Source organism: Gorilla gorilla, chromosome 6, assembly GCF_029281585.2.
Source record: "Gorilla gorilla gorilla isolate KB3781 chromosome 6, NHGRI_mGorGor1-v2.1_pri, whole genome shotgun sequence".
Classification (NCBI taxonomy): Eukaryota; Metazoa; Chordata; class Mammalia; order Primates; family Hominidae; genus Gorilla; species Gorilla gorilla.
The window spans coordinates 34,433,123-34,576,921 of record NC_073230.2 but is presented as its reverse complement, the minus strand read 5'-3'; the positions used below and the strand labels follow the sequence as shown (position 1 = coordinate 34,576,921).

The window sequence follows — 143,799 nt, the reverse complement described above, 5'->3', positions numbered from 1 at the left end:
CATCTTCTCTTTTCTTTCACTTTTTGCAAGATTCTCCCATTCTGCTCCAAATTTTCCTTGTAAAATAGAATCACGAGTGATTTCAAGTTAATCTAGTTCCTAGGTGCTAACAAAGAGGTCATAGGCTGATTTAACAAAAAGTACAGTCACAAACACACAAAAATATCCATTTCACCCTCTAATTTCAAATGGCAGTGGCAGAAGCAGGGCATCCTGAGATGCTGGGGGGCCCCTTCCCCCTGAAAGAAGAGGCTCGGCTTTGTGTATCTTTGTGGTTAGTGCGTTACAACTGCAGGTCAAAAAGTTGAGGGTCAAAAGTTTACATTGTGCAGTGCTCTTAGTCATCTGCCCAGACAGAGTTTGATGTCAATGTTAGAGCTGTGATCTTGACTATCAGCACAAAAGATAAAATGGCTCAGAGTGACGCGTGTATCATGGTATGGACTCCAGGTGAACCCTAGTGGTTGAATGACCTCAATTACGGAGGAAAGGATAGAAAATTCCTCTTTTCAAGAGTAATACATGCTGTATTTCATCTTGAATTATCGCTCCCATTCTGAGGGAATAGCAGCAGGTAAATAGGCATAGATTACTGAAACATCAACACCTTAGGTGTTGGAGAACCAGGAGTCTGTGGGTTTGTCACAAAATAAAAATGCTAAAAACTCATCTGTGGAGCTTTAAAAACTAATGTCACAAGTTTCCAATATTTCATTATGCCTTCAAAGGCAACAGAATGGTGCAGGAAACCTCCTTTATTTGAAAAGAGGGATTTTGATTGGCCGGTTTTTTGTCTTTTTAGTACACACGATGACCCCTAAAGTGTGTAAGAATAAATGCAAACACAGGCACTTCTTGCAAAATATAATCTTTGCAGTTTTCAAACATAGAATATGCTTTTTCTGAAACTACAGTCCGCTGAATGCAAAGCGTTCTGAGATCTGAGAAGGGGAAGGAAGGAAGTGGAAACCCTCCTGAAAGACACAGAATTCTCCCTTCACCCCTTCCACCACCACCGCCAGTGACAAAATGCTTACTGGTGCCATGAAAATGTTCCTGTTTGGAAATTTTTTTAATGTTTATTATTAAATCACAATTGAATGTGAGAGAAATGCTACAAGCTATAAGTGAATAACTAGACTGTAGGGAATGCAGAAGGGTGAAATCCACAAATACCAGGCTACTCTGTAAGACCACCAGGACAGAATAGAATATTTTCTATTCTTCAGAATGTACTTTTTAATAATACACATGGAATTAAAAAAAATCCAAGGAGAAGATAAAGCAACCTAAGGAGAAGGGTGGGAGAGCAGAAAAGAAAGAGAATAGTGTATTAAGGAAGCCGACTAGAACCATGCCTCATGTGTGAGTTGCAACTGAAGAGCTAAACAATATTTTATTTTTCATGCATCTAGAATGGCTTTAAGTGTTGGTGCTGTAAGAATCTATTTTCCAGAGGACATATTTCCCTTTTCTATGAATTGACCTTCAAGGGATCAGTATAGGAAAACAGAGAAGAGAAAAGTGAAATATTTTCCCTAGGTTTTTCTTTTTTAACTTTGGAGATAATTCATCTACTCAGAATGTGGACTCTTGCAGGAATGTTTAAGATCATCCCAATATATTTTGGTTGATTGGATTTAATGGTGCCAGGTATGTTCAGTGGTAAAGTAAATATTTTCCAAACACTGCCTTCATGGAAGTAATCAGGGTGCTTCTGTGCAATGTGTAAAGTTTTCACTCTGGCCAAGAGCTTGAAGCCAAATGGGGGTTTGCCAGATGAAACAGAAGAAAGGAAACAACTGTGGTGATTGCTGTTGCAGCAGTGAACATTTCACCACATTTGGGCTAGTGAAATGAAGAAAACTGAAACCCCTCGATGAGTCGAGAAGACAATTATGTGTCTCTTTGGGAAAAACCTTTTTATTGTGCTTTTTGGTTAAAAACATGTGACACACCTTATAGACATGTCAGCTTCAAAAACCATAGATACCTCTTAGCTAGTCTTCAAAGTAAAAGAAAAGGGTACTTGCAGAATTTATTGCTTTTAGTGTGCTTGCTTTATCTGGAGGATTTTGAACCTCAGGCTTCTCAAACAATCCCAGTTAAAATTCATGTGTAATCCCAATATGAATATCAGTCCTCATCCCTGTGTTGTGTGCATTATTTTAAACTACTACAAGAAAATTACCCCCAAAGAATTAATTGGTCAAATGGCTGGTGAAGTGTTGTTCCTCTCAAATCTTGTGTCTAGTGTAGGTGGTGGGGGAAGCCTTCAAATGCCACCATCAGGCGTTTTGAAATTCTGCCATTCCACTGTTCAGCTCCAGAGACATGCATCAGATAGAGAACAGTCTGGGGGACTCTCGCTCTAAAGAACAAAGGACAAATACAGTCAATACATTCCATAACGTTTACATTTCCTTTGGCTTTTCCCCTTGGTTTTTCCTGAGAAGGAGTGACCTGGGCAAAGCACCCTGCTCTCTAAAAGACACTGTATAGACCTTTTAGAAGCGCAAAGTCCAAGGCCGAGGTGAACTTCAGGTCAGTGCGTCTAACAAATATGAAAATGTCGGCTAGTGAAGGGCGCGCCTTGTGATTTAACAAAGACTGTCAATGTGTAAGATTAATAAGAAACAAAATGCACACGGTGTCACTGTTCGGTCACTTTGAAACTTGGGACAGGGTTGCATTCAAGAGGGAATGCTGTTACAAATATATTCAAAATGATTCAAATCAGATTCAAACCAAGCTGCAAAACATTGCCTCCCTCGCACCCTCCCTCTCCCTCCGACTCCCTTCACTCTTCTCCATCTGGGATTCGAGGACATGATGAAAAGTTATTTCACCTAATGGGATTTTAAGAAAGCTTTTGTTGGGAATATATGTTATCCCTGCACGTGGAAATGAGCAAATGTGCTCACCAGTTTCCTAAGGAAAGGATAACGCTTTCACCCCGCTTGGGACTGGAGCCAGTTGGTGTGCAAGGATTAGCATGCTCCCTCTCTGCTACATTTCAGGGCATCCCATCTTTTCTCAGGCGAGATGCTGCTGGTAAACTTCAGTTTGTTTATTAATTGAGTTAGTTTCTTCCTGGCTTTACTTTGGTGTCTTGGATATTGTGTAAAGGCAAGAGGTATTTTTTTTAAATGTTTTTCAAAAGATTATTTGATTCAATGGAATGATGCTACGGTTTGCAAAGGGAGATTGAGGAAGGTTCAGAAAAGGAACTGAGATTGTTTATTACAGCCATAAATCTTGCAGTAAAATGTCAAAATGTCGGTGTTGAGATAACACTTGGTGGTCCTGGCTCCGTTTGTGTTTATGATACGAACCACAAAGACAAGTTACAGGCCTTGGGGGATTCTGTGTAAGGCCATCTTCCTAAAGTAATAGAATCACACAAAACACAGGCACAGCTAACTCGTTTGGGTTAACCGTATACAAAACAGTGTTTATGTCTCGTTAATACTTAAAAATAGAAACTTGGTACAAGGTTCTGAGGCTAAACAACAGAATTTTGTGTTTTAGCGTCTGTAAATATTAAACAGATATGGTTAAGACCCTAGTACTCAAGGCTGATGACATGAGAAGGAGGGAAGATTTCCTTGTCATGCTTTCTGTCCCCCTGAAACTTATAGGGTTCAGATTTGTAATACGTATGTCTATATATTATTTATATTACATTTTATATAACCTATATTATTTTTTCTTGCTAGGGAGAGATATTGGTTCAGGTAGATGTATCACATTCTAAATTTTTCCTCCAGTCTAGAGAGGATGGCTAAAGATTACACTCAGTGTTGATTTCTGTCTGTGGCTCAAATTTCTTTAAAAACAAATTTTCAGGGTGCCTCATGTGAATGGACAGCACTCTTCACACTCATATACACCTAATGTGGAAAATCTCTTTGTACCTCTTCAGGGTGATTCCAGTTAGAAAGGTAATATGATCCCCTTTTTAACCTCTTTTCCTAAATTAGTTTAAAGATTAGTCCCATATAATAGGCTTTATGTGGCTAAGCATTAAATGACTATCCATCAAATGGATATATTCCAGCATTTAGTAACTCATATGAATAACCAGTATGAATGAAGATAGAATTGACATTCCTTTTGAAGTGTCTCCAGGCTTAGGAAATAATTTTCCTTGTCTGCGTTCCAGACTCAGTTGTGAGAAGGCTGTTTATACTGCTCTTTGAAAAATCAACTAAGGTGCACCAGCTGAAAAATCCTTGCTTTTGCATGCCAATATAAAAATATTTTTAGAATGGTGACTATGCTAGTTTGCACTGCTTTAATTTAGGCTGAAAAGTAGAGGATCTAGATATGTCTACTACTCAGAAAAGAAAGGGAGAAAGCACACAGCACAAATAAGGCATCAGTATTTACTTCAAAGATCAACATTAGGTGGAATTAATAAGTAATTTATTTGTTAATAATGGCGTAATTAGTGTACCCATCAAATTTCAATTACCAAATGGCAGGCAACAGTCTCCTCTCCTCCTTTCCGGAGCTTCTGATATCGTTAATACGCTAATTTTCAGCAATTCAGAAATTATAGACTGTCCTGCAAATATAACTCTAGCCTCAGATACTGTCTGAGAAAGCAGGATCTAAAAGAGAAAACATGAAATTCTTAGCTGGAAAAGACCCATCAGCGATCAGACCCGGCAAGGTGTTTATTCTACCCTTAGCTTGTTTTTGTTTGGGGATAGTTCTGAAATAGGAAGTTATTGTTTTCAAAGCTCGGTTCTGTGGAGGTGTTGCTTCTATCCATTCCCATCCTTGGGCCACCTTCTCTCTCACAATCGCACCTAGTAAACGCGGGCATATTTAGCTCTCACATCGACAACCCCCGTCAAATTAGATGCTATTACGAAGGTTCCAATTTTTCTCAGGAAAACACGAAACAGATTGTCTCTGAAAGAAGGAAAAAATGAAAAGTGTCCATCCAGTTATAATGGAACGGCCTCGCTTTACATCCTTGGGTCGATTTCTCTTAGCTGCCCGCCCACCCTTTGCAGCTTCTGCCAAGCTTCTCAAAGCAAGGGCTCTCAGGCTGACACGCAAGGAGCAGGGTGTGGGGAAGGGGGATCTGCGGTTGAGAAAATGTGTCTGGTGGCCTCTCAGTGGCGTACATAAAAACCAGGATGCCCCTCGGTCCCAACGCCCTTCCTTTCGCCTGTTAGCCTAGAACCCCTGAAGGACGCGAAGCCTGACTGGGTTGCGCCCGAGGTCAGCGCTGAGTCGCGGCCGCCAGACAGCCCGAGGCCTAGGCCAGCAGTAGGGCAGGCAGAGGGCTCCCGAGAGGACCTACAGCCTGACAGGGCCTGAATTCCCAGCGGGAACCAAAGTTGGGGGGCTGGGGTCCAAAGCTCCTTCTCCCTCCCCCAGCCCAGGGGCCGGACAGCAGCATCCATCACGCACCCGCGCGTTTCCTGATCCGGGTCCGCGCGCGCGGTGCGCCCATTGGTGGGGGCGCTGCACGTGGGGCACGGGGCGGGGCGCGCGCTGGGCTGAGGAGGAGCGGCTCGAACTTTGGTGGCGGCGTCTGCGGGAGGGGGAGGAGTGGGCACTTGACAGCGGGGGGAGGGGAAGGGCGCAGAGGAAAGGGGGATGGGAAGCGAGCAGGAGGGGGAGGGGCCTCGGCAAGCCCAGAAAAAACGACAACGCGAGAAAAATTAGTATTTTTGCACTTCACAAATTAATGACCATGAGCTCGTTTTTGATAAACTCCAACTACATCGAGCCCAAGTTCCCTCCCTTCGAGGAGTACGCGCAGCACAACGGCTCGGGCGGCGCAGACGGCGGCCCGGGCGGGGGCCCCGGCTACCAGCAGCCCCCAGCGCCCCCGACCCAGCACCTGCCGCTGCAGCAGCCCCAGCTCCCTCACGCGGGCGGCGGCCGAGAGCCCCCTGCCTCCTACTACGCGCCGCGGACCGCCCGCGAGCCCGCCTACCCTGCTGCCGCGCTGTACCCCGCGCATGGGGCCGCGGACACCGCCTACCCCTATGGCTACCGCGGCGGCGCCAGCCCCGGGCGGCCGCCCCAGCCGGAGCAGCCCCCGGCGCAAGCCAAGGGCCCAGCGCACGGCCTGCATGCGAGCCAGGTCCTGCAGCCCCAGCCGCCGCCGCCCCTGCAGCCTCGCGCCGTGCCCCCAGCGGCCCCGCGGCGCTGCGAGGCGGCCCCCGCCACCCCAGGCGTCCCGGCAGGGGGCAGCGCCCCCGCGTGCCCGCTGCTCTTGGCCGACAAGAGCCCGCTGGGCCTGAAGGGCAAGGAGCCCGTCGTGTACCCCTGGATGAAGAAGATCCATGTCAGCGCCGGTACGTGGCGCCGCTGGGGAGGCGCGGGAGGTGGGCCGGGGCTGGGCCTGGGTTCGAGGGTCGGGGTCAGGAGGGAGAGGCTCAGGGGAAGGGGGCCTCGGGAGGGGAGCCCCCATCTGGCCCGGGCTGCGGTGAGATGTGGGTATGTGCGCGCCAGCCAGCCGCCTGATCCCAACATGAGAACCCTTTTGTACCCAGGGTCCCTTTATCAGGAGATTTACGAGACGCCAAACTGTTAGGGCAGTAATTATAGCCCCCATAAATTTAATTGCCCTGGCAGAGGCTTCAGGCCATGTGTCTTTGAAGCTTTTCTTCAGCCCCAATGCCCAGCACCATTCTTTATGGCTCTCGGGTGTTTCCCGTTGTCAATAGCCTGTGAAACATTTTCTTTGCCGTTTTATGTATCTTGCGTGAACTTGGTGTCAGGTTATTATATAATGATGATGTCCAATTGCTCTTCCCCACCCCACCTTCTCTCTCCTCCTCCTTTCCCTCTCTTCCGCTCCCTCCTCCTTGGCCTTCTATTTCGGGGTTCTGGGTTTTCAGTTAACCCCAGTTATAACGGAGGGGAGCCTAAGCGCTCTCGAACCGCCTACACCCGGCAGCAGGTCTTGGAGCTGGAGAAGGAGTTCCACTTCAATCGCTACCTGACCCGGCGGCGCCGCATCGAGATCGCCCACACGCTCTGTTTGTCTGAGCGCCAGGTCAAGATCTGGTTTCAGAACCGGAGGATGAAGTGGAAGAAAGACCACAAACTGCCCAACACCAAGATGCGATCCTCCAATTCGGCCTCGGCCTCTGCCGGCCCACCAGGGAAAGCACAAACTCAGAGCCCGCACCTCCATCCCCACCCCCACCCGAGCACCTCCACACCCGTTCCCTCCTCCATATAATCTTCTAGAGATCTTGACCAGTTTCTATCCCTTACCTGCTTTTCTCTTCTCTTCTCCTGCTCCGTTCCTCATCCACCCCTCCCCATCTGGACCATAATAGACACCAAAACAAACCCAAATTGGTGAAAAGGATAATCAAAAAGAAGACATTATCCGGTTAAGAGTCTGTGCTGGTTGCCACCCAAGAGAGAACAGTTGTCCAGGATGCTAGCTGGTGGAACAACCTGCTGGCCCGAAACAAGGCTGCCAGGTGTGGATACCTGAGAAGGACTACTTGGTATCAAATACTTTTGAGATGGCTACAGTCAGCTAGTTGGACAGCCCATGCTGACTGGGGACATATACTTGCATCTTTGTTGAAAGCAGAAGAAAACAGACCCTTTCCCCACCTTCCTTACCTCCTCTTCCCCCATTAAGGCAGCTCATCCAAGCTTGTATTGAACTGAATAAATGAGTAGACATTGTGGACCTCACAAGATTATTTAATTCTTAAGATGTGTAGACCTTGATGGTAGGTGTGACATGTTAGTTTTTCTTACTTGCATTTATTTAAGACACTGTTACAGAGATACTGTTGTCCCCTTCTGGGGCACGGTCTTTGGGGAGAGGGGAGTGCATTTAGACTTATGTGGAACTGTACAAATTGTGATGTGGCTACATAGAAAGCCATGTGCTAAGAATAAACTCCATTTAAAAAACATTAAAAATCTAAGATTCATGTGTTTTCTAAGCTTTTCATTAAGAAAACAAAAGTCCTCTGGATTGAGATACTTGACCTTGCATGTAAAAACCTTGTAGATAGCTTGAGCTGGATTCACTTGGATTCTGACGGCTCACATAATTTGTGTGTGAGAGTGTGTGTATGTATGTTCAACTTGAGCTGAACTCTTGTCAAGCTTGGCCTACTGTGGAAAAGTTCCAAAGAGCAGGAAGGCTCTTGAGCTCTGAGAGGGCTCCTCTTCTTCCCAAACTTGGCCAGGCTTTCAGGCTTCAAGTCTCTGTAAGGCATAGAAACGTGTCCTTCCCTGCAATGAAAGTTGAAACCATGCAGTGCTGTGGGCCCAGGAGTTTCTGCAGCTGTTCTACACACTGAACTCTGAGCACACTTGGAAAGAAGTGGTCTCTTTGGTATTTGTTGCACCTTCACACTTAATCTGCCTGTTTCCCAGGAGATAAAAAATAGTTTGTGCAAAGGGTTGAGATTAGTTTTTGTTTCCTGGCTGTTCTTAAGGTTCTCTTCACTAACTACAGACTGGGAATTTTTGTTTGTTTGCTTGTTTGTTTCTCTTTTTTGAAGAAAGAGCTTTCAAATAAACTGAATTTTACAAGTACACTCTCCAATGTCTCTTCTGAGGAAAGAAAAAGCATAATATACCCCTAAAGTTCACCCCATGCAAAGTAGACCTGGGAGAGTTTACTGCTGGAAAATAGCCAAACTGGGTCACTTTCCTCAAATGCTTTGTGATTTTTCTGCTCGATTCCAGAGATCTAGATCCAAAAGGCTGAAAATCAAAACCCACTTCTCGATCTCTATAACCCTAGTATTTGTTTACTGATTTAGATTTGATGCTTACTGCAGGGAGTTCCCTACAATAAGACCACAAAAACCTGTGCACACTAGCCCCAGAATATTAGAACTGTCACCTGGCCTTGAAAAAGTGCAACTTTTAAGTAATGTAGTAATTTTAGCATAGATGGGAGTAAGTGCTCACCTGCCTCTGCAATATCAGAGAATTTTTAAACACATTTCTCTCATTAGTGGCAAAACCCTTTAGCCAGTGTCAGAGCTGGTACCCCTTTCACCCCTGCTGCCCTGTGTGTGATACAAACAAGGGCGATCCGTTCTATACCTACAAATCAGATTTGAGAGGAAAGTGATAGATACCAGTCTCTGAAGAGCCAAGAAAATTCGGGAGCAATCAAATACACACTTACCTTCCCAAATCAGGATAAACCTGGCATAAAGTGCATTTTATAAGGTGTGAACGGGTGCCAGGGATTTCTGGAGGCAATGCAACTGCTGCTGAAACTTATTAACCCTCCCCCTACTACACACACTTGTAAAACAAAATTAAATCACGCTGAAAATAGCAATTTTCCCAGGAATCATTAATCACCTCAAACAATAAATACTTCTTTGTAATTCAACAGCAATTCTGAAAGGCATTCTCTGGGAAAAGTCTGTGGAGGAGAGAGGGATCTTCTTGCAAATAATGTGGTCTCAGGCAAGGACACAGCATCTTGGCTGTCTGCTAAAAAAATAAATGCCTAGACTCTCAGTGGAAATTGAGTGTCAAGCTGCAAAATCTCAAATGGCAGACTATCATCATTTAAGGTAAATTCTTATATTTCTCCTTTGTGGGAAAAGAGGGGTATGGGAATATTCATTAGCTTCATGCTGCAGGCAGTTGTATGAGGATCAAAGGGGTGACTTTCTTTCACTTGCACTTATAAGTCTATCCAGAAAGGGAAGAGAGAGGATTGAGATCATTTTTCTGATATTCCAGGACAAGATGGCATTTTTGTCTCAACTGTATTGATTATTAAGGTATTGGTGAGTTTTACAAAACCCAGATTATAGAAAATGATCCAAATGATTGCCATTTCTTAAGTGTTGTTTTGCCTGCTTCAAATTGGCCTTTAAGGGCGCTTGTTATAAGAGATTAGAAAATCCCACTTTGTGCTTCAAAATCATGCATTGTCTGCCCTTTGCTAGGGCAACCATAAGAGTTCACCGAGAGGACAAATTTTCTATCTCATTAATTGTTTTTTTTTTTTTTAAGCAAACCCTACTGGCCCCTCAAATCCTTGACCTTTAAAGACAGTATTTTGTGTAAGCGCTATAATTTTACCAAAATGAGCCTTACACATACTCTCCTTTTCTCTCTTTCCTCCTCCCTCCAATACACACTCATCTGCTTTAGTCACAGAGCCAAGTTGTGCATGACTCCGGAGACAAAAGTTTTGTTAACATCTGAAATCGACCTAAATTGGATAGGAGACACTTTAATGGTCACAGTTTGAATTAAGTACTTAACACTCTCTCCCTTGAAGAAAAATGGCACTTTGCAGGCTTCCTTCCCTAGTTTTGCTGAAATCTATGATATACCCGGTGTTTTATTACAGCAGGAATTCAACTGTGACAGGCATAGTAGAGTACTTAATACCCAGGATGGAGCCATGGGAAGATTACCTAGATAGATGGGGGAGGAGGGAAGTCCCTTCGCATAGCATCTCTGACTTCATACCCAGTTGTCCCAGCGGGCCCCATTCCCCTATATCTCAGCCTCCTCCCCATGGGGTGGGGTGGGGTGGATATCACCATCTTTCCTCTGTCCCCCTGTTCCCCTAAGCTTCCAAACTCTGCTCTCCTCACTGTTGCCTTCCCTCTAGCAGTTCCTACATAGAAACAGATCAATGACTCTTTAGAATGAAAGAGAAGAAAAACCCAAAGAATCAATGTAGCAAAAAAGCCTGGGGCTTCCCCTCTGAATGAGTGGGTTCTGTGCAGGCAGTAGGCTGTCCTTGGCACTCCCTTGGTCTCTGCATCCCTAAACACAGTCTTGTATAGCAGAACACAGGCTCACCTTTCTCAACTGCTGCTGTGTTGCCCCTTCGCTATGTTATACACAGTCCCAAGAATAATTCTGCTTCGTGTTTCAAAGAAACACAAGGGCTGGAAACAATAGGAGGAAGAGATGTGTGTTCTGTTCCCTTGATGGTATGAGGGAGGCTGCTGTGGCTGTCTTGAAACCCTCTAGGCTGCAACTTACAGAACTCTGGCACCTCTTCTGAAGACTCCAAAATCATGGGGCAACCCCTTCCCTTTCAAGCCAGCCCTACTTTCTCTGGGATTGTTTCCTGGGGCTGAAAGAGATCCCAGATTGAAAGACTGTCCAAAGTGAAGGAGACCTGGAGGCTATTTTGGTTCAATCTTCTTAATTTACAGATGAGAAAACTGAGGCAGCCGAATGATCCTCCCTCCACCGTTCCTTATGTTAATGAGTACGAGGGTGGAATGCAACCTTTAGTCTCACTCTAGAGAGCAATAAGAGCACAGACATCTTTCCTCTTAGGAAGATATTCTGCCAGGAATGGAGGTATGCATCTAAGCTTACACTTGACCTGGACGGTCACAGGTGTGTACAGCCAGAGAAGAAGGATGGGTTCTTGCCTCATGGGCCATCAAAGCTGCTTGGGGAGATTTTGTAACCAAGCCACCCTAGTCATAGAGCTCAGACAGGTGGACTGGCCACTGGGCTCAGGAGGGGACAGATGTCAGGGCATCTCGGAGAGCAGTGGACTCCCCACTATCCACAACAGTCATAATCCCAGGATGACTAATTCTGTCATGCTTGCCCTGCTATTTCCATGGTGGTCGCTTGCCTCAGACCAGGGCAAGGATGAATGTGCCCCGGAGGCCTGCAGAGCCAAAAAAAGGACCCTGGTTGCAGCTGATAAAGGTGTAGCGCCTGTTCAAGGGAGATATTGAAATTGTAATCTTTGAGGTCACGTGACTCATTAAATAATTAATGCAGATCGTCAGGAATGGATCGGAGTCGTCAGGGCCTCACTAGGAATGAATCTCTCAGAAGTGAGATTCCAACTTACCATTTGATTTTTAAAAACACACACCCTCAGATTTATCTCCAAAAGCTTTTAACTCCTTCAGGAAGGCAGGAGAGAGCCCTCGGCAGGGAGGACGGAGCTGGCAGGCCCTCGCCAGATCTTGGGGCCTTTTCCGCAGGGTTTCTGCGAGTCCAGGGAGCGCGCCGCGTCCGGGGAAACGTGAGTTCGGGCTTGGGTTTTCTGCGGTCACATCCTGGCTTAGGTGATGAAGTGGGACGGATGCGCAGACAGTTGGTAATGTTCTGATTCACGCTCGGGAAGGCTGCAGAGATACCACAGGACGGGCGCGCGGCTTTGTTCAATTTTCCCGGCGTTCATAAATCACCCGCGCCGGACGAGCGAGGGAGCAAGCGAGCGCCAAAAACGCGGAGAGAGAGGCCACGGCGGCGGCGGCAGCCATTGTAAAGTGAGAGACCTGGGCAGCATCTCTCTGTGACTCATTAGTCTGAACGATTTATGGGGTACAGCAGCCATGAATATTAGAGATAAGGAAACAGCAAAAATAATAACAACCATAATAATTACATACTCCTAAGTGTCACGCAGGGGAGTGGTGGGTGGCGGCATAGCGGATCTTTCTGGAATGAAATTGAGAGGCAAAGTGCAGGATGGCTGAGTCCACCTTGCTCATGGTCATGCCAGGAGCCCCAAGACCAGGGGGCACTCCCTTTGGGGACACAGAAAGCAAGTTTGAACAAGAGAAAGGGGGCGCAGCGTGGATCCTGGGTCCTTTTCCTTTGGTTTGTGGGGGCTACGGGTCGAATTGTGGCAGAGCGTAGCTACCGGTGTGCGGCCACTTGTTCAACGTCCTAGGGGGCTCCGAAGCCAGGGGTCAGGGGACTCCTCAGCTATTTGATATTCCCTCTTAGCGCTATCTACAGAATTGCGTGAAGGCAGACAGACAGCGGAGGGCTGGTTTGGGGCAGGCTGGGGTAAGAGGTTACCTGGGTCTGAGTGAAGGGGTAGTCGGGGCAGGGATAGGTCTGTAGACGCAAAGGGCCCTCAGAGTCCCAGCGGAGCGCAGAACTTCTCCAAGCCAGGGTCCGGCGAGCGGACGATTCTTTGCCCGTTCCCCATCGTCTCCCACTCCCAGAAAGCTGACTGCCGGCTCGGTGACCATTTGCTGGTTAGAGGGCAAGAGAGGGTTGCAAATACTGTGAGGGACGAGATTTGAGCAGAATCAAGGCATCAGATCGGCTTGTGGCTGCTGCGCAAGGCCAGGCAGGAGCAGGGCCCCTGAGCAGGTATTGTACCAGCCGGCGTCCCTCTCAGTTTCCAGCAGCCTTAGCTGGCCTGCTCTGAGGGACTAGGTGCTGCGGTAGCCCCGCCAGCCCGCTAGGACCTAAAAGGAACGCACCCAGAGTTGAATAAACCAGAACACAAATCCTCCCAAGACTGCCTCTGGCCAGTGGACTGAACCCGGGTCTGATTTCGCGCCTACAGAAATGAACACATATTAGTGAGGTTTCAGGAGAGTCCGTGATTGAATGCTCCCAGACAAGGCTTCCTTTTGTTAGGAAAGGAAAATAAAGCAAGCATTCACATTCTCCAAGTTGTGGTGCCTGAGGAGAGAGCTCTCTGAAAGCAGCCCACACCACCAGCAAAGCCACTTCCACCTTCTCAGCTTCCTCTGTTTGCTTCATTTTCTTTCCTTCCCCACTCCCCCCCCAAAAAAAAGAAAGAAAAAGGAGAAAGTATGGGTGTGGAGATGGAGTATGTATTTATTTTACAAAAATAAATCACCATCTTCGGGCCATTTGTAGACTGGAACATTTCGAGCAATGAGTGCGCCACACGGACGAGTGCCCTGGCGACTCCTTGGTGTTCGCGTCACCCGCAGGGCCACCCTGGCGCCCGCATGAGCCTCGCTTCCCACTCCGGGCCTCCAACTCCCTTCCCTCGCAGCCGCCATTCACCTTCTGCTGTTTATTTGTCTGCAGAGCGCCTGGACACCGGAAAAGGCGATTCCCTGAGCGCCTGGAGTTGGAAACAATTCCTGGTTCAGAATTTAAACATCTTTCTAGGTAAGCGCTGCTCCAAAACTCTTCGCCGCGTGGGACTTTGCACCAGGGCGGTTGGGAGGAGTTGGCCCTCCACGTTTCCTGGCAACCGCGGCCTGTTGAAAGAGGTTCTGGTCAATATTTAACTTCGGAGGAGTTTGGAGTTGGATTCCTTTAAGCTTCTTGCCCTGCGAGTGCGGGGCCTCAGGCAGACAAAGAGCCTACCCCAAAACCAGCGATGGGCAGGAGAAGCGGTTGCAGAAGGCAAAGATGGGTTGTGGAGAGTCAGAGGGAGTGTGTTTGTTTCTTCCTGCAAGCCCCAAACAAACCACTACACTGAACTTCAGGGCAAAAGCAAGTAAAGGCCACGGGCACGGGCGCTGCGGCCGCTGCGTGGGCTGCTCTCTTTGTCGACTAAGGCGACTGCGGAGGCTGTGAGTTAAGAAATTGTCGCCAGTCCCAGCTCGCTGTTGAGGAAAACTTGTATCACTGCCTTGCAGTTTCTTAGACCATTTTGCCTTTCCTTCGGCATGAGAAAAATTGCTGTATTTCTAACCTTTAGGCCTTCGCAGACAGCGGGTCTTCTTCCTTCTTTCATCAGGGCTCATCATCGGTTCTTCCTACGGGAAAAGCGTGGTTTTCTATGTCTTGGCGTTTCCTTTTCCTATTTGAAACAAGGGAAAACTCTTTTAAATTATTTTCAAGTTCTGACTTAATTTGTCCTCTTAGTTTGGGATGCAGGGAGGTAATTACTGTGGTTTATTACCTTGTAAAAGATCCATAAATTACATGCCTGTTTGGGGGAGGGGCTGCTGGAATAGCTTTCAGAAGCATGGTATGAAGGAATGAGTTTGCTTTGTTCTTTCAGGAATTACTTCTTTTTAAAAAGTTTTGAGATTTTGTATTCTATTTCCTAGGCCTCCAGTCTTCCCTTAAATTTGCTCCCAAATAGATATCAGGTTGTTAATTAATTGCAACATGATATTCAGTCGTGCTATAAGGCTGATATGGTGTTCTGGATACAATTATTTTTTCCAGTAGTAGGTAAACAGAGCAATAGTCAAGCTGCATTACTTTCTCAGCTACTGTATGTCTGTTTATATCAAATATAGATGGAACATTTCAGGAATTTGTAACTCTGTGTATATGATTTCCATCTCAGCAAACAACAGAACAATTGCATGTATAAATAGTTGCAGGAATTTGGGGCCTTGTGTATAACACAATATACACATCCACACGTGTCCAGAGAACTTGGCCCATTTCTACTGCACTTGCACCCACAGGAAATATCTCATGTTAAATAAGAATCTATCATCCACACATACATACACAAACACACACACACATACACACACACACACACACACACACACACACACACACACACACACAGTGGGCTAAGAGAGCCTTACCTGATGCTGAGTAGAAAATCCACTAGATTTAAGTAATGGGACAAAAATGTTAAGTGTACTTTTGACAGAGAAATCAGATTGCAGTGTTTGAGTACAGATATATCTAATCTGCCAACAGCCTTGCAAATATTGGCTAACGGTGTGTACCCTTGGTTGCCTGCTTTTTCCAAGCCAGCTTTCCCCCTGTTTTGGCTCTGGTGACCAGGACCACAGTATCAGTCCCAGCGCAGGCCAAGTTGGAGGCCGGTGAAGTGAGTGAAGAGGGACTGGCAGCTGGGTTTTTAAAAGGCCCGTAGCTTTGCTCCAGGAAAGTGGATTGCAGAGTGGCAAAGGAGGACTGTCAGCTGCTGGTTCCCCAGATAGGCTGCCCAGGCCAAGATCTCTCATAGAGAAGCTGTTTTTTAACCTCAAAAGTTAAATGTCTTTTGACTTTTCAGATTTTTCCCTTCTCATCCCACCAAATCACCCATCCCACCCCAAGTCATTAATGTTAATTGTTAAACAGCAGTTGGAGCATTAACTGGGATGTTAGCAGCGGTTCGGAGGCCCCAGGCTGGAGCTGAGATGCCTCTGAGCTTTGCTGGCGTTAACGCATTTCTCTGAAGCAGTACCAATGACTTATTTCATTGATTTATTGCTTTTCTTTTCTTTTTTTCTTTTTTTTTTTTTTTTGACGGAGTCGCGCTCTGTCCCTGGCTGGAGTGCAGTGGTACGATCTCAGCTCACTGCAACCTCTGCCTTCTGGTTTCAAGTGATTTTCCTGCCTCAGCCTCCCGACTAGCTGGGATTACAGGCATGCACCACCATGCCTGGCTAATTTTTGTATTTTTAGTACAGACGGGGTTGCACCATGTTGTTCAGGCTGGTCTCGAACTGCTGACCTCATGATCCACCCACGTCAGCCTCCCAAAGTGCTGGGATTACAGGCATGAGCCACTGCACCTGGACAATTTATGGCTTTAAGAGTTTTCATTTGCTCGACTGTTCCAAGAGTTTTGAAGGGGGCCCCTTCTCATCTTTGAGTTGATGTCTCTTCAGAAACTTGGGGGTAGGGAGGAATTTGCCAGCAATACCTCCAGGTCCCTTTCTAGGGTATCTGGAGAGCTCAATGTGAATGATTGGTGAGGGGTATGAGGGAGGCAGCAGTAAGAATGAGAGGAGTGAGTTCTTGGGGGTCAGGAGAATGCTTTTTGGAAACCAGCTTCTACTCCTGTCCTCTATCCCCCAAATCTGAGAGAGGCAGGTTTTCACTTGGAGTTCTTACTTTCCAACTTGTAACTTAGATAGGAGCTGGAAAAGTTCACATGGAGGTTCTCTTCCAGCTACACCACAGATTGAACCTTACTGAAATATTGTCACCAGCTTAGGCCAGGACTTGCTTCCAGGGTATTAGGTCTCTTCTTTTATTGCCTTTCTGATTTGGACAACCCATGACCAAGTTCTCTTATGAAAGGCCTTACATTTTCATCAGACCCCTTCTGTTCCTCTGCAGGGGAGGAGTGAAGGGGAGGAATCATGCACAGCCTCCTGCAGCTGCTATAAGTGAGTCCTCACACTCAGGCATAGCCAGCTGAAGACCCATTCTCCAGGAACGAAAGAATATGGCCTGCGGATCTCACTAGCCTCAGAGCACTCTCAGAAGTTCAGAAACTAAGACCAGAAAAGAGAAGATTTTTAGACAGCTCATGAGAGGGTACAATGTTGAAATTAGTGGGCAATGTCACCAGGCAGAAGGCAAGAGTAGGGGTGGAACCAGGGGTGGGAGCAGCTTATTTGTTTCAGTTAGGTTCTTCCTGAGCACAGTTGGTTCTCTACTGGTTTTCTGCTCAAGATTATTTTGAGAGTTCTGAAGGGGGCTCTTTCTCATCTTTGAGTTGATATCTCTACAGGAACTTGTGTGGGGGTGGGGAGAGAATTTGCTGGGGACACAGAATTGTCTTGGAAAAGTGGGTGGACAGACCTGCCTGTGGAGAGGGTCCCAGATTGCCTTGTTAACTTAAGGCACTCCAGTGAAGGTTGATTCTTTTTCTTTTTTTTCTTATTTTTTTTTTGGGGGGGTCTCTTGTAGAGCAATTAGATCATTTCCTCTGATATTTTTCATGTTTAGAAACCTATAATTCCATGTATCACTCAGTTGTGCACTGAGGAAATGCTTAAGTGCAAGTTTAGTCAGGGCACTAGGTTTCTCTAGATTTTGCAAAACCTGGACCCACCACTCTATAGCCAAGCACATCTTTCCTAGTGGGCTCCCATTGAACAAAACCAACTGGACTTGGAGGAGATGCTTTAACCTTTTGTCAGGTAATTATGTGCCTTTTTGGTTTTTCTAGCATCTGTGGTGTATGGTGTGGGTGTTAGCAAACTCCATACAATGGCAGGCTGTGAGGAAGTCTGCTGTCCAGGCCAGTTATTTCTGGGCCTGCCCCTTGCCTTTTGATATACTGGCCTGTGGGCCAGAGGAGACTGGGGTGCATGGGTGTGCAGGATCCAGCTTGTCCGTGGGTGGGAGGCTGTAAGGAAAGTTAAATGGATTCTAAAAATGTGAATAGCATTGCTGTAACCCTTGTGTTTGGAGGGTGTGTAAAGAAATATAAGTGGAGATAAGCTTGTATGTCTTATATGGCATTCATGGGAGGATGGCTCCAAGCATCCTATTGCTTAGACAGAACTCTTAAACTCAAAACTACTGGTCAAGGTTCCCCACCTACCCTCCCCCAAAGCTAAATATTCTGTTTGGAAACCTAGTTCCTTCAGTGGTTCCCTATTTCAAATAAAAGGATTTAAGTTGACGTATGACCACGTGAGCACATAATACAGCGCATTATTGTGGCATTTGGAGCGGAGACCCAGACAGGCTTCGCCTGTGATTACGTTTTCTAGATTCTCTACAGAGCCAGAGCTTTCCCCCAACCCCCACGCACCCACCTCCTCCTTCTCCTTCCCCTTCTCCGGAGAGCGCTCTCTGAGCCGATTGCAGTTTTCAGCACTCATGGAGCGGTTCTGGGCGAGCTAGCCGATGGAAGTCGAGGCTATACCAGGAGGATGGAATTTATTTTAAGGTATTTCCGCCGATTGTTCATATCTAGAGTGAGTTATGGCTGTGAGAGACAAAGGTCAGGCGAGGAGACCCTGGCTCATGGACAGGACCCTCAGCCTCTCTCTTCCTTTGTTTCTCTTTTAGAACCGAAACCATTTGAAAGATTCCCAGTAGCGCCTCAGATTCTGAATTTAATTCCCTGGAAAGTGTTGGGGGTGTAAAGCAGGGGGCACTAGGGGTCTCCTAGGTGGGCCCAGTGGCCCCCAGTGCAAGGGTGGCTTTGTCCACTGCAGCAGGGCAGGGCTGGAGTCTCAGGAGCTGATCCCCAGGCGGAAAGAGGGTCCAGAAGCCAGGTGCAGGAGGAGGTGGACCGGCTTGCAGGGCTAGACTGCCTGGGAGGGGTGGGGGATGGGTGGGTGAGAAGGGGAATCTCTCCCAGGATGGCGGTGTTTTCAGGCAGGGGATGGAGGATTAGGGGCTGACCTGAGCAGCCGGAGCAGCTGGAAGAGGGAAATCGATGAGGGAAATGTGCAGATGCGCTGCCATTTTATTGATGATGCTTCCAGGCACTTTGTTTAGTGCCAGATTGCAGAGCATGCTTCCCCACAAGCCGGACCCAAGAAGCCAGACCCAAGGATCTGAACCGGAGGGCCCGCCATTGTTTCCCTGAGCACCCTCTGCCCCAGAGGGTTGAAGAAAGACAGCTCAGACCTAGGAGAGCCTTGGGGTGGGGTGAGCATGCTGGATGCCCAGGGGCTCCTTATTCTAACATTCGGGAGACAGAGGAAGGAGGGAGCCAGGATTAGGTTTGGACTTCATCAGTGCGCCTGGTCTGGGCATTCCTTGTATACCCCCAGCTGGCTTGGAGAGTACCAGAACTGGCCAGTGGGCCCTGGGTTGGAGGGAAGTCCAGAGACAAGAGTCCTCAGGAAGCAGAGGCAGACATCTCTCCAGCTTCAGAGCCTCCAAAACAGAGCTGTAGCCAGGGTGGAGGCAGATGAAAGTTAAACTGCATGTTTCCAGATTATTGGGAAAGCCCCAGCTAATTGGGCTTTGGGGACCCCACACTCCTGGGAAGGGTGGAAACTCCCTGGAAAGGTGCAGGAAACTCTATTATGCTCCTTGCAGTAGGGAAAGGGATGCTTATAAGGAGTCAGAGGTCGGATGTGCCCCTTTCACTTCTTAAAATATAGATTATTTCTTTCTGTACGTTAAAAAAAATCAAATCAGGCATCCCCTACTTGAGTGGGATTTACTACCCCAGAACGAAAGGGCCCTTCTGCCCTCCCCAGTGCCGGCCTCGGCAGTAACCGAGTGTTTAACTGAGGCCCTTTCAAGTGCTCTAAAACACCCCTTGGAAATAAAATGTAAGCTTTAATTGCTGTTCAATTACTTGTCAGCATTTCATATGATTTATGACCTAGTTCTGGCGTATTTTTGACCCAGTTAAAAACTCATAAATAATATAGTTTTGCTAGAAAGAATGAGAGAGGGAATAGAGGTTTGTTAGAGGCATCTTTTTATTGTTGCTTCAGTGCCAGCAAGCTGAATAAATATCTAAGGATGGACTCTGGTTCTACATAAAAGCATGTACAGTGAGAAGCCAAGAGCCACATTTATAGAGCTCAGATTGGTTTTTCCTCCCATGAAAGTGCTAAAGTGAGTCCATTATGTATAATGCTAAACTATTAGATATCAAAAAAGGCTAGTTCCCTTCTACCTCGAAATGCCAGCTTCACCCTCACAGGCAAGTACATTTCCTCAATAATTTTCCTCTCTATTCTGTGATTTTGGTGCCTCTTCTTACCCACGATATTCCTCACCTTCCTCCCCGGCTGCACAGCCTTGGAACCGCCAGAGGCCCTCTCAGACGCCTTCAGGAGGACACCCCTTGAATGGTAGAAAGGCACCACGGGCACCTTTGCTGCTCCAAGTATTCTTCTAGTGCTGAGAAAATCTTTTCTTCTAGTCCCCCTGGATGAGAGATCGGGAGCCACGGGGATTTGGGGGAATTGGTGGAACCAAGGGGTCCTCTCAGTAAAGAAAAGCTCTGCGGTTTTGGGGGAGCCGGGTGAACTGCTGTGGGATTTGTCTATAAAGGGCGCAGCGGCGGCGGCTGGTAATTTCTGGAGGTGGAAATCAACAATCGGCATTTTCGCTTAAAAAACAAAACACCAATAGCAAACCAACAAATAAAAACCTTCCGCCAGCATAAATTATTATTTTAAAATAATCTCGCCTACGCTTGCTCCAAAGCCAGTCCTTTGGATTTCAGCAGAGCGGCTTGAGGCTGGGGCACCGACCATCTGCGTGCCAGGACGCCGGACCTTCATCTTGAGGTCGGAGCCCCACTTCTGCCCGCTGAGGCCCGCGGCCCAGGAGCCACGTATCGGGGCGGATAGAGGCCCTGGCCGGAACGAAGCTCCCGCCCCAGATCTCCCTGGGCTCCCACGGCTCCTCAGGTCCGGTCCCCGCGTTTTGCCCGGCAGGGTCTTGGCGCCAGTGGAAAGGTATGCTCGGTCCCCTTGGCCCAGAGAATCCCTTCCCCTGGCAGGTTCTTACGGAGAGCTGGCCTTCCCGGCAGCTGGCTTAGCTGAGAAGGCGGTGAGAGTCGCGTCAGCAGTTTGGAGGAGAAAGTGCGGGTTGATTATTGACCCACGCCTTCTTTCTTCAAATGCCACATCCGACCGGGCGGGTTTGAAGAGAAAATGCCGCCGAACGGATTTTTGCGGCTGGCTCTCACCTCCTACGCGGCCAGCTCCCCCTTTCAAGTTGCTCTGCAATATGCCATAAGGAGCAAGTGTTTGCTGTTTTGTGCTCTGTTTACAGCTTTGGAGCGCCGAGTCATAAATCTTGCCCAGCCATAAATGACAAAAACCATTGGTATGCATGAGGCCACCCTGGCCCGGAGTGCTTTTTGATTTCTCCCTTTTCCCCTGGCTTTGTTTTTGCTCTAAGGTGACACTTTGGCTCCTTGACAGTTTAAACATGCTACTTATATTTTTAACACCTTCCTTTGAGAAGGACCCGCCGTTGACGCCTTGGGATTGCAGCAAAAGAGAGAAATCTCCATTTCTCTCTTTTTGCCACACTCATAACCCTTGCAGAGTTTGCTTCTGAAGCTGGGAGCAAAGGAGGCTTTAGGAGGAAAATCATCCACTTTCAAGTTGTGGCAATATTACCAGGCAAATTCGGACCTTTCTTTTGCCCAGCTCAGCGTTACTCCATCCCACTAATGAGGAAAATATGTATATATATATATATATATATATATATATATATATATATATATATGTTTTAGGAATCCGTTTGAGAAACCACATGCTCCTCTGCCCTGCGTGTGTGTGTGTGTGTGTGTGTGTGTGTATGATGTCGGTTTCTGTTGGGGTCAGAGCTTTCTCTGTCTTCCCTGTGGGTGAGCTGCGTGTCTGCACTCTGAAATGGGCACATGAGCCCTGGAGATCCGCGTTTCTAAACACCCTTGTTTGTACCTGAGCCCAGAGCGTCCCATTTCACTGCTGGAACAAGTACCTGTCTCTCCCAGGACATTTTTCTCCTGGCTGCTAGGATGTCAGCAGTTTCTGCCTAAAAATTTAACCAAAGAGAGCCCAGTTGGCTCTTGAGGGTCTCTAGAGAAAAGCCTTATCCCAGCTCCCCACACCCCCACCCAAAGATCTGTTTGGGAGTTGCAGGTGAAGTAAACTGGGCAAAGTCTGGGAAACTCACTTTTCTTGGTTCTCTTTCCCCTCACCCCACAGTTGGAAGTGTCCAGGGCAGAGGAATACGAAGTTTCTCAAACGAATTCCTAAGAAATAGAGCCCAGCAAGAGAGCCCCTTTGTGAGAGCCGTTTGTCCTCATTAGCATAATTTTCCTGGACTTTCGTGACGCCTGGGAGCAGGAGAGGGAGGGCGTTGGGGGGTGGGGGGAGGCTGCCCTCCTCCCGCCACCGCCGAGCTCCCCTTCTCCCTCCAGTCCCTCCCCTCGCCTCAGCCCCATCCCCCACACCAGCTCGCGCTTCCCCAGCCGCCTTGGTCTCCCCTCCCGCCCGCCCCAACACCCCCCACCGCACCCCCGGACCAGACGCTGCTCCGCGTGTAATATTCATAAGAAACATACCCAAGTCGGTGCCACTAGCCCAGGCAGAGCCCGGCGCCGCACTAGCGCTTATCTCCGGGCCGCGGCTGCTGCCCTCGGGAAGGGCAGGGGGCGGGGGTGTGGGGGAGGGGTGGGTGGGTGGGGTGGGTTGGAGGGGGGTCCAAGCCGCCCCAGTCGGCCCTGGGCGAGCCGTGCTGGAGCAGCGAGGCGGCCACGCTCTGCGCGGCGGTGACCGGGCCTCGGGGTCTCCAGCCCGCCTGCCATCTCGGCTGATGCTGAGGGTCCGTGCCCATCCCGCGCCGAGGGGACCCGGCCGGGCCGCCAAGCCAGGCCGGGGGCCAGAGCCCGTGTCCGAGCCTGAGCCCGAGCCTGCGCTCGCGGCGCTCGTCAGAAGTTAAGGTAAGCAGGGCCGCAACGGGCCGCTCCCGGCGCTGAATGGCGGAGTTTACGTCTCGGTGATTTATGGCTGCAGACTTAAATCTCGGTTCAAGAAGAGTTCACAAGCCGGAGCTTCCTTCCCGGCAGTGACTGATACCCTTACACTTCGAGTTCAGGCCGCTTTCCCATCCCCGCCCCCACCTCTTGCCTCTCCCCTAGCCCAGCCTTAACTTTTCTGGGTTGCAGAGGGAAGCAGAGGTGGGCAGGGGACTCGGGGCTCCTATCCGACGAACCCGCTCAGATTTCGGGTGAGGGAAGGCTAAGAAAGAGTAGGGAATGGGAAGAGGGAGCGATGTCTGAAGGACGGAGGTTGAATTTGGGCACATCTTTCAGAGAGACAATAGGGCTTGCTTCTTGCACTCAATTTAGCCTCTTCAACTCTCTTTCGGCTCTTGCACCTGGGGATTATTGTCCAGAAACAGATCTTTGTGGAGGAATCTCCCCTCATCCCCAGCCCTTGCTTGGCGGTACAGAGCAAAGTTTCCTGGCTGGCAAATCTCCAACTTCTTTACTAGGTTGCAAACTTTGGGGGCTGGGTTGGGGTGGGGGAATGTATGAGCTCCAAGGTGGTGGTCTGCTGACCTCAAACAATAGGAAGGATTTTGGTGGGATCCCAGAATCGAATTTATATTTTAAGTTTACGGGGGCTGTTGTATGCTCTTTGATTTTCAAAGATATTTTTGTTATTTTGTAAGACAATGAACAACTTGATAAAAAGGCTTAACTAAGTAGCAGGCTGGTATAACATGTGATAATGGATTAGCAAGTCACTAGAAATATTGCATGTGCAAAATCAGCTTAATTTTATCTAATATCTTGCTGTTCGAGTGCCTAATTTTCTTAACCTGACATTTTATTTTACACAAGCCTGGTATCTAAAAAATTTATAATGGCAGACATTGACACTGCCAAATGTAATAGGAACTGTTTTCAGTAAAAGAAAAGGAAACAGATACATTAAATTGCTATTCAGTTTTAAGTTTTACTTTATCCTTTATTTACTTTCAACCATGGTATGTGTAGCTTCCTATTTCCAAAAGAGAAACAATGCTTCAGGGCTCATGATCACTGACAATAACTCTGGATAAGGGATGCTGTAATTTTTAATCGAGGTTCTGGAAAATTAATTGTGCCTGTTTTGCAGATGTTGGTAAGATTGTTGGCTTAATAATGAAATCTAGAGGAGTCCATCATCAACAATGGAATTATAATCATCTACTGGTAGATGCAATACATTATCTTTTTTTTTCTAGTTAACAAAGCATCTAATATTCCTGGAAAACTTGAATAACTCTGGGACTCAATATACGTAGTTGGATTGAATGTTAACCATTTTCTTTTGAATTTGTTATAATTTTCTTGAGTGGTCAGAGGGACTAAGAGTCTGAGTGTGTGTGTGGGTGAATATTTGAAACTCACATGGGACTTTTCTGTGCTGAGAACTAGAGGTTGACCATGCAGTGGTTGAAAACAAAAAGAAAACAGATTTAACTTTTGCAAACTGCTTTCTAAATGAAAGAGGGTTGAGGAGGTTTTCAACTGCTTTTTAGATTTTCAGGGTTATCCTTTACTTGGTATTTCTGAAGCAGGTAAATAGGCCAAGTAACAAAATATCAACAACAACAACAGCACACAAAGATCAGGAAACTCTGGCAGGATTTTATGGCTTGTGCTTCCATCCCTCGTCCAGAGCCAAATGACCCCCATACATCAAATTACATAGCAGTTTCTAAGACAGAACCTATTATCGTTAAGTTGGAAGGAGAGTTCAAGCTGTGGTCATGGAGATGAACGCTGGTTTTTCAGGTTCCTGGAGGGTTTTTTTTCCCCCCCTCTAATCCATCATGTTTTAACAGGTAGAATTTGATAGTTGCCCCGAATAACAGCACCTTAGAAAGTCCAAGACAGGAGGTTCTGGGAACCTTCTGTAACTGGGGGAAAGAAGTAAAGAAGTGGGGGTGGCTTGCTGGGAAGTGCCTGAGAAACAGGGAGAGGAAAGGAGTAAAGAACTCTCCAGGATTTTAGTTGTGACTTGCTGGGTGGGGTGTTACTGTTGGTCCCTCCCCCTAAACACACACACACACACACACACACACACACACACACACACACACACACGCAATGTGTTCCACACAAAGTTTTCCCTCCCCCCTTGGCTTGGCCACAAGGGGTTCATTTGGAGGAGGTGAGTCATATCCCCAACAAGGTGGATTAACTTTCTAACAAGCTCAGCTTCTGAAATCCAGCATGGTTGGATGGGGCAAATTGCCTGAAATTTTTTGTGCAAACCTCTCTTGGGAGCAGGAAGGTCCAAGAAGGAGCTGGGTGGGAAGTTACCCCATCTCAGGGCTCTTTTGGCAAACATCAGTCCTAAAGCGGAGAAAACATTGGCGACCCAAGCTCCCCTTTGCCTCCTCGTTCCCTTCCCAACATTCCCAGAGTGGAGGAGTCTTGGGCCCTCTGGAGGAGGCCAAGGAGCAGAAACTAAGCGACACCCCAAGTTTCTTCTTCCCTGGAAAAGAAAGATCCCAGCCTTTTTCCTTTCTAGCCTATCAAGCCTTTCTCCTTTTGGACCCCGGCTCCTGAGAGTCAGCTTGCAGCCCTCACTCATTCTCCTTCTCCCCGGAAAATCCCCCAACTCCAGACGCAAGTTAAGCAAATATTTGTAGCTTCCAGTAAATTCCAGCGGTTTTTTATAGCGCGGCTCCCTGCGCCCGGGGCCAAGTCGTGCTGCTAAATATTGCTGACCACTTTTTCTTTTATGGCTTTCATGTCACTTAGCTATTGAGAGTAAGATGGATTTGCGCGGAGCCCTCACCGCGCTGCGCTTCTCGCCCCACCAGGTCTGCGCGGGGCGGCCATTGGCGGCGGAGTGTCACGTGACCGCGGGGGCGTGCCAATGTGCGCCCTCACGGGTGTCAAACCCCTGTCAAAGTGTGCGATCAAGATCGTGAAACAACGCGATGCAAAAAGCGACCTACTACGACAGCTCGGCGATCTACGGTGGCTACCCCTACCAGGCAGCCAACGGGTTCGCTTATAATGCCAATCAGCAGCCGTACCCGGCGTCCGCCGCTTTGGGCGCCGACGGCGAGTACCACCGACCCGCCTGCTCCCTCCAGTCTCCCTCCAGCGCCGGGGGCCACCCCAAGGCACATGAACTGAGTGACGCGTGCCTGCGCACCCTGAGCGCCCCACCTAGCCAGCCTCCAAGCCTGGGCGAGCCGCCCCTGCACCCGCCGCCGCCCCAGGCCGCGCCCCCTGCCCCACAGCCGCCTCAGCCCCCACCTCAGCCCCCTGCACCTACCCCTGCCGCGCCCCCGCCTCCCTCTTCTGTCTCCCCTCCTCAGAATGCCAGCAACAACCCTACCCCTGCCAACGCGGCCAAGAGCCCCCTGCTCAACTCACCCACAGTGGCCAAACAAATCTTCCCCTGGATGAAAGAGTCTCGACAAAACACAAAGCAGAAAACCAGCAGCTCCAGCTCAGGTAAAGGAGTGCCTTCTGGAAGAGGGTCCTCTGGCCTGGCTCCTGGTCCCCAAGCTACTGCCCACGACATCCAGCACAGCCTAGGAGCGATGGAGCATGTCTGGAATTCACTGCTCCCACACCACTGCCCACCAAAAAGGTTTTCATAGTCTTTGCAACTTAGGGAGGTGATAGGCCTCTGTAGGCTGGAAAACACCAGAGACCTGCTGGGAGTCCCTCTGGACTTCTCCAAGGGCAAGTAGGGTCTAGTGCAGTTGGAATCTCTTCTTGCTCCACTCTTGGAGTTAGGACCTCTGTGCAGAAACAACCTGAGCTCCACTGTCTATCTTTTTAGCACAGCTCTTCTAATGAAACAGTGACATCCTCCCCTTACTGAAATGTGGCAGAATAAAAACAGGCCTAATCACCCTCCAAGACAGAATCAATGCTTTGCCTATAATCAGAGCCAATTTTTGCTCCAGCAGATGGAGTGGCTGCCTTACCTCTGGGAAGACCCTACTCAGACTTAGTACAATGAAAGTAGCCAAAGATCTCCTGGGGGAGGGGGATGCAGACTTATCATCCTAATGGGAACCACATGGGCCTCCTGGAAGCAGGCTCCAGTAGAGGAAAGGCCCCAGGCTTTAGGCTTCCTAGCATTTTGGTTACCTTTGCCCCTGCCTTCTCCAGTTGCCAGTGCCCTGCTCTGAGCCTGAGCATCTGGGACTTCCAGAGCTAGGATCTGGGGGGCCAGGGAAGACGGAAGGGTACAAGATTAGTGTACAAAAACTGGGGCTGGCTGCTTGATGACATAGGGAACCCTAAAGAATAGGACCTAGCATGAAGGGCCTAGGCCTCCCCACCAGAAATACCTTCAATGGGATCTCTTCTTTGGGCAGAGAAGGCCTTCCAGTTTGGGGTTTCCAGTCTGCCCATCTCCTCTGGGTAGAGAGAAAAAAGTGGCCAGTTGAAGCTACTGCCTAATTATTGTCAGACAGTGTGGGAGGGAAATGAGTGTGTACATTAGGTTTCCCACATTTCAGTTACTGTGAAGAGAATGGAGATGCTGAGACCGGCCCACAGGGAGGCTGTTGTCCGATAGGCCAAAGGGACCAGTAAATGAGTCAGAAGGCTAATAGCTCTAAACAGAAAATCCAGACCAGGAAGGCAAACCGGGGGTTCTACTTCTCTGTCCTTTCCCCCCTGAGAAGGCTGTGATTTGCTCCTTGGCTGAATGAGGGAGTATCACTGTTTTACCCACCAGGAGAGAGGATAGCACCTAGTTCCTACTTCTCTCTGGGACCTGACGGATGCAGGAACCTTTGGGGCCTGGTGGAAGGAGGGGCCGGGCTGGGTCAGGGGCTGGGCGGGGCCGCGGCAGCCCCTGACGCCGCTCTTCCTCTCTCTGTCCTCGCAGGCGAAAGCTGCGCTGGCGACAAGAGCCCGCCGGGGCAGGCTTCGTCCAAGCGCGCGCGCACGGCCTACACGAGCGCGCAGCTGGTGGAGCTGGAGAAAGAGTTCCACTTCAACCGCTACCTGTGCCGGCCGCGCCGGGTGGAGATGGCCAATCTGCTGAACCTCACTGAGCGCCAGATCAAGATCTGGTTCCAGAATCGTCGCATGAAGTACAAAAAGGATCAGAAGGGCAAGGGCATGCTAACGTCATCGGGGGGCCAGTCTCCAAGTCGCAGCCCCGTGCCCCCCGGAGCCGGTGGCTATCTGAACTCTATGCATTCGCTGGTCAACAGCGTCCCGTATGAGCCCCAGTCGCCCCCGCCCTTCTCCAAGCCCCCCCAGGGTACCTACGGGCTGCCCCCCGCCTCCTACCCTGCGTCCCTGACCAGCTGCGCACCCCCGCCACCCCCACAGAAGCGCTACACGGCGGCAGGGGCGGGCACAGGGGGCACCCCCGACTATGACCCGCACGCTCATGGCCTGCAGGGCAACGGCAGCTATGGGACCCCACACATACAGGGAAGCCCCGTCTTCGTGGGGGGCAGCTATGTGGAGCCCATGAGCAACTCCGGGCCAGCCCTCTTTGGTCTAACTCACCTCCCCCACGCTGCCTCGGGCGCCATGGACTATGGGGGCGCCGGGCCGCTGGGCAGCGGCCACCACCACGGGCCGGGGCCTGGGGAGCCGCACCCCACCTACACGGACCTTACCGCCCACCATCCTTCTCAGGGAAGAATTCAGGAAGCACCCAAGCTCACCCACCTGTGATGGTGGGCTTGGGGCTACGCGCCAGGAGAGTCTCCCCCCACCCACCTTTTTTCTTTGGTTGCTTTTTTTTTTTTTTTTTTTTTAGGTTCTTCCTGCCCTTTCCTTCCTTCCTTTTCTCTCTTCTCCGCCCCGCACTCCGTTTCCCGGTTTCACCCCTCGTTGGTAAGGCGTTTTTATAGTTTATGTGACGTAGCAATCTTGGTTGCTGGAATGGCTGTATCATAGCGATATTTATCTCTTCCTGCTCCTCGATAGGCCACTGGCCCTGCACCCTTTACCTTCTCCACTCTTTGATCAGAAACAGGGTATATGAACAAATTTTCTAGTCGAGTTTTCAATGTGAATTTGTTCTTACATTATGGCTCCCGAGGGGAAGCGATTACTTTTTTTAATTTTAAATTTTTTTTTAATTGCACTTCTTGTAAAGAGTGAGAAAAAAATCAAAGGCGCTTTGAAACAGGGGCTCTCTGTGCAAGGATGACTAAGTGTACGTCTTTCCGTGTGTGTATGCTGGTGAACAGTCAGATTTATTTATATTTTTTTGCAAGCATTGAATAATCTAAGTTTTAAATATTATTTATCCCCATCCGTTCGTATTTATATTAAAGAATTCTGTACCCTGATGGTTCAGAAGGGTTCTTGGGCCTTTTGTTCAATTGTGTATTGGCGTACTTAGAATTTTTTTTATTTGAAAGAGAAATATAATTCCTTTAAACGGTAATGATGCAATAAAACCAGAGAAGATCCAGCTTTTGAAAACAGTGATTTAGGTTTGTAACATCCGGCAAAACTGAAAAAAAAAATCTGTAAACGCGAAAAATACTAGATTTGTTTTGAGAGTTCTACATTCCTTGCTGCTCACATTCTGAGAAAAAGAAATAAAGTTTTTATTCTGAATAATATCCGTGTTAAGAAGGGGTTCTTTGGCCGAAGACGTGGGTCTGCGTGGAATTCAGGCCGAGGCGAGCCGGCAGAGCAGGCCGGACGCAGCAGCCCTCGGGCTCCAGCATGGGGCCTGGCCAGGCTATTCGCCTGGAAGCTCGGCGAATTCTCAGGATGGCGGCTGGGGCTCCAGGCGGCTGCGGCAGCTCTGGTAACGCCGTGCGGCGGGCCAGCTGGGCTGCCCGGTTCCCAGCTGCTGCGGAGGCAGGCTGAGGGCGCAGGGGCTGCCGAGTGCTGTGCACGCAAGAAACAAAGACAGCCCGGCCCAAGGCGCAGCGGGAGCGCACAGGTGCCCCGCGGCCCAGCCGGGGGATAACGCAGGGCGGTCTTCTGCTCCACGCTCTTCCTCGGGTCAAAGCGGACCAACTAACGCCTAAACCTCGGTATTAGCCAGCCGCGCAGAGGATGCCGAGCACTTTCCGGGAGCAATCAGACTCCTGGTCTCCTCTGGGGATGCTTCGCGGTCTATCATCGCATCAGGAGGAAAGAATTGCTCCAAAAATCTGCACGCGGAGCGAAACAGTTTGAAAGGGACTGAGGCTCACCCAGGTCTCCAGCAAACGGAGGACTGAACTGGGGAGAGTCCCTGCCTGAATCCCAGCATTAGCTTCCTGCTGAATGTAGTATTTGGCATTCTCTGAATTTATTTCCTCTCCTTCCCCCACCCAGCTTTCTTTTTATGGCCCCAGGGGGAGGGGGAGAGAGCAAGGAGATCGGTATCTTTGTAATAAAACTGCAATTTTATAAATACTTTTTTCATTTGATGTTGTAGGAGCTAAATATTACATTTCCACTCCTGGATTTAAGATAGGGCTGCTTACTGACTGGCTAGTAGAGGCAAAAGAAGGCACAGTAAAGGGAAATATTTTCATCTTCAGATTTAAGGATTCCTCGAGAAAGGAATCGAATTCAGAAAATGCAAACCTCAGACCTGCATCCCCATCATCACCCCCTTCAGAGCTAGAAGCGAGGAACTGCTTTCGTCTGGGGATCAGGAGCATCGGATGTGAGAAACAAATCCCTATTCTCCCTGGATTGTATCTTTCAGAGGCAGAAGTGGAAAATGTCGCCATTTTGTTTGCAATCCAAAATATCCATCATCATGGCCTTTATCTTCCCCCTGTGAAGCTCCCTCAGATTATCCTTAGAAGCAGGCACTGGAGCCATTTCTGGGTACCTGCTGGGTCCCAACGAGCTGCTTTTAGAGAAACTCCTCACGGTTTAAGGAAAAGGCTCGGAGGATGCCAAGCCAGGCTGCTGTGGAGAGCTCAGTGTTTCTCTCACACCCAGAGGCGCTTTCCCCATATCTGTCCTAAGGCTGTTGAGATATATATATATATCCTTTTTAAAGAGTTTGGGCTATGGGAGAAATAGATTTCCTCTCCGCACCTCAACCTCTGTGCCAAAATATGGCGCACCTCAGAAATGCAGAGGCTGCAAAACCAGGCTTTTTGAAGACTAGAGCTTCCACCTTTTGGTCACGCTAAGCAGATACAGGAGTCTTCTTTTAAGTAATCAGTTTAGAGACACGTGTAAAATTACCTGGAAAAATAAGGAACAGCTGGGGGAGAGATTCACCTAAGGATGAAGATCCTTCAGGGATATCACTATTTGAACACGTTTCTGAAATCTACTCTTTAGCTGAGGGAGGGATGGTTTGGAGGCTTCCTCCTTCCCCCAGGGCTAAGATTTTAAAATGAGATTCTAATGTGATTTCCCGTATCTTACCAGTCAAGACATTCATTTTGGCTTTCAAAGAAAAAAGTATTGACTTCACCCCCCAGTTTCCTAGATATTAAAAAGAAATCCTTATTAAAATATCTCATAAGTTAAAGTAATAGATTTGGGGAAGATTTCAGTGTTGAGTGGTCAAAGAAAAGGGTTTTCTTCCAGATGGTATTTGAATTAAGGCGGCTGAGGCAGCAGAAAGCTCTCACCCACGCAGCCCCTGACAAAGCCTCAGAGATATGGGGGCAGCGCTGCTCCCTCTCTGCACCCCCCGCCCCCGTTCCCTTAAGCCTGTAATATTTTCTGGTAAAAGCAGATGCCAAAAGCTGCCATCCCAGGGTTCGCAAAGCACCCTTCCTAAAAGGAGCCCTATAACCCTTTTCACTGCCAAAATATATTTTTTAAAAGACTAGTTTTCCTTATTTACTTGCATTTCCTGCTCTCCTCTTTGCTCGGCCACATTTTATCTTGGAAGGAGCTGGAAGCTGAAATGTGTTCTTAAGGGCTAGAAGCTGTCAAGGCTTTTGGTGAGCAAGATTGATCGCGCCCAGACTTCCTTTGGAGCTTTGTTTGGAATAAAAGCAAGAAAACTAAAAAACCTCACATTTTCCAAAATAGCATCTCTATCTGCAAGGCAATGCTCTGGGCTGGTCAATGATATAGGCCACTTATGTCTAATTTCCACCCCAAACCCTCTTTGACGCTGGCCTCAGAGATGGGGTCCTGCCTTTGCTCCTTGGTTGGCCTTTCTTGTTTTCTACGTAGATTTTTCTCCCCCTCCAACCTCTCTCTCCCTGACCATCAGAATGATTTATTTTCCTGCCATTGATGCCTGCCGGCCTGGGGGAGTCTGATCAGTTAGTCTATTTCAAAGGAAGCAAAAGCGAATCACCATCATCAGGGTTTGGGGGGGGAAAGAGGTACCTCCAGATCTACCTCTCAGCCTCCTCACCTCTTTCTGGCTTGGTGGATTTTTTAAAAATTATTTTTTGGTACCTAAAGGTGTTATCTTTTGAACCCTCTAGCACTGTCCAAGATGCGCTCAGTCTCAAGTCTCCGAATTGGAAAAAAGAGAATGAAGGAGAACGAGAACCTTTATAATTCCTCCTTGGGTCGCCTCCTCTCCCCCGCAGTGCTGTTTCCCACAACAGAACCCGGAAGCAAACATCCCCGGTGCCCAAGGATCAGGAAGGTGTGGGAGGCAGTTCAGGCTGCCAGGGAGCACTCGCTGTATCTAAACCAACCAGCCCCCAACCAGAGCGACAAGGACAAGAAGAAGGGTAGAAAAAAAAGAGAGAGGGAGGGAGAGAGAGGAACAAGCATCTTCTCTTTCCCTGCTGGTAACTTCCAACAGACTTCCTGGAAATCGGAAATACTCACCGCACCCGAGCCCTACGGGTATGAAACCCAGAATGCCAGGAGCCGCACGCGCCTGCTCGGGGCGGCATTTCTTTGGCTGGCCGCCGCCCTGGCTACGGGGATTTGGACACATGGACCTGGGGTTGTTGTCTCGCTTGGCACATGCATCTTTCTCCAGCCACTCCTGAGAAGTTGATGGCGCAGGAAGGTCGGGAAGCTTCGAGAGCCGCCTCCCGTTTTCCGCTTCCCGCCGGAGCCAAATGCAAAGCTGCCGTGGAATAGCCTGCTAACAATGGGCCCGGGGCGCAGACTCTGGGCTGGACACTGGGAGGGGGGCGAGAGGCTGAGGGGAGAAGGGGAGGCGGACAGAAGAGAGAGGGAGGGAGAAAGGGGGAGAAGAGGAAAAAGAGGGAAAGGGACAGACAGGAAGGAAAACAGACCGAGAGAGATCAGTTTTGAGATCCAGGAACTGCTTTTAGGAAAAGTGAAGGAGGAAAAGGGAAAGAAAAGGAAGACCCCCTCCCAACCAAAATCTTTCTTGTCTTCTCTCTTTTCTGTCTTCTCTTTCTCCATCTCTCCAACTCTCTCTTCTTTCCTCTCCCTTTATTCTCCCTCTCTCATCTCCTCTCTTCCTCTGCTCCTTTCTCCTGCTTTAACAGAACTTATGTGGCTGGGACGCAGGGCCCTCGGGTGTCAAAACTTTGAAGATTAATGGATTACTTTGTTAATGACTGCAGGCGTCAGACTGAGGTGCTTAAATGATTTGTGAGGTGCGAGGCGTCTTCCCGACAGTCCCAAACAATGCGCGGAGTGTGCGGGGGAGGCAGAGGGCAGCCACCGGCGGGACCGACAGCAGGGCTTACACTCGCGCACATTCACACACACACACACACACACTCCCAGGCACACACACTAGATCCTTGCAGATCAGGAGGCACGCAGGCACCCTCGCCCCCACGTACTCCGGGACATCCCCACCCACACCAACATATATGTATTTTTGCTCTGAAAAAAGTGTAAATAAAGCCTCGCTGGCCCCCAATGAGGCGTTCCTTCCCGACTTTTTTGGATCAATCAAACAGACAGTGGCTTCTTTTGATTAAAGCCCAAATTGTCATTGGGCAGAAGCAATCATGTGACAGCCAATTCGGTCCAATTTCAACCTTGTCTCCATGAATTCAATAGTTTAATAGTAGCGCGGTCCCCATACGGCTGTAATCAGTGAATTAGAAAAAAAACACCCTAGCAGCGATATTCTATGATAGATTTTTTTTCCTCTGCGCTCGCCTTTTTCCTAGGCCTTGCCCCCCCAAAGCCCCTCCAAAAGAGGGAACTTTTTCTCTGAGGGGGCTCCAAGGAGAAGGCCATGAATTACGAATTTGAGCGAGAGATTGGTTTTATCAATAGCCAGCCGTCGCTCGCTGAGTGCCTGACATCTTTTCCCCCTGTCGCTGATACATTTCAAAGTTCATCAATCAAGACCTCGACGCTTTCACACTCGACACTGATTCCTCCTCCTTTTGAGCAGACCATTCCCAGCCTGAACCCCGGCAGTCACCCTCGCCACAGCGCTGGCGGCCGCCCCAAGCCGAGCCCCGCGGGCAGCCGCGGCAGCCCGGTGCCCGCCGGCGCCCTGCAGCCGCCCGAGTACCCCTGGATGAAGGAGAAGAAGGCGGCCAAGAAAACCGCACTTCTGCCGGCCGCCGCCGCCGCCGCCGCCGCAGCCACCGGCCCTGCTTGCCTCAGCCACAAAGGTCAGTCCAAAGACTTGGCCCCAGGTCTCCGGGACCCTCTTCCTTCTCCGGGCTGCCCCGAGAGTGGCTGTGGGGGGAGGGGAGAGTGGGCTGGGAGAGAAGGAGAGGGAGAGATGCTTGGTTGCCTTGTCCCTGCCCCTGTGGGTTCAGGAGTGGGTTTGATGGAGAGGAAAGGGGATCCTGCGCTCTACAATGAGACATATATATTTTTAGGAAGTGGGGGGAAACTTTCCCGAACTTGTGTAATGTGGGATGATTTATTTGAGTTGGAACTGACCTCCTCCTGTCTAGTTGTCCTAGAGTTTGGCTTTTTGACAGTAATGAAGAGTGATAGATCGCTCTTGCTCAGCTAAGCAGCTGACGCACTAATTATAAATTGTGTTGTGGCTAATATAAAGTTTGCTCCCGGATGAAGAGGTTGGGGGGAGCCACAGGCATGAATTCGATAGAGGTGGAGGAGACGGGGTCTGCCCAGGCTGGCTCCCAGGAAAGGCAGCACAATAGCTCTACTGCATCCAGGGGCGGCCATTTTGTTGCAGTTGATCTTTTCTGCTATATTTATTCTCCAGTGGAATAACCCCGTTCGGACCCCTCCACCTCCAAGTGTGCGTGTGTCTCTTGTTGGTTTCCCTTTCCGCAGAATCCCTGGAAATCGCCGATGGCAGCGGCGGGGGATCGCGGCGCCTGAGAACTGCTTACACCAACACACAGCTTCTAGAGCTGGAAAAAGAATTTCATTTCAACAAGTACCTTTGCAGACCCCGAAGGGTGGAGATCGCAGCGCTGCTGGATTTGACTGAGAGACAAGTGAAAGTGTGGTTTCAGAACCGGAGGATGAAGCACAAGAGGCAGACCCAGTGCAAGGAAAACCAAAACAGCGAAGGGAAATGTAAAAGCCTTGAGGACTCCGAGAAAGTAGAGGAGGACGAGGAAGAGAAGACGCTCTTTGAGCAAGCCCTTAGCGTCTCTGGGGCCCTTCTGGAGAGGGAAGGCTACACTTTTCAGCAAAATGCCCTCTCTCAGCAGCAGGCTCCCAGTGGACACAATGGCGACTCCCAAAGTTTTCCAGTCTCGCCTTTAACCAGCAATGAGAAAAATCTGAAACATTTTCAGCACCAGTCACCCACTGTTCCCAACTGCTTGTCAACAATGGGCCAGAACTGTGGAGCTGGCCTAAACAATGACAGTCCTGAGGCCCTTGAGGTCCCCTCTTTGCAGGACTTTAGCGTTTTCTCCACAGATTCCTGCCTGCAGCTTTCAGATGCAGTTTCACCCAGTTTGCCAGGTTCCCTCGACAGTCCTGTAGATATTTCAGCTGACAGCTTAGACTTTTTTACAGACACACTCACCACAATCGACTTGCAGCATCTGAATTACTAAAAACATTAAAGCAAAACAAAGCATCACAAAACAAAAACTCCTTTGACCAGGTGGTTTTGCCTTCTTTTATTTGGGAGTTTATTTTTTATTTTCTTCTTGACCTACCCCTTCCCTCCTTTAAGTGTTGAGGATTTTCTGTTTAGTGATTCCCTGACCCAGTTTCAAACAGAGCCATCTTTTACAGATTATTTTGGAGTTTTAGTTGTTTTAAACCTAACTCAACAACCCTTTATGTGATTCCTGAGAGCAATATGAGGCCTGCAAGAAAGTGATCATATAATTGTATCTTCACTTTCTTTTTATTTTTGTATTACATTGGGATGCATTGTCATGCATATTTTTTGTAGAATAAATTCTCCTTTGCTATAAGTAGCTTTCTTATTTTTCTCCCCCTCTTTTTTCAAGGCTCATAACGGTTTCTTTTTCTTCTTTTAGTCTAACTTCGTAAATAAAATTCGTCACAATTTATCTTCTTTTTTCAATTTTAATACATTTATTAAGGCGGCATGTTCAAAGTCTTCAATGGACAGCAACAAAACAGAAAGCCAAAAAATGACTAGGGCTTCTATTAAGTATTTTTTTTTCTTTTTTGCTTCTTCTTCTCCTCTTTCTTTTTAAAGGATTTGATTTTCAGTGCACAGGTTCAAGCCATAGATTTAAATTGGTAATAGAGACAGAATTGGACAGTCTAAGATTTGGGCCAAGCCCAAGCTCTTGAAAGTGGAGAAATAAAGTGCCTACAGAAACCCCCAACTCCAGGAATGAGTAACACAGAGTTTCTTTAATAAGCTACCAGTCTCCAGGTCAATAACTAAGTTATCAACAATTCATTTGTTTATACACTTTTGTTTCAAACATCCACATTTCAACCCCCTCCCCCATAAATCCCTCCACATTTTCAGTGTGGTTGATTAATCTCCCAGCTGTTGATGGGTTCAGGCAAAACAGACCTAAAAGATAGAGAAAAACAAAAATAAAACAAAACAGTGATTACTATCTGGAAAATGCACCCCAGAAAATGTTCTTTCCAATCCTCTGGTTCAGTCACTCTAGGATTCTTTTTTTTTTTTTTCAGGGTCAGAAAAATCAATATTTCATTCTTAAACCTGTTTACATTGCTAATAATAGATCGTTAATGCTTCGAAGTCAGGTTAGCAAGTTGAGATTTAAAATGGTGTGTTTCTACACCCTAGGTTATAAATTAACGCAGGTTCTAGAGAGAGAGAAAAGCACTTTAAATGAAATATCAATAAAATGTGATCTAGGGTGTGTCACTGGGTTGTTGCTTTTCCCCCCTCCCTTGTTAGGTCTCCCCATGTTTATTTTTCCCTTTCTGAGCTCTCTTCTGATGCCTACTTACTTACCGTGAGAAAACGCAGCATGTAAGCAACATGTGTGTGGGGCGGGTTGATTTAAGAACCTGGCTCTTAACAGCAAAGGCTTGGAAGTTCCAATGACAACGCGATGTTTCTTCATAGGTTTGCTCCCTACCTTCCCTCGCCCCTTCCTCCGCTAAATCCCAGCTGCGGCGGCGGAGTGTGGGGACTATGGCTGGTTTCTGGCCCCAAGCTCAGCGCGGAGCAGGGCGTCCCGGCCGCGGCCAGGGCTGCGCAGCTCCTAGATGCGATTCGTCCTACGCTCATAAATCAAACGCTTTCTATGAATGAGAATGTCATCAAAGAGATCAATTGCAGGAACACATGCACAAATAAAAATCCTCTTACGTTATTTGCCGGGGATCCCCGTCCGAAAGCATTAAGTTAGAAGGCGTTTAGTCATAATTCATTTTTATTGCTCTTTTAAAACAACAGCTTGGCTGAGCCGCGGATGCCATGAACAGTTCAGGCCCTCGGCGTCGTTTTGTCTCCTCCTTATTCCTTTCCCTTCTAGCATAAGAGCCCTGAAAGAGGCGTTTTGAGCCAAGAGAACCGCTTGTAGGCGATCATTTTAAGCGTAACCAAGCTCGCCTTTCACCCAGTCTCCCAAGGCGTTGAAAGAGACCAGCTCCAGTCTTGGGGCGCTGACCTACTTGCCTAGAGGGCCAAGGATCTCCTACTCGGTGGAACGGCCCCCAGAATTTCTTGGGGGAGGGGTGTGGGGAAAGAACTGAGCTACAGAAGCCTAAGGGCTAGAGGCCAGGGGAGGCTGCCTTTGTGTGCCGTTCCCGGGGAGCGGCGCTCTGGGCTGCCAGGCGAGGCATAGCCAGCCCGGCTGCGAGCACCCGGCCTGCGGGGAGCCGGGAACAGTAAGCGGAGAAGGGCGGCCGCCGGGCCTGTGTGTCTGCGGGCCTGTGTGCGAGTGCAAGCTCGTGATCCCAAGAAAAACACTCCACCCAGGATGCCCCAGAAAAGAGGCCAGGAGAGAAGAAGAGAGGCTGAGGGAGAGCAGCGCCGAGGCAGCGAACTAGCAGAGAGAGTGGCTCCTGCCGGGGTCGGCTTTGTGGCAGGCGCCCTGCAGCCGAGGGAGTCCTGCAAACCCAGGCTGAGGAGGGCAACCAAGGTACAGGAATGAGGCAGCGGGGGAAAATGTACCGACTTGCTCAGGCTTGGAGGGAGGATTGCTCGCATAGCCAGCACCGACCTACTCACATCCTGCCCCCTCTCCAACAGGAGCTCCTTCTCTCCCCGCCGCTGGAAGCTGGCGCTCCCAAGGAAGCCGCCTCCAGGAGGACTGCCTTGCCTTTCCCCTTCTCCAGTCGGAGGATTCCCAGGAGCCGAAACTGGGGCAGGGGTGGCTGCCCAACCCCAGAAAGTGGGCCTTTCCTGCCTGTGCTCCCTCTTAACCATGCTTGGGATGGATCAAAGTCACAAATACTATTCTGAAAGGAGATGTTTGGGGAGAATGTTTCATTGTTACTGAGGGAGTCCAGAGTCAGCATGGGTTTTCTCTCTTGAGCGGACAGGTTTGGGGGAACTTCGGTACGTGGAGAACAGAATACAGAAGACTGAAAGGGTGACTAACATATTTGAAATGTACCTTCCTTGGGAAAAAAAAAAAAAAACCTTCCTTGTTCTAACAGGGGAGGAAAGGCTGAAGGGGAGTGGAAACCCCAAACCCACATACATTCATTCACTATAAATTTCATCTGATTCCAACATTGTACACATGGTTGGAGTAAAATTTATACAGCATTGCTTATAATTTATACAGCAAAGCTTCCTGGACAAGCTCTCGATTTCTCCTACCCAAGACTGCATCAATTCTTGGTCTCCGTTTGGCTTTTTCTCTCTACAAGCCCAGGGTTGACGTGAAACCTAATAGTAAACAACAATTTAACGACCTCAGCAGCCTCAGGGAAGTAGGGTGATGAGGAACAGGACCCCTGGCCTGGGATGACGCTCAGATTTGCATGTGTCTCTCTAGGGAAGGACTTGAAGGTTCTCATAAGCAACTACACAGCCAGTTGGAAAGGGGAGGAGGTGTCGTTGGGGTAAAGTGTCCCGTCCACCATCAGCCATTTGTCCACCGCCCCTCCCACCTGCCAACCCCCACAACCACTCTAGACGTGCAGCAGAATGAGGAAGGTTATAAAAGGAAGCTCTCTCTCTCTTCTAACATTCCCCTCCAGAAAAAGAGGAACGCAACGAAGGGAGTTCAGCTACTATGTTGGAACTGTGGACCGGCCCTGTGAGGCCCACGCGGGAGCGCGGAGGCTCCTGGGTCTCGGGGCGCCGGCAGATGGCCTGCAGCGCACGGCCCGGCCCCCACGCTGGCCACGTCCGCCAGCGTCATCTCTCTCCCCCGCCTCCTACCCCTAAAAATCCGGCGGTCGAGTAGCTCCGCATCCCGGAGGGCTCCCGGTGCAAAACTGAGTGGGAAAGAGAAAGGGGCGGAGAGCGACGAGAGAGGGAAGGTGGGGAAGAAGAGCCCGGCCGCCCCCGACCTTTTCCGGCGAGCTCTGAGTTTCCAGGGCTCATCCGCCCCTCCAAGTCGAATTACAGAAACTCCTCATTGCCATGCTAATGACGAGAGGGGCTGTGGGGAGAGGGTTTCGAAGACCCTCCTGGAAGAAAGGAAGTTTCTTTTCTTGCCCTCGTCTCCTTCACGCCCACCCGAGTTCCTCCCAGCCAGCCCTCTGCGCTCTTCCCCCTCCATTCCGAGCTTGAAGAGCCGGTGGCCCAGCCTCGCCCTCCACCACGGTTCTATGCGCTCCTCACAGCCCCACGGTCTCCCAGCCCAGCCTCAGAACAGAGGAGGTGGCCTGGGAACCCGGGGCGCGGTGTCAGCCGGATTCCCCGCCTTCCGGCTGGGCGCGCTGCGGGCTGGGCCGGCGTACTTGCGGCCACCCGGCGAGCTCTGGCCCACCGATTCCCGCCCCGAGAGAGCCGGGAGCCCTCTTCCCTTCTCACCTCTCGCCAGTTCATCTTTCATTGCACGGTGGGGAGGGGGCGGGAGCGGGGGACGCCTCCCAGCCCCCACCTCCCGGAGGCCTGGCGGGGCGGGCAGCGGAGTCGGGCGCGCGCAGAAGGCAGCTTTTGCTCTTCTTCGCTCCAGCACTCCAAATCGGCCTTTGCAGTCGCCGCAGCAGCTGCCGCCGCCTAGGCTGCCTGGGGGGGCGACTGCGCGTCACCTAGACGGCGGAGCGCCGGGGATTTAAATGCCACTGAAACGGTGATCCATCACTGCGGAAGCCGGCAAACTTTTGCAGGAGGCTCAGCCATTGGCTGACACCGTCACGTGCCCCTCTTCCAGCGTCCTCCGCCCTCCCGCCCCCACCTTGCGCACTGTACATTCATATCATTTTTCTTCTCCTGCCCCATGGAGGAAGTGAGAAAGTTGGCACAGTCACGCCGGGCTTCGCAGGACCAGGTCACTCAGTGACAGATGGACAATGCAAGAATGAACTCCTTCCTGGAATACCCTATACTTAGCAGTGGCGACTCGGGGACCTGCTCAGCCCGAGCCTACCCCTCGGACCATGGGATTACAACTTTCCAGTCGTGCGCGGTCAGTGCCAACAGTTGCGGCGGCGACGACCGCTTCCTAGTGGGCAGGGGGGTGCAGATTGGTTCGCCCCACCAGCACCACCACCACCACCATCACCACCCCCAGCCGGCTACCTACCAGACTTCCGGGAACCTGGGGGTGTCCTACTCCCACTCGAGTTGTGGTCCAAGCTATGGCTCACAGAACTTCAGTGCGCCTTACAGCCCCTACGCGTTAAATCAGGAAGCAGACGTAAGTGGTGGGTACCCCCAGTGCGCTCCCGCTGTTTACTCTGGAAATCTCTCATCTCCCATGGTCCAGCATCACCACCACCACCAGGGTTATGCTGGGGGCGCGGTGGGCTCGCCTCAATACATTCACCACTCATATGGACAGGAGCACCAGAGCCTGGCCCTGGCTACGTATAATAACTCCTTGTCCCCTCTCCACGCCAGCCACCAAGAAGCCTGTCGCTCCCCTGCATCGGAGACATCTTCTCCAGCGCAGACTTTTGACTGGATGAAAGTCAAAAGAAACCCTCCCAAAACAGGTCAGTCCTGCTGGTTGGTGGATGCTCCTTGATTAATCTGGAAGGAGCTGGTATGCTTAATTTCCAAGGAAATTAATAATGATCTTTTTTTAAAAAGGCGTTTGTATCAGACTAGTGTTGTAGTGCATGGAGAGGGTGCCCAGAGGTGTTGGGGCAAAGAAGTCTCAGGGATTGGTGTGTTTTCAAGGATTTTATACATTTGGGAAATAGGAAGTATGTGGGGGTGGTTATTGTGACGGTAGTGTTCTGTTAATATCTTAAGGCTCCATTAATCACTGGTCTGACCATGCTAATGGTTTACATCAGGTTAACACTTTACACCTCATCACTCACCCTCCACAGCCCGATTTGTGCTGAGTTCTTGATCTTTTCTTTACCTGAGTGTTGCCATGAAGCGTGTGGGGAATCTCAAGTCGATTTAAAAATTTTTACCTTTCCGTCTCATGGCTTCCCACTTTGCCCCAGGGAAAGTTGGAGAGTACGGCTACCTGGGTCAACCCAACGCGGTGCGTACCAACTTCACTACCAAGCAGCTCACGGAACTGGAGAAGGAGTTCCACTTCAACAAGTACCTGACGCGCGCCCGCAGAGTGGAGATCGCTGCATCCCTGCAGCTCAACGAGACCCAAGTGAAGATCTGGTTCCAGAACCGCCGAATGAAGCAAAAGAAACGTGAGAAGGAGGGTCTCTTGCCCATCTCTCCGGCCACCCCGCCAGGAAACGACGAGAAGGCCGAGGAATCCTCAGAGAAGTCCAGCTCTTCGCCCTGCGTTCCTTCCCCGGGGTCTTCTACCTCAGACACTCTGACTACCTCCCACTGAGGCGGCTCCAGCCCCAGACAACAGCCCAGGCATCTCCTTGGGCTGGGACTTCTTACCCAAAGCACATGCTTAGCTTATCTTTCTTTCCATTTACAGTCTCTTTCTTCCTTTCTAATCCTATCTGGGGAGCTCCTGGCCAGGATAATATGTTTGCAGATAATTCTGGACCAGAGACTTGGTGCGGGGTTAACACCTTCATCCAGATTGGGTGCCAGCATACATTTTCTGGTGGGCCTTAACATCCCTCCTGCTTTTAGGAGAATTCACGGAACCTACTGTTCCTTTCAGATGACCTTTTGGAAAATAGTTCCCTTTGCCAACAGAAACATGCCAGAAGGAATCTTCTCATCTTTTATCTAACTATATGTACAGCTCTCCCCTCCCTTGTCCTTGAAAGTAGGATATAGTGAAAGGCGAGTCCAGGAGCTCAGGAAGAAGAGATGCACTATATGTTTACACAATTAATTCATCCCTTAATTTAAGTCATTTTCATGTGTGTGAGTTTGCTGGTTGTAAATACTTTGTCCTAAGAGATTTATCTTTATACAGATTTTCTAGAAATGTTTAGGTTACTAAAACAGGGTGGGCAAACTGTCAAAACTGGTACAATTTTATAGGTGAAACAACAAATTCCCTCATTTAAACCCAATCAGATGCCTCAGAGGGTAGCCTTGATTTGTTCTTACAGTTAAGAAGCCCTGCAGAGCACAAACTTCAGAAACCCGGCTTCCTGTGCTAAGTCTTTCCCAATCTCTACCCCTTTCTTCTCGGGCCACCCTCTGTTTAAAATTTGTGCTGGGTTATTCAGAACCTAAAAGTATTATTCAAACCAATTTCTTCCTTCCACAGTTATCTTAGCTGGATATAATGTATTTTCAGCTCAATTGTTAATGTGATGGATGGCACAATGAATGTATATTTTGTGTGATTCGTGAATAGTCTTTTGCATGTCGCACAATGTTTGATGTCCCCAAAGTACCACACTGAGTTCTATCAGTTATCCTTTGTGAGCCTATGATATTCCCCATTTCCTGTACAATCATGAACAGCTCTGAGATCCTGGAGTGATATGATCCAGAGCAGAGTTTACGGGTCTTAGGATGTCTGTAATAAATAAATATACTCAAGTTTCAGGTATGCTTAAGCATCCGTGTATTTGGCTGGGCTACAATTTGTTAATTCCTATGAAGTTGGCACATTTCATGAGGGGAAAGGGAGAAGGGTGGTAAATATTTTCAAAGAGATGGGCCTTTTCTTGAATAAAAGTTAATAACAGCTCCTTTATTACAATCAAAGCTCATAATGGAAAAAAAGACTGATGAAGAAATTTATGAAGCAGATTTATTTTTGAAACAAACATGGATACTTCCTGGGTCAAGTGCTAACCTTTTCACCTCCAACTGGATGTTGACGTATATATAAACAGAACTCCCTTCAAAAGCCAAAACTGTCTTCAGTCAGTCTTTCCTCACATCAGTGAACCAAGAGCTAAGAGATTCACATTTAATTAGCTCCAGTATAAAGTTGTTGTGAGGATGGGGCCCTTATTCCACTCCTCTTCCTTCTTTTTGGATTGTCAGGCAGAGTTCCGATATATTCCACCCTTGAAATGGAGTGTTTTCAGTAAACCCTTGCATCCCTTCCCCCATTCTTCCTGTCAACATCCATCCCTTCCTGCGGCTCTTCCCCCCTTCTTCCCCATCTCTGGGTTGCACATCTTATTCCCTTCAGACTCAGCTTTGATTTCATAGCCGTCATGGCTGTAAAGGATCCACAGTTCTAATTCCATGCCACATAACCCAGGAAAAAAAAGTCATTTTCTTCTCTGGGCTCAACAGGTACTTCCAGGTGAACTTGTGGAAGCTACCCTGAAGTCCTTCAATATCCAAGTTGTTTCTGACCAAGGTATGTATCTGCTCTCAAAAGAGGAAGCCAGCAAATGATAGAGTTCAAAGTGGCTCTCCTCCCAGGCCTCTTTATTGCTTTCCTTTACTTTCACACATTTTTGGAGGCATTTTATTTAGCCCAACAGTACAGCAGAAAATTTACAGCATTGAAAACAAACACAGACAGATGACTTCCTTCCTCCCCAAAGGGTGTTTTACAAAGGACGGGCTGGAGGAGAAAAACTCTACAAAAATTTGGAATTTGCAGGCCGTCTAGGGCACTTGTGAGAATTCCTGCACTTCCCTGTCAAAGAAGAGAAGGCTGAACTTTGCGGTGCAGTTGCTGCGGCCATATCAAGGGCACCGGGTGCCCTCCCCTCAGCTGCTGGGTTCTGAGGTTGCCTGTAAAAGACTCAAGTGGATGGAGAAGAACTTCAAAGACGGTCAACCCTTTCTTTCATTTCCTGCCTGGCCTTATACTGTATCTTTTGTTTATTAGTGTAGGGCCACACAGCAAAACAGATGGCTGGCTTCCAAATACTTTAATGTGTTAAAGTGTCATTTGCATGCCATTGACTCCATTTCAATATCTAAAAGCAGGGCGAGATCCGCTGGAATCCCAGAGATTCCAGTCTTTAAGATGCTGGTTTTAATGTAGCAGCGAGAGAGAACAATAAATTATGGCTAACCATCTCTAGTTTTCTCTAGGTCATGGAATAAATCAGTTAACAAGCAATGCATTTAGGAAACATTAATACACCTTTCAACAAGGAAAACATTTGTATCTTTTTAGCTGTCTCAATCGATTAAATCAAAGGCGCTTAACACATCCTATTTCAAGGTCTCTCTCTTTCTGCTTTGGTCTCTAAGGAGCACAGTTAGCTACTTGAAAAATGACAGCAATGATAACTGAAACAACACAGAGTGGGAAAACTGAAAATAACATTTTATTGATACATTTACAAAGGAAACAAGGGTCTCAATTAGACACCTGGGATAACTGCGATACAAAATTCTAGTTTTCTAATGTTTTTTTCCTCACTTCCTCTACATTTATCCACAGTACTCCCCAAATACACAGTGTTCCCAAACTAGGCTGAGTTGAGGTCTTGCTTTGGCTCTGAAGTCTGCTCTGGGTTTCACCTTTTAAAGTTTACTTTTGGAGGCTATTCAAATGCGGTGGTGTTTTCCTCTGGGGCAATCAGATTCAAACCGATCAATATTTACTCAGTCTGAAAGGGTTGTTGAAAAGGCTGCTAACAACAAACTGCTTAGCTGCTCACCCCTGTTTAATCTCAGGTTCACCGAAAGTTCAAGAAGAGATGAATGCAGTGATGGGTCACTTTAGAATGAGTCCCAGCAGTTTATCTGAGCTCTCAGCTAAAGGCAACAATTATAGTTCCATCCCTCTTTGGAAAAGGGGCAACTTTCCTATTATTCTTTTGCTAAACAATGTTTACTAGAAACTTAAAACACTTTCCTCTCCCCTCCTGGTTCTTTTCTTTTCTTCCTTTTTTTCTTTTTCTTTTTTTTTTTTTTGGAAGCTTCCAGCTGCCTTTCTCCTGCCCCCTCCTCTAGTTTTCTGCCAATCCATTCGGTTTCATGTGACTTTAAATAAATTACATCAAATATTGTTAAAATGTTAAATTAGTCTGACGGAAGATATCTGATTTATTTCAGATGCCACGAGCTATGAAATGAAGCTCTTTGGGCCATTAGAGTTTATCTTTGTGAAAGTACAGGGCAAGATTGAATTGAAATCTATTTGTGTTTGAGTAATATTGACAATCAGAGCCCCAATATCCATCTGAGATGGCTGTTGAGTGGGAAAGGGGGGAGGGAGAATTGGCTTGCGCAGAAGCAAATACCTCAGGTGGAAAGTCAACTTTTAAATTTTATGCCTTCTTTATGCATGAAGTATTGAGAGATGAAAAAGGAAGACACAAGGAAGCCAGTGGGGAATGGTGAGTAGAAGATGCTAGACACTGAAGCTAATTGCTACAGCTCTTCAGAGGTCAAAGTTCATGTAATCACTGCATAAATGCATACTAAATAGGGATTTATTAAGCTTTCCTGATGGCTGAGCACGTCTGTGAAAAATGGTCACTGCTGTTTGTGTTTCCTCCTTAAGAATAATCATTCTTAAAGTAGAAGCTCTAGGCATTTCAGGCTTTCATTTATTTTGAGAGACAGGCAACTCCTGTGCTTAAAAATATTGAAATTAGTGCATGAACAACATCTTTCTTTATATTGGATGGGGCTGTAAAAGAAACGCTAGGGCTTTTTCAGTACATACAAGAACACACTTTAGTTAGCATGCCACTATTGGGATAAGCTAGTCACTGGTCAACTTTGGTGACCCTCTGCCTTAGATAAGTCCCCTTTGTGCCTGCATTTGTGAGAACACACAAAAATTCTGCCTTAGGACTCCTTGTGCCTAAATGACCAGAATTGAATGGGACCCACATCCCTAATCTCTCACTCTATGGATCAGAAAAAGGCACCCAGAGGTGGATTGGTTTGACTGAGAGCACAGTCAGTATCCATACTCTTACTTCCTAAATAAAAAAACAGGGCAGCTTAGAACCTGAGTCCAGTGCACTTTTAAATTCTAAAGTCCTGATTCAATTTTGTCCCTCCCTGATTTATTCCATGTAATTTGTTTCAGACTAGATATGATTTATTTTTCCATTTTTGCTTTACTGGCCACCCACTCAGTCAGGTCCTTGACTTTGAGGCCATTAGGAATACCGAATCTTTGAAACAACCTCTGAGTTGAATGCTTCTGCCATCTTGTTTGAATAATAAAATGTGCTACTTACCTTTAAATACATATGTTCTTAAAATATAAAAATAAAAATCTGGAGGGCAAGTAAAATTCAACACACACACACATATTTCTGTTTTGTTTTTAAACTTGGATGGGAAAGAATAAATGAAAGAGGAGTTGCCTTCACACAAATTCGACCTCCATTAAATTGTCAAGAAGTATCATCTAGAAGGGGCTTCAAGATGCAAGGGACATTCCAGGAGGGGTTCTAACTCTGAACCTTTTAAAAATGTGTTTGCTTTTTCTGGCTAGTTTGTGGCGCAGCATACCTTCTAAATTGTTCTGACTCACATATCTTAATTTTTTCCAAGACTCACTCATGTACCTAACACACACACACACACACACACACACACACACACACACACACACACACCCAAGCCCAAACTATTAACATAAAGTCTCCTTGCAATACAACTTTCCACATTCTCCTCCATCTCATCCCCATGGGGTCCTACTGATCTCAGCAGAACCTGATGCCCAAAGGGACATCAATGGTTGTCAGTGTTTGAAGAGGTGAGCTGGAATCCTCAGCGCTTTAGTGCCTTATTTTTAATAGCACCAGCCATCAAATACAGCTAGCTGACCTTTGATAGCAGAACTACAAACAAAATATCAATTAAACAAGTATGTTCAGTAGGCGCTAGCCTCTAAACACCTTTTTTTTTTCCTTAGGCAACTCTAAACCCTCATCATATCCTGCAAAACATCCTTAAATGACTGCATTTTGAGTTTACTGGAAAAAATGAAAAGACCAATGTCTCTTTTTGCAACATGTTCAAACACAACTAAAACACGTGTCTCTATTTTTAATCAGCCCATTACATTTTACTCGTATTAAAAACGTGTTGGTAAAACGTCTAATCACAAGGTTAATCTATAGAAATCAGATTTTTTTGTATTTTCATTTAGGCTTGTGTGGTTAATCGGTTGGGAAAAAATACACAAATGCTTGCAACAGAAAATAAAACAAAAATTATTGAGCGACTTTTCTTTTCAAACTGGGACACGTTTTAGCCGCGTTGGACATTTTTACGATTTACGACCCACTTCGTTCTAAGTCGCCACAGAACCTTAACAAGAATGCAGAAAGCCACGATTTAAAATGGTACCCCCAACTCCCAACCCCCGAAATATCAGCAACACGGTTCTGGCAAAGTATGCACGGGAATTTTCCCATCCTGAGGAACAGATGGGGTCTTTCCTTTAGGATGCGCAGGGGTCAGCTGTCCAAGGCTTGGGAAGAGGTCGGCTCGGGCGATCGAGTCGCTCGGGCAGCGGCGGCCGCGGGAACTCCGGCTCTGCTGGGGCCGCGGGGAGCGGGCGGGGGGCACCAGCGCCTGCCCCCGGCCGGCTAGGCCGCGGCAACTGCGAGAGGAGATGCCGCAGGACCTTCGCGACCCTGCGGGGTTGTAGAGGAGCCCCGACGCCGAGGTCAGGACGGCTTTCCTTCCTTGGCTTCCCAGCCTTCACCCTCTGAGTTCTTGACCCAACGCCGCCGTTCCGTTTCTCCTGCTTCCTGGGCCCCAGGCAGAGCACGAAGGGAGGAGCATCCGGGCTCTTCCCTGGCCTGCAGGCTTCGCGCCTCTGGATGGACCTGCGCCGGTCCGGGGCGGGAAAGGAGCAGCATCCGGGCTCTTCCCTGGTTCGCGCTCAGAGCCCAGCACCTTGGGCCTGAGCGTTTCCCGGCCCGCGTCGGTGGGTGGTTTCGGAGGGAAGGGAAAGTGAGTCCGGACAGGTCCCCGAGGCTGCGAAGAGCTCCGCTTTGTCTCGGGGGACAATGAGGCCTCACGTTTCTTTCTGCCAGCGTCGCCCAGCTTCAAGCGCTCCTGAGGCGCGGTCTGAGCTGCCCCGGGCCGCCACCTGACTCTCCCGAAGAGGGCTTCGGGACCCAACACTTCCTCAGAGAAGGAAACCCAGGTCAGAGGCCTCGCCCCTCGTCTCTCTCTAAGATTTGAAAGGGGAAAGGAGATTTGATTCCCTGTCCGCCCCATGCCCCAGATATCTTCAGAATGTACTTAATTAAGTAACATATTCATTCTCCTCCTAGTTCAATTGAGTTGTTTTAAACAGTAGCGGTGCGGGTTTCTGAATATTGGATGTTCAGGGACGCATCCTTGCCTTTCCTCTCAGATCAGATGCCTTCTGCTACTCCAGTTGCTGAGTCGAATGCCTTAACGCCTTGCCTCGTCTCACTTCTTTCTAGAAAGTTTCCAAGTACTGCTTCCTACTCTTTCGGCTTCCCCCTCCTAACAACAGCACTTTTTTTTTTCTTTTGAGACATAGTCTAGGTCTGTCGCCCAGGCTGGAGTGCAGTGGCGCGTTCTTGGCTCACTGCAACCTCTGCCTCCGGGGTTCTAGCGATTCTCCTGCCTCAGCCTCCCGAGTAGCTGGGATTACATGCAACCTGCCACCACGCCCGGCTAATTTTTGTATTTTTAGTAGAGACGGGGTTCCACCATATTGGCCAGGCTGGTCTCAAACTCCTGACCTCAAGTGATCCGCCCGCCTTGGCCTCCCAAAGTGCTGGGATTACAGGCATGAGCCACTCACTGCACCCAGCCTCCCGCCCCCCGCCAGCCTTTTTTTTAAACTTGCATAAGTGAACAAGGACTTGGGATAATTATCGACATTAGAAATTACTGACATTGGCCGGGCGCGGTGGTTCACACTTCTAATCCCAGCACTTTGGGAGGCCGAGGCGGGCAGATTTCCTGAGGTCAGAAGTTCAAGACCAGCTTGGCCAACATGGTGAATCCTTGTCTCTACTAAAAATACAAAAATTAGCTGTACGTGGTGGCAGGTGCCTGTAATTCCAGCTCCTCGGGAGGGTGAGGCAGGAGAATCGCTTGAACCTGGGAGGCAGAGGTTGCAGTGAGCTGAGACCGTGCCATTGCACTCCCACCTGGGAAACAAGAGCAAAACTCCCACTCAAAAAAAAAAAAATTACTGACATTAATTAATTATATCTACAATCACAGAATCAAATAAGAGACTTTTAAAATAATCTAATCTGGCTTCTCCATGGTACAGGTGAAGAAACTGAGGCCCAGAAGGGTGTTAGCAGCAATAATGGTGAGAAAAAAAATTTAGTTATATCTTTAATATGTACTTTAAGTGTGTATTTAATAAAACAGGCAAAAATTAATTCCAGGCTAGATATATTAATAACATTAATAATTAATTACTATATTAAGCATGCTAATTATAGTTATCATTAAATATTGAAGAACTTAAAGTTATTAAAAATAAGCAAGTTTGAATAAGCAGATATTTGGCCAGAGGGTTTTTTCCTTCCTGTGTACTTTCATGAACCCTATAGGAAGGGTAACAGCTTAGATCTCTCCTGCCCAATGGGTAAAGAGAAACTGGTTGATCTATTTTATGTCTTCCATTTCACAAATTCCTTACATGATTTACCAGACGAGACAGACAAAAAAATCAAGAGAGCAAGCTTTATAATTGCCCTGCCCAAGCTGCTCAGATGGCATGTTAGCTCCCTAGTCAACTGTTTGATTCAAGAATCTTGGAAATTGAGGGCATTCTGGCTACGTGGATGAACCATAAAGACTTTACTTGCAGTTCATTATCTTACATAAAATATACTCTTTCCTGTTGGGGGCACGGTGGCTCATGCCTATAATCACAGCACTTTGGGAGGCCAAGGCAGGAGGATCACTTGACCTCAGGAGTTCAAGACCAGTTTGGGCAACATGGAGAAACCCTGTCTCTACAAAAAATACAGAAAATTTGCTGGATGTGGTGGCACATGCCTGTAGTCCCAGCTACCCAGGAGGCTTAGGTGGGAGAATCACCTGAGCCTGGTGATCAAGGCTGCAGTGAGCTGTGATTGTGCCACTGCACTCCAGCCTGGGCAACAGAGTGAGACCCTGTCTCAAAAAAAAAAAAAGTACTCTTTCTATGAGAAAAATCTAGACTTCAGAAAATTATGACAACTTATATTTTTATGTTAACATTTACTGAAGACTTTTTTGGCACTAGATGCTGAGCTAAGGGTTTTATATGAATTATCTTGCTTTTCCTCACAGCAACCTTATTATATGGGTTTTGTTATTCCCATTTACACACAGAGAAACTGAGACTTAGGGAAGTTCTGTAAGTTTCTCACCATTACACAGTGAGTGATTAGCAAAGTTGGAATTTGCAGCCCATGCATTTCATTCAGTTATCACATGTTGAAATTTCATATTTTAGGACTGCAAAAGTAGAAATGTAATTAAAACTAATCCTAAATTTAGCTTCATATTTAAAATACATTTATATTTTAGAAGCCTGGTGTTAGGTTGTTAAAATCTATACAGATGGAGCATCCCTAATCCAAAAATCCAAAATCTGAAATACTCCCAAATCTTGAACTTTTTGTGTCAACATGGCACCACAAGTGGAAAATTCCACATGTAAATACTTAACAAAAACTTTGTTTCACGCAAAAGTTATTTAAAATATTGCACAAAATTACCTTTAGGCTTATGTGTATAATATGTATATGAAACATAAATGAATTTCGTGTTTAGACATGGGTTCCATCCCCAAGATATCTCGTTAGACATATGCAAATGTTCCAAAATCCAAAAAAATCTGAAATCTGAAACACTTTTGTCCCAAGCATCTCAGATATGTAATACTCAACCTGTGTATATAATATGATCTTAGTTTTGTACAATAAAACATATATGACTATATACACACATAGAATAAAGTTCATTTTTATTTTTTTGAGATGGAGTTTCTCGTCACCCAGGCTGGAGTGCAATGGCCTGATCTTGGCTCACTGCAACCTCGCTGCCTGGGTTCAAGTGATTCTCCTGTCTCAGCCTCCTGAGTAGCTGGGATTACAGAAGTCCACCACCACGCCTGGCTAATTTTTGTATTTTTGGTAGAGATGGGGTTTCACCATGTTGGCCAGGATGGTCTTGAACTCCTGATCTCAGGCAACCCACCCACCTCGGCCTCCCAAAGTGCTGGGATTACAGGCATGAGCCACTGCCCTTGGCTTCTTTTTCCTTTTTTGATGGAGTTTGCTACTGTCTGAACCTTTTATGTTTAGAGAATTTTTCATTATAAGTCTGAGAAGTCCATATCCTCTCTTTCTCAGCAGAGTCACCTATTTCTAGCACAGCCATGATAAAGGAGCTAAACATGGCATCCAGTAGTGACCAGGTCTAGTGGCTTGACAGTGCAGGTGACAGCATGAGGTTTGGGGCAGAAGCAGTTGTCTACTCACCAACCTGGCTTTGTGGTAACTGTTAGCCCTAGATCTGACTGCCACGCTTTTCATTTTTCAAGCTTGATTCCCAGTCTTTGTAGCAATGTTCTGAGCTACCCATCTGTTCCTGTTCCAATTAAAACACCCATAGTCAGTTGCTGTTGCTTACAACTAAGAAACCTGATATGTGTACCATATAATATACCAAATAATTGAGCTTTGAAATGTTTTGGGGCCTGTGGACTGTGGTCTGGAATTATGGGAGGAAAATTGGACTATTTGATTTAGTAAGTATCTATAGAAGGTGGACCAGAAGCCAGCTTCTTCATATTCCATTTTTTCTCTTTGCCTAGCTTTGGTTTATTTTGATGCATACTCTCTTGCCTTGTTAAACCTATACAAATATATAAAAAGAGTGAATGATGGCCCTTTTCTTTACCCACCAAGAAAACACAAATTTATCCAACTGAGTTGGAGAGCATAATTTATTTTCTGTTTTATTTTAAAGCCTTCCTATCGTATCAGCTTGAGTATTTATTCTTCTGAAGCTCCTATATGTATAGCAGTAGTTGACACTTGTTGATCACTTACATTGTGCTGGGCACTGTGCTAAGTACTTCACATGGATTGACTCATTTAAATCCTCTTCACAACCTTATGAGGTGTAGGTGCCATTATAACCCACATTTTACAGAAGAGGAAACCAAAGATGAGAGGTCACCCAGCTGTGAAATGTCAAAGTCCACTTTTAAACTCAGCTGCCTGACTCCCAAGCGCTCATTCTTAATAACACTCTCTACTCTTTTCCCTAACTGGTTTGATTGACTAGAAATTTCTTTCTTTTTTCTTACCTTTCCTCTTTCTTCTCTTCTCTCTCTCTACTTTCTTTCTTTATTTGAGAATGTCATGAAGGCATCTGTGGAGACCCTGATTGAGCATCTATAATTGTGTTAGGTGAGTGGTTGAGCTTGATTCAAAGAGCCAAGCTCTTTCTTGTCTTGGGTCTTTCTTTGCATGCTAGAATGGACTCCCTCTCTCCATTTCTTTCTATGACCTTGAGGCCTTAGCTAAATGATGCTTCCTCAGGGAGGCCTTAGTGGACTATTCCACTCAGAATGTATCCTTCTCTGTTATATTCTACTTCAGCATTCTCTTTGTTTCCTTTTCATACTTAGCGCAGTTTAAAAATTTAGTTTTACATTTTTTGTTAATATCACTTTCTAGAGCAAGCTTGTCCAACCCATGGCCTATGGGCTGCATGTGGCACAGGATGGCTTTGAATGTGGCCCAATACAAATTTGTAAACTTTCTTAAAACATTATGAGTTTTTTTTGCAATATATATTTTTAGCTCATCAGGTATCATTAGTGTTAGTGTATTTTATGTGTGGCCCAAGACAATTCTTCTTCTTCCAATGTGACCCCAGGAAGCCAAAAGATTGGACACCCCTGTTCTAGACTATAAGCAACCTGTGTCCTGGGAGCTTTTCCGCTTATTCGCCACTTTATGTTTACCCAGAAGACAGTTCTTGTCACATAGTAAACCCTCAAAAGACATTGAATAAGTGTTTATATTCACTAGGGTCCAGCTAAGCTACTGTGACAAAGAAACCAAAAAATTAAGTGGCTTAAATATGGCTGAAGTTTAATTCTCTTGCATGTAACATGTTAGAGGAATGTAAGCATCTACACTAGTGGGGTACCTCTGCATGTGAAGTCATTCAGAATCTGTTTCTTTCACTGTGCTGCTCTGACATTCCCTAGTCTTTTCTACATGGTTGAAGCTGTGTCAGCTCCACATCCCTATTTCAGTTTTTAGGAAGAGGAGTAGAGCAAAAATGGAGAGCAAGCAATTTCCTGTGAAGTAAATGATTTGTAGGTTGTACACATTACTTCCATTTACATTCTATTCTTTTTCATGTTTCTAGAATCATAAAATTTATTTCTGATGCAAAATATATAGTACAGATGAAACATTAGTCAAGATAAAAAGCTAGATCAACAAACATTTATTAACATAATACTGGATGGGTACTGTTGGAAATAAAATATATGTTAGGGTTTCTGATCATCAGGAATTTACAATATAGTTGGAGATTTCACTGACATTCCATTCTGATAAATGTAGTCATGTGGCCACACCTAGGATACTAGGAAATACCATCTGTGGGTGGGTGGCCACAAGCCCAGCTAAAGTGGAAGAAGGAGACAATGGGCATTGAGGGGATAACTAACCTGTTGCCTCACTGTTGGATAAATGCTGTTGAAAGAATGAATATATTTTTAAAAAGAATAAAGAATGGATATTCATTGTTACATTATCAGAGTTTGGAATAATGTAGGGGTTTGAGGGCTATTTTGTTTTTGTTTCTGTTTTTGTTTTTTGTGACAGAGTTTCACTCTTGTTGCCTAGGCTGGAATGCAGTGGTGTGATCTTGGCTCACTGCAACCTCTGCCTCCCAGGTTCAAGTGATTTTCCTGCCTCAGCCTCCCAAGTAGCTGGGATTACAGGCGTGTGCCACCACGCCTGGCTAATTTTTGTATTTTTAGTAGAGAGAGGGTTTTGCCATGTTGGCCAGGCTGGTCTTGAACTCCTGACCTCAGGTGATCCATCCACCTTGGTGTCCCAAAGTGCTAGGATTACAGGTGTGAGCCACAGTGCCCAGCCTTGAGGGCTATATTTTAGAACTCTAAGAAATACGGGTGTGATACAAAAATATTAGACACTGACTAAAATAACATCAAATATGCTTTATGACAACCTATTCATCTGCACATTTTGGGGCAAGGGAGGGTTAAAGACCTAAGAAAGTTGCTTAGGCCAAGAAATTGTGCAAAAGAGGTCAGCACTGGATATTGTAGAGACACACCTGGCTTTGCTAGAATTTGGGGAGGAGGGAATAGGAGCTTCTCTGCCTTCAGCAAGCTTCCAGGAATAAGCCTTTATCTGCTATAGCTAGGCAAGACCCCCTCTAATACTTCCCTGGCTAGAAGGAAGCTATTTTGAGGCAAGGACGTTGTTTGATTACAAACCTTTGTGATCCTAAATTCAGCACCAACAAAGGCTTTGAAATTCTTAGGCCAAAAACAGGGCAAAACCAAATTGTAACTATTTTAAAGGATGTGGATAAAATTTATGTTCCAATGATATATCCTGATACAAACATAACTTTTTAAAGAGTGTAGGCTGAGTATGGAGTTATATGAAAATGTTTGCACCTGTCCTCCCCTAAAGTGGCTAAGGGCATGTTGGCAAGGCTTGTCATCAACTGTGTTCTCTGTGTGACTACAGATAAGAGGAAGGGGCCCAGCTGCTGCCACAGCCCTTTTTCTTTGTGGCTGCGGTGGACACTGGGCTTGTCATTAGCTTCTCTGGCCTTAAATTCCCTCTGTGCAAAGAAAGGTAACCCATTCCCCTCCTCCTGTCTCCTTTCATATTTGGCTGAAAGTTTGGGAAACCCATTTCAACCCTTTCTTTGCCTTTCAACATGTCACATTCCTTCAAGCTGAGCTCACAGGTCTGTCCTTATGAAACCTGCTCTGACTCTCCACAGGGCGAGTGAATCCCATCTCTCCTGTTCTTTTTCAGTGTTTTCTACTTGTCAGAGCGCTTCTCACTTTTGGGCTTTAAATATTTTTAATCTGTTTGCGACTCCTCCTTGCAAACTACTTCAGGATAGAGACCATATCTTATAATTCTGTCTGCCTTGTACAATACCTGGTACGTGGTAGACCCTTGGTAAATGTTTACTGAATGCACGAATGAGTGAGTAAATGAGCAAATGATCCTTTGGGTTCTTTCTTTATAGCCTCTCAGCTATTCTTTTTGTTGTTGTTGTTTTTTGAGACAGAGTCTTGCTCTGTCGCCCAGGCTGGAATCCAGTGGCGAGATCTTGGCTCATCGCAACCTCCGCCTCCCGGGTTCAAGAGATTCTCCTGCCTCAGCCTCCTGAGTAGCTGGGACTACTGGCACATGCCACCATGCCCAGCTAATTTTTTGTGTTTTTAGTAGAGACGGGGTTTCACCATGTTAGCCAGGATGGTCTCGATCTCCTGACCTCATGATCCGCCTGCCTCGGCCTCCCAAAGTGCTGGGATTACAGGCGTGAGCTACCGTGCCCAGCTCCTCTCAGCTATTCTAATGTGGTTCATGACTCCCCAAGGCTAGGAATACAAAGTGTAGTTGCAAGTTCTTCCTTGTTTCCAAAATATTTTCTCACTTGCTTACTGAAGTTAAATTGAAGGTCAGAATTCTTTAATGGAGAAGCAATTGGCCTTTCATTATGCAATAAGGGATAAAATGGCTTAAAATGTAAATATTGCTTGAATTAACATACTGCTAAAACTTACTAGAACTAAAGTGGGCCAGGTGCGGTGGCTCATGCCTGTAATCCTAGCACTTTGGGAGGTTGAGGGGGATGGATTACTTGAGCACAGAAGTTGGAGACCAGCCTGGGCAACAGAATGTTACCTCATCTCTACTAAAAATTAAAAAAAAAAAAAATTAGCAGAGTGTAGTGGTACACACCCATTGTCCCAGCTACTTGGGAGGCTGAGGCAAGAGGATTGCTTGAGGCTGGGAAGTCAAGGCTGCAGTGAGCAGTGACTGAACCACTGCACTCCAGGCTAGGTGACAGAGTGAAACTCTGTCTCAACAACAACAACAACAACAACAACAGGAACTTAAGTGTAACTAGTCAGTCAATCAAGAAGTGTAAATAACGTACTAGTTTCTTTTCTGTTTTGCAGGGGGTGGAGGTCAGAGAGAAGTTAGTGTTTGGGTTTTAGTGAGGGATGGGAGGGGAAGGGGGTCAAAAGGTCATTTAGATAGCTACAGAGCATAGAAAGAGAAACTAGAGATCACTGATTTAGCACTTCCTTAATGTTTCAATTTTCAAGAGAAGTATGGCATAACTGCTCTTGTTTGCAATTTTATGAGAATATTGTTAGGAACTATGTAGCACAATGAACACCATCTTACATTATAGATTTGATAAGATCTGGGGTGTTTGTGAATGTGTGGACTTAAAAATGTTGACTTTGTTTCAGAGGAACTGAATTTTCAGAGGAGTTAATAAAGGAGTCATATAATCTGGATTGTACCTAAAATACCTCTCCCAGTAGTAGAGCAGTTTGGGTACTTTGTATGACTAAGTGACATTGGAGATGGCCCCAGACAGGAAGGGGTAGATGGTATGCCAAGATTTAGTTGGAGCTTCCTAAATAGAGGCTGTCATAATCTGCATTTTTGGGTAAATTGCTGTTATCAAATGATCACTGATAACTCATATATATAACAATAATTTTTTTTTCTTAGAGACAGGATTTTACTCTCTCACCTAGGCTGGAGTACAGTGGCATTTTGGAAGTGAAAAGCAAATGTAGTCATATGTTGCTTAATGACAGGATTATGTTCTGATAAATGTGTCGTTAGATTATTTCATCTTTGTGCAAACATCATAGAGTGTATTTACAGTAATATAGATGGTATATAACCTAGTACACACATAGGCTATATGGTATAGCTGTTCCTAGGCTACAAACTTGTACAACTTATTACTATACTGAATACCGTAGGCAATTGTAATACAGTGGTAAGTATTTGTGTATCTAAATGTTGAAAAGATACAATAAAAATACGTATAAAAGATAAAAATGGTATGCCTGTATAGGACACTTACCATGAATGGAGCTTGTAGGACTGTAAGTTGCTCTGGATGAGTCAGGAGTGAGTCGTGGGTGAATGAGAAGGCCCAGGTCGTTATTATCCACTGTTGTAAACTTAATAAACACTGTACACTGGCCAGGCGCAGTGGCTCACGGCTGTAATCCCAGCACTTTGGGAGGCCAGGGCGGGTGGATCACCTGAGGTCAGGAGTTTAAGACCAGCCTGGCCAACATGGTGAAACCCCATCTCTACTAAAAATACAAAAATTAGCCAGTCACGGTGGCAGGCACCTGTAATCCCAGCTACTCAGGAGGCTGAGGCAGGAGAATCACTTGAACTCGGGAGGTGGAGGTTGCGGTGAGCCGAGATCATGCCGCTGCACTCCAGCCTGGGTGACAGGCAAAACTCCATCTCAAAAAAAACAAAAAACAAAAAACAAAAGCCATCGTACACTTAGTCTACACTAAATTTATTTATTTTTAAAGTTTTATTTTTTTTTTGAGACGGAGATTCACTCTCGTTGCCCGGGCTGGAGTGCAATGGCGCAATCTGGGCTCACTGCAACCTCCACCTCCCGGGTTCAAATGATTCTCCTGCCTCAGCCTCCTGAGTAGCTGGGATTACAGGTGTGTGCAACCAAGCCTGGCTAATTTTTGTATTTTTAGTAGAGACGGGGTTTTGCCATGTTTTTGAGATAGAGTCTCACTCTGTAGCCGAAGCTGGAGTGCAGTGACGTGATGTTGGCTGTCTGCAACCTCTACCTCCTGGGCTCAAGCGTTCCTTGTGCCTCAGCCTCCTGAGTAGCTGGGACTACAGGCATGTGCCGTTATGTCCAGCTCATTTTTCGTATTTTAGTAGAGATGGGGTTTCACCATGTTGCCCAGGGTGGTTTTGAACTCCTGAGCTCAGGCGATCCGCCCCGCTCAGCCTCCCAAAGTTCTGAGATTACAGGCCCGAGCCACCGCGCCCGGCCCACTAAATTTATCTTTTTAAAATTAGTTTCATTATATCCTAACAGCTATGACATCACTAGGTGATAGTAATTTTTCAGCTCCATTATAATCTTATAGGACCACCATTGTATATGTGGTCTATTGTTGACCAAAATATCTTTTTTTTTTTTTGAGACAAAGTTTCGCTCTTGTCCCCCAGGCTGGAGTGCGATGGCACCATCTCGGCTCACTGCAACCTCCTCCTCCCGGGTTCAAGCGATTCTCCTGCCTCGGCCCCCCGAGTAGCTGGGATAACAGGCGCCTGCCACCACGCCTGGCTAATTTTTGTATTTTTGGTAGAGATGGGGTTTCACCATGTTGGCCAGGCTGGTCTCGAACTCCTGACCTCAGGTGATCCACCTGCCCTGGCCTCCCAAAGTGCTGGGATTACAGGCGTGAGCCACCGTGCCCGACCATTGTTGACCAAAACATCTTATGTGGCACATGACTGTATGTGCAAACAGGGGCCCAGTATTACACAATTAGTTGAAAATTTGCTACTTCTGTAGTGTCAAATGATCAGTTTGACTTTTTAAAAATCTCGCTTGAACTGGAATTGAACCAGAGTCTGAGAGTCAGTTGTCCTAGGTTTTCATTTCTGCCTCCACAACTGACTAGCTGTGTGATATTTCAGAGATCATTACTCCTCGGTAGATCAAAGTGAGATTATGTGAGTTTCAGGGCCCATACCAGGCCTAACACTTTCTGTATTTTTATTCAGTAGCAACAATTAAAGCATTTCACATAACACACCAGTAGCAAAGTCTGGACTGGAATGCATGCCTTACAACCCACTTAACCTCTTTTTTTTTTCTTTACTTTTCAAACTTTTTAAAATTAAAATATAATATACACATAGTATAGGAAGTACATACAGTATACTAATCTTTGTTTTGAGACAGAATTTTACTCATGTTGCCCAGGCTGGAGTGCAGTAGTGCCATCTTGGCTCACTGCAACATCCACCTCCCGGGTTCAAGTGATTCTCCTGCCTCAGCCTCCCGAGTAGCTGGGATTACAGGCATGTGCCACCACGCCCGGCTAATTTTTGTATTTTTAGTAGAGATGGGGTTTCTCCATGTTGGTCAGGCTGGTCTCGAACTCCCGACCTCAGGTGATCCGCCTGCCTCTGCTTCCCAAAGTGCTGGGATTACAGGTGTGAGCCACCGTGCCCAGCCAAAGTATACTAATCTTAAGTGTTTAGATTGTTGAATATTTTCAAACTAGGCAACAAATTATAATTGAGCTATAAGATTCATCCTTTTAAATGTATAATTTGATGAGTGTTGATAACTGTGTAGAGTCAGATTACCACAACCACAGTCAAAATATAGACTGTTTCTATCATCCCCAAAAGTTTGCTTGTAACCCTTTGCAGTTAGTTCCCTCCTTTTACCCAAATCTTCTGGTAACCACTGACCTATTGTCTATCCCTACAGTTTTGTCCCTTCCAAAATGAAATCATACTATATATAGACTTTTGTGTCTTTTTTCTATAACGCTTTTAAGATTCATCACATACCTGTATTTGATGTGTATCTCGATCATACTTGATGTGATGTGTATCTGATGTGTATCTTGATTACTTAGATCAAGATATAGAACTTTTCTAGCATCCCAGAAGATTCTTTTGTGTCCTTTTCCAGTCAGTTCCCACCCCTCACGCCTCACCCCCACTATTCTGACTTCTACTGCTGGATTAGTTTTCCTATTTTTGTATTTCATATAAATGGATTCATACAGTAGATACTGTGTGTCTATTTTCTTAATGTAATATCTGTAGGATTTATTCATGTTATAGCTAGTAATAATAGTTGTCCTTTAAAAAAATCACTGTGTAATATTCCATTGTATGAATATACCATGTTTCATTTATCTCTTCTACTGTGGTGACATTTTGGTTGTTTTGAATTTTTGGCTATTTTGAGTAAATCTTTTCCTTTTTAGACATGGAGTCTCACTATGTGGCCCGGTTGGCCTTGATCTCCTGGACTCAAGTAATCATTCCACTTCAGCCTCCTAAGTAGCTGGGACTGCAGACACATGCCACCACACCTGGCTTTGAGTAAGTCTTATAAAAAACTTATAAGAACACTCTTCTTAATGTCTTTTGGTGAGAATATGTATCCATATCTCTTGGCTATGTTCCTAATAGTGGAATTGTTAGATCATAGGCTAGGTATGTGTTTAGCTTTCATAGAGGCTGCCAAACAGTTTTCTAAAGTGGTTGTACCAATTTGTTTATTTATTTATTTACTTATTTATTATTATTTTTTTGAGATGGAGTCTTGCTCTGTCACCTAGGCAAGAGTGCCGTGGCATGATCTCAGCTCACTGCAAGCTCCACCTCCCAGGTTCAAGCAATTCTCCTGTCTCAGCCTGCTGAGTAGCTGGGACTATAGGCGTCCCCCACCACGCCCAGCCAATTTTTGTATTTTTTTTAGTAGAGATGGGGTTTCACCATATTAGTCAGGCTGGTCTTGAACTCCTGACCTCAGGTGATCCGTCTGCCTTGGCATCCCAAAGTGCTGGGATTACAGGCGTGAGCCGCTGTACCCAGCCGGTTGTATCAATTTAATACTCTCACCATCAATGTATGAGAGTTCCAGTTACTCCACATCCTTGCCAACACTTGGTATTGCCAGTCTTACTAATTTTAGCTTTTTGGAGAGTGTACTGTAACCACTGCTTTTGGAGTGAAATTGCATGTACACCACCAATAGTGTCGTTTAGAGATGTAGAGAATCAGGAGTGATCAGTCAGGTTCCTTATGTTTCTGGGCAGAGACTTAACAAGGCAACCAGTAAGGATGAACAGTGGTAGAGCCACCTTATATTGCCAAGAAGACCTGAGTCCTTAATTACCATTCCACCATAGTGATAGTACTGGGGAGCCTTCCCTCCCTAATTCTATAACCCTAATCCTCTCCTTTAATATTTATTTAATAGCAGTTTCCCTGGAAGAAAAAATATGGGGGATTGGTTGGTGAGGACTGCCCTTATTCAACCTTCTTAAATGAAATCAGTGAGCTTATTCCTCCTTCATTTGAGATGGCCTTTGGAAGCCTGTATCAAATCTCCACTGCAATCAGGGTAATTAATCATCAAGAATGGCAAGGTGATTGTAGAGAATCCAGGAATGGAATGTGGATCCATGTGCATGTGTAGAGCAAAAATCTGCTTTTTATTTGCAAAGATAGTAGTCTCCAGGAAACATAGTGAGGCTGAAAAGTCCATTTAAGGTTTGGCTGTTATCCTTGATGTTGATAGTAGCAGTTGGGTTTGAGCTGGTGGGTTTTGGGTGTGCCCTGCAATGTGGTTGTTTATCTAATAATAATATGCCTATGAAAATAAAGCCAAAACTGCCAGATGTTTTTTACTCTAAACCTGATGTAGACTGTATAATGGGGTTTTTATGTGTACCTAAGAATCACTATGCTTTTAGAGTACTTCTGGCCACTCTACAAATACATGAATCAGATTAAAGAACAGTCAATCAGACTTGAATTAAATATATATTCCCATAATGGTGATTATCTTTTTTCTTGGCTTGGCATTATTATAGCAAGCTAAAGTAATAGGAGATAAGTAGCTATTATAAATGAACCATTAAAAGCAGCAGTAAGCCAAAGTTCTCATTGATCTCTCCCTGTCTCTTACTTTATAAAAACTAATGTGAATTGCGATGGAGTTACCTACTTTAATAATAAATCTGTTGTGTCAGGGTAGTGACCTGATTTTTTTTTGCATATAATTTATAGCCTATTGATTTAATCCTCTGAATATCTCATCCTATTGGCATAGCATAAACCATTTCTTAATTGAAAGACAAAAGTAGCTTGGAAAAATATTTTTATTGAAGATAATCCATTTGATCAATAGTCAAATAAATATGAGCTTATTTGAATGACAGTTTCAAGTTTAAAAGACCAAAAAGGAGGCTGGGCATGGTGGCTCACGCCTGTAATCGTAGTACTTTGGGAGGCCGAGGTGGGCGGATCACGATGTCAGGAGGTCGAGACCATCCTGGCTAACACAGTGAAACCCTGTCTCTACTAAAAATGCAAAAAATTATCCGGGCATGATGGCACATGCCTGTAGTTCCAGCTACTCGGGAGGCTGAGACAGGAGAATTGCTTGAACCCAGGAGGCAGAGGTTGCAGTGAGCTGAGATTGCACCACTGCACTCCAGACTGGGCAAAAGAGCAAGACTCTGTCTCAAAAAAAAAAAAAAAAAGACCAAAAAGGAGATGCTTTGATTCATCACCTATTTGGGTGATAGATTTATAGGTGTATTTAGAAATTTAGATTTTTTTCTTCATGAGCAGGGGTGTGAGGCTTATGGAGACATTTTAAGAAGACACTAGCTTTTTGAAAAGTAAGTCATAAACTAGAATGTGGAAAATGAACTCAAGTAGCAGACAGTTTAATGTGACTACATAAAACATTGATGCTGTGCTGCTAAAACTCTTCCTTCCCTTAATTTATGGAAGAGAAAATCAGTAGTTTATGCTCTTCCAGCCAATACCTGGCACCTTTCCATTTGGCTATACATGCCAGGATGCCAAGAACCACACCACTGCTTTGTCACTTGAATAGAGCTGCTGACTTCCTCTTAATGCCAGTTTCAAATTTCTGGCAATGACTGACTGTTACCATAGTCCTCTCATCCCTCCTCTTCATCTGTACATATCTTAAGCTTAGTGTTCAGCTCCTGAACTTTTATTACCTGTCTCAGGCAAAAGTGTAATGAATATCTTTAAATATCACTGAGAAAAAACTGAGAAACAGCACATGTAATTAACACATGAATAATTAATTTGGGAGAGTGCTTTTCTCTAATTTTTTCCACTTGCCTACTTATTCATTTGTTGCTTTTCTTTAGATGTCACAGATCTAACCCAGTTAGTCTAAACAAATGACCATGCATCACTGTCATATCATAAACATAACTCAACTTGGAAGGAAGCAATTTGAGGATGGCTATCCTATTACTATGCTTTATTTTTTTCTTCACCTAATGCATGTAGCCATAGAGAATATGGAAGAAGATCTTAATACTCACTCTTTGAAGAGAAAGCAGTGATTTTTTTTTTCTTTTTCTTTTTTTTTGGAGACAGAGTCTTACTCTGTTGCCTAGCCTGGAGTGCAGTGGCGTGATCTCGGCTCACTGCAACCTCCACCTCCTGAGTTCAAGTGATTCTCCTGCCTCAGCCTCCCAAATAGCTGGGATTACAGGCAAGCACCACCACACCTGGCTAATTTTTGTATTTTTTGTAGAGATGGGGTTTCACCATGTTGACCAGGCTGGTTTCAAACTCCTGACCTCAGGTGATCCACCCACCTTGGCCTCCCAAAGTGCTGGGATTATAGGCATGAGCCACTGTGCCCAGCCAGAAAGCAGTGATTTTTTTTTATGGTCCTTATTACTCATGCTATCAATTTTATCTGTAATAGGTCCCTGTCAAAATCAGAGTAATTAAATGGAATGACAATCCTGTTAAATGTGTTCATGCCATTGCATTGGCAATAAAGCATGCACATATTTACAATTAAGGCTTGTCTTTTTCCTTTGTCATGGAGAATTGTGATGAACATTAAGTTGCACAGGCATGGGGATCCAAAAGGGTATTCATAAAAATCAAAACACCAGGTGTATATGCTCAGGATTATAATCTCTTCTTATGCAATTACTTATTTTCACTGCATATTTTTTCACTGAATAATAATTACCTTTGCACTGAGAAGAGGCAGGATCAGCTAGTTTCAACCTTTTATTATAACCTCCCTTTTAAAAATGTGTAGCACAGCATAGAACCATAACTATTTATTCAAATATATTTGTTCCACTTCTTAGTTTTTAAAGGGTAGCCGACATTCACATAACAGCACACTGAGCTTTTAACACAGTAGTCACTTTGGTGCTACACAACAAAACATTAAGATGCATACTGATAGTATGGTTAATTTCTTAACCACTGGGAATCATCAATATAACAGAGATAAAGGAGACTTGAAACCTAGCCCAAGCAGTGAATTGACAGCCGTCTTTACCCACTATGACCTAAGAATGACCCTGAGCTCTGCTGGGTGCAGGAGATAGATCTGTTGCAGAGCACAGGAATCAGATATCTTACAGGCCTAGAAACTCCCATTGTGCAACAACTGCAGAATCACTTGCAAAGTCTGATAGACACATAGGTGATAAACAGCGATGCAAACGCCATGCTCTTTTAGTATATATTTTGAAATAAACAGAGTTGTGAGTGGTTAATATTTTATTTGCTTCTTGCTTCGTAAAGTTAACATTTATAAAAGAACAATTAATAAGTTTTAAAGTATTATTTAAAATTTTCTAATTTAACCATGTTTTCAAATATTGGTACTATATGTAAATATATATATATATATATTTATTTGAGATGGAGTCTCGGTCTGTCGCCCAGGCTGGAGTGCAGTGGTGCAATCTCGGCTCACTGCAACCTCTGCCTCCCAGGTTCAAGCGATTCTCCTGCCTCAGCCTTCTGAGTAGCTGGGATTACAGGCACGTACCACCACGCCCAGATAATTTTTGTATTTTTAGTAGAGATGGGGTTTCACCATGTTGGTCAGGCTGGTCTCGAACTCCTGACCTTGTGATCTGCCCACCTCTGCCTCCCAAAGTGCTGGGATTACAGGCGTGAGCCACCGCACCCGGCCAATATATGTACATATATATTTTTCTTTCTTTCTTTCTTTCTTTCTTTCTTTCTTTCTTTCTTTCTTTCTTTCTTTCTTTCTTCCTTTCTTTCTTTCTTTCTTTCTTTTTCTTTCTTTCTTTTTCTTTCCTTCCTTCCTTCCTTCCTTCCTTCCTTCCTCCTTCCCTCCCTCCCTCCCTCTCTTTCTTTCTTTTCTTTCTTTTTTTCTTTCTTTTTGAGAAAGAGTTGTACTCTGCAATCTCAGCTCACTGCAACCTCCACCTCCCAAGTTCAAGTGATTCTTGTGCCTCAGCCTCCAGAGTAGCTGGGATTACAGACGTGCACCACCATGCCTGGCTAACTTTCATATTTTTAGTAGAGATGGGGTTTCACCATGTTGGTCAGGCTAGTCTCGATCTTCTGACCTCAAGTGATCCACCTGCCTTGGCCTCCCAAAGTGCTGGGATTACAGGCATGAGCCACCGCACCTGGCCAATATATGTAAATATATATATATATCTTTCTTTCTTTCTTTCTTTCTTTCTTTCTTTCTTTCTTTCTTTCTTTCTTTCTTTCTTTTTCTTTTTCTTTCTTTCTTTCTTTCCTTTCCTTCCTTCCTTCCTTCCTTCCTTCCTTCCTTCCTTCCTTCTTTCCTTCCTTCCTTCCTTCCTTCCTCCCTCCCTCCCTCCCTCTCTTTCTTTCTTTCTTTTTGAGAAAGAGTCATACTCTGCAATCTCGGCTCACTGCAACCTCCACCTCCCAAGTTCAAGTGATTCTTATGCCTCAGCCTCCAGAGTAGCTGGGATTACAGACGTGCACCACCATGCCTGGCTAATTTTCATATTTTTAGTAGAGATGGGGTTTCACCATGTTGGTCAGGCTAGTCTCGATCTTCTGACCTCAAGTGATCCACCTGCCTTGGCCTCCCAAAGTGCTGGGATTACAGGTGTGAGCCACCTTACTTGGCCTGTAAATACATTTTGTACACCTACACATACATATCAATAATTAATTTTATGTCAGTGGAATGATATACTCTAAAGTGCTTAAAGTCACATGTGGCATTTTATGATAAAATATACCTTTGCTTTGTTTTGGTAGCTCTTTAACCATAAGGTGTGCTTACATTTAAACTTTCTCACATCTTTCCAACTGGATTAATGATGATAGTTTAGTAGCGGAAGCGCACAAACATATATATGTATATTTAGATATATATTTAGAACGAATTTAGGGTCATATACCCCCAAAAGACATACATATATATATATTTAGATATATATTTAGCACTAATTTAGGGTCATATACCCCCCCAAAAAAAAAGATTTTTTTGTTTTTTTTTTTTTTTAGATGGAGTCTCAGTCTGTTGCCCAGGCTAGAGTGCAGTGGCTCAATCTCGGCTCACTGCAACCTCCACCTCCTGGGTTCAAGCAATTCTCCTGCCTCAGCCTCCCGAGTAGCTGGAATTACAGGTGCCCACCACCATGCCCAGCTAATTTTTGTGTTTTTAGTAGTGACGGGGTTTCACCATGTTAGCCAGGCTGCTCTTGAACTCCCGACCTCAGGTGATCCGCCCACCTCAGCCTCCCAAAGTGCTGGGATTACAGGTGTCAGCCACCATGCCCGGCCGAGACAGTTATTTTAATAAAGCAGAGTTATTAATAAGGGAATAGACATTTAGAGGAACTAAATAATAGGAATGCAGCCTACTTCATTAGCTTTTATTCATTAAAGTAGAGATTTTGGGGGGTGTTTTCTTTTTTGTAACACTTTTTCCTCTAGGGTTCTCACAAATGGAAAGTAGATGTACTAAAAAAATATATAAACAATCTTTTTATACTTTTAGCTTATATATAATGACTAAAATGTTTATATGTCATTCACTGAAAATGCAAATGGATGATTTTGGTACAATCTTCTCCAAGTGTAAAATGCATTTAAAAATTATTCAACCCTGGCCTGGCGCGGTGGCTCACGCTTGTAATCCCAGCACTTAGGGAGGCCGAGGCGGGCGGATCACGAGGTCAGGAGATCGAGACTATCCTGGCTAACGCAGTGAAACCCCGTCTCTACTAAAAATACAAAAAAAAAAAAAAAAAAGTTAGCCAGGCGTGGTGGCAGGTGCCTGTAGTCCCAGCTACTTGGGAAGCTGTGGCAGGAGAATGGCGTGAACCCGGGAGGCGGAGTTTGCAGCGAGCCGAGATGGCGCCACTGCATTCCAGCCTGGGCGACAGAGCGAGACTCTGTCTCAAAAAAAAAAGCATTCAACCCTGGGAAACATAGTGAGATCCCATCTCTACAAAAAATTTAAATATTAGCCAGGCATGGTGGTGTGCGCCTGTGGTCCCAGCTACTTGGGAGACTGAGGCTGGAGAATCACTTGAGCCCAGGAGATCAAGGCTGCAGTGAGCTATGATTATGCCACTGCACTCCAGCCTGCATGACAGAAGAGAACCCTATCTTAAAAAAGAAAAAAGAAAGAAAAAAAACTAATAACCCTCTGCTCCTCAAGTTTCTCTTTCAGTTTTTCAAAGGCTACTGCAGCTTGCAGGTAGATCCTGCATTGGGAATTTGCTGGAGTCACTTTGGGAGTTCCATGGGCAGTTCCATGGGAACTGGACTCCCAGGTCTTTTGGGGGTATATGACCCTAAGTTAGTGCTAAACACAGGATAGAGCTGGAGCTCCCAGCCTGACTCCACTAGGGGAAGAAGAAGCCCTTACCTCATACTTGTAGCACTGAAAAGTGATTAGGGGTTTTTAATTAAATCCTAACAAATACCAATATTAGCTGAATCACCTTTCCTCCAGGGTCATTAGAGAATGCTAAGTTCAACTTTCGTATTTACCTTCAAGTCCATCCTTTTCCCAGCATAGCATTTTATGGTTTTTTATTCCTTGCTGTGCTTTTTATGAGAGAAACAGGTAGTGATCTGCATATTCTAATTGGTAATGCTTTCTAATAATATTGTAATTATTATAACAGTTCTATAATAGTTCTTCTCTGAAAAGTGTGGAGGGATCTGTGGCTAAGGGAAGAGCATTGCCTCCCTTGCTCTGTGACAAATGAGGATTTTAATCTGATTCATAACCTTTTACAAACAGCTACATCTTGACCAGACCACTGTATTTGGTGACCTATTCAATTCATTAATGTTTCACATTGGGCCTAAGTGCCTACAATGGGGAAATGACAACAAGTGAGTACCAGTGACCTCATTAACTTGGGTAACACTGCTAAACAAATGGCTTGGCATTATGGAAATTTGCCCCATAGAAACCTGTCTACCTGAGGACAGTAACACAGTCTTACTATTGGCTGCTTCAGAGATTTATATGCTCTGCCACTTTGCTCACTTGCATATACCCCAATGCTTTTTCCAAGTAATTTTTTTGTGTGTCCAACTGACACCTCCCTGTAAATGAGATGCATCTTTGGTTTGACTTGTTTATCATCACATATCTATAATGCTTTAGAAAGTAGAATGCTTCAGCATTTAGTTTCAGGAAACAGAAATCATTCCAGATCTTCTATGAAGAAAGAGATTTAAATATAGGGAATTAGGTCCTCATAAAATTGGAGTAGTGAGCTCAAGGTTGGGCTTGCAGGAATGACTCCCAGAATAATACTGATAAACTGGCCTGACATTTTAGCTGCTACTTGATCATGAAGGTGAGGAATCAGGAGCCTGCCATGGAACTGTAGAATATAAGAACTCACCACAGTAGCCTCACAAAGCTAGTGACAGGATGCTGGAACTCTGCTGCAGAAAAACCCAGCATCTCTCCTCCCTAACCATACAGAGAGGGCAACAGGGTGATTGCCATCATATCTCTTCCACCTTTCAGATCTCACATGATTGCATCTTATTGGTAGGTCCTAATTCTAGAACTCTTGCTGCAGGGGAGTACAGGGAAAATATGAATTTAGTGTTCCAGCTTCTGCAGTACTGAAAGGCATTTTGGAAGGTTGTTGGAATGGTATGGCTAATTTGTCATTTCCATCTAAAGAAGCAGAAGTATGTAACAGTAAAATCTGAAGCCAGTGCAGTGGCTCACGCCTGTAATCCCAGTACTTTGGGAGGCTGAAGCAGGCAGATCACCTGAGGTCGGGAGTTTGAGACCAGCCTGACCAACATGGAGAAACCCCGTCTCTACTAAAAATACAAAATTAGCCAGGCATGGTGGCGTATGCCTATAATCCCAGCTACTTGGGAGGCTGAGGCAGGAGAATCGCTTGAACCTGGGAGGCGGAGGTTGCCATGAGCCAAGATTGCACCATTGCACTCTAGCCTGGGCAACCAGAGTGAAACTCTGTCTCCAAAAAAAAAAAAAAAAGGAAATCTGTGGGTTCTCTTCCTCTTCCTATGACCTTTGATTTTCATTTAGATGAGTACATTTTTTCACTAAAGTAGTAAAAGTTTAAAAATGGCTCTCCAATATTTTTCTACTATTATCTGAAACAGCTTAGCACCTCCATAGCCCTTTCCCAAGTATTGATTGAAGATGTGATAACCAGGGTCTCAGAGGTTCTCCGTCTTCTTCCATCTTCTCTTCCAACCAGTTGCTCCCAATTTCTCCATTGACTCCCATTTATTTCTCTCTTACCCTATGTACAGTCCCCTCATATTATTGCTTTGGTGGGATTGCGTTGCTTGTTCTCAGCTTTCTTTCCAGAAGCTATCTTTAGGATCTTCATAGTTTCTAGACTTAGCAGCCGTAGAGTTTCTTACTCAAATTCCCACCCCTGTTCTTAAAAACCTAGCCTGAGTATGTCACCTGGACCCCCAAATATCTAGGAGGGAGTCTGACTAGTAACGGTTATGTTTATGTTACTGAAATGCTCTTAAAATGTTTCATTATAGGCTGGACGCGGCAGCTCACACCTGTAATCCCAGCACTTTCAGAGGCCAAGGCAGGTGGATCACAAGGTCAGGAGATCGAGACCATCCTGGCTAACACGGTGAAACCCCATCTCTACTAAAAATACAAAAAATTAGCCAGGCGTGGTGGCGGGCGCCTTTAGTCCCAGCTACTTGGGAGGCTGAGGCAGGAGAATGGCGTGAACCTGGGAGGCAGAGCTTGCAGTGAGCTGAGATTATGCCACTGCACTCCAGCCTGGGCGGCAGAGCGAGACTCCATCTCAAAAAAAAAAAAAAAGTTTCATTATAAAAATTTCAAAAATAACCAGATATGTCAGTTGAGCAAATTAAAACATTTAGGGACTGCATTTATTTTCCATTGCTGAGCTGCCCTTATCTTGCTAGAATCAGCATTTAGCACAGTCACAAAATAGGCATGCAATATTGGTTGAATTAATCACAGAATTTAATGACCATGATGCCACAGTTCCAGAACTCATTCATGTATTTTGATAAGTAAGAATTATGCTTTAAGTTTATGCATCTTGTTTTGGCATGCAAACCTTAGAAAGTGCTGTATTATCAAGCTATCTGACTATACAGTGTGGCTTAATTATAAGAGGAAGTGATTAAACTATGGATTAGCCAGCACTCAGGTAATTTATTGGCTCACATAACAGAAAGGACAGGAACAGTCTTCAAGGGCAGCTGGTCAGAGCTCACATGATGTCTTTAGAACCTATCGTCTTTTCACATCCATTGGCTATATTGCTACTTTCTTCTGTATTTAATTAATTGGCAGGCCATCCATGATGGCTTCAAGCCCTACAAGAACACATTAACCCAATACCAAATCACATGAGAAAGAGAGTTCACTTCCTGGCAGCACAAACATAGGTTTAAGTCTAAGACCTGAACCTCCCTTAATTCTGATTGGCCTGACTTAGGTCAGGTGCCCATCTATGAAAAAGTCAGTGGCTGGGGGAATGGGATGCTCTGACTTACTCTTGATCTTAAACTCCACCCCCAAATCCAAAGGTAGAATCAGCCTCATCATGGACTGAGAATGGGGCTAGGGTGAATCCCCAAATGGAAATCTAGGGATTTTTTTAAATGACGGGAAGCAGTGTAAATCCTGGACAGCAAAAGCAACACATGTCCACCACAAATAGAAAGCAAGCTACCTCTACCAAGAAGATACTGTGTCCCCAGAAACTTAGAAATGAGATATGAAGTCATGAACCATCCTGAAATTTCTGACTGTGTTTTGGTGCCCTGGACCACAGGCACATTTCATTTGGTTGAGTTAGACTTTCTGAAAAAACATTTTAAAAATTTATTATTATTATTATTATTAGAGATAGAATCTTGCTCTGTCACCCAGGCTAGAGTGCAGTGGCACAATCATAGCTCACTGTAGCCTCTGTCCTGGGTCAAGAGATCCTTGCACCTCAGCCTCCCTAGTAGCTGGGACTATAGGCACGTGCCATCATGCCTTGCTAAAAAAGACACCTTTTTTTTCTTCCCTGAGAAGGAGTCTTGCTCTGTCGCCCAGGCTGGAGTGCAGTGGCGTGATCTTGGCTCACTGCAACCTCCACCTCCTAGGTTCAAGTGATTCTCCTGCCTCAGCCTCCTGAGTAAGCTGGGATTACAGGTGCACGCCACCACGCCTGGCTAATTTTTGTATTTTTAATAGATACAGGGTTTCACCATGTAGGGCAGGCTGGTTTCGAACCCTGACCTCAGGTGATCCGCCTGCCTCAGTCTCCCAAAGTGCTGGGATTACAGGCGTGAGCCACGACACCCAGCGAACACTTTTTTTTTTTTTTTTTAAAGGAAACAGCAAAGCTGAGAGCCAACATGCAAGCTTTAAGGACATGAGTCTAGAATTAAACTAAGATACACTAAGATGGAATACACCCTGCAGTTCTCAAGAATGATTCAGGACTCTAGGCACTGTTTGTCCAGATTTCTGTTTTTAATTTAAAATTGTTATTGCAATAAAGTAACACTGAAAAACAAAAAATCCAAACATACACAAATGTTAGAGAAGTAGTACAATGAACTGCCATCTACTCACCACACAAATGAAATTACTGTCTAGACTTTGTCATTTTCTTCATCTGTCATCTCCTTTTCCCCCTTTGCTGAAGTATTTTAAAGCAAGTCCCAGATACCATGCCATTTTACCCCTACATACCACAGTGTCAACTTTTTTTTTAAAGAAAAAATGGCCTTGTTTTGTTAGTTATTTAATACAGCTAGAAAGGATTCAGCTACAAATCCAAATATGCTGGGGTATCAGAAGCTTAAACTCGTTTTTCCTAAAACCCTAGAAGCCAAATACACCTTTGACCCAGTATCAGGCCTAGAGAGCATTCACAATACAGCAATATTACAGTATTCCACACAGTAAGAAAGGAATTAAAAGGGTAAGTTTGTTCTATGCCTGAATGGACAGAACTTTGGCTGGCTTCCTGTTGAAGCAGTTTAGACATTTTGAAAACTGCTGCAGCTGCCAGTTTTGTGGATCTGATTGTCTTTAACGGTTGTCTTTTTTTTTTTTTTTTTTTTGAAATTAACGTTTTCTCTCTTGGGATTTCAACATGATTGTTTTCTGGAAACGGAATTCCTTAGAAAACTACTTATAAATTGCATGTGAAGCTCAAAATTTATTTTAATGTTTTAAAATACTATCTTGAGTTTCAATACAGGCAACCCAGTCAGTCTGGTTAGCTTGAGCTAATTTCTTTCTTTCTTTCTTTCTTTTTTTTTTTTTTTTGAAACGGAGTCTCACTCTGTCCCCCAGGCTGTAGTGCAATGGTGCGATCTTGGCTCACCGCAACCTCTGCCTCCTGGGTTAAAGCGAGTCTCCTGTCTCAGCCTCCCAAGTAGCTGGGATTACAGGTGTGTGCCACCACGCTGGGCTAATTTTTGTACTTTTAGTGGAGACGGGGTTTCACTATGTTGGTCAGGCTGGTCTCGAACTCCTGAGCTCGTGATCTGCCCGCCTCAGCCTCCCAAAGTGTTGGGATTATAGGCATGAACCACCACGCCCAGCCCAGCCTGCATCAATTTCTTATGTACGGATTGATATGCTGGGATAACCAGGTTCCAAGAGAAACTGGTGATTGGAATTTTTACACTAAAAATTTCAATTAGGACGGTTGTTTGACAGATTATAAATCAAAGTTTAGACCTGCGGCTTAACGGTATCTTTTTTTTTTTTTTTTTTTTAGAAGGAGTTTCGCTCTTATTGCCCAAGCTGGAGTGCAATGGTGCGATCTCGGCTCAGTGCAACTTCCACTTCCAGGGTTCAAGTGATTCTCCTGCCTCAGCCTCCCGAGTAGCTGGGATTACAGGTGGCTGCCACCATGCCCGACAAATTTTTTGTATTTTTAGTAGAGATGGGATTTCACTATGTTGGCCAGGCTGGCCTCGAACTCCTGACCTCAGGTTATCCGCCTGCCTTGGCCTCCCAAAGTGCTGGGATTACAGGCGGGAGCCGCTGCGCCTGCCCAACAGTATCTTTTTAAGTAAAATATCTAGCGTAGTTTCTACCAAGTTGTCAGTGAGCCTTCCCCTCCCCCGCAGCCTATAATTCAAAAGGTCCCATTGAGGCTTTGATCTCTAGCAGCATGTCTATCGTGATCAGCCTGTCCACTGATGTTGAAACAAGGCAGGGTGGAAAGAGCAGCTGGAAATAGCTATTGATGTATTCATTTGATAAATATTTTTGGAGCTTTTGTTACATGCCAAGTGCTGCCAAGTTCTGTGGGTAACTTAAAGTGGAAATGACAAGAACCCTGGTTACAAGATGCTTACCATCTACTGGAGATAAGCCCTTACACTAAGTAGAATATGAAGTGCCATAAGAGGAAAATGGGAATTCTGAAAAGGAGAAAATTTGTTACTCCCAGATTCTGGGATCTGGGAGGCTGCATGGGGTTGAAATAAGCTGAGGAATATATACTGGATTTGGATATGCAGAAATATGCAGGAAAGAACATAAAGGCCTCGCAATTATTATGAAGCATTGCATTTGTTGTTGTTGTTGTTGTTGTTGTTGTTTTTAAAGACAGAGTCTCGCTCTGTCACCCAGGCTGGAGTGCAGTGGCTCGATTCCAGCTCACTGAAACCTCTGCCTCCCAGGTTCAAGCGATTCTCCTACCTCAGCCTCCTGAGTAGCTGGGACTACAGGCGTGTGCCACCATGCCCAGGTAATTTTTGTATTTTTAGTAGAGACAAGGTTTCACCATGTTGGCCAAGCTGGTCTCAAACCCCTGACCTAAAGTGATCTGCCTGCCTCAGCCTCCCAAAGTGCTGGGATTACAGGTGTGAGCCACCACACCTGGCCTGCATTGCATTTTTTAGGGAAGAGCCATAGGGAGGCTGGTGCCTGAACAAGTGATATTGTTGTTTGTCAGCTTGCCTATGTCTTCTTCTTCTCCTTTTTTTTTTGAGACAGGGTCTCATTCTGTCACCCAGGCTGGAGTATAGTGGCATGATCATGGTTACTTCAGCCTCTACCTCCTAGGCTCAAGTGATCCTCCCACCTCAGCCTCCTGAGTAGCTGGGGCTATAAACGTGTGCCACTCCTGGCTAGTATTTTTTGTATTTTTCTTTGTAGAGACAGGATTTTGCCATGTTGCCCAGGCTGGTCTCAAATTCCTGGGCTCCAGCAGTCCTCCTGCCTCAGCCTCCCAAAGTGCTGGGATTACAAGTGTGAGCCACTGCACCTGGCTGTCAACTTATGTCTTATATAATACATATGTATCATGTATAAGTTATCTCTAAGTTATGTCTTACTAGTTGTAAAAGGGACAAAAGAAATGACATGACAATAGCCAGGCATGGTAGCACATGCCTGTAGTCAGAGCCACTTGGGAGGCTGAGGTGGGAGCATCCCTTGAGTTTGAGGCTGCAGTGTGCTATGATTATGCCGCTGCACTGGGTGACAGAGTGAGACCCTGTCCCTAAATGTTAAAAAATGGGCTGGGCTCAGTGGCTCACGCTTATAATCCCAGCACTTTGGGAGGCTGAGGTGGGTGGATCACTTGAGGTCAGGAGTTCGAGACCAGCCTGACCAAACTGGTGAAACCCCATCTCTAGTAAAAATATAAAAATTAGCCAGGCATGGTGGTGCACGCTTGTAACCCCAGCTACTCAGGAGGCTGAGGCAGGAGAACTACTTGAACCTGGGAGGTGGAGTTCTGCAGTGAGCCGAGATCATGCTGCTGCACTCCAGCCTGGGCGATAGAGGAGACTCCATCTCAAACAAAAGTAAACAAAACCAAAAAAAAAAAAAAAAAACCAACAAAGAAACAAAAAGACAAAAAAAGTAATAAAAAGAAATTACATGGTGAATATTCTTTTATTTATGTAAATTTACACATGGTAATTGTACATATTTATGGGGTGTATGTGATGTTTCAGTACATACAATGTATAGTGATCAGATTGGGCAATTAGCATTCCATCATATCAAACATTTATTATTTCTTCTTGTTGGGACATTTCACATCTTCTCTTCTAGCTATTTGAAAATACATACGATTGCGAATTATAGTCATCTTAAGGAGCTATAGAACACTAGAACTTATCCTCCTATCTAGCTGTAATTTTGTAGCCTTTAAGGAGTCTCTCCTTATCCTTTTCTTCCCCATGCTCTTTCCAGTCTCCAGTAACCTCTGTTCTACTTATTATTTCTAGGAGATCTTTTTTTTTTTTTTTTTAAAGCTTTTCTACATATGAGTGAGAAAATGTGGTGTTTAACTTTCTATTCCTGGCTGATTTCACTTAACATAATTTTCCTTCAGTTCCATTCATGTTGCTGTGAATGACGGGATTCCATATTTTCCTTTTCCTTTCATCTGTTGTTGGACATTTAGGTTGATTCTATATCTTGGCAATTTTGAATAGTGCTGCAGTAAACATGGAGTGTAGATATCTCTTCAATATACTGATTTCCTTTCCTTTGGATAAATGCCCAGTAGTGGAATTGCTGGATCACTTGGTCGTTCTACTGGTAATTTTTTGGGGAACCTCCATACTGTTCTCCATAGTAGCTATACTAGTTTACATTTCCACCAACAATGTATGAGTTCCTTTTTCTCTGCATTCTCACCTGCATTGGTTATTTTTTGTCTTTTTGATAATAGCCATCCTAACTGGGGTGAGATAATATTTCATTGTAGTTTTGATTTTTGTTTCATGGATGATTAGTGACGTTGGGCATTTTTTTCATGTATTTGTTAACCATTTGTATATCTTCTTTTGAGAAATGTCTATTCAGATTGTTTGCCCATTTTTAAATTGGATTCTTTGTTTTATTTTGCTTTTCTGTTGAGATGTTTGATTTTCCTGCATATTCTGGCTATTAATCTCCCTGCAGGATGAATAGTTGGCAAATATTTTCCCCCATTCTGTAGGTTGTCTTTTCACTCTCTTGGTTGTTTCCTTGGCTGTACAGGAGCTTTTTAGTTTGATATAATCTCATCTGTTTATTTTTGCTTTTGTTGCCTGTGTTTTTAAAGTCATATTCACAAAATCTTTTCCCAGACCAATGTCCTGAAGTGTGTCCCTTATGTTTTCTTCTAGCAATTTTATGCTTTGGGTCTTTAAGCCATTTTGAGTTGAGTTTTGTATAAGGTGAGACGTGAAAGTCTAGTTTCATTCTTTTGCGTGTGAACATCCAGTTTTCCCAGCACCGTTTATTGAAGACACTGTCCTTTCCTTGGTGATTGTTCTTGGCAGACATGGTAAATAGTTTGATGCTACATCTAATCAGTATTCTGTGAATCTGTTGAAAGCTTTGCTTCCATAAATCCCCTAAGATTTTGAAATGAATAGAAACAAGATATTATTTCCACCAGTATTTAATGTGAAATAGCTTTAGTTTGTAAACTTTGAATCCCCTCCCTATATGTAAAATGCACAAAAAGTATAAGTAGAAGGGGACAAGATATAATAAACAGTGCTGATTAATTTCTGTTTTACCTCTTAAGTCTTTCTAGAATCTGCTTGCTTTTTCTCATGTTCATTGCCACTATTCTATTTTAGGTGGGTAGCTAGCTCTCATTTGCGACTCCCTGTCTTGAGCCCTGATATCTTTCACTCCATTCTCCATCCTGCAGAGTGAAATTTCTAAAATACCAAATCTAATAGTTTCTTGTTGTTTTAGAATGCTTGTTCAATGGCATTGCATTGCTCTTAAGATTTGAATTCTATTACATGATTTGCAAAGTTCTCTATGATCATTTTATCAGGGTTGATGTGTGTGATCAAAGAGTATCTAAATATAATGCAAGCCACTCAAAAAAGTCAGTTAAATGTTATGGTATGAGTAGTAGGCAGTAATAGATATCACATGATAATACATTTACTCCATCTTGTTTGATACTTTTCTTATCCTGTTTCTTACATGAGCCATTAGCTGAAGCTTACTTTACGGAATAGATGGATTCTTTAAATATTCTCTATAAAGTGAATTTCTGTATTTTAAGTCTTTTCCACACTAAATTTCATTATAGAATTAGAAATTGATCCTTCTGTAAGGACTGTTGACCTTTTAAGATAAAAAAATTGAAACTTTCCAGCATATATTGAAAGGAAATGAAAATATGATATACTAATTTAACTCATTTTAATATATAAATATATATTTAATATATGAATTTAAATCAAGATTATTTCTATTTCTAATCTAATGAAATAAAGGTTAAACTAAAAAGATGTCAGTAACTTTATTAAATATAATACAGCAGAATGAATAATCTTCATACTTTATCAACATCCAAGTCCCAATAATTTTCAGCAGGATAGCATGTGATTTTCATATCTTGCTGAAAATTATTGAGACTTGCTTTTTAGTACCTTTAGAAATTGTTGACCTTGGCTGGGCACAGTGGTTCACACTTGTAATCCCAGCACTTTGGGAGGCCAAGGCAGGTGGATCATAAGGTCAGGAGATCAAGACCATCCCGGCTAACACAGGGAAACCCCTGTCTCTACTAAAAATACAAATATATATATATATATGTGTGTGTGTGTATATATATATATATGTGTGTGTATATATATGTGTGTGTATATATATATGTGTGTGTATATATATATGTGTGTGTGTGTGTGTATATATATATATATATGTGTGTGTGTGTGTGTGTATATATATATATATATGTATATTAGCCGGGCATGGTGGCGGGCAGCTGTAGTCCCACCTACTCGGGAGGCTGAGACAGGAGAATGGCATGAACCCAGGAGGCGAAGCTTGCAGTGAGCCGAGAACACGCCACTGCACTCCAGCCTGGGTGACAGAGTGAGACTCCATCTCAAAAAAAAGAAATTGTTGACTTTGGGAAACAAGTTGATCTTGGTAGATGATGTAAAATCGACATTGACTTTAACAAATGGCACAGAACATTTATTGGCACATATTCAAAGAGAAATAGGGTGATCAGAGAGTAATATCATACATATGTTACTAAAAGGTCAGGGTGTTCTTGAACTTTTCAGTAGTCTATCATTCATTCATTTAAATGCTTATTCACATTAATTCAGAAATATTTACTGAGGCTCTGTGTGGTCATTCACATCTGCAATCCTAGCACTTTGGAAGGGCCAGGAGGGAGGATCACTTGAGCTCAGGAGTTTGAGAACATCTTGGGCAACATGGCAAAAACTCATCTCTACCAAAACAACAACAATAACAACAACAACAACAAAAATTAGCCAGGTGTGGTGGTGCATGCCTGTGGTCCCAGCTACTTGGGAGGCTGAGATGAGAGGATTGCTGGAGCCCGGGAGTTCAAGACCAGCCTGGGCAACATTGATACAAAAAATTTAAAAATTAACTGGACATGGTGGCATGTGCCTGTAGTCTCAGCTACCTGGGAGGCAGAGGTGAGAGGATTACTTGAGACCTGGAGATCAAGGCTGCAGTGAGCCATGATTGCACCACTGTACTCGGGCCTGTGTGACAGAGCAAGCCCTGTCTCAGAAAAAAAAAAAAAAAAAAAGTGATTTCCACATTTTATCAATGATTCTCAGTTCTGACTCTCTTAGAATTTGCAATCTAGTGTGGAGGTGGTTGGGAACAGACAATAAATAAGAAAGTTAATATCTGGTAGAGGTAAGTTCCATGAAGGAAATAAGACAGTAGGAGGTGAGAGAGACCATAAAGGGAGTGGTTATTTTTACATAGGTTTGTCAGGAAAGGACTTTTCTAAGTACAGAGTAAAGATTTCTGTGATGAAAATGAGCCAGAGAGGGCGGGCACAGTGGCTCATGCTTGTAATCCCAGCACTTTGGGAGGCCGAGGCAGGAGGATCATGAGGTCAGGAGTTCAAGACCAGCCTGGCCAACACAGTGAAACCCTGTCTCTACTAAAATACAAAAATTAGCTGGGCATGGTGGCAGGCACCTGTAATCCCAGCTACTCAGGATGCTGAGGCAGGAAAATAGCTTGAACCCGGGAGGTGGAGGTTGCAGTGAGCTGAGATCATGCCACTGCACCCCAGCCTGGGTGACAGAGCCAGACTCTGTCTCAAAAAAAAAAAAAAAAAAAAAAGAGCCAGAGAAATAAAGGCCTGGGAGGAGTGTTTCTTGTAGAGGGGATGATAAATGCAAAGGCCTAGAGGTAGGAATAAATTTGGCATGTTTGCAAGACACTCAGGGGGCAGTGGGGAGGTATAAGGTGGACAGGCTGGGGAAAGATCACACTGGGCCATTAGGCCATGGTATGGAGTTTCGATTTTTATTTTATTTTGTTATTTTATTTATTTATTTATGTTTTTTGAGTTGGAGATTCACTCTTGTTGCCCAGGCTGGAGTGCAATGGCATGATCTCAGCTCACTGCATCCTCTGCTTCCCAGGTTCAAGTGATTCTTCTGCCTCAGCCTCCCAAGTAGCTGGGATTACAGGCTCCTGCTACCATGCCTGGCTAATTTTTGTATTTTTAGTAGAGATGGAGTTTTGTCATGTTGGCCCGGCTGGTCTTGAACTCCTGACATCAGGTGATCCACCTGCCTCAGCCTCCCAAAGTGCTGGGATTACAGGCGTGAGCCACCACACCCGGCTTTTATTGTTTTATTTTTTTGAGACAGGGTCTTGCTCTGTCACCCAGGCTGAAGTGCAGTGGCGCGATTACAGCTCATTGCACCCTCGACTTCCCAGGCTCAAGCAATCCTCCCAAAGTGCTGGGATTACAGGTGTGAGCCAACTTGCTTGGCCTGGGTTTTTATTTTTAATGAAATTATTGGGTACCTGCTATGGTTTACCAGAAATACAGAGAAATAATACAGAGAAATAATGTCAAGTCAATGTGATAAATTTGGAAATAACTGATTTCTACCTATTATCAGTAGTTCTCAGTTTCGGCTGCAAAGTAGAGAAAGTTAGGAACTATACATTTCTGGGTGCCATCACCAAAATTTCTGATTTTAATTGAGTCGGGCTGGGGTCAGGCCTCCACATGTCTAAGAAGCTGCATGGGGATGGTAATGCCATCGAAGTTGCTAACTGCTGAGGACAAAAGCTTGATTCCAGTGGGCAGATGGTAGTTTCCAGACAGGTTCACTCAAGGAACCACAAATGCAGCACCCTGAAAAGTTTATTTGAAGATCAAGGCTGGAACCAGATAGCACATGCAACGTCTACAAGTTAATGTTTATAAAAATGTATTCAAGTCCAGGCGTGGTGGCTCACGCCTGTAATCCCAGCACTTTGGGAGGCTGAGGCGGGTGGATCACCTGAGGTCAGGAGTTCGAGACCAGCCTGACCAACTTGGAGAAACCCCACCTCTACTAAAAATACAAAATTAGCCGGGCGTGGTGGTGCATCCCTGTAATCCCAGCTACTCAGGAGGCTGAGTTAGGAGAATTGCTTGAACCCGGGAGGCAGAGGTTGCGGTGAGCTGAGATTGCGCCATTGCACTCTAGCCTGGGCAACAAGAGTGAAACTCCGTCTCAAAAAAAAAATATATATATATATATTCAAAAGATAATCACAGAGGTGGGGATGGGTATGGTGGCTTATGCCTGTAATCCCAACACTTTTTGGGAGGCCCGGGGTGGGAGGATTGTTTGATGCCAGGAGCTCAAGACCAGCCTGGGCAGCAAAGTGAGACCCTGTCTTTCAAAAAAAAAAAATTAGCCGGGCATGGTGGTGTGTACCTGTAGTCTCAGCTACTGTGGAGACTGGGACAAGAAGATCTCTTAAACCCAGGAGTTCCAGGCGGCAGTGAGCTATGATCATGCCACTGCATTCCAGCCTGGGTGACAGAGTGAGATCCTGTCTCTAAAAATAAATCAATAAAATATTAAATAACTATATTAATGAAAATTTAGAGGCAACACTTCAAGAATGACTCTTTAGGCTGGGCGCGGTGGCTCATGGCTGTAATCCCAGCACTTTGTGAGGCTGAGGCAGATGCTTGAGTCCAGGAGTTCGAGACCAGCCTGGCCAACATGGTGAAACCCCATCTCTACTAAAAATACAAAAATTAGCCCAGCTTGGTGGAGGGTGCCTGTAGTCCCAGCTGTTGCAGGAGGCTGAGGCACAAGAATTACTTGAACCCAGAAAGCAGAGGTTGCAGTGAGTCGAGATAGCACCACTGTACTCCAGCCTGGAAGACAGAGTGAGACTGTCTCAAAAAAAAAAAAAAAAAAAAAGAATGACTTTTTAACCTTAGATTTTGACAATAGAATTTAACAGAATATACTTAATGTATTGAGTTGATTCTGATATCTCAGTTCAGTACAAACACACTAACCTTATTAGTTTTACAATCTCTGTGTTATATAGGTATGTGTATGTGTTTGGGAATAGTTTGGACCATTTAAACTTATATCCTGCTCATTCTGTTTGTATTTAATATTTTCTCTATTAAATCATTCTATTCAATAGTTTCTCCTATGCAATAGTTTATCCTACTTATTTTTATTTTTTGCTTTTTCCGAGACAGGGTCTCGTTCTGTCACCCAGGCTGGAGAGCAGTGGTGCGACCACACCTCCTGGGCTCAATGGATTCTCCCACCTCAGCCTCCTGAGTAGCTGGGACTACAGGCTTGCACCACCACATCAGGCTAATTTTTTTGTTTTTGCTATGTTGCCCAGGTTGGTCTTGAACTCCTGAGCTCAATTGATCCGCTCATCTCAGCTTCCCAAAGTGCTGGGATTACAGGCATGAGACACCACGCCCAGCCAAGTTTCTTCTTTTTATATTAAAACTTTTTAAAAAATATTTTACTAAATTACCTTTTCTAAAGTCAATTAAGAAGATGTCAACAAATAATGACCATCTAATCTATTATTACATTGTACTACTCCAGTCTTATTCCATACTCAGAGACCATTTCAACTGCCTATAGAATTAAATGTATACTTTTCTCTCTATGGCCTTTAGGACAATAGTTTCTAAACTTTTGGATTTCATGTACTTGTAATATTTTAAAATAAAGTTAGGAAACTCATATATGTTTGCAAATATTTTATTTTCCTAAGTAAGGCCACTAACGAAAACAAATACCATCTAACAGAATTATCATTCCACTTAAACAGTGTTAACTCAAAAAAGTAAGGACTCACTGCTTTAATATTTCTTCAGTTCTAAAATTCTATTTTAAATGCTGATTGTATAGAAGTGATAGTTGCCTCTCCACATTCCTCTATAGTAATTGCCACCATATTTAGCAGAGTGCTAAATACATAGGTAGTGCTCACAAAATATTTTGAAACTGATATTCTAGTTGTTTTAGACTCACATGATATTGGATAGGTAGCAGTAGCTATTCAATAAAGGTTTATAGAAATGGTCAGTGAATAAATGAATGAATGTTCATTGTAAGTATATCCAGAGAGCTTGGACACTGATTCCCAGCACTTTGACCAGGTAGATATCATTACCAAAGCATGAAGATTGGATTCTTCTCTATATCTGTCTCTGTGTTGCTGTAAATAAAACAGCCACATTCAATGGAAATACAAATTTTGATTACAAATGGTTGTGTTTCTGCTATTAGCTCATTTTATATAGATAATTTTTAGTAAGTACAGAGATTTTCCAATTAAATTTTTATTCTTGTACTTGAATGTGAGCTGATCGGTAAATTTGTAAGCAGTTTTGATATTTTTCATCTATTCCATTCTTTCCCCTAAGTACAATAATCATTTCTTTTTCCAACACTTTGCCATTAAAAAGTTGATTTAAAAAGGTAACTTCTTAGGGAAATGATCCATGTGTTTGAATGTTTGCCAGTTGTGGTTTGATTTACAGGCTGCATGTTTCTATTGATTGTTACATTGGACAAAAGTGACTTAGCTCATTATTCTTTTATTGAAAGCTATAGCAATTAAAAGCAAGAAATTGCAAATGGACCTAGGTCTCAGTCCAATTAAAAAAAAAATTGTAACAGTAGTACCAGCTTACTGAGAATATTTTTGTTTGTTTGTTTGGAGACGGGGTCTTGCTTTGTCACTCAGGCCAGAGTGCAGTGGCATGATCATAGCTCACTGTGAGACAGCCAAGTGTAAAGCGGTCCACGGAGAACTTTTGACTGGCCTGTGCACCCAGAGAATGGGGTAGAGCCCTGGGATGTTCGTGCCCTTTGCATGGGGGAGGAGCCTGGCCTCTCCTATTCATGGGTGGTAACTTGGGATTCAGTCTGTGAGGCAGGAAGCCAGCCAGCAGGACTCTTGCTTTTCTGAGAGTCCCTGTTTCCTTTTTTTTAACTTTTCACCCAATAAATCCTGCCTTTCTCACCCTTCAAAGTGTCTGAGAACCTAATCTTTCCTGGTTGTGTGACAAGAACCCTAAGGAGAAAGTCCTATGACAACTGCAACTTGAACTCCAGGGCTCAAAGGATCATCCCAACTCAGCCTCCTGAGTAGCTGGGATTATAGGCACCAGTCACTGTGCCCATACTTAAAAAACAAAACAAAACAGTCTGTGCAATATGGTGAAACTCATCTCTACAAAAAATACAAAAAATTAGCCAGGCATGGTGGCAGGGTGTCTGTAGCCCCAGCTACTCAAGAGGCTGAAGTGGGAGGATTGCTTGAGCCTGGGAGGTGGCAGTTGCAATGAGCAAAGATTGTGCCACTGCACTTCAGCCTGAGTGACAGAGTGAGACCCTGTCTCAAAAAAACAAAAACAAAAATAAGATCAATCTACATTCACTTTTAGGTATTTGCTTTTTAAAAAATTTGCTTATATCTGAATACCTTCATGCCTTCCATTTTCTAAATAAAGTAAAATTTATTTGCTTTCAGTTCCCAACCCATTTTCTATCATTATAAAAATACTACGTTCTCATTAAATGTAAATATAAAATGTTTGGAAAATGTTTGGAAAGTACCGAAAAGTAAGTGTGAAGAACTAGAAAAAATTCACCCACGGTCTCCTCAAACTAGATGCTACTATTGTCATCATTTCTATTTGGTCTTTTTATTTTTAAATCCAATTTCCTGCCCTCCATTCCTGTTTACATCATAGAGCACATATAATTTTGTATCTTGCCTTTTTCACTTAACATTTCATTAGAAGCATTTTGGCTTGTCATTAAAAAATATTTGTACAAGCCAGGTATGGTGGCTTGTGCCTATAATCCCAGTACTTTGGGAGGCAGAGGTGGAAGGATTGCTTGAATCCAGGAGTTCAAGACCAGCCTGGGCAACATAGCAAGACCTTGTCTCTACAAAAAAATTAAAAACAAAAAAATCTGCCAGGCATGGTAGCATGTAGCTATAGTCCTAGCTACTTGGGAGGCTGAGGCAGGAGGATCCTTTGAGCTCAGGAGGTAGAGGCTGCAGTGAGCTGTGATCATGTCATTGCACTCCAGCATGAATGACAGAGCGACACCCTGTCTCTTAAAAAATTATATATATAACATATATATATAATTATGCATGCATTTATATATATATACACACATATATATGTTATATATATACACAACATATATGTTTCATATATATATATACAACATATATGTTTCATATATATATATATATATATATATATATATAAATGCATGCATAATTTTTTTTTTTTGAAACGGAGTCTTGCTCTGTTGCCCAGGCTGGAGTCTTACCATGTTGGCCAGGCTGTTCTCGAACACCTGGCCTCAAGTGACCCACCCACCTCGGCCATCCAAAGTGCTGAGATTACAGGCGTGACCCGCCACACCTGGCCAATGCATGCATAATTTTTAATAGCTGCAAAATACTTCATTCTTTGCATTACCATAATTTGCTTTAACATTCCTTTTGTTGGACTTTTAGATCATTTCTGGCATTTTGCTATTATTAACATCTTTGGCACATTTTTGGGGGTAGTCAGCATTTTGCGTCACTTTCTAAGGATAGACTCCCAGAAGTGGTAGTACTGGGTCAAAGGGTGAGATTGTTCACAAGGCTCTTGATTCATATTAACCATATTGCTTTTGGCTGGGCATAGTGGCTCACATCTGTAATCCTAGCACTTTGGGAGGCCGAGGGAGGTGAGTTGCTCGAACTCAGGAGTTCGAGACCAGCCTGGATAACAGCAAGACCTCATCTCTACTTAAGAAAAAAATATATATATATTGGCCGGCTGCGGTGATTCACGCCTGTCATCCCAGCACTTTGGGAGGCTGAGGTGGGTGGATCATCTGGGGTCGGGAGTTCAAGACTAGCCAGGCTAACATGGTGAAACCCCATCTCTACTGAAAATACAAAATTAGCTGGGCATGGTGATCCATGCCTGTAACCCCAGCTACTCAGGATGCTGAGGCAGGAGAATGGCTTGAACCCGGGAGGTGGAGGTTGCAGTGAGCCAAGCTTGTGCCATTGCACTCCAGCCTGGGTGACAGTGTGAGACTCTGTCTCAAAAAAAAAAAAAAAAAGAAAAAAATTAGCCAGGCATGGTGGCACACCCCTGTAGTCCCAGCTACTTGGGAGGCTGAAGCAAGAGGATCACTTGTACCCTGGAGGTTGAGACTGCCGTGAGCTGTGATCATGCCACTGCACTCCTGCCTTGGTGACACAGCAAAACCCTGTCTCAGAACAAACAAATTGCTCTCCAAAAAGTACTAATTTACTTTGCAAAATGAAGTGAATATAAGTGTCCAACTTTTTGCACCATGGCCAGCATTAACAATTAAAATAAATTTAAATCTGTACTAATTTGAATTTTGGAGATAGTATTTTATCATTTTAAAATATTTTAGGTCCAGGTGCGGTGGCTCATGCCTGTAATCCCAGCACTTTGGGAGGCTGAGGCAGGTGGATCACTTGAGGTCAGGAGTTCGAGACCAGCCTTACCAACATGGTGAAACCCTGTCTCTACTAAAACTACAAAATTATCTGGGTGTGGTGGCGCATGCCTGTAGTCTCAGCTACTTGGGAGGCTGAGGCAGGAGAATCGCTTGAACCCGGGAGGTGGAGGCTGCAGTGAACCAAGATGGCACCGCTGTACTCCAGCCTGGGCAACAAAGCGAAACTCTGTGTCCAAAAAAAAAAAAAAAAAAAAAAAAAAAAATATATATATATATATATATATATATATATATATATAGATACACACACACACACACACACACACACACAGAGATCATTCTCTTCCTCTTTCTGTAGTGACCCATATACTTTATATTTGATTAAGTTCCCTACATAGAATCTAGCACATATAGGAAGAAAGCTAACAGATTTAGCATCTGAGGTCTTTGAATGCAAATAGTTTGTCTAACCGTGAGATATGTAGTTGGCTTATAGTAATGGTGGTAATTTTGTAGCTAGAATAGAGTTCTCACCTATGAGATTGCAAACATTGCTAAATTATATCAATTTAATATCTCTCTAGTTCTGTCTCTATGAAACAGAAATGGGAATATAGGGGTTTACAAATGTAAAAGTAATCTGAAATGGTACTACCTGGAAAATCTTGCATAAACTCCTACAATACAGAAGCTAGCAAAAGAAAGCTTCATTGTGAAGTAAAGAACAAGGAGTTTTATTTAAATGGTTGAAAAACATTTCCATTCAATTTTAATGTCTTAAATGATACATCCTACAGTTAATAGCAGTAATCCCCCTGGTGAGTAATATTCTTGTTAAAGTCATAATAGATCTCCATTCACTAATTTAACAGCTTGAAGGTACACTTTTCAGACAGTAGAATGGTAATTAATCTTTGCAGCAATATTTCTTCAATAACTTCCTAGAAAGCAGGATTTTTTTTTTTTTTTTTGACACGGAGTCTCACTCTGTCGCTCAGGCTGGAGTGCAGTGGCGCAATCGCGGATCACTGCAACCTCCGTCTCCCGGGTTCAAGCGATTCTCCTGCCTTAGACTCCCGAGTAGCTGGGACTAAAGGCACGTGCCACCATGCCCAGCTGATTTTTTTTTTTTTTTTTTTTTTTGTATTTTTAGTAGAGACGGGGTTTCACCATGTTAGCCAGGATGGTCTCGATCTCCTGACCTCGTGATCCGCCCGCCTCAGCCTCCCAAAGTGCTGGGATTACAGGTGTGAGCCACCGTGCCCAGCCTGGATTTTTTTTTTGAGACGGAGTTTCACTCTTTTTGCCCAGGCTGGAGTGCAATGGCGCGATCTCGGCTCACCGCAACCTCCACCTCCCGGGTTCAAGCGATTCTCCTGCCTCAGCCTCCCGAGTAGCTAGGATTACAGGCATGCACCACCACCCCGGCTAATTTTGTATTTTTAGTAGAGACGGGGTTTCTCCCTGTTGGTCAGGCTGGTCTTGAACTCCCGACCTCAGGTGATTCACCCGCCTCAGCTTCCCAAAGTGCTGGGATTACAGGCGTGAGCCACCGCACCCAGTGAAAGCAGGATTTTTATTAATTTACCATTACAGCTGGTGAATCTGTGGAACTATTTAGAATAAGTTAATTTAATTTATTTATTTTAGAAATGGGTTCTTGCCGTGTTGCCCAGGTTGGTCTCAAACTCCTGGCTTCAAGCTATCCTTCTACCCTGGCCTCCCAAAGTGCTGGGATTGCAGGTGTGAGGCACTGTGCCTGGCTGATTTACTTATTTTTTTAGAGATGGGGTCTCACTATGTTGCTCAGGTTGGACTCAAGTGATCTTCCTGCCTCAGCATCCTGAGTAGCTGAGAATGCAGGCACATACCACCATGTCTGGCCTAGAAGAACTTTAACATTAATTTTATTTTATTTTATTTTTATTTTTTATTCTTTTTAGTCTTAGCATTTACTTTCCCCACCCCACATTCTTGGAACACCCTTTAGTTCTATGGGAAATGGCGCTGATGGAGAGAAGGCGGGCATTACCTTCATGAAAGGGCTGTAAGAGCTGCCTGGGAAGAAGGCGTGCCTTGGGGAACTAGGAAGATGCCGTCAGTGTGGGTGGGCAAGAGGACAGCCGGTCGTCCCGCCGCCAGCCCAGTAGCTTCCAGAGGCAAGTGCCCAGGTGCTACTGGAGCCCTTCATAGGGGTAGGGGTAGGGACTGCACCTCCTCCAGGCACTTGTCGTAGGCCTCCTGGTACTCCTCGTGGGGCTTGACCATTATCACACAGGTGGGGCGCTTGGAGCCTGCGGCTGCACCCAGGTCCATCTTAGAGGGATAGAGACATAGGCCAGATTTCGGTCCTCACACATGACTGGAAGATGGCAGTATACCTCAATGGGCAGTGTGTCTTCTGCCAAAACCATGATCCCTTTTTCTCCTTTGTTGACAAATTCCTGAACCTCTTTCACCCCGCCCCGAAGCTGCTTCTGCTTCATGGCTTTCTTGATGCATTTGTAGAGGTTCCGCGTGAGGCGGCGAGAAGCCAGGGGCTGCACGATGGGGTTCTGGTTAACCAGCAGCTCCTGGTAGGTGCGCTTCCCGGGGCGCGCCTCCTCCTGAGCCTCGGGCCCATCGAATCTACCTTTATTTTGGTCATCGCAGCAGCCGCGGAAACCTAGTCCCAAGGAGGCCGAAGAACTTTAACATTTCTATAAAGAAATTATTTTCTCTATAATGGTAAATTCTAACTTTGGCCCGTGGAAATTATATGTTTTTTACATGTCATACTATGCCTTTCATTGAAAATTTGTCAAAATGTTGTTCTGATATTTAGCAAAGTTTTATTTATTTATTTATTTTGAGATGCAGTTTCGCTCTTGTTGCCCAGGCTAAAGTGTGATGGCGCCATCTCAGCTTACTGCAACCTCTGCCTCGCAGGTTGAAGCGATTCTCCTGCCTCAGCCTCCCAAGTAGCTGGGATTACAGGCATGCGCCACCAAGGCCGGCTAATTTTTTGTATTTAGTAGAGACAGGGTTTCATCATGTTGGCCAGGCTGGTCTCGAACTCCTGATCTTAGGTTATCCACCCGCCTCAGCTTCCCAAAGTGCTGGGATTACAGGCGTGAGCCACCACGCCCGGCCCAAAGTGTTTTAATATAATAACAATCTAACTTAAATTCCATAGTCAGTAATCTCAGTTACAATCTAAGAACACATTTTTATCAAATAAAAATTTCATGTATTATACCAGGCACGGTGGTTCATGCCTGTAATCCAAGCACTTTGAGAGGCTGAGGCAGGTGGATCACCTGAGGACTTGAGTTCGAAACCAGCCTGGCTAACAGGGTGAAACCCTGTCTCTACTAAAAATTCAAAAAAATTAGTTGGGTATGGTGGCGGGCGCTTGTAGTCCCAGCTACTCAGGAGGCTGACTCAGGAGAATGGCTTGAACCCGGGAGGCAGAGGTTGGAATGAGCCGAGATTGCACCACTGCACTTCAGCTTGTGTGACAAAGTGAGACTCTGTCTCAAAAAAAAAAACCCAAAAAACAAAAGAAACAAAAAAAAAAAAAAAAGAAAGAAAAAAAATTCATGTGTTAGACTACAGAAGTACATTATCTGAACTGGGTCTTTATGAGTTTACATTCATTTCTCATTTTCACTGAAAGCTCTTAATATAAATATAGTCTATAGATATTTTCCAAATTCAGCAATTGTTGTTATTCCTTTTGAAAGAGAAACAGAGGTTAAGTGCCTTGCTAGGGCCATAGAGCTAAGAGGAAGTTACTAAGATTGCTGATTCAATCCTTAGTCATTAGACCAACTGTTAGTATATAATGATATATAACAATTGTTAACCTTTTGCAGCCTTTGAAAAACACACATGTGCATAGGAAAGGGAGCATGTTCTAAAATCAATACAAAGCTAAACCAAGATTTAATTAAGGAAGAGCTCATTAAAAAGGAAGCATTGATAACTACAGTATTTTTCATTGTTATCCCAGTGTGCTTACAAAGTATTACCTTATGATAAATACATATCATAATTTTCTTTTCCTTTTCAAAATGCAAAATGGATTTTTTTCCTTTTATTTTAAGTTCAGGGGTACATGTGCAGGTTTGTTATATAGGTAAATGTGTGTCATGTGGGTTTGTTGTGCAGATTATTTCATCACCCAGGTGATTAAGCCTAATACCCTAAGTTATTTTTCCAGATCCTCTCCCTCCTCCCACCCTCTACCCTCTGATAGGCCCCAATGTGTGTTGTTCCCCACAATGTGTCCATGTGTTTTCATCATTTAGCTCCAACTTATAAGCGAGAACATGCAGTATTCGGTTTTCTGTTCCTGTGTTAGTTTGCTAAGGATAATGGCCTCCAGCTTCATCCATGTCCCTGCAAAGGACATGATCTTTTTTTTATGGCTGCATAGTATTCCATGGTATATATATACCACATTTTCTTTATCCAGTCTATCACTGATGAGCATTTAGGTTGATTCCATGTCTTTGCTATTGTGAATAGTGTTGCAATAAACATACACACACATGTGTCTTTGTAATAGAATGACTTATATTCCTTTGGGTATATTCCCAGTAATGGGATTGCTGGGTCAAATGGTATTTCTGTCTTTAAGTCTTTGAGGAACACTGTCTTCCACAATAGTTGAACTAATTTACACTCCCACTAACAGTGTGTAAACATTTCTTTTTCTCCACAACCTCACCAGCATCAGTTATTTTTTGACTTTTTAATAATAGCCACTGACTGGTATGAGGGGTATCTCATTGTGGTTTTGATTTGCATTTCTCTAATGATCAGTGATGTTGAGCTTTTTTCATATGATGGTTGGCCACATGTATGTCTTCTTTTGAAAAGTGTCTGTTGATGTCCTTTGCCCACTTTTTTATGGGTTTTTTTTCTTGTAAATTTGTTTAAGTTCCTTATAGATGCTAGATATTAGACCTTTCTCAGATGCATAGTTTGCAAAAATTTTCTCCCATTCTGTAAGTTGTCTGTTTACTCTGTTGATAGTTTCTTTTGCTGTGCATAAGCTCTTTATTTTAATTAGATCTCACAACATGGATATTTTTTAAAAAAGAAAACAACTCCAAAATTACATTACTCTAACTTTTCACTTGTTTATGAAATATATTGCTGTTTGTGGATTGCTTTTTAGACTTTGCTCACACCCATGATTTTTTATTTACACAATTGCAATTATAATATACATACAACTTTTTCTATGGAATTTTGTTATTTTATTTTACATTGAGATTTAAGTAATTTCCTAAGGACCCATATGAATTGAAAATTTGCAAACTCATAAGCAAAGTCTAGGCATTCTCATAATCTGTCACATACTGAGACCATTTTGCAACACAGACACTTTGTTAAACTTTGTTGTTTTCATACAGAGAACCTGCTGGAATAATGAAATTAATTCATTAGATATAGTTGTGAAAGGAGAACAGCAATACAAAAATTCTCAGTGACATTTCAGAATAGAGTCAAGTATGAACAGGCCACTTGGTGCAGAACTGGCAGAATGGGAAGGAATAAGACTGTAATTGACCTGAGGTCTTTGAAATGATTATTATCATGAGAGACTCTGGGTAAATTAAGAGAGAAAGTCCATGCTCATGGGCACTCCATGGTATGTATATAGGGTGGAAGATATTCCAGTAAAATGTCGTGTATCTCGAAAGTCCCATGTGGGGATAATGGTCCTCAACAGGCATGCAAAACATAGGTACAGAGAACCCAGAAGCTTGTGATATTTGAAAACCAGCATGGTCAGGTTGGCAAACCCTTGGTTCAGGACTTATGATCTGCTGCAGGATTCTCTTCCCTGTGAGGGCCCTGACAAGTGTATGGGAGGGTCCCAATCCCCAAGGACTGAAGTACCAATTTAAGTTCAGGGAATGAGACCATCAAGGATTTACTTACTGTAATTGAAAATTTGGATGGACACTGATGACCTATGGAATAAGACCAAAGTGCTCTAGATAGAACTGGGCTATTTGAGCCAGGGATAAATTGAGCTTGGTTCCATAGTATTGAGTGAAAACTCATTAAATCACTATTGTCTAAGGTCAGAATTGATGGTAGACGCAGGGGTCAGAGTTGAGCCCAAGGGTGGGGAAGTAGGGGAAGAGAATGAGGACGGGTGTGGAATGCTGTCGAAATCAAATAGCTTGAACTGTGCGGAGGGGTGAGAAAGAATGGGGAACCTGGCAGGAGTAAATTGTCTGGATGTGTCTGAAATATCCTGGATACTTTTAATATTCTTTACAACTCAAAATGGAAGTCAGAAAATTTCTTAGTTTCAGGGATACTTAGGGTAAAAATTACCTGAGATTTTTCAGTAAAGAAGGACAAGTATTCAGGCAAAATAGTGTAATTACTGTACCAGTTATGCAAAGCTTCAGTTGCCATTTTTAAGTGGTTTGTCTTAAGTGGTTAAGACACAATCACACCAGGTTTTATTTTTCCTGGAATAGTCTATTTTCTTCTAAATAAGTGCTTGAAGTCTTCTTCATTTAGAATAATACATATTATTCTATGCATATAATAATGCATATTATTAAAATGATATGCATGATTTGATTTTCCCCCTTTTGACTTTTACTCTCTTGTGCTATTTGATTGACCCAACCCTAGCTGTAGATATCAGCAGTACTCTGACCAGGCAGGTAATTTTTTAAAGAATTATAACTGTGGTAACTATATAATTTCTTGTCCAAACTGGTACACTTGCAAGAGTGAAAAGGGGTGCTATTAATAATTAAGCTGAGACAACTAGTATTGGTCAAGACTGTCACAATTACCCTAGTATTGGGACATAACTCTCCTTGGTTCTCAAACATTTATGCATGTCTTGTGAGCAGAGGCACTGCTAGCCTCTTATTCTGGACTTTTTTTCACGAATTTTGGTATAGCAAACAGCCTTGGAAGAGAGAATGTCTTTCTCTGGAGCAAAGGGAAAAGATTGAGGTTTTCTAAGCCCAGGGTTACTCTTCTGTAATACAACCCAGTGTGTGTGCACATGTCTCCTAGCCCTTGTGTCACCCTGTGGGAACTGGGGCTTGGGCTACTGCCACAAGAAAATGAAGATGCTCTGGCTACTGCCATTGCTATTAGTAATAAACTGTCACTTGTCTTTGATCCAGGAGTCTTGTGTCTTCTGCCAGCACCCATGAAACTAGCAGACTAGTTTGCAAACTAGTAAGGTAAAGTCTCAGACCTTCACAGTTCTTGCTACCTGGTATAATTATAAATCACTGTGTAAGTGTAAGGTATTACTACTACTACTATTGTTTTTCTTATTAATTCAGTAGAAATTTTATTCTGTGCATTTAAGAATTTATCTTCCAAAAAATATTTGAAGACTTTAACAGCAGAAAAAAAAAACACAGGCATTATTGGATCTGGTCTCACAGATGTCAGATAGCCTCTTTCAACTAGTAAGATTAAACATGTAACTATTATGATTAATAATTATAATAAAATAAATTATAACTTTATCTTAATGCAATGTATACTTTATTTGCTTAGTTCTGTTGTAGATTGATTTCTTAAAACTATGTAGCATATTTTGAATTCAAAATGTGTGTGACTAAATTTTTTCTTCTAGCATAATGATCTGTAATTTCAAGAAACATGTAATACAATGTAACAAAAAGCATGTAATAAAACGTGTCAGATTTTGAATTTCCCTTTCTTCTGCCTTACCTTAGCCTACATGCTTTTTTTTCCTCTTGAACTTTCTTTAACCTTTTGTAAATATTCCAAGAGAGGGACAGCCTTACAAGCCACAGCATTTTAAGGTGGCAGATAATTGCAAAGAGATATACAATGCACACTAATGATAACGTTTAGTACTTACGCAGTGCTTTAAGACCATTAACGAATTAATTCACATAGCACCCCCTATGAAGCTGTAAGTAGTATTATTTCCACTTATATAGAAAATGTGTATATAGAAGCTGGCTTACTTTCCTGAGACATTAGAGCCAGTGAAATCTTGAAAACAAATTAAAATTCTCCTGTGTTCAAACTACTGAAATAGGCTCTGTTCATAATAGAAGTTTATTTGAGAGTCCTTGGAGAAAAGCTTTATTTTTAAGACTATATGTCTTGTATCCATTCATTTTCTTTATTTTGCAAAGCATTTTATTGAAATTCCCTTGTCCAAAAAAAAGAAGTCCTTTATTAGCCAAATGTTTTGAATTAAATGACTTTTTATAGCAATCACAAGACATTATCCTCGTAAGAACTCTGTGACAAACTTTACAGTTATAATAAAATGATACAGGGTTTCTATATTAGTTTGTATTACTTTAAGGATCAGCAGTTAATGTTACTATTTTACTCTTTTTTTTTTTTTCATTTTTTAACCTGTTTATTTTACATGTGAAGTTGCTGGATGTTAATTTAAGCTGTGTTAACTTATAATTTTTTTTCACATTTTAATAATTTAACTTTATTTTTTATTGTGGCAAAATATGCATAACATTAAATTTACCATTTAACCATTTAAAATGTACAATTTAGTGTCATACACATTGTTTTGTAACCATTATCTCCAGAACTTTTTATTTTACCCTCATAACCAAATCTTACATACTGAAATATTGGAATTTTTCATATCAAAAGGATGCACAGTTCATTTATTACCTGTTTAATTTCTAAATTATCTGTATTAGAATGGTGATGAATTGTGTTAAACTATTTCTTTCTGCCTCTGCTTGTCTGATTCTCCTTGCAGTCATAGGAGAGATGGCTTGTTGGAACAAGGTATGAAATTGTGACTAGAATAAGGCCAAAAGATCCTTTTGGGAATTGAGTCCTTGACCTCAGTTCCTTGCACTAATAAACTGAGCTAATTAGTCACAGTGCCTGTTGCAGTATGGTACAACTTGGCAGTTGCTTTTCAATAAGTCAACTGTGTTGTGGTATCACTGGTTTAACAAACACTTCTTAAGCACTTACAATGTGCAGGCAATGGGCTAGATACTCAGTGTACAAAGGTAAAAGAAATACATTTCTTGGTCCGGCACGGTGGCTTACGCCTGTAATCCCAGCACTTTGGGAGGCTGAGGCGGGCGGATCACCTGAAGTCAGGAGTTCGAGACCAGCCTGACCAACATGGAGAAACCCTGCCTCTACTAAAAATACAAAACTAGCTGGGTGTGGTGGTGCATGCCTGTAATCCTAGCTACTCAGGAGGCTGAGGTAGGAGAATCGCTTGAATCCGGGAGGCAGACGTTGCAGTGAGCCGAGATCGTGCCATTGTACTCCAGCCTGGACAAAAAGAGCAAAACTCCATCTCAATTAAAAAAGAGACATTTCCCGTCCTTGAAAGGACTAATGATCACCTATATGTAGCAAGTAAAATTCTGCATTTGTAAATCAAAATATATGCTTTCATATACTAACCACACTTTAGAAAGGTTTCAGTGAATATCCATAGACAAAATAGTCAAACCATTCTGTACACATGAAATACCTTCTCAGCTCATCACTGTTTCTCTTATTGGTAAAACATAACATGTATGTGCCAAAGAAATGGTGCATTTTGGCATAATGGGAACTGGTATATTACAGTACATTTTGTTTCTTCTCAAAATAGCATCACTAGCAGCTCTTATCCTTGACCTGATTTGGGCACTTGATAAGGCATTTGGGTCAGTTAGATGTGAGTGAACAAATTCAATACAAAGACATAGTCATAAAATTAACTTGGGAAAGAGCAATGACATAGTCAAATAAGGCAGTTTTTTTATTCAAGTTCTCTAAAAGGAAGATTTGGGTTTGGAAAAAATTTAAAAGTTAGATTTTTTTCTCCTTGGTAAAGACTATTTGCTATGTAAATTAAATCAATATAGATGTTACTAGAAAGAGAATGGGAATTGCAAACTCCAGTAAGAGATGTGTTTTTAAAAGTGCATGAAAAGTACCAGAAAATGAAAAACAAGTATTTTAATTTTATATTTAAGGTAACACAAAATCATTCACATTAGAAACATGACTTTATGGAATGAGATTTTCTGACAAGTAGTAGACATTTTCTTTTCTTCCTCTTCTTTTTTTTTTTGAGACAGGGTCTTACTCTGTTACCCAGGCTGGAGTGCAGTGGCACGATCTCAGCTCACTGCAGCCTCTACCTTTTGGGCTCAAACAGTCCTTCCACCTCAGCCTCTTCAGTAACTGAGACTACAGTCACCTGCCACTATGCTTTGCCACTTTTTAAATTGTTTCTTGTAGAGACGAAGTCTCACTATATTGCCCAGGCTGGTCTCAAACTCCTGGGCTCAAGCGTTCCACCTGTCTTGGCGTCCCAAAGTGCTGGGATTACAGGGGTGAGTCACCACGCCCCACCCCTCTTCTTTTTGTAAAAAAAAAATTTCCCCCAGTATGGAAACGTCAAGTACCATTAAGTACGTTTGAAAAACTTGTGAACCTTAACATTTGATGATGATCTAGAAAAATGCTTAGGCTTGTTGAACACATGGGCAAATATGATTCTTTCAAACGAGCAAGTTTACTTAAGAAGGTTAATGTTCAGAAGTGAGTGAAAGAAAAGGTAGCTTTGGATTCTGAAATACTCTTAAAGATAACATTAGCATTTATGACACACCTATAGAGACAGAAGACAGGTTCTTACAGTGAGAGAATATATTTGAGTAATAAAAAGGAAAGGAGTGACATTTTTACTCACTGGTTAAAATTATTGAAATTATTTTTAAGTTAGGACCAAAGAAATCTGGTTTAAATTAAATTACATTAAATTATTTATTTTTGATACAGAGTCTCACTCTATCGCCCAGGCTGGAGTGCAGAGGCACCATCTCTGCTCACTGCAACCTCTGCCTCCTGGGTTCAAGTGATTCTCGTGCCTCAGCTTCCCAAGTAGCTGGGATTACAGGCGTGCACCACCACACCCAGCTAATTTTTGTATTTTAGTAGAGACGGGGTTTCACCATGTTGGCCAAGCTGGTGTCAAACTCCTGACCTCAAGTGATCCACCCGCCTCAGCCTCCCAAAGTGCTGGGATTACAGGTGTGAGCCACCGTGCCTGGCCTAAATTTTATTTTTGTTGTCTAACAAGTACTGGCTGAAATACAACATAGTCTGATTTAGTTAGTTTATTTTTATTTAAGAAAATGAGCTATCCTAGAGCCTATATAATAGTGAAGTGATGCAATCCAAAGATACACTATTCATAGCTCTTAAATTTATGTATTTGTATAGCTTTTTAATTAGTTGAAAGTTTATCTTTCTATTATTTGTTTATTTATTTTGTTTTTTTTTGAGATGGAGTCTCGCTCTGTCGCCCAGGCTGGCGTGCAGTGGCACAATCTCAGCTCACTGCAGCCTCCATCTCCCGAGTTCAAGATATTCTCCTGCCTCAGCCTCCTGAGTAGCTGGGAATACAGGTGCGCTGCCACACCTGGCTAATTTTTATATTTTTAGTAGAGATGGGGTTTCACCATGTTGGCCAGTCTGGTCTCGAATTCCTGACCTCAGGTGATCCATCTGCCTCGGCCTCCCAAACTGTTGGGATTACAGGCGTGAGCCACCATGCCCAACATTATTATTATTATTATTATTATTATTATTATTATTATTATTATTATTTTGAGATGGAGTTTCACTCTTGTTGTCCAAGCAGGAGTGCAATGGCGCGATCTTGGTTCACTGCGACCTCTGCCTCCCTCCCGGGTTCAAGTGATTCTCCTGCCTCAGCCTCCCGAGTAGCTGGGATTACAGGTGCCTGCCATCATGCCTGGCTAATTTTTTTGTATTTTTTTTAGTAGAAATGGGGTTTCACCATGTAAGCCAGGCTGGTCTCGAATCCACCTGCCTCGGCCTCCCAAAGGGCTGGGATTACAGGTATGAGTCACTGCACCCAGCCCTATTTTTTTTTTTTTTTTTTTTTTTTGAGATTGAGTCTAGCTCTGTCACCCAGGCTGGAGTGCAGTGGCATGATTTGGCTCACTGCAACCTCCACCTCCTGGATTCAAGTGATTCTCCTGCCTCAGCCTCCCAAGTAGCTGGGATTACAGGTGCCCGCCACCATGCCCAGCTAATTTTTGTATTTTTAGTAGAGATGGGTTTTCACTGTGTTGGCCAGGCTGGTCTTGAACTCCTGAGCTCATGATCCGCCCTCCTTGCCCTCCCAAAGTGCTGGGATTACAAGCATGATCCACCATGCCTGCCCCCTGGTCCTATTTTAAATTTTTTTAAGAGACAAGGTCTCACTCTGTCACCCAGGCTTCAGTGCAGTGGCATAATCATAGCTTGCTGCAGTCTCAAACTCCTGGGTTCAGGCAGTCCTCTTGACTCAAGCCTCCGGAGTAGCTGGGACTACAGGCACACACCACCATACCCAGCTAATTAAAAAAAAATTTTGTAGAGACAGGGTCTTGCTGTGTTGCCCAGGCTAGTCTTGAACACCTGACCTCAAGCAGTCCTCCTGCCTTGGCCTCCCAAAGTGTTGGGTTACAGGTGTGAGCCACTATGCCTGGAGTCTTTTTATTTTCAAGGTAATGTGTACTTAACAACATTTGGAAAACATAAAATAATATAGAAAAGAAACTACTCATTCTCTTACCTTGGAATAACTTTTATTAGCATTTTGGTGTACTTCTAATCATTTTTTCTTTGGTGAATTGATGTTTCTTTTTTATATATTGTCAAGACAGATGTACAATTTCGATGCTACATTTTTTCTTTTAACACTTCATCTTAAACATTCCTCATTTCTGTAATTATATCATCTTTTAAAATAATGTTTATAATTTAAAAATTATTGTATAATGTTTCATCAAGTCAATATGCAGTAATTTACTTAGCCATTCCCCTTTGTTGGGTGTTTAAATTATTTCACATTCATTATTATTAGATGTAATATCTGAACATTGTTGTGCTTAAAATTTTTCCATGTTTACATTTTTTTCCTTAGGATTAAAAACTGGAAGTATAATTAGTGAATAAGAAAAAATAAGACCAGGTGCAGTGTGGCTCATGCCTTTAATCCCAGCACTTTGAGAGGCCAAGGCGGGAGGATCACTTGAGCCCAGGAGTTCAAGACCAGCCTGGGAAACATAGTGAGACCCCATCTCTACAAAAATATTTTAAAAAAGCCAGGCATGATGGTGCATGCTTATACGCCTAGCTACTCAGGAGGCTGAGGTGGGAGGATTGCTTCAACCCGGGAGTTTGAAGCTGCAGTGAGCTATTATCATACCACTGTACTCCAGCCTGGGTGATAGAGTGAGACCCTGTCTTTTTTTTTTTTTTTGAGACAGAGTCTTGCTCTGTTGCCAGCCTGGAGTGCAGTGGCGCGATCTCAGTTCACTGCAACCTCCGCCTCCTGGGTTCAAGCAGTTCTCCTGTCTCAGCCTCCTGAGTAGCTGGGATTACAGGCATGCACCACCACGCCCGGGTGATTTTTGTATTTTTAGTAGAGACAGGGTTTTGCCATGTTGGTCAGGCTGGTCTCAAATTCCTGACCTCAGGAGATCCACCTGCCTCGGCCTCCCAAAGTGCTAGGATTATAGGCGTGAGCCACTGTGTCTGGCTGACCATGTCTCTTAAGAAAAAAAGAAAAAAGAAAAAGATTTAAGGCTTTTGATAAACATTGCCAAATTGCTTGCCAAAGAATGTGCTATGGTCTGAATGTTTTTGTTCCCTCACCAAATTCGTATGTTGAAACCTAATCTCCAATGCAATAATATTAAATAGTGGGGCTTTGGAGAGGTGATTAGGTCATGAGGACTCTGCCCTAATGAATAGGATTGGTGCTTTTATAAAAGAGGCTTGAGGGAGCCTTTTTGCTCTTCCACTATGTGAGGACTTAGCAAGAAGACACATCTGTGAAGCAAAAATCCATCACCAGGCACTGAATCTGTCGGCTCTTTGATCTTGGACTTCCCAGCTTCTAGAACTATGAGAAATAAGTTTCTTTGTATATTACCCAGTCTAAGGTATTTTTAAAAATAATAGCCTGAATGGACTAAGACAAATGTGCAGTAGTTTTCAAAAACGCTTTTACATATGTTATCTGATTTGATGGCATAACAAACTCCACTTAGGCAGGGCAGATATTATTAGGCTCACTTGCTAGATGAGGAAATTGAGGTACATAAAGTATGAATGTATTAAGCAGGCTTATTCACCTGACACTTAACGGAATTTGAACTAGGCATTGTGTGAAATGCAAAATGAATAAACTCAAAGTCGAGTTGACGAGATAGATATAGACATCAACAAGTATAAAACAAGATGGCCTAAGAGAAGGCACAGAAGAGGTAAGAAGGACAATGAATTAGTGCCCAGATTTCTCTGGGTGCTGAGATCTCTTTCAGCCAGGGCCATGTGAAAACACTCTGGGGTGGCAGATGAGGGTAAGGAGGCATATGGAAGAGGGGGTGCTTCTGAGTTGGGCTGTACAAAACTGAAAAGGATTTCCATAAGGCCTGGTACAGAGATAAGGGATCAGTGGAGGGGTATAGCAGGTTATTGCAGATAGTGCAAGCAAATGGATGTGGGGAGAATAAAAGAGGATATATATATATTTTTTATTTTTATTTTATTTTTATTTTTGAGACGGAGTCTTGCTCTGTCGCCTAGGCTAGAGTGCAGTGGTGCCATCTCGGATCACTGCAACCTCTGCCTCCCATGTTCAAGAGATTCTCCTGCCTCAGCCTCCCGAGTAGCTAAGATTACAGGCGCCTGACACCACATCTGGCTAATTTTTATATTTTTAGTAGAGATGGGGTTTCATCATCTTGGCCAGGCTGGTCTTGAACTCCTGACCTTGTGATCCACCTCCCTCGGCCTCCCAAAATGCTGGGATTACAGGCGTGAGCCACCAAACCCGGCCAAAGAGGTAATATTTTAAAAATAATTTTTAGTTAAACAAACAACCACTTTTGTGTTTTAGAAATACACTTATTTTTGGCTGGGCGCAGTGGCTTACCCATGTAATCCCAGCACTTTGGGAGGCCGAGACAGGTGGATCATGAGGTCAGGAGTTTAAGACCAGCCTGGCCAAGATGGTGAAACTCCGACTCTACTAAAAATACAAAAATTAGCTGGGTGTGGTGGCAGGTGCCTGTAATCCCAGCTACTCTGGAGGCTGAGGCAGAGACTTGCTTGAACCCGGGAGGCGGAGGTTGCAGTAAGCCAAAATCATGCCATTGCACTCCAGCCTGGGCGACAGAGTGAGATTCCGTCTCCAGAAAAAAAAAGAAAAAAAGAAATACACTTATTTTCTTGGACTGTGGTAGAAGGATTTTGCTAAAAATATTGTTTCATCCTATCCTGTTACTGGCTTTCAGTAAATCACAAAGCGTTCACTTGTAATACTTTTCTTTAAAAATAAACATCCCAGGATTGTTTTCATCCTTTTTATTAATTAACCCCTAAGCATGGTGCTAAAATAACTGGGCTTGTTTTTTTTTGTACTGCATGACCAAACTCCTATATTTTGAACCACTTAAACACTTCTCATGAGAGCCAGACATCCCTAGTATTGTGTGCTCACAATAGCTAATGGCTTAACAAGCACTGTCAGGCAGCCTCACATTTCAGCTGCTCGTTTTGCTGAAGGCAGATAATTTATGCTACATCCCACAGCACAGACCAAGTACATAAAACCAGAGAGGAATGTTAATGGAAAAAATTACAAATTCTTAAAGTGACAGGGCTTTTATAGTTAACTCTTTTAATCAGTTTGCAGTGTTATCAGGTTATGTGAAAGTTTGAATGAAATGTGGAAAATGATAAATGAAAGAAGTTTGTAAAAGGCAACAAATACAGTATATTTGATTTAAAACATAGGGCAGTGTTTGGCACATAGTAGGCATTCAGAAATGTTTTTTGAATGAATAAGTGAGTGGGTGTATTTTTAATTTCTGGTGTACTTAATATACATTTTATTTTGTTACTACTAAATTTTACTGAACTGGCAAACTTTTTAAATATGTGGAATGAATTGTAAGACTGATAAATCTTTAAGCAAATGTAGTTTAATTTTTGCTAGAATTTTTTGAGACATTTGCCTTATTTTATGGCTATGACTTAATTATAAATATGGGCAGAATATTAATCATAGCTCTCAGACAATTCAGATTTTTCAATTACCTCAGATAAATTTTCTGCTTAGTTTAGTTAGAGCACAATAGTAAGAGCAAGATTGTAGGGTGGACCAATCTAAAAGTGTTATGATACCCTGGGTAAATTAGTTCTTCCTAGGAAAGACTGACACATTTTCTTCAAATAGAAAAGTTACTTCTGGTAAGAGCAAGAACTGATTCTCAAAAAACACTGTATTTTACTTTCTCTGTTCAGAGAGTTAGGCTTTCAATTTGGTTAACAAATAGCCCTCTGATTTTTTTTTTGTAATAAAGGAAACAATACCTACTAATTATTAAGTACTTTTCACTGGTAGTGACTGTACTAAGGCCTGTACTGAGACAGGCATTGCCTCATTTATTTTTATCCTTACTCCAACATTATGAGGTATATACTGTTATCATCCTCATTTTACAAATGTGGAACAGAGGCATAAAGCCAAGGGCACAGAGCTATTAAGAGATGGAGCTGGAATCCAAATAGAGCTCTGATTCTAGTATTTAGTGACTGAGTATTTAGTCATTGTCTTTCTACGTGTATGTTTAACTTATCTAAAATAGTTCATAAGGTTTCATTTGAAACTTATCTCACTTGCCAGTGAATGTGCTACTGTTTGATGCTACAGAAACGTTTTCACTTTCTTTCACTTTTAACTTCCTATTCTCTAGGCCTTAGGAACTAGGTAACCTAATAAACTTGCCTTTTGAAACAATACTGAAATAGCCAGCATTTATTGGCTGCTCACTTTGTACCAGGCACTTCCTAATTGTTTTACAAGCATCTTATTCATTACAACATTCTTCTACTATTCGCCCCTATTTTACAGATCAAAAAATGAAGCTTAGTCAGGTTAAGCAACTTTGCTACCAAAGTTAGGAAATGTTGCTACTAAAGTTAAGCAATTTAGCAAAATTAAGCAACCCTAAATCACATAGGTTAAGTAAGTAAGCAGTGGATTTGGGATTTGAACTCAGGTTGTTTGACTGACAGTTGGCTTACTTAACCACCCTGTTCTACTGCCTTTTTTTTTTTTTTTTTTTGAGATGGAGTCTCACTCTGTCGCCTGGGCTGGAGTGCAGTGGCGCGACCTCAGCTCACTGCAACCTCCACCTTCTGGGTTCAAGCAATTCTCCTGCCTCAGCTGCCGAGTAGATGGGATTACAGGCGCCCACCACCACACCCAGCTAATTTTTGTGTATTTTTAGTAGAGACGGGGTTTCACCATGTTGGCTGGGCTGGTTTTGAACTCCTGACCTCAGGTGATCCGCCCTCCTTGGCCTCCCAAAGTGCTAGGGTTACAGGCGTGAGCCACTGCGCCCGGCCGTCTACTGCCTTCTTAAATTAAGTAGTGGGCCTGTCTCTGAGCAGATTCAGACACCACTTCCCCTCCCTTGTAAAGCATGCCTCTCACTGACATTCCCAGTCCACCAAGTGAGAAACCTGCAAAACTCAGACTCCCATAGAACATTGCTCTGAGACCTATCAGGCCTGCACATGTTGGAATGTTCCATATAGATTTTTTGATTTCTCATTGTTAGAACATTGACAGCCTTCAAGATTCCCCTAAGGGAGGACAAACTTTTTTCTGACATGTGAGCCACTCTCTGGTTACAGATGGAGGGCGTGGATTGCATCTGTCTTGGGGCTGCTTCTCTCTCTCACCAGCTGAAATGCCCCAAGCACTTGCCTGCTTATTTTTGTTCTTGCACTATTTCCCACAGCTTTTTTTTTTTTTCCTTACGGTGAAGCACAGATCTTTCTGTTTCATGTGGCACCAGCTGTCTGGTTTGCTCCCTCTGTACCTGTTACCACCAGCTGGAGCAAATGGGAAAGAATACATTTGGTAGAATGGGGCTGACCCATGAGGCCTACCTCTGTTAGCTCAGTGGGTACCCTCCACAGGGGAAACAGTGTGAGTTTTTGCAATGTTGCTACTCTCCCTGGGAGGTCTTTTAAGGGCTGAGTACCTAAAGATGTTTTTCTATCAGACTTTTTTTTCCCTCCGCCCCCCCGCCTAGGTTCCATCTTGCATTCCACTGCTAAATCAGATTAACACCAAAAAAACTAATACCCGATGGGATGTTACAGTTTACAACAGATTTTATATTCATTCTCTCATTTAACCCTTACAACCACCTGGTGGTAAGTATAATACATATATTTAGGTATGAGAAAACTGGCTTAGCTGGTGGTTGAGGTGGCTCATGCTTGTAATCCCAGCATTTTGGGAGGCTGAGGCAGAGGGATCACTTGAGCCCAGGAGTTTGAAAACAGCCTGGGCAACATAGGAGATCCTATCTCTATAAAAGAAAAAGAATTCAACAAAAAAGAAGAGAAAACTGGCATAGAGTAGTTAAGTAATTTGCCCAAGATCATGCAGCCCAATATACTTTTGCCAGGGAATCCCTGTTCCTTTCTACTATCTGATACTATAGTAGCTTTTTCTCTTTTTTTTCTTTTCCTTTCTTTTCTCTTCTCTTCTCTTCTCTTTTCTTTTCTTGTTTTTTGAGACGGAGTCTCACCCTGTCACCCAGGCTGGAGTGCAGTGGCACTATCTCGGCTCACTGCAACCTCCTCCTCCCCGGTTCTAGCAATTCTCCTGTCTCAGCCTCCTGAGTAGCTGGGATTACAGGCCTGTGCCACCACACCCGGCTAAATTTTGTATTTTTAGTAGAGACGGGGTTTTACTTATATTAGTCAGGCTGTCTCAAACTCCTGACCTCATGATCTGCCTGCCTCAACCTCCCAAAATGCTGGGATTACAGGCATGAGCCACTGTGCCTGGCCTATAGTAGCTTTTAAGTAGCATGATTATCAAGTTGAGTGAAGCTCTTGAGAGGTGTTTTATACCATGTAAACTCTTTGTAGCAGAGAGCATTTAGAATTTGGAGGTCAGCACAAGTGGCCAAGCTGTGGCAGGTGTTCAATAAATTGTTGTCGAACTGAGCTGGTCAGATATTGTCACCAATTTAGCCTCAGGCAACCCTTTTAATCTCATTTGCCTTGTATTCTTTTACTGCCCTAATGGTCTCAAAGGGTTGTTGTAAGGATCAAATGAGATAACCTATATCACTATATAGAGTGATATAGAAATGTAAGGAATTATCTTTATGCCAATGTTTTAAATTCTGAATTTTTCTGGCAAACACCACACTTTCTATTTCCTTTATGAATATTTTTCTTTGAGATGATCTTGTCTCAAAAATGCTGTGGGAGTATTTTAGTGACTGATTGTATCCCTCTTTAAAAAAGAAAAGTAGAAGGAAAATGGAGAAAAAAAAAGAACAAGGGTTAATGGGAAGTGGAAAGGGTAAGTTTTAGGCCTTGGAGGCTGCACTTTTAAAGAAAGACAAACAGCAAAGCAGTTGAAGAGCAAGTGAAAGAGCAAACATTTACAGAGTTCTTACTGTGAGCCAGGCGCTGTTCTACATGTTTTGGTGTATTAACTTGATTAATCCTCACAGTGACCTTATGAGGTAGATACTCTTCTTATCTCCACTGTACAGGTGAAGAAACAAAGCACGATGTGGTTAAATAATGTGTACAGGCCATACAGCACCTAAGTGGTAAAGCTGGAACTGAGGCTAGTCAGCATTGCACCAGGGCTCCAGTGCTTCCCTCTTCACCATGCTGCCTTTGTAATCTGGGATGTGAGAGAAGCAGCACATGGGATATCTTTTAGAAAACTGAAGAAAATGCTTAAGGAGAGAGCATTTGATCCTGCTCTAATGTTATTTGTCTTCAAAATACTTTTTGCTCACTGTTAAAACATAGATGAATCAGCAAAGCCATAAGATTGGTAGATAATGTTTTTGTCTTTTAGCCTGTCCTTCAACCAGAACCAGTCCTAGCTGCTTTTACTGGTGATTTTCTAAATTTTATTTTTCAGTTTCCTGATAATTTATTCTTTCCCCCAAACTATAGTGCCAATAGCCTGAGTAAGAATGAGACTTTCTTACTTAGTGTAGTTCTTCTTTCTTTTAGCTTCCTTGCACTGAATGAAGCTATTATCTCTTTCTTTTTAAATTGAATATTTTGAATAGGCGGTAAGTTCAAAAAGAAAAAGAAAAAGAAGGCATGTCATGAAAATTCTCCTTTCCACTCCTTTCATCATGCTTAGTTCCTAAACATCCCAACCCCAATAATCAGTATTCTTAGTTTGTATTCTATCTTTTCAGAGTTTCTTTTTTTTTTTCAAGACTGAGTCTTGCTCTGTCGCTCAGGCTGGAGTGCAGTGGCGTGATCTCGGCTCACTGCAAGCTCCGCCTCTCGGGTTCAAGCGATTCTCCTGCCACAACCTCTCGAGTAGCTGGGACTATAGGCGCCCGCCACCACAACTGTCTAATTTTTTGTATTTTTAGTAGAGACGGGATTTCACCGTGTTAGCCAGGATGGTCTCGATCTGCTAACCTCGTGATCTGCCCGCCTCGGCCTCCCAAAGTGCTGGGATTACAGGCATGAGCCACTGCGCCCGGCAAGTTTCTTTATGAATATAGAAGCAATTATGATTTTTTTTTAAATACAAAAGGTAATACTATTCTGCATCTTACTTTTTTAACTTATTGTATCTTGGAAATCTTTCCATATTACTACTTAGAGAGCATTTTCATTTTTTCCTTTCTCATTTTTTACAAGGTATAGTAATTCGTTTTGTGGAGTATACTTTATTGGACCAGTCCTTTATTGAAGGACATTGGAGTTTTTTAGTCTTTTTAAAGCTACCACTTAAAATGCTTCAGTAAAGGGGCAGGAAAGGTAAAATTAAGACAAGAAGCAACATCTAGAAAATCTCCAGATACGAAGTTGTGATCTAGGAGGCAGGAATGAAAAAGTTCTGGCTCTGTCTTGTGATGGGGCACATCTGGAGTGCCAGAGGCTTGCATTTTGACTACACCTGTTCTAGTTGGAGAAAGAAGGAAAACAACTAGCATGGTGAAACCTCAACACACCTGAGCTTGGTTTACTGCAAAGTCTCAGGGTGAGGACAGATTGACAGCTGGTGTATGAGCTGCCCAAAGGCAAACTCTTGTAATAAAGAAATTGATGGCATGATAGATAGAAGTGAGATAAGCGCTATTAACCACAGGTAAACTTCTTTCAACAGACTGCTACCAATTCTCATATATAACTTGCAGTAGAAAAAAATTAGTTCAACAACTCTATTCCTAAACCTTTAAGTAAGCTCTGACACCTTATCAAAGAGCAAAAGAGTAGATTTGTCTTTTTACCTTGGACACATGTCAAATAAAAAACCTCAGCAAAGGGTAAAGAGTTTAAAAAAGAAATTAAATACCTTAAACATGTGATGTTTAGTACTTTATTAAATGCTTCTTTTGATGACAGTATCAAGGAACAGTTTCATCTTAGGCATTCTAAGGTTAATAATCACATATGTAGGATTTTATATCATAGTTTTGATATGGATTCATGGTTTTATACTGTTGATAAATAAGAAATAGCTTGTAAGCTATCACAGATCATCACTGTACTTTAAAAAATGGAATATAGCTGAAAAACGCAAATATATAATTTACACCAGTGTTACACAAATGTGATTTTAGGGATCGACAGTGAAATGTAAGTTTTTTTTGTTTTGTTTTGTTTTTTTGAGATGAGTAGAGTCACACTCTGTTGCCAAGGCTGCAGTGCAGTGGCATCATCATGGCTCACTGTAGCCTCAATTTCCTTGGCTCAAGCGATCCTCCCATCTCAGCGTGCTAAGTAGCTAGGACCATAGTTGCATGCCACCACACCTAGCTAATTTTTTATTTTTTGTAGAAATGGGGTCTCCCTATGTTGCCCAGGCTGGTCTTGAGCTCCTGGGCTTAAGCGATGCTCTCATCTTGGCCTCCCAAAGTGCTGGGATTACAGGCAAGAGCCTCTGTGCTCAGCCTGATATTTTAAAATGTTAATGTTGCAAAGGATTTTCTGATCTGCGTGGTTAAGAAAGAAAACTTAATATTGCTTCTGATATTCAGCTATAAACTCCAGTGTTATTTTGGAGGGACTGGTTTTTTATATCAGAAAGACAGTTATCAATATTCAGTATCAAAACAGTTGCACTATTGATTTCTCTTTCTCCCAATTGGCCCCAAAGAGACCACATCAAAGGAGAGTACATTTTAAGCCAATAAGCTGCAGGATGTACACCTAACAGACCTCATAGAAACCTTACCAGAAAATGGGGACTGGGTAGGGAAAGAAACTTTAAAAGATCAGCAAACTGCCAGCCCACGGACTGCAGAGGCTGTCACAGCCAGATGGGGGTGGCCAGGGTGCCACAAACCCAAGGAAGCAAAGTTTCAAAATAATACAAAATTTTAAAAAATTTTGTATATAAGGTATTCAAGGTTTCTCCAGCACTGACTGATACAAAGCACGATGAGATGGCACTTTTAGAGATAGCAGCTTCAAACCCAGAAAAGGCTAATGAGATGAGTTTCACATGGCTAAATCAGTGGCAAAAACATAATCTTTCTTTCTTTCAAGAAGGTAGGAAAGCAATTAAGTAGTCACCGCAACCTAAGGGGCAAGTGATCCATTCTGTAAGCAGTTGGGAGGACAAAAATTTGGTCTCAGAGGTCTTACCATCTTAATTTGGTCACTTCTAATGAAAAAAAATTTGAAATAACGTTGTCCAAAGATATCTTTCTTTGTTTTTTTTGAGACAGAGTCTCGCTCTGTCGCCCAGGCTGGAGTACAGTACATGATCTAGGCTCACTGAAACTTCCGCCTCCTGGGTTCAAGTGATTCTCCTGCCTCAGCCTCCTGAGTAGCTGGGATTACAGGCACACGCCACCACGCCTGGCTAATTTTTGTATTTTTAGTAGAGACGGGGTTTTACCATGTTGGTCAGGCTGGTCTCAAACTCCTGACCTTGTGATCCACCTGCCTTGGCCTCCCAAACTGGTGGGAATACAGGCGTGAGCCACGGCACCCAGCCAGGTTTTCAGCTTTAAAATATCTTTTTTGTTTTTTTGTTGTTGTTGTTTGGCTAACTCCTCCTGGAATCACCTTTCTGGTTTGGCTGGTATTTTGTACAGAGCAATGAGGTTTCTCATAGTGGAGTCTTTTCCTGGGCTCTGTTTGGCTCTCAGTAAGGCAGGCCTATACTTTTTCCTCTCCTCTATGGAGAGGGCAATATGCATTTAGCTGAAAAGTCACCTTCCGAAAGTGAGAAAGGGATTAGATTGCTGCTTCAGAGCTGTGGAATTATTTGGAATGTTTTGCAAATGGTTGCTACAAAACAACAAAAAAGGTAATTACAAAATGTGCACATCATAACATGCTTTTAAAGACACTTGCACATCATAACATGCTTTTAAAGACACTATGCATTGTGCTCACATTCCCTTAAATGTTGTTTCCAAAGGTGCTCAGCCTTTAGCCCAGCTGCAGTCTCCAGGAAGAGGCAGAGACAGTTTGGCAAAAAAGAAACAGGGGAGGAGGGGGCCACGAAAGTAGAAAGCAGCCCCCAAATTAAAGATCAGCTCTCAGTTGAAGATCAGCTTCGGGCAGGCCGGCCTCAGGCGGAGTCAGAGACAAAGGGAGGAGCAGCAGCAGGGTAGGACTGGGGTGTTCTACATCTCATTCAGGTCAAGCAGAGTCTGGTACAGCATCCTTTGTGTACAGAGGTTCTCCTCTTTGTTGCATTTCAGTTTATATTCCAAGTCATCAGTTGTCTTTTCCAGCTTGGCTACCAATCTCTCAGTAAACTCAGCACGGGTCTCTGCCTCCTTGAGTTTATCAGTGAGAATCTTGATCTCTTCCTCATATATGCCTTCTTTTTGAGAGTATTTTTCTTCAGCATCACTTAGACACTTCAGGTTCTGGTCCATCAGTCTGATCTGCTCATCTGTCTCTTGGCAGCGGGACTCTGCCAGCTCAGCTCGTTCCTCTGTGCATTCCAAGTCTCCTTCAATGATCACCAACTTACGAGCCACCTCTTCATATTTCCTATCTGCCTCTTCTGCAATATGCTTAGCTTCTTTGAGTTGGATTTCCTGGAGTTCCATCTTTTTGTTTGTTTGTTTAAGACGGAGTCTCACTGTCTCGCCAGGCTGGAGTGAGGTGGCGCGATCTCAGCTCACTGCAACCTCCGCCTCCTGGGTTCAAGCGATTCTCCTGCCTCAGCCTTCCGAGTAGCTGGAACTACAGGCGTGTGCCACCACGCCCAGCTAATTTTTTGTATTTTTAGTAGAGACAGGGATTCACCATGTTGGCCAGGATGGTCTCAAACTCTTGACCTCGTGATTCGCCTGGCTTGGCCTCCCAAAGTGCTGGGATTACAGGTTTGAGCCACTGCGCTGGGCCCTTTTCTTCATCTTTTAAGGCCTGGTTTTATTTGTTTGTTTGTATGTTTGTTTTGAGACGGAGTCTCACTTTGTCGCCCAGGCTGGAGTGCAGTGGCGCGATCTCGGCTCACTGCAAGCTCTGCCTCCCGGGGGTTACGCCATTCCCGGGCCTCAGCAAGGCCTAGTTTTCAATAACCTTCATATCTCTTTCACTCTCATCAGCAGCTTTTCCCTCTTCTTCCAGCTTTTGCAGGGCAGTGGTCAGGTGCTCCTGAGCATGGTCCAGCTCCTCTTCAACCTGCTGGATCCTACGATTCAAGGAGGCCACCTCAGCCTCAGCCTGTTTCCGGCCCACTTTTCTTCCTCAACTTCTCACTGGAGGCCCTCAGCTCTCTCCTCTGCATCATCTGCCTGCTGCTGCAGAACCTGGATATTGCACTTCACTTCCTCCATGGTGGCGATCCCAGCCATGGTGCCCACCCAGCTACTGCTCCAGTTCTGGTTCCTGCCTCTTCTGCTCAGCATTGCAGCTGCTTCTCCTTTCTTTTATTTTTCTGTATTAAGTTTTGTTCCCTTTTGTTTTTAAAGCAACAGATGAAAGGAGATAAAAATGTCAAGGAAATACTGACTTGAACTTTATAAATATTGGTTCTGATTGGGGATGATAAAACAGGTAAAAGAAAGGAGCTGAAGTATGACTGAAGGAATCAGATTTCTCTAACCTTGATATTCAAATTGTATTCTATAGATATAAATAGCAAGATTCTTTAGCATTTGGAGTTAATTAAATTGTGAGGAAGTTATCAGGGCACATTTTGTGTTCTTCATTACTCTGAGAAACTTTTCTGAGGTTCATTGAGAAAAATATTTTTAAACTCTGTGAAATCCAAGTAACTCTGGAGGAAAAGCAAATTGAGCAATTTGTTCTTTCCTCTTTGAGGTTTGATAAGGTGTAAAAATGTATTTAACAAAGCAACTTCTTTTTCCTTAAAAATTTTGATCAATAACCCTGAAAAAGTTTTTAAAATTCAATTCAGTATGTTAATTGTATGCTTTCCATAAATACATTTTTTGAATATTTAAGGTAACAGTTTCAGAAACATAACTGAATAGCTTGCTTGTTCTTGAACAAAGAGTTTGAATCTACGATGAACTAAATTAAGTTATGTCTTCCCAAGTAGTCCACTTAGACACTGACTTGTTACCCTCTTTCTCAAGTCCAGTTTTTCTGAGACTGGACCAGTTACATTAGGATAACTTTGGGTCTTTAGGTGTGATTATTGTATTGTGATAGTGCTAAAAATATTCATTCTTTTTAGAGATACAAACTGAACTGTTAGTGGATAAAATGTCAGGATATTTGGGATTATTTTAAAAATAAATTAGGATGAAGGGTAAATGAGTGGCAGTGTAGATGAAACAAGACTGGCCATATGTTTATTTATGGAAGGTGAGTGAGGAGTATGTGGGTAATGTTATAGTATTCTCTCTAATTTAGTTTAGGTTTAAAATTTCTATTGCAAATAGTTAAAAGAATCACTTGTGGTCTTGTTAAAAATTCAGAATCCTGGACTCCACCATAGATCTTTCAAGTCAGAGTCTCAAGGATGAAAGATAGAAAATGGCTTTTAAAGTAGTCCACTTGTGCTCACTGAAGTTTGAGGATCACTGGTAAAAAGTTTCCTTGTGTACCTCACTCATTGTGTATCCATGTCATCCATGTGTGTATTTAGTGGTTTTCATCATTCACCCTATTTTCCCATTTGCGGAATGCAATGGCAAGTTAAAGCAATTATACTGAATTTGGATAATTCAAACTTTAAAATTTTGTTTCAAAGCATTCATAAAGTGAAGCCAAATAAAATTTAAAAAACCTTTATTTTTAACTGAAATAATCAGATAAATACGTTGGCTTTTTTTCCACTTTCAGCTGGGAATGGATTACTTTTGTGAATGTCTTAAATTTCTTCTCTTACCAGGGCATCAGCATCCTATTCCAGACATCTACTTGCTTTCACCAGTAGTTCCTTGTTCTTTCTCAGATGTACCATATTACCAGGCACCTCTGAGACTTTGCCTATGGGATTCCCTCTAATTGAGGCATTCATCAATCCCCTCTTTACCTGGTTAATTTCTATACCTTCTCCCCACCGCTAACACCTCTCACTTATTCAGGGAGGCCATTATTGTATTTGCAAGGTTGGATTGCATTCTATTCTTTTGTGGTTCCATAATATGCTGTAATACAATAGTGCTATAATGCTGAACATGCTATATAGCACTTTACACTTTGTCATAAGACTCTATTTTTCTGCCCTCCTCTCTCTCTTCAGCTTGACTATAAAGTCAGTTAGTTAAAGATTGTGCGTTTTATGATCGTATCTCCACTGCTGTGTACTGTGCCTGGCACATAGGAAATACTTACTGAATACATGACGAACAGCTGAATGAGTTCACAAAGTAGCTATCTAACATGCCCAAGCATCTTAGGAAGTGTTGCAGTCATTCTTTACGGCAAAAAGAAAGAAAGAAAGAAAAAAAAAAGCTTCCTGGATATAAGACACACTTCTTGGTCATAAATATAGATCTTGGAAAAAAGTTCCTGAAAGGAGGACTAAACTGTAGCAAGAATTTGTCTTGGGTATAATAATGTTGATAATCACTTTGCTTCTATGCTTAGCCTTTTTCATATATCTTTATTAATTTCTCATAATTAAATTATATCTCTTGACCCAAATTTTTCCGAATATTTTATTGTGAAAAATTTCAAATGTCCAAAAGAGTCCAAAGAATTGTGTAGACTGGGCACAGTGGTTCACATTTGTAATCTCAGCACTTTGGGAGGCTGAGGCAGGCAGATCACTTGAGGCCAAGAGTTTGAAACCAGCCTGGCCAACATAGCTGTATTAGTCTGCTTTAATACTGCTGATAAAGACATACCTGGGACTGGGCAATTTACAAAAGAAAGAGGTGTAATGGACTCACAGTTCCATGTGGCTGGGGAGGCCTCACAATCATGGCAGAAGGTGAAAGGCACGTCTCACATGGCAGCAGACAGGAGAAGAGAATGACAGCCAAGTGAAAGGGGTTTCCTCTTATAAAACCATCAGCTCTTGTGAGACTTATTTACTACCACGAGAACAGTATGGGGGAAACCACCCCCATGATTCAGTTATCTCCCACTGGGTCTGTCCCACTATACGAGAGAATTATGGGAGCTACAATTCAAGATGAGATTGGGTGGAGACCCAGCCAAACCATATCAATAGCGAAAACCCATCTCTACTAAAAATACAAAAAAGTAGCCAGGCCTGGTGGCTCATACCTGTAATCCCAGCTACTTGGGAGACTGAGGCACAAGAATCGCTTGAACCCTGAAGGCAGAAGTTGCAGTGAGCCAAGATTGCGCCACTGCACTCCAGCCTGGGCAACTGAGCAACACTCCATCTCAAAAAAAAAAAAAAAAAAAACTGTGTAGTTATGTAGTGTACCCATACATCCATGACCAGGATTGTACAGTTAAAACACAGTGTCCCAAAAGTCTTAGTGTAGTTTTAAGTTTTAATAATTTCAGAAGCATAAATGCTACAAACTTATACAAACACCCTTTAAATACTTATTTAAATGTATTTCATACTTATTTAATTTAGTGAAATTTTTTCACCAGTGGATGAGATTCTTTTTTAAAAAATCCATCCTTCAAGCATTTGTTATTTGAGTTACAAACAATATGATACACTTCATATGTTATTTTAAAATATACATTTAAGTTATTATAGACTATAGTCACCCTGTTATCCTATCAAATAGTAGGTCTTATTCATTTGTTCCATTTTTTTGGCACTCATTAACCATCCTCATCTCCCCCCATTCCCCCACTATCTTTCCCAGCCTCTGGCAACCATTTTTCTACTCTCTGTGTCCATGAGTTCAATTGTTTTGATGTTTAGATCCCACAAGTAAGTGAGAACATACGATGTTTGTCTTTCTGTGCCTGGCTTGTTTTCCTTAACATAATGATCTCCAGTTCCATCCATGTTGCAAATGACTGGTTATCATCCTTTTTTTATGGCTGAATAGTACTTCATTGTGTATAAGTATCACATTTTCTTTTTTCTTTCTTTTTTTTTGAGACAGAGTTTCACATTTGTTGCCCAGGCTGCAGTGCAATGGTGTGATCTCAGCTCACCACAACATCTCCCTCCTGGGTTCAAGCGATTCTCCTGTCTCAGCCTCCCGAGTAGCTGGGATTACAAGCATGCGCCACCATGCCCGGCTACTAATTTTTGTATTTTTAGTAGAGATGGGGTTTCACCATGTTGACCAGGCTGGTCTCGAATTCCTGACCTCGTGATCCACCTGCCTCGGCCTCCCAAAGTGCTGGGATTACAGGTGTGAGCCACTGCTCCCGGCCAAGTACCACATTTTCTTTATCCATTCATCTGTTGATGGACACTTAGGTTGCTTCCAAATCCTAGCTATTGTAAACAGTGCTGCAGCAAACATAGGAGTGCAGATATCTCTTTGATATAATGATTTCCTTTCTTTGGGGGATATACCCAGCAGTGGAATTGCTGGATCCTATGGTAGCTCAATGATCAGTTTTTTGAGGAACCTCCAAAGTCTCCCTAGTGATTCTACTAATTTACATTCCCACCAACAGAATACAAGGGTTCCCTTTTACCCACATCCTCACAAACATTTGTTATTGCCTGTCTTTTGTATATAAGCCATTTTAACAGGGGTGAGATGGTATCTCATTGTAGTTTTGATTTGCATTTCTCTGATGATCAGTAATGTTGAGCACCATTTCATATGCTTCTTTGCCATTTGTATGTCTTCTTTTGAGATATGTCTGTTCAAATGTTTTACCCATTTTTTGTTTGGGTTGTTAGATTTTTTTTCCTATAGAGTTGTATGAGCTCCTTATATATTCTGGTTGTTAATCCCCTGTCAGGGGAGTATTTTGCAAATATTTTCTCCGATTCTGTGGGTTGTCTCTTCATTTTGTTGATTGTATTCTTTGCTGTGCAGAAGCTTTGTAACTTGATGTTATCTCATTTGTCCATGTTTGTTTTGGTTGCCTGTACTTGTGGGACTCAAGAAATTTTTGCCCAGACCAATGCCCTAGAGATTTTCTCCAATTTTGACTTGAAGCAGTTTCATAGTTTCAGGTCTTAGATTTAAGTATTTTTTTTTTTTTTTTTTTTTTGAGACAGAGACTCACTCTGTCACCCAGGCTGGAGTGCAGTGGCACAATCTTGGCTCACCGCAACCTCTGCCTCCTGGGTTCAAGCAATTCTCCTGCTTCAGCCTCCCAAGTAGCTGGGACTACAGGTGCCCACCACCATGCCTAGCTAATTTTTTTGGATTTTTAGTAGAGACAGAGTTTCACCATGTTGGCCAGGCTGGTCTTGAACTCCTGACCTCCAGTGACCCACCTGCCTTGGCCTCCCAAAGTGCTGGGATTATAGGTGTGAGCCACCTTGCCCAGCCAGATTTAAGTCTTTTAATCCACTCTTTTTATTTGATTTTTTTATATGGTGAGAGATAGGGGTCTAGTTTCACTCTTCTGCATATGGATATCCAGTTTTCCCAGTGCCATCTATTGAAGAGACTGTCTTTTCCCCAGTGTGTGCTCTTGGTACTTTTGTCAAACATGACTTCACTCTAGGCATGTGGATTTGTTTCTGGGTTCTCTATTCTGTTCCATAGGGCTATTGTCTTTTCTGTGCCAGTACCATGCTGTTTTGGTTACTATAGCTCTGTAGTATAATTCAAAGTCAGGTAATGTAATTCCTCCAGTTTTGTTCCTTTTGCTTAGGATAGCTTTGGTTATTCTGGGACTTTTGTGGTTCCATATAAATTTTAGAATTTTTTTTATTCTGGGGAAGGATATCATTAGTATTTAGATAGGGATTGCATTGAATCTGTAGATTGCTTTGGGTGGTATGGACGTTGTAACAATATTGGTTCTTCCAATCCATGAACATGGAATATTTTTCCATTTTTTGGTGTCCCCTTCAATTTCTTTCAGTATTTTGTAGTTTTCATTATAGAGATCTTTCACTTCTTTGGCAAGTAAATTTCTGGGTATTTAATTTTATGTGTATAAGTGGGATTACTTTTTGAATTTCTTTTTCATATTGTTCACCTATGGCATATAGAAATGCTACTGATTTTTGTGTGTTGATTTTGTATCCTGCAAATTTACTGAATTTGTTTCTCAGTTCTAATAGTTTTCTTGTGGAGTCTTTAGTAGGTTTTTCCAAATATAAGATTATGTCATCTGCAAACAAGGATAATTTGACTTCTTCCTTTCTAATTTGGGTGCCCTTCATAGCTTTCTCTTGTCTGATTGCTCTAGTTAGGATTTCCAGTACTATGTTAAATAACAGTGGTGACAGTGGGCATCCTTGCCATATTCCAGATCTTAGAGGAAAGGCTTTCAGTTTTTCCCCATTCAGTATGATACCGTGGGTCTGTCATATGTAGCTTTTATTATGTTGAGATATGTTCCTTCTATCCCCAGGTTTTTGAGGGATTTTATCATAACGGGACGTTGAACTTTATCAAATGCTTTTTCAGGATCAATTGAAATAATCCTGTGGTTTTTATCCTTCATTCTGTTGATATGATGTATCACATTGATTGATTTGCATGTGTTGAACCATTCTTGCATCCAGGGATAAATTCCACTTAGCCATGATGAATGATCTTTCTAACGTATTGTTGAATTCGGTTTGCTAGTATTTTCTTGAGGATTTTTGCATCAATATTCATCAGTAGTTTTTCTTTTTTTGATGTGTCTTCGTCTGGTTTTGGTATCAGGGTAATATTGGCCTTGTAGAATGAATTTGGAAGTATTACTTTCTCTTCTATTTTTTGGAATAATTCAAGAAGGATTGGTATTAGTTCTTCTTTAAATGTTTGGTAGAATTCAGCAGTGAAGCCATCAGGTCCTGGGCTTTTCTTTACTGGAAGACTTTTTATTATGGCTTCGATCTCATTACTTGTTCTTGGTCTGTTTAGGTTTTGAATTTCTTTCTGATTCAGTCTTGGTTGGTTTTATGTATATAGACATTTGTCCATTTCTTCTAGATTTTCCAATTTATTGTCATATAGTTGCTTGTAGTAACCACTGATGATACTTTGAATTTCTGCAGTATCAGTTGTAAATGTCTCCTTTTTCATTTCTGATTTTATTTATTTGGATTTTCTGTCTTTTAGTTTGGCTAGAGGTTTGTCAATTTTGTTTAACTTTTTAAAAAACCAACTTTTTGTTTTATTGATGTTTTGTATTTTTTTCTTCATCTCAATTTCATTTATTTCTGTTCTGGTCCTTAGTATTTCTTTTCTTCTACTAATTTTGGGTTTGGCTTGCTCTTGCTTTTCTATTCCTTTAAGATGCATCACTAGATTGTTTATTTGAGGTTTTTGCCCTTTTTTTGATGTGGGCACTTACAGCTATAAACTTCCCTCTCAATACTGCTTTTGCTGTATCCCAGAGGTTTTAGTATTTTGTTTTTCCATTATCATTTGTTTGAAGAAATTTTTCAATTTTTTAAAATGTCTTCATTGACCCACTGGTCATTCAGGAGCATATTGTTTAATTTCCATGTATTTATATAGTTTCCAAAATTCCTCTTGTTATTAATTTCTAGTTATATTCCACTGTGGTCAGAGAAGATGCTTGATATTATTTCAATTTTTGAATGTTTTCAGACTTGTTTTGTGACCTAACATATACTCTATCCTTGAGAATGATCCATGTGCTGAGGAAACGAATGCGTATTCTACAGCTGTTGGATGAAGTGTTCTGTAAATATCTATTAGATCCACTTGGTCTCTAGTGCAGAGTAAGACTAATGGTGTCTGTTGATTTTTTGTCTGGAAGATCTATTCAATGCTGAAAGTGGGGCGTTGAAGTCTCTAGCTATTATTGTGTTGGGGTGTATCTCTCTCTTTACCACTAGTAATATTTTCTTTATATATCTGGGTGCTTCACTGTTGGGTGCATATATATTTAAAATTGTTATATTATTTTGCTAGTTGACTCCTTTCTCATTGTATAGTGGCTTTCTTTGTCTCTTCTTAGAGTTTTGGTCTTAAAATCTATTTTGTCTGATATAAGTGTAGCAACTCCTGTTTTTTTTAGTTTCCATTGTCATGGAATATCTTTTTCTATCCCTTTATTTTCAGTCTATGTGTGTTTTTACAGGTGAAGTGTTTTTTGTTGCTGTTGTTTTGTTTTTTTGTAGGCAACAGATCGATGGGTCTTGTTTTTACATCTAGCCAGTGTACGTATTTTCATAAGACAGTTTAGTCCATTTACATTCAGTGTTATTATAATAAGTAAGGACTTACTGCTATCATTTTGCTATTTGTAGTCTGGTTGTTTTGTGGTCTTCTCTTCCTTCTTTCTTTCCTTCCTCTTTTAGTGAAGGTGATTTTCTCTGGTGATATGATTTGGACTCTTACTTTTTATATTTTGTGTATCCATTGTATGTTTTTTGGTATGAGGTTTACAAATACTATCTTATAACCCATTTATTTTAGCTTGATAAAAATTTAACAGTGTTTGCATAAATAAGCAGACAAGCAAAAAGAAAACTAATAGGCTGGGTGTGGTGGCTCATGCCTATAATCCCAGGACTTTGGGAGGCTGAGGTGGGCGGATCACTTGAGGTCAGGAGTTTGAGACCAGCCTGGCCAACATGGCGAAACCCTGGCTCTACTAAAAATACAAAAATTAGCCAGGCATGGTGGTGTGCAGCTGTAATCCCAGCTACTCGGGAGGCTGAGACAGGAGAATCTCTTGAACCTGGGAGGCGGAGGTTGCAGTGAGCTGAGATCGTGCCACTGCATTCCAGCCTGGGTGACAGAGTGAGACTCCATTTCAAAAAGAAAATAAAAACTCTGTGGCTTAACTTCATCTGCCCACTTTTTAACTTTTTGTTGTTTCTATTTATTTATTTTTTTGAGACAGGGTCTTGCTTTGTTGCCCAGGCTAGAGTGCAATGGCGTGATCTTGACTCACTGCAACCTCTGCCTCCAAGGCTCAAGCAATCCTCCCACCTCATCCTCCCTAGTAGCTGAAACCACACAGGTGCACACCACCACACTAAGCTTATTTTTAAAAATTATTTGGAGAGACAGGGTTTTCCATGTTGCCCAAGCTGGCCTTGAACTCCTGGCCTCAAGTGATCCACCCTCCTTGACCTCCCAAAGTACTGGGATTACAGGCATGAGCCAGTTGTTTCTCTCTCTCTCTCTCTATATATATATGTTTATATACATATATATTTTTATATATATTTATATACATATATTTATATATATACATATATTATATACATATATATTTATATACATATATTTTTATATACATATATATTTTTATATATTTATATACATATATATTTATATATATATTTATATACATATATATTTATATATATGTATATACATATATTTATATATATAATTGCACTATGTCTTGAAAAGTTGTTGTAGTTACTATTTTTGATTGGTTCATCGTTTAGTCTCTCTACTTAGCATAAGAGTATAACAGTTACAGTGTTATTATATTCTGTGTTTTTTTGTGTACTTACTATTATCACTGAGTTTTGTACCTTCTGGTGATTGCTTATTGTTCATCAATGTCCTTTTCTTTCTGATTTAAGTACTCCCTTTAACATTTCTTGTAGGACAGGTCTGGTGTTGATGAAATTCCTCAGCTTTTGTTTGTCTGGGTAAGTCTTATTTCTCCTTTGTGTTTGAAGGATATTTTAATCAAATATACTATTCTAGGGCAAAAGTTTTTTTTTTTCTTCAGCACTTTAAATATGTCATGCCACTCTGTCCTGGGTTGTGAGGTTTCCACTGAAAAGTCTGATGCGAGACATATTAGAGCTCCATTTTATTCTATTTGTTTCTCTTCTCTTACTTCTTTTACAATTCTTTCTTTATCCTTGACCTTTGGGAGTTTGACTATTAAATGCCTTGAGGTAGTCTTATTTGGGTTAAATCTGCTTGGTGTTGTATAAGCTTCTTATATGTAGATACTGATATTTTTCTCTAGGTTTGGGAAATTCTCTGTTATTATCTCCTTGAATAAACTTTCTACCCCTATCCCTTTCTCTACCTCCTCTTTAAGGCCAATAACTCAAGATTTTCCCTATTGAAGCTATTTTCTAGGTCCTGTAGGCATGCTTCATTGTTTTTTATTCTTTTTTTCTTTCGTCTCCTCTGTGCATTTTCAAATAGGCTGTCTTCAAGCTCACTAATTCTTTCTTCTGCTTGATCAGTTCTGCTATTAAAGGACTCTAGCGCATTCTTCAGTATGCCAATTGCATTTTTCAGCTCCAGAATTTCTGCTTGGTTCTTTTTTGTTATTTCAATCTCTTTAATAAATTTATCTGATAGAATTTTAAATGTCTTCTCTGTGTTAACTTGAATTTCTTTCAGTTTCCTCAACACAGCTATTTTGAATTCTCTGTCTGAAAGGTCTCATATCTCTGTTTCTCCAGGATTGGCCTCTGGTGCCTTATTTAGTTCATTTGGTGAGGTCATGTTTTCCTGGATGGTATTGTTGCTAGTAGATGTTCTTTGGTGTTTGGGCATTGAAGAGTTTAAGTATTTATTGTAGTCTTCACTGTCTGGGGTTATTTGTACCAATCCTTCTTGGGAAGGCTTTCCAGATATTTTAAAGGACTTGAGTGTTGTGATCTAAGCTGTATCTGCTTTAGGGGGCACCCCAAGCCCAGTAACACTGTGGTTCTTGCAGACTTGTAGAGGTACCGCCTTGATGGTCTTGGACAAGATCGGGAGAATTCTCTGGATTACCAGGCAGAGACTCTTGATCTCTTCTCTTACTTTCTCCCAAACATACAGTCTCTCTCTCTCTCTCTTTCTCTCTCTCTCTCTGTTCTGAGCCCCCTAAAGCTATGGGTGGAGGGACACAAGCACCTTTGTGGCCACCACCATTATGACTGGGCTGGGTCAGGCTTGAAGCCAGCACAGCACTGGGTCTTGCCCAAGGCCCACCACTGTAACTACTTTCTGGAAACTGCCTGTGTTTGCTCAAGGCCCTGGGGCTCTACAATCAGCCAGTGGCAAAGCCAGCCAGGCCTGTCTCCTTTCCTTCAGGGCAGCGAGGTCCCCCAAGTTCCTGTGGGTCCAGTGATGCCATGTGGGAGTTAGGGACCAGAGTAAAAAACCTTAGAAGCCTATCTAGTGTTTTATTGTACTGTGGCTGAGCTGGCACTTAAACCACAAGATGCAGTCCTTCCCACTCTTCCTTCCCCTTTCCAAAGGAGGAGCCTCACCCCATAGCCACCACCACCACAGGCCACCAGGAATACTGTCAGACTACTGCTGATGTTCCCTTAAGGACCAAAGGCTCTTAAGTCAACTTGTGGTGAATGCTGCCTGTTGTGGGACTCACCCTTCAGGGCAATGGACTCTCCGCTGGCCCAGGGCAGATCCAGAAAAGCCATCCAATAATCAAGTCCTGGAATCGGGGACCCCAAGAGCTTCTTTGGTGCTCTACCCCTCATGTTCATGCTATTACCTGAAGCCAGCAAGTCTCAGAGGCTCATCCAAGGCCCTTGATGTAGTACCTGAGTATCACTACTGGTTATTCAGGGCCCAAGGGCTCTTCAGTTAGCAGGGGATGAATGCTGCCAGGACTGGGTCCTTTCCTTCAAGGAAGCGTGTTCCCTTCTGGCCCAGGGTGTATGTAGAAATGTCATCTGGGAGCTAGGGCCTGGAATGGGGACCTCATGACTGACCAGCGCTCTTTCCTACTGTGGCTGAGCTGGTATCCAAGATGCGAGACAAAGTCCTCCCCACTCTTCCCTCTCCTCTCCTCAAGCAGGAGAAAGAAGAGGGTCTCTTTTGAAGCTGTGAGCTGTGCAGCCTGGGGTTAGGGGACGGATGATGCCAGTTAGACACTCCCTTGGCTGCCCCAATTGGTGTCTCACTATGTTGCATGCCCCTCCACTTTACTATCTCTGGGCCTAGTTCAGCATTAGGACTCATCTAAAAGTTGCAGAAAGGCCTAGACTGCCTTTCAGGTTTATTTGGAGACACAGAGTACTGGTCGGCAGTGCTAAGGTTTGTGGGAACTCAAGCTCTGACCACTGGGATCAGTGATTCTCTTCTGGCTAGGGCTGGTTTAAGTGCTTCCTTTGTGGGTGAGTGTCAGTTTGGTCTGGTTTTCCTTTCTGCTCTACCAGGACAGCACTTGAGTTCAGTGTGTCACAATTGCTGTGTTCTCCCTCCCCCACTGCCCAGAAACGCTCTCTGTACCACACCTCCACTGCCAGGACTGGAGAGGTGGCATCAGGGATTCAAGACTGTTTTTTCTGTCTCTTCAGTGCCTCTTTCAATGATATGAAGTTAAAACCAGGTACTATGAGTGCTTACCTGATTTTTGGCTTTTATGAAGGTGTTTTTTTTTTTCTTCTGTGTAGATAGTTGTTCAGTTGGTGTTCTTGTGGAGGAGATGATCTGTGGAGCCTTTTATTCCACCATCTTGCTCTACTTCCTCCCTAATTTTGTGAATTTTGAGTTATAATATTTTAATTTTAGTTTTTTGTTTTGGCATCTTCAGAAGGCTGAAAGAAAAAAATAAAATTAACAATTTACTAGTCAAAATTTACAAAACCAAACAAGCTAAACATTTAAATAAACTTTCAAATGATTTTTAAGAAGCCTGTATCATTTATATTTCTGAAATTATTAAAGCTGAAAACTATAGTTAGGATACTATCAACAGAGTGAAAAGGCAACCCACGGAATGGAAGAAAATATTTGCAAACCTTGTATCTGATGAGGGGTTAAATAGCCAGACTACATAAATAACTCCTACAGTTCAACAATTAAAAAACCAAACAACCAGATTAAAAAATGGACAAAGAACTTCAATAAACATTTTTCCAAAGAAAATATACGAATGACCAATAAGCATATGAAATGATGCTCAAAATCTTTAATCATTAGGGAAATGCAAATCAAAACTACAACGAGATACTACTTCATACCTATTAAGATGGCTATAATAATAATAATAATAACAAAATAGAAAATAACAAGTGTTGGCAAATTTGTGGAGATACCTTGGAACCCTTGTGCATTGCTGATGGGAACATAAAATGGTACAGCCACTATGGAAACCAGTATGGTGGTTCTTCAAAAAATTAGAGATAAAATGACCATATGGCCCAGCAATTCTACTTCTGGATATATACTCAAAAGAAGCAAAAGCAGGGACTCAAATAGATATTTGTACACTCATGTTTATAGCAGCATTATTTGTAATAGCTAACCTGTGGAAGCACCTGAACTGTCTATAGACAGATAAATGGATAAACAAGAGGTGGCATATACATACAATGGAATATTGCTCAGCCTTAAAAAGGAAATTCTGGTGCATATTACAATATGAATGAACCTTGAAGATATTATGCTAAGTGAAATAAGCTACACAAAAGGACAAATACTGAATTATTTCACTTATACAAGATAGCTAGAGTAGTCAAATTCATAGTGATAGAAAGTAGAATGGTTACCAGGGGCTGGAGGAAGGGGTCCTGGGGAGTTATTGTTTAATGGATATGGGATTTAAGTTTGGGAAGATGAAAAAGTTCTGTAGATTGATGGTGGTGATGGTTGCACACTAATGTGAATTTATTTAAAACCACTGAACTGTATATCTATAAATGGTTATAAGTAAATTTTATGTATAGATTTTACTACAACTAAAAAATGCTATTTTTGAAATGTTGAGCAAAATTTTAATAATACAGTAAAGCAAATTTTTCTGTTATAATATTCATATTGAAAAAGAGGAAAACCCTCAAAAATTACAAGGGAAATATACACATTGGTTCCTCTTAAAGAAGATAGGGAATTGTCAAACAACTGAGTCAGACAACAGTTTAGTTTAGTTCGTGACCGTTTGCTGTGGTAAAGTGCATATGGAAAGAAAGTAATGGAGAATAATTGCTGACTCTGGTAAATTCTTTCTATATATTCCAATTAATTTATCCGTCTCTCTTTTTTATTTCTTTTTTGTCAGTTTGAATGTTTTCAGACATGAATAGCTATTCCATGGATTGCAAGTAACATAGCACTTTCACCAAAGGCAGAATTTGTACATATGGTAATTTAGAAAAGAGACAATTTAGCTTCCTAGTGTAAATTGCCATGACTACCATGGTTATACTTCTTAGCGTTGGGGGCAAATAAGATTGAGATTATTATGAAATCACTGTTTTGGCCTTATTGAGTTAGTTTTTTCTGAAAAGATTTCAAATTGAGCTTATTATTTAAAATCTCACCAAAGTCTTTATGTAGTGTGCAGTAACTGCTACAGTGATGCTGAGCTTAAAGGAAAACAAATTTGGGCATTATAAACATATGGATATGTAATGTTCAACCTTTATAAAAATTAAAGATCCAGAAGACTAAAATGCAAATTATGTATATAGATAGTCTTGACTCTACCATGAAATAAACACTGCCTTAGAGATCACTATCATGTTTCCTTCAGCTTCAGAACAAATTGATATGATGTGTTATGCTGTCTTCCTTCTACAGGCAGCAATAGGAAATGCAGATATTTTACACTAGTAGGGCTTCCCAAAGACAAAATGAGAAGATACCAGAGGATTAACAGCCATCTCACCTGTAATCCTAGCACTTTGGGAGGCTGAGGCAGGCAGATCACTTGAGATCAGGAGTTCGAGACCAGCCTGGCCAACATGGTGAAACCCCATATCTACTAAAAATAGAAAAATTAGCCAGGTGTGGTGGCATGCACCTGTAATCCTAGCTACTCGGGAGGCTGAGGCATGAGAATCACTTGAACTCCGGAGCTGGAGGTTGCAGTGAGCCAAAATCATGCCACTGCTCTCCAGCCTGGGCAACAGAGTGAGACCCTGTCTGTGTTAGTTAGGGTTCTCTAGAGGGACAGAACTAATGATATATGTGTATATATATAAAGGGGAGTTTATTAAGTAGTATTAACTCACACAATCACAAGGTCCCCCAGTAGGCTGTCCACAAGCTGAGGAGCAAGGAAACCAGTCCAAGTCCCAAAGCTGAAGAACTTGGAGTCCGATGTTCGAGGGCAGGAAGCATCCAGCACAGGAGAAAGATGTAGGCTGGGAGGCTAGGCCAGTCCTGTCTTTTCACATTTTTCTGCCTGCTATATATTCTGGCTCTGCTGGCAGCTGAATAGATGGTGCCCAGCCAGATTAAGGGTGGGTCTTCTTTTCCCAGCCCACTGACTCAAATGTTAACCTCCTTTGGTAATACCCTCACAGACAAACCCAGGATCAATACTTTGCATCCTTCAATCCAATCAAGTTGACACTCAGTATTAACCATCACAAGTCTACCTCTTGTCAACTTGAACCCATACACATCTCCTGAGATCATACATAATCTTCAAATAAAGATAATAGTAAGGTCATAATTATGCCTAACATAATACAACAATTCTTCGTACAACCAGAAATATATCAATCCCCAACCCAAATGCTATTACATAAAGTTAACAATACTTAGATGCTGATATTAAGTCAATAAATCTTATGTCACATGACAAAGGGAAAAGGAAATAAATTGGAGATATTTTCTTGGTATAAGTGTGTACATGGAAGTAAAATCGGGGCAGTTCCAAGATGGCCGAATAGGAATAGCTCCAGTCTACAGCTCCCAGCGTGAGCAACACAGAAGACAGCTGATTTCTGCATTTCCAACTGAGGTACTGGGTTCATCTCACTGGGGCTTGTTGGACAGTGGGTTCAGGACAGTGGGTGCAGCACACTGAGCGTGAGCCGAAGCAGGGCCAGGCATCACCTCATCCAGGAAGTGCAAGGGGTCAGGGAATTCCCCTTCATAGCCAAGCAAAGCTGTGACAGATGGCACCTGGAAAATCAGGTCACTCCCACCCTAATACTGTGCTTTTCCAATGGTCTTAGCAAATGGCACACCAGGAGATTATATCCCGTGCATAGCTCGGAGGGTCCCATGCCCACAGAGCCTTCCTCATTGCTAGCACAGCAGCCTGAGATCGAACTGCAAGGTGGCAGCAAGGCTGGGGGATGGGCGCCCACCATTGCTGAGGCTTGAGTAGGTAAACAAAGCAGCCGGGAAGCTTCAACTGGGTGGAGCCCACCACAGCTCAAGAAGGCCTGCCTGCCTCTGTAGACGCCACCTCTGGGAGCAGGGCATAGCCAAACAAAAGACAGCAGAAACCTCTGTACACTTAAATGTCCCTGTCTGAAGCTTTCAAGAGAGTAGTGGTTTTCCCAGCATGGAGTTTGAGATCTGAGAATGGACAGACTGCCTCCTCAAGTGGGTCCCTGACCCCCAAGTGGCCTATCTGGGAGGCACCACCCAGTAGGGGCAGACTGACACCTCACACGGCTGGATACCCCTCTGAGATGAAACCTCCAGAGGAATGATCAGACAGCAACATTTGCTGTTCAGCAATATTCGCTGTTCTGCAGCCTCTGCTTCTGATATCCAGGCAAACAGGGTCTGGAGTGGACCTCCAGCAAACTCCAACAGACCTGCAGCTGAGGGTCCTGACTGTTAAAAGGAAAACTAACAAACAGAAACGACATCCACACCAAAACCCCATCTGTACGTCACCATCAACAAAGACCAAAGGTAGATAAAACCACAAAGATGGGGAAAAAACAGAACAGAAAACTGAAAATTCTAAAAATCAGAGTACCTCTCCTCCTCCAAAGGAATACAGCTCCTCACCAGCAATGGAACAAAGCTGGACAGAGAACGACTTTGACGAGACGAGTTGAGAGAAGAAGGCTTCAGACAATCAAATTTCTCTGAGCTAAAGGAGAAAGTTTGAACCCACTGCAAAGAAGTTAAAAACCTTGAAAAAAGATTAGACGAATGGCTAACTAGAATAACCAATGCAGAGGAGTCCTTAAATGACCTGATGGAGCTGAAAACCAGGGCACGAGAACTACATGACAAATGCACAAGCTTCAGTAGCCGATTTGATCAACTGGAAGAAAGGGTATCAGCGATGGAAGATGAAATGAATGAAATGAAGCGAGAAGAGAAGTTTAGAGAAAAAAGAATAAAAAGAAATGAACAAAGCCTCCAAGAAATATGGGACTATGTGAAAAGACCAAATCTACGTCTGATTGGTGTACCTGAAAGTGACGGGGAGAATGGAACCAAGTTGGAAAACACTCTGCAGGATATTATCCAGGAGAACTTCCCCAACCTAGCAAGGCAGGCCAACATTCAAATTCAGGAAATACAGAGAACGCCACAAAGATACCCCTCGAGAAGATCAACTCCAAAACACATAATTGTCAGATTCACTGAAGTCGAAATGAAGGAAAAAATGTTAAGGGCAGCCAGAGAGAAAGGTCGGGTTACCCACAAAGGGAAGTCCATCAGACTAACAGCTGATCTCTCGGCAGAAACTCTACAAGCCAGAAGAGAATGGGGGCCAATATTCAACATTCTTTTTTTTTTTTTTTTTTTTTTTTTGAGACAGAGTCTCGCTCTGTCGCCCAGGCTGGAGTGCAGTGGTGCAATCTCGGCTCACTGCAAGCTCCGCCTCCCGGGTTCACGCCATTCTCCTGCCTCAGCCTCCTGAGTAGCAGGGACTACAGGCGCCCGCCACTGCGCCCAGCTAATTTTTTGTATTTTTAGTAGAGATGGGGTTTCACCGTGGTCTCGATCTCCTGACCTCGTGATCCGCCCACCTCGGCCTCCCAAAGTGCTGGGATTACAGGCGTGAGCCACCGCGCCCGGCCCCAACATTCTTAAAGAAAGAATTTTCAACCCAGAATTTCATATGCAGCCAAACTAAGCTTCATAAGTGAAGGAGAAATAAAATCCTTTACAGACAAGCAAATGCTGAGAGATTTTGTCACCACCAGGCCTGCCCTACAAGAGCTCCTGAAGGAAGCACTAAACATGGAAAGGAACAACCGGTACCAGCCACTGCAAAAACATGCCAAATTGTAAAGACCATTGAGGCTAGGAAGAAACTGCATCAACTAACGAGCAAAATAACCAGCTAACATCATAATGACAGGGTCAAATTCATACATAACAATATTAAGCTTAAATATAAATGTGCTAAATGCTCCAATTAAAAGACACAGACTGGCAAATTGGATAGAGTCAAGACCCATCAGTGTGCTGTATTCAGGAAACCCATCTCATGTGCAGAGACGCACATAGGCTCAAAATAAAGGGATGGAGGAAGATCTACCAAGCAAATGGAAAACAAAAAAAAGGCAAGGGTTGCAATCCTAGTCTCTGATAAAACAGGCTTTAAACCAACAAAGATCAAAAGAGACAAAGAAGGCCATTACATAATGGTAAAGGGATCAATTCAACAAGAAGAGCTAACTATCCTAAATATATATGCACCCAATACAGGAGCACCCAGATTCATAAAGCAAGTCCTTAGAGACCTACAAAGAGACTTAGACTCCCACACAATAATAACGGGAGACTTTAACACCCCACGGTCAACATTAGACAGATCAACGAGACAGAAAGTTAACAAGGATATCCAGGAATTGAAGTCAGTTCTGCACCAAGCTAACTTAATAGACATCTACAGAACTCTCCACCCCAAATCAACAGAATATACATTCTTTTCAGCACCACACACACCTATTCCAAAATTGGCTACATAGTTGGAAGTAGAGCAATCCTCAGCAAATATAAAAGAACAGAAATGATAACAAACTGTCTCTCAGACCACAGTGCAATCAAACTAGAACTCAGGATTAAGAAACTCACTCAAAACCGCTCAACTACATGGAAATTTAACAACCTGCTCCTGAATGACTACTGGGTACATAACGAAATGAAGGCAGCAATGAAGATGTTCTTTGAAACCAACGAGAACAAAGACACAACATACCACAATCTCTGGGACACATTCAAACAGTGTGTAGAGGGAAATTTATAGCACTAAATGCCCACAAGAGAAAGCAGGAAAGATCTAAAATTGACACCCTAACATCTCAATTAAAAGAACTAGAGAAGCAAGAGCAAACACATTCAAAAGCTAGCAGAAGGCAAGAAATAACTAAGATCAGAGCAGAACTGAAGGAGATAGAGACACAAAAAAACCCTTCAAAAAATCAATGAATCCAGGATCTGCTTATTTGAAAAGATCAACAAAATTGATAGACCGCAAGCAAGACTAATAAAGAAGAAAAGAGAGAAGAATCAAATAGATGCAATAAAAACTGACAAAGGTAATATCACCACTGATCCCACAGAAATACAAACTACCATCAGAGAATACTATAAACACCTCTATGCAAATAAACTAGAAAATCTAGAAGAAATGGATAAATTCCTTGACACACACACCCTCCCAAGACTAAACCAGGAAGAAATCGAATCTCTGAATAGACCAATAACAGGCCGTGAAATTGAGGCAATAATTAATAGCTTACCAACCAAAAAAAGTCCAGGACCAGATGGATTCACAGCCGAATTCTATCAGAGGTACAAGGAGGAGCTGGTATCATTCCTTCTGAAACTATTCCAATCAATAGAAAAAGAGGGAATCCTCCCTAACTCATTTTATGAGGCCAGCATCATCCTGATACCAAAGCCTGGCAGAGACGCAACAAAAAAAGAGAATTTTAGACCAATATCCCTGATGAACATCGACACAAAAATCCTCAATAAAATACTGGCAAACCGAATCCAGCAGCACATCAAAAAGCTTATCCACCATGATCAAGTGGGCTTCATCCCTGGGATGCAAGGCTGGTTCAACATATGCAAATCAATAAACATAATCCAGCATATAAACAGAACTAAAGACAAAAACCACATGATTATCTCAATAGATGCAGAAAAGGCCTTTGACAAAATTCAACAACCTTCATGCTAAAAACTCTCAATAAATTAGGTATTGATGGGATGTATCTCAAAATAATAACAGCTGTCTATGACAGACCCACAGCCAATATCATACTGAATGGGCAAAAACTGGAAGCATTCCCTTTGAAAACTGGCACAAGACAGGGATGCCCTCTCTCACCACTCCTATTCAACATAGTGTTGGAAGTTCTGGCCAGGGCAATCAGGCAGGAGAAGGAAATAAAGTATTCAATTAGGAAAAGAGGAAGTCAAATTGTCCCTGTTTGCAGATGACATGACTGTATATCTAGAAAGCCCCATCATCTCAGCCCAAAATCTCCTTAAGCTGATAGGCAACTTCAGCAAAGTCACAGGATACAAAATCAATATACAAAAATCACAAGCATTCTTATACACCAATAACAGAGAGCCAAATCATGAGTGAACTCCCATTCACAATTGCTTCAAAGAGAATGAAATACCTAGGAATCCAACTTACAAGGAACGTGAAGGACCTCTTCAAGGAGAACTACAAACCACTGCTCGATGAAATAAAAGAGGATACAAACAAACGGAAGAACATTCCATGCTCATGGGTAAGAAGAACCAATATCATGAAAATGGCCATACTGTCCAAGGTAATTTATAGATTCAATGCCATCCCCATCAAGCTACCAATGACTTTCTTCACAGAATTGGAAAAAACTACTTTAAAGTTCATGTGGAACAAAAAAAGAGCCCGCATTGCCAAGTCAATCCTAAGCCAAAAGAACAAAGCTGGAGACATCACGCTACCTGACTTCAAACTATACTACAAGCCTACGGTAACCAAAACATGATGGTACTGGTACCAAAACAGAGATATAGACCAATGGAACAGAACAGAGCCCTCAGAAATAATGCCGCATATCTACAACCATCTGATCTTTGACAAACCTGACAAAAACAAGAAATGGGGAAAGGATTCCCTATTTAATAAATGGTGCTGGAAAAACTGGCTAGCCATATGTAGAAAGCTGAAACTGGATCCCTTCCTTACACCTTATACAAAAATTAATTCAAGATGGAGTAAAGACTTAAATGTTAGACCTAAAACCATAAAAACCCTAGAAGAAAACCTAGGCAATACCATTCAGGACATAGGCATGGGCAAGGACTTCATGTGTAAAACATCAAAAGCAATGGCAACAAAAGCCAAAATTGACAAATGGGATCTAATTGAACTAAAGAGCTTATTCACAGCAAAAGAAACTACCATCAGAATGAACAGGCACCCTACAGAATGGGAGAAAGTTTTTGCAATCTACTCATCTGACAAAGGGCTAATATCCAGAATCTACAAAGAACTGAAACAAATTTACAAGAAAAAAAACAAACAACCCCATCAAAAAGTGGGCGAAGGGTATGAACAGACACTTCTCAAAAGAAGATATTTATGCAGCCAACACACACACGAAAAAATGCTCATCATCACTGGCCATCAGAGAAATACAAATCAAAACCACAGTGAGATACCGTCTCACACCAGTTAGGATGGTGATCATTAAAAAGTCAGGAAACAACAGGTGCTGGAGAGGATGTGGAGAGATAGGAACACTTTTACACTGTTGGTGGGACTGTAAACTAATTCAACCATTGTGGAAGTCAGTGTGGCTATTCCTCAGGGATCTAGAACTAGAAATACCATTTGACCCAGCCATCCCATTACTGGGTATATACCCAAAGGATTATAAAACATGCTGCTATAAAGACACATGCACACGTATGCTTATTGCGGCACTATTCACAATAGCAAAGACTTGGAACCAACCCAAATGTCCAACAATGATAGACTGGATTTAGAGAATGTGGCACATATACACCATGGAACACCATGCAGCCATAAAAAATGATGAGTTCATGTCCTTTGTAGGGACATGGATAAAGCTAGAAACCATCATTCTCAGCAAACTATCGCAAGGACAAAAAACCAAACACTGCATGTTCTCACTCATAGGTGGGAATTGAACAATGAGAACACATGGACACAGGAAGGGGAACATCACACACCGGGGACTGTTGTGGGGTGGGGGGAGGGGGGAGGGATAGCATTAGGAGATATACCTAATGTTAAATGACCAGTTAATGGGTGCAGCACACCAACATGGCACATGTATACATATGTAACAAACCTGCATGTTGTGCACATGTACCCTAAAACTTAAAGTATAATTAAAAAAAAAAAAAAGAAACTTGGAAGAAAAGAGTTGAGGAGGCAAACACCCAGCAAGCAAAATATATAAATATCTGGCTTCATACTGAACCCCTGAATACTAAATGTGAAATTTTAAGAACTGGTATAGGGGATATGTACTACATACAGCCAAATTTTTTTTTTTTTTTTTTTTGAGATGGAGTCTTGCTCCGTTGCCCAAGCGGGAATGCAGTGGTGCCATCTCGGCTCACTGCAACCTCCCTGGTTCAAGCAATTCTGCTGCCTAAGCCTTCCGAGTAGGTGGGATTACAGGCGCCTGCCACCATGCCTAGCTAATTTTTGTATTTTTAGTAGTGATGGGGTTTCTCCATGTTGGCCAGGCTGGTCTCAAACTCCTGGCCTCAAGTGATGCGCCTGCCTCAGCCTCCCAAAGTGCTGGAATTACAGGCGTGCGCCATTGTGGCCAGCCTCAAAATCACTTTTAGTGCTTTATGGATAAGGAAACAGGCACAGAAAAGTTAAATTACTTGACAAAGATCATAGCTAGTATGTAACAGAATAGACTACAAACAGGTGGTCCTCCAAATTTAGTGCTTTTTATTTTGACTGCAACACAATGTTTCTCCTAAAAAAATGTTGATTCAATATAGGGTATATAAATATATTACACATGTAATAAGATATTTATAGATATGTCAGTTAAACTTTCATATCTTTCTCTTTAGCATAAGAAAGTACCAGGTTTACTGTAAGTATAAGAAAAACAGGCTGGGCGCGGTGGCTCACGTCTGTAATCCCAGCATTTTGAGAGGCCGAGGTGGGCAGATCATGAGGTCAAGAGATCGAGACCATCCTGGCCAACATGGAGAAACCCCATCTCTACTAAAAAGGCAAAAATTAGCTGGCGGTGGTGGTGCGCACCTGTAGTCCCAGCTACTCGGGAGGCCGAGGCAGGAGAATCTCTTGAACCCAGGAGGCAGAGGTTGCAGTGAGCCAAGATCACACCACTGATCATGCCTGGCAACAGAGCGAGACTTCATCTCAAATAATAATGATAATAATAATAATAATAATAAAATGGAAAAATATACATCACAGGAAAAAATTTAAATAATTTTAAATGAGAAACCTAGGATTTATCATATGAACCCTATTTATGTTTATTCTTAGCCACATTGATTCAGTTGAAAAAAGATGCTTCATTTATGACATCTAAAATTCCAACCCATAATCAGAAGCAGCAGAATGGTCATGGTGAAAATATTTGCCCTACATCTGTGTCTACTTAGGGTTGCACATCCAAATCTGCTTGGCATTATTTGTTTAATTTGGAGAAAGGACACCTAATTTTCTTGTTTCCTCATTGACTAAACTGCTGTATACAAGAGAATGGTTTCTGCATTCAGAATGAGTTCCTACATGATTAAGAAACCAATTCAAAGGAATGCTCCTTAAACCTGCAGCAACTTAGCAACTCATTATTATTAATATTTTCATTAAACCATTCAAAGCTTTCTTGATGTAAACACAATTTTCTTTTTCTAATCAGTCAGCATATCTGAACATTATAGTTTGTTTGGTTTTTCCAGAGTTCTGGTTGGTTGTTTGCTCTGGGGAATTTGGCCTCTTTTATAAAGTTAATAGTTTGGAAAAGGTACTGTAAGAAAGCTTCTAATGGTGCAATGAGTGTGTTTAACAAGCATTTCCAGGAAAAGATTTTGGTAAGTCACTTGTATGTTTCATCCATAGAAAGCCAAAAATCTAAATGTCATAAACATATTCCTGAACATTTGATAAATGCTATAAATTGGACTGATTGAACTATATAAAATGTTCGTAACATTGTTCTACATGAAAATGTATTCCAAGTTCCAGTTTAACTTGCCAGGAACAACCCCTTGGCTGAGAATCTATCTCGTGACCCAGTAGGGAAGCTCTCTCAGCAAGAGAGAGATATTCTTAATAGTTAGTAACCTAACTCTAAATTTGAAAATAGGAAGGAAAATCTTTGGGGCACATACTCCCCTAAGATGATCCATATTGTGACCAAAGAGTGGTCTAGAAAGAGACTTTCCACGCACTCCCATGAAAAAGTTGTCAGAACTAGACTGTCCTTACCCTTAGGTGTGCACTGCAGCCCAGACTACTCCTCTGAGTCACATTCTAGCTTTCTCTTTCCTGTAACATCTTAACAAGCATTAGCCTGTTAATCATTTTCTAGGGATAGTTCTGGGGCTGGAAGCTGCTGTAAAATAAAGCAATTTGGGGAAAATCTTAAAGATTATCTAGACCAGAGGTACCCAAACTTTCCCAGGTCATAGCACTATAAATGTCTTAAGTAATTTTTCATAGTGCCCCTAGGCCAAAAGAAATAACTAACAGTCTCATTAATTAAGTAGTTAGGTCCAAATACTTAGTAAGTATTTGGGTTCTAATAACTTAGGAGGTGGTCTTACACACACACACACATAGCCACACAAACAAATTAAAACCAAATCATATTTTTACTTAACTTCTAAACAGCCACAATTACTTCCTAATGAGATATGTACCCCTCTTCAGCACTCACATCTCAAACGTTGGAATTAAATTGCACTCCCTTCTTTCTCGTTCTACACTGATTTCTACATAGTACTTGTTTTTATCATGGCAATGACCAAAAATCCAGCTTTACAAAGAGATGGCATTGAAAGACATGTAGTGTGAGCTAATGTTGTGAACTATTGCAAGCTGTTGTTTTGCCTGGTGTCGGAAAAACATCAAGTATCATTCTATTTCCCTTGAAATTTTAAAATGTCCTGCAACACCCTTGTGAGTTAACTGTAGCACCCCAAGGCACCTTGGTCACAGTTTGGGAATTGGGAATCTAATATCCTATTTCATGGACAAGAAAAGTAACACCAAGAATAGTTAAGAAAATTTTCCAAGATTATCCAGCTAATTAGGTTAAGTAAAAAACAAGAAGTCCTGTTTAAAATACTGAGAATTTAGCCCATGTTCTTAAATTTAACTGGATCCCACAGATCTTGATTCTGCAGAGCAAACCTATGGACATGAAACTAACCCCACCTCCCAGGGCATTCCTGTCTTTGCATTCACTGCTAGATGGTCCTCAACACAGTGATTTTTTTTTAGGGTGAAAGGAGTTAAGAGAGCTGCATAATAGCACAGAATTAATTATAAGAACCAAGAGTAGTACCTGTCTTCAGACCCGTCATTATGGCTTTTTTTTCTTTCTTTCTTTAGGTGAAGTTTCACTCTTGTCGCCCAGGCTGGAGTGCAGTGGCGTGATCTCGGCTCACTGCAACCTCCACCTCCTGGGTTCAAGCAATTCTCCTGCCTCAGCCTCCCGAGTAGCTGGGATTACAGGCGCCTGCCACCATGCCCAGCTAATTTTTGTATTTTAAGTAGAGATGAGTTTTCTCCATGTTAGCCAGGCTGGTCTCGAACTCCTGATCTCAGGTGATCCGCCCGCCTCAGCCTCCCAAAGTGCTGGGATTACAGGTGTGAGCCATCGTGCCCGGCCAATTAAGGGCTTTCTTTATCACAACACAGTTTCCTTTCCTCCCTTATCTAGAGGCCCTCTTTACATCCTCTACTCATCAAACTCTCTTCCTCTTTGCCTCTTCTTTTTGTTCTTCAGTGCATTCTACTTCCAGGAACCATATGTCCTTATGGGATCCTATTCCTACATACCAAATCTTAGATACTGTGGTAGAAGCTACTGTTTACCTCCCAGTATTCATTCCCTCCTTCTTCCTTGTAAAAGGACACCCAGTTTTTTTGCTGGGCTAACTACAATAAAGATCACATTTCCAGACTACTTTACAATTAGATATAGCCATATGATGAATTTCTGGCCAGTAGGATATAAACAGAAGTAATGTGTGCAATTTCTGGAAAAAAAAAAAAGTGTTCTTAAAAAGACGGGATGTGACCTTTCTCCCTTCCTTCTACCTGCTGGCTGAAATTAGAATATAATGACTGGAGTACAAGTGGCCATTCTGGACCATGAGGAGGAACTGACAGCTTAAGGATAACAGAGCAATAATGTAGAAGGAGCCTAGTTCCTGTTGATCTTGGGTGTCTTTACAAACCCTGGTCTACTCCCCTCTGGATTTCATTTATATAAGAAAGAAATACATCTGTATGTTATTTAAGCCATTGCTATTTGAAGATTTTTGTCAATGCCAGCTAAACCTACTACTGTACTAATAAATACAGACTATCTTCATGATAATATAATAACACATAATGTACTTTAGAACAACTCCTATAGATTTCCACTATTATATATTTAATATATGTAAAACTTAGGACACGTAACTCCAGATACCTGTCAGAAGTATATGAAACCAAACTCACTACTACCCCTTGAAGATTTAGTGAAATTTTCATAGCCTATGCCTCACATGGAAACATATTTTATAAACCAAGTGACATCTGACTAAAATATATAAAGTTAAGCTTTCTTAAGGGGATAAATTCTCACATAAAATTGGTCTAGTTTAAGGCAAAAAATTAAACACTTTGATTTATCTCCATTATCTCCGTCAACCCCACTAATGAAGGAAGAGAGTCCTTAAAACATAAGCCCACCGACGAACAACAATGAGAGAAGGAATGAAGTCACAAAATTTTGGAAACTGGAAAGCAGATGAATAAGCAATAAGACGGCAAAAAGCTGAATCTTAAATGGGCAGTGGGAATAGCTAAGAAGCAACCTAATTTGCTTCAGAAAAACACTCCTAAAAGGCCCAGAAAGTGACATCATAAAGCACTCTGGAAGTGAAGAGGTGAACATAAAGCTATTCTTTCCTCAATTTCATGCAGCTAGACAACTGCCTCTCCCCAGTTTCAGGAGAAGACAAGATGTTTATTCTCTGGAGAGGGTAAAATATGGGGAATTATGACTGCAGGAACCCAGGCACAATTGAGATAGAAGTTATCATACTAAAAATAGGGAAATTAAATGAAAGTTTGCACAATGAACTTTAAAATCCCCAGCCCTCTTGTTGTATTCCACTCTTAGAATGCTGGCAGCTGGATTTTATCATACCCCAGAAAGATATGAGAATTTATTATAACCATGAAAGAAGAACAGGATGCTTAAGAAAAAAATCAGAGAACAAGAAAGAAGTCTTGAAAATTATCTTAGAATTTCCAAGAGATCTTGGAAAATTAATAAAGGAATTGAAGTTTCCTTGAAGAAAAGAGAAAAAGAAAATGGATTTTCAGAAGGATGGAAGGAAGGAAGGAAGGAAGGAGAAGGGGAGGGGAGGGGAGGGGAGGGGAGACTGGGTTCAGTGGCTCTTGCCTGTAAGGCCGAGGCAGGTGGATCACCTGAGGTCAGAAGTTTGAGACCAGCCTGACTAACATGGTGAAACCCCGTCTCTACTAAAAATACAAAATTAGCCAAGCGTGGCGGTGCATGCCTGTAATCCCAGCTACTCGGGAGGCTGAGGCAGGAGAATTACTTGAATCCGGGAGGCAGAGGCTGCAGTGAACCAAGATCATGCCACTGCACTCCAGCCTGGGCAACAAGAGTGAAACTCCATCTCAAAAAAAAAAAAAAGGAAGAAAGAAAAAATTCAAGAAAACTTCTTACCACTGAAGAGCTTGAGTTTCCAGAAATGAAAAGACCCATGGAGTACCAAGCACAATGGATAAAAATAAATAGACCTACATCTCTATAAAAGAAGATCATTATGAAATTTCAGAGCCCTAGGCCAGAAATAAAAAGGGTTTTAACAGATCTTAGATTAAAAAAAAAATACAAGACTGACAATGAGAATGTCATCAGACTTCTCAGTAATAACATTGGAAGCTAGCAGGCAACGGAGAAATGCCTTAAAAATTATACATTTTATTAATTAAATGTGAAGATAGAATAATGTATTTCAGTCATTTAAGATCTCAAAAATTTCTAGGAAGCTGTTAGAAGATATGATCAATCAAAATAAGAATGTGAAGTAGGAAAAAAAAAGACATAATATCCAAAAAACCAGGGGATCCAACACAAAAGAGACAAAGTGAATTCCTTGAAGCAGGGGTCAGCAAACTATATAGCCTGTGGGCCTAATTCAGCATGACACCTGTTTTTATATGGCCCAAGAATTAAGAATGGTTCTTACACTTTTAAGTGATTTCTAAAAATAAAAATAAGAATATTCCATGAAATATTCTAAAAACTATATGAAATTAAAATTTCAGTGTTCATAAAGTTCTACTGGATCACAGCCACACTTATTGATTTATGTATCATCTATGGCTGCTTTTGTGCTGTAACAGCAAAGTTAAGCAGATGCACCTAAGGCTATATGGTCTAAAAAGCCTACTTTACAGAAAGTTGCCTTACCCTAGAGGATGGTAAAGGAGGAAGATCCCAGAATAACAGCTATGCAGCAAGCCTAAAGAACAACTGGCCCAAACTAGAACAAATCAGAAAGCCATAGGAGAGAGATTCCAAAAAATAAAACTGATGGAATCTCTGAAATGTTTCAATGTACTAAAAGAAGATTTGAATAACTTGGGAAGGATTTGTAAATAAACTGGTTATCAGTGCATAGAAAATTAAATTTAAAACAAGAGCATTATTAAATTATTTTTAAAAAGTGATACAGGAAGAAAAATTATTGTAGTATACTACATGGTTCAGCTGTGAATAGAATTTATGTAGTCATAATGTAAGTACTAAATATTAAACAAAACAAAATTATAATAAAGTAATTATGTAAGGAAAATGGGGAACTAGAAATGTACCAGGCGGTATTGAGAATACTGGTGGCAACAAGATTAAAAGACAGATAAATTCTTACTTTTGCAGTCAAGAGATGCATCTAAAAACAAAAAGTCAAGAAGCAGCAGCTTAAGATTTAGTGGTATTTAGCCAAGTATCAAGAGAAACAGCTTAAACAGTTAAAAGTGCTTTCTTTAGTGATTGGGAAATGGGGTAAGGGTAGAAGAAAGGGAGAAACAGGACAGACCTGCTATTTATCAAAGTAAGGCTTGTAGACAATTTAATTTTTTAAACTATGTATATATGTAACTTTGAAGCAAATAAAAACTAAATTTGATATTAGCCCCCCAAATGAAGAATTCTCATATAGATTTCTGATTGTTTGGCATGCTTTACCAGGTTTTTCAAGTAATGTTTATAAACACACTTGATTTGAGAATTTTGAACTGTTTACGAAATAAAGGTCTCATTTTACATACCAACATGCAGTTAGCAAGTAAAAGTGAAGGGATTTTTTAAAACATTATTTTTTAAGTACATAAAATTCCTTTATTTTGTTCTACTCTGTTTAGATCATTACTACAGAAGATAACATCTAAATACTAACCACTTCAACTTCACTAGATCAGCTAAAACAACTAAAAGATTTAATGGAAGGGTGTTTATATTATGGAAGACAATTAGGTAAGACAGTTAATGTAAGAATAAGCTATCTTGTTAAGTAGGTCATCCAAAGAAAGGCATGTACTAAGTACTTCTATGTTTTAGCTAAAAAATATAAATAAATATGAAATTAACATATTAATATTACAGTTACAAATAAATAACAATAATGTCATCCAAAGAAAGGCATGTACTAAGTACTTCTATGTTTTAGCTAAAAAATATAAATAAATATGAACATATTAATATTACAGTTACAAATAAATAACAATAAAAACATTGTTTTAATTGGACATCCAGTACATCCCCAAATTTGTTTTTCAGTATTATCTTTCAAAGTCACTCAACCATGGCACACATTTTGTAAATGTCCTATATTTTACATGAATTGTATGCAGGGCTTTTATTTAATTTATTTTTCACATTTATTTTACACTGATATTTGACAACCAATTTTAAATTGGCATAATTAGCAATTACCTTAGTATTCCTGTTTTTCAGTCTGAATACTCTTCATCCAAATGATGATTAGTTTGTTTGTAGTAATTAGCAATTTAGCCAGGGATATGGTTTACAAACTATGCTGCTTTACATCCATTTTGCTAAAGAGAAAAGAAAAGTGCTATTTACTTTAATACTAACTGTATTTTTTAAATTGTGTCTTAAATTCATTTATGAAATAAATTTGAAAAATCAGAAGGGCTTGGTGTATTTACCTACATCACTAATTAGACTATAATAGCTTCTAAGAAGACTGCAGGTACTCTCCCTGCTCTTAATGGAATGTAGCAACTGTTTCTCAAATCACCCTCATGAGAGTATTAGGCAATTTTATCTGTCTATATTCTATTTCTACTTTATATTGTGGTTATATTGGAGCCATATAGGAGTGTTTTCTATCATTGCAAAAGCCAGATAAAATAGTTTAACTACTACATCAAGTGGGGAATTATATATATAAATTGTCTGCTGCTGTCTATAGATTATGTCTGTAAAAGTTAAAAGCATTTTCCCCCTTTTAGAGAGAACACTCCCAATGCCTTCCTTTGCCTCATACATAAATTATCTTTTAAGGGACCAGGTGCAATAGGCAAAGAGTTGGCTGTCTTCCCAACCCAGCTTTGCATACTCGTAGAGCTAGGGGTCACAGAAATGCAGAATTTAGAGTATAAAGCCAAGTCAAGAATTATTTTCCTGCATCTTTTGCCTTAGGGGAGAGAAAGGGTGGGGGAATAGCAATTTGGGAGAAGTCATCTGAATTGAGATGAATTTAATTGCTTTTCCTGTTAATCTCCCTGCCTACACAGGTGGCTATGAGAGTCCTCTCTATCTCCACAGATCCATGTCAGTGTCAACATTAAGAGGAACTGAGAATTTGGAAATCTGGTCCAGGCAGTTTCCCAGCTTTGTTCCAGATGCAGGATGAACACAATTCTATTGGAAGCATTTGTGTGCGTGACATGATTAGACAATTAATATCCAGCAGAACACCAGACCCTACTCCTCCCAAACAAGTTTGGAGTTAATCCTAGAAAGCATAGGTCCACAGTGGCATGGGACTTTTTGTAGAGTTGTTTGATACTCCATAGTATTTATTTATTTATATGACTTTGAACTCTGTGAGGCCTGCTCCAGAGTACTCTTGGGAGGACAAGAAATTTCTAACTAACTAGGAAATGACTAGCAGGGAGGCTGCCTTGGGATATTGTTCAGACAGAGAAAGTAAAATTACCCTTCACCTTGTTTTCTGCATTTGCTACCATTATCCCTCGATATTCCTATGCCCAGTATGCTATGGTCAAATGAGAAGATTCTTTTTACATTTTGCTCTATTTAAGAAAGGCAGTGCAATCCCATGCATTTCTAATGGACTAAGATCAAGTCTAACTTCTGAAGTGATTTTCAGGAAATGTCTTAGAACATAATTACCTTTTAGACACCAGTCAAGTTGGAAGCTGAGGAGACACACAGAGACTCTGCATTTTCTGTTCCTTGACCTAGAATGCTCTTCATATAGCCAGCTTCTCATACTTCGGGTCTTGGTCTAAATGTCACTTTCTCAAGGAGATCTTTCATTACCGCCCTTTCTAGATTCCCTAAACCTCCATCCCCAGCACTTTATTTCTCTCCTTCATGAAATTATTACACAATTATTTTAATTGTGCACTTCCTTTCTTCTCTCTCTGCCCCACAAGAATGGAAGCTTCCTGAGGTATTATATTTCCAGGACCCAACAAGTACTTCGAACACAGTGTACCTATAGTGTATATACAGTATACCCAAAAAAGATTTATCAATGAAAGAGTACTGAAGGTAACTGAGGAACTTTACTGAAACATTTAAAACATTTTATTTTTGATAAGTATATCAGTCAGCTTCTACTATATTATTCAGCAATAATAACTCCAAAAATCTCAATACTTAAAAAAGATTGTTTCTTGCTCACTTTTTTTTTTTTAATGAGACAGAGTTTCACTCTTGTTGCCCAGGCTGGAGTGCAAAGGTGTGATCGTGGCTCACTGCAACCTCCACCTCCTGGGTTCAGGTGATTCTCCTGCTTCAGTCTCCCAAGTAGCTGGGATTACAGGCGTCTGACACCACACCCAGCTAATTTTTTGCATTTTTAGTAAAGCCGGGTTTTCATCATGTTGGCCAGGATGGTCTCAAACTACTGACCTCAGGTGATCCACCCGCCTCAGCCTCCCGAAGTGCTGGGATTACAGGCGTGAGCCACCATGCCCGGCCCTCTTGCTTACTTTTTATGTGAGCTGCACCTTTGCCCCTGTGGTCTTCATTCCTTGGCCCAGGTTGATGCAGTGGACCCTATCTGGGACATTCCCTGAATCATCTCATTCTCATGGGCAGAGGGAAAAGAACAATGACTGTAGGAAATATACAGTGTGTCTTAAACTAGGATCTGAAGTACAGCACTTCTGCTCATAAGAAGTTCTCTTACAATAGAAATTTCTAGAAAAATAATACAATCAGCCACAAGGATATTGTTCAGAAACTGTTACTAAAAATTTGTAGTCTGTTTATATTTATGTATATTGTATGTTAATGTTTATATTTGCAGTTTAACTGTGTTTATATTTGTGTATATTGGTCTTTATTCACTGGGTTTCTTGAATTGCAGAGTCATATCAGAAATTCTGCATATCCTAAAACTTAAGACATGTAGATGAGTGGTACTTTTATTCTGTTTCCCTACTTAAGTATGTCTTTGCAATTCTTTGGCCTGAATATTTTGTTGGTATTTACATGTCTTCATCTGTACAATAGAAAGCCAAGAGCCTCAAACTTCTGAGTGGCTTTAGTTCTGCCAGTATCGAAGGAAGCTGGCACTGATAAAAGTTCTTCCACGGTCAGAGTAAATGACTGGAATAGATAAAGAGAGGCTATATTTGGCCTAAATCCTTACGGTGACTTTTTTTTTTCTTTTTCTTTTTTTTTTTTTTTGGGACAGATTTTCACTCTTGTTGCCCATGCT

At 42.8% G+C, this 143,799-nt stretch overlaps 5 protein-coding genes, 1 long non-coding RNA gene and 1 pseudogene across 9 annotated transcripts; 5 read left to right on the top strand and 2 right to left on the bottom strand.

The window, feature by feature from the left end:
* The first annotated feature begins 5,621 nt into the window (after window positions 1–5,621).
* Window positions 5,622–7,695, top strand: HOXA4 (homeobox A4). Its single transcript, XM_031013049.3, has 2 exons — window positions 5,622–6,326; window positions 6,873–7,695. The coding sequence occupies exons 1-2, from the start codon at window positions 5,711–5,713 to the stop codon at window positions 7,217–7,219; spliced, it is 963 nt and encodes a 320-aa protein (XP_030868909.2). The 5' UTR covers window positions 5,622–5,710; the 3' UTR covers window positions 7,220–7,695.
* Window positions 7,696–9,370: 1,675 nt separating this feature from the next.
* HOXA3 (homeobox A3) lies at window positions 9,371–29,465 on the top strand. Of its 2 annotated transcripts, XM_019031663.3 has the most exons (4): window positions 9,371–9,554; window positions 13,789–13,872; window positions 25,678–26,323; window positions 27,720–29,465. In XM_019031663.3, exons 3-4 carry the CDS (start codon window positions 25,798–25,800, stop codon window positions 28,523–28,525), a joined length of 1,332 nt encoding a protein of 443 aa, XP_018887208.1. In that variant the 5' UTR covers window positions 9,371–9,554; window positions 13,789–13,872; window positions 25,678–25,797; the 3' UTR covers window positions 28,526–29,465. The 2 variants fall into 2 exon arrangements, with proteins under 2 accessions (XP_018887208.1, XP_055202881.1); XM_055346906.2 differs by lacking the exons at window positions 9,371–9,554; window positions 13,789–13,872 and adding an exon at window positions 18,048–18,322.
* A 4,272-nt stretch (window positions 29,466–33,737) lies between these two features.
* Window positions 33,738–35,734, top strand: HOXA2 (homeobox A2). The gene is made up of 2 exons (XM_004045215.5): window positions 33,738–34,308; window positions 34,949–35,734. The coding sequence occupies exons 1-2, from the start codon at window positions 33,921–33,923 to the stop codon at window positions 35,686–35,688; spliced, it is 1,128 nt and encodes a 375-aa protein (XP_004045263.2). The 5' UTR covers window positions 33,738–33,920; the 3' UTR covers window positions 35,689–35,734.
* Window positions 35,735–40,354: 4,620 nt separating this feature from the next.
* HOXA1 (homeobox A1) lies at window positions 40,355–43,122 on the top strand. 2 transcript variants are annotated; one of them, XM_004045216.5, is made up of 2 exons: window positions 40,355–41,164; window positions 41,630–43,122. In XM_004045216.5, exons 1-2 carry the CDS (start codon window positions 40,513–40,515, stop codon window positions 41,983–41,985), a joined length of 1,008 nt encoding a protein of 335 aa, XP_004045264.1. In that variant the 5' UTR covers window positions 40,355–40,512; the 3' UTR covers window positions 41,986–43,122. The 2 variants fall into 2 exon arrangements, with proteins under 2 accessions (XP_004045264.1, XP_055202878.1); XM_055346903.2 differs by lacking the exon at window positions 41,630–43,122 and having other exon boundaries at window positions 40,417–40,866; window positions 41,070–41,159.
* A 2,294-nt stretch (window positions 43,123–45,416) lies between these two features.
* Window positions 45,417–113,327, top strand: LOC129523636 (uncharacterized). 2 transcript variants are annotated; one of them, XR_008667190.2, is made up of 4 exons: window positions 47,995–48,621; window positions 49,735–49,776; window positions 60,535–60,652; window positions 111,056–113,327. It is a non-coding gene; the product is annotated as an uncharacterized lncRNA (long non-coding RNA). The 2 variants fall into 2 exon arrangements; XR_008667191.1 differs by lacking the exon at window positions 49,735–49,776 and having other exon boundaries at window positions 45,417–48,621.
* Window positions 88,571–89,030, bottom strand: LOC101145440 (H/ACA ribonucleoprotein complex subunit 2-like; annotated as a pseudogene).
* Window positions 110,098–111,282, bottom strand: LOC101145089 (tropomyosin alpha-3 chain-like). The gene is given in 3 exon segments (XM_055346902.1): window positions 110,098–110,568; window positions 111,008–111,162; window positions 111,165–111,282. Coding segments are annotated over 3 exon segments (744 nt in total).
* Window positions 113,328–143,799: the final 30,472 nt, after the last annotated feature.

Coding starts and splice junctions, on each gene's coding strand:
- HOXA4 (XM_031013049.3), top strand. CDS start 5,711: ATGACCATGAGCTCGTTTTTGATAAACTCCAACTACATCGAGCCCAAG. Junction 6,327..6,872: donor GAAGATCCATGTCAGCGCCG/GTACGTGGCGCC, acceptor CTGGGTTTTCAG/TTAACCCCAGTTATAACGGA.
- HOXA2 (XM_004045215.5), top strand. CDS start 33,921: ATGAATTACGAATTTGAGCGAGAGATTGGTTTTATCAATAGCCAGCCG. Junction 34,309..34,948: donor TGCTTGCCTCAGCCACAAAG/GTCAGTCCAAAG, acceptor CCCTTTCCGCAG/AATCCCTGGAAATCGCCGAT.
- HOXA3 (XM_019031663.3), top strand. CDS start 25,798: ATGCAAAAAGCGACCTACTACGACAGCTCGGCGATCTACGGTGGCTAC. Junction 26,324..27,719: donor AACCAGCAGCTCCAGCTCAG/GTAAAGGAGTGC, acceptor CTGTCCTCGCAG/GCGAAAGCTGCGCTGGCGAC.
- HOXA1 (XM_004045216.5), top strand. CDS start 40,513: ATGGACAATGCAAGAATGAACTCCTTCCTGGAATACCCTATACTTAGC. Junction 41,165..41,629: donor AAGAAACCCTCCCAAAACAG/GTCAGTCCTGCT, acceptor ACTTTGCCCCAG/GGAAAGTTGGAGAGTACGGC.